The sequence below is a fragment of the Zingiber officinale genome, chromosome 8A (assembly GCF_018446385.1).
Source record: "Zingiber officinale cultivar Zhangliang chromosome 8A, Zo_v1.1, whole genome shotgun sequence".
Lineage (NCBI taxonomy): Eukaryota > Viridiplantae > Streptophyta > Magnoliopsida > Zingiberales > Zingiberaceae > Zingiber > Zingiber officinale.
In genome coordinates, this window is record NC_056000.1 from 11,372,926 (window position 1) to 11,504,310 (window position 131,385).

Sequence of the window (131,385 nt, forward strand, 5' to 3'; positions counted from 1 at the left end):
CGTCCCTAGGTTCAGATAACCTAGTAACCCTGCTGGATTCGGAACTTGCAATCTCGGGTCTCGTAGGGATGCGCGCACAGTAAGTACAGTTGCCAGGGCCCCAGCAGCATATTTAGTATTTTCATCTATTATTATATATAGTTTTCCAAATATGTAATCAGTGATGGAAACACTAACTTAGTTTCAGTTTCAGTTTCAGTTGATTATCTCAGTTAAGTTTCATGATTTGAGTTCATGACCAGTTAGATGTATATGCATGACCAGTTCAGTATGTATGCTTAGTTTCAGACACAGTATGCTATGCTCAGTTTGTTTGTATGCCATGATCAGTTCAGTACATGTTTGTATGCCATGATCAGTTCAGTACATGTTTGTATGCCATGCCATGTTGCCATTCTCAGTTCAGTTTTCAAATAGCATGTTTTGAAACTATACTTGCATCGTTGCATGTTTTTGTGAGGTAGATGGTTTCTTACTAAGCTCTTTAGCTTACAGGTACTACTTTTCTTATACTGCAGATACAGGTAAAAGAAAAGTGGACTAACGGAGGCTGGAGGACAATGCTATGGAGGTGTGTGTGTGCAAGGGGTTTGGAATAAAGATCCTAGGGGTCGAAACAGCTTAATTCCAGTATTTACATTGTTAGTTTGTTTGTGGTTTAAATCCTTAGCTGGTAAATGTTTTAATCTAGTAAAACTATGCACTATTCAGTTTGTTCAGTTTAGGACGCATGTAGGTTAATGTTAGATTGTTTTTCATGTATCTAGAAACTATGTCGGTGAGTTGTGAGTGCGTTCGGTGCACGAAAGTTCGAAATCGAAACTACGATTTCGTATCGAGATGGATCGGTCTGGCCGATCCGTTCGATATCGGGATCTGGATCGGTCGGCCGCCGATCCGAGCCTCTGATATGCTCTTGTATGCTATCGATCGATCGTCCGGCCGATCCGGCCGAAGAGAGCATCCGGCGTTTCCGGTGCACGGATCGGTCTGCAGACCGATCGACACACTGGATCGGTGCAGGCCGATCCGACCTGTTGGTTCGGTCCTGAGACCGATCCGGTGAACGCGAATCGTAGCAAGTTTGATCGATCCGTGGATCGATCACGACTAAGGTTAATTCTGAGTTCCTAGCTCAGATGGGAGGTCAAGTATCCTCCTTAGCACGTGTACACCAACCGGAAAGGGTCTTGAATCCTTCCTTATAACAGCATGGGTGTATCAGTTGTCAGACTAACCGAGTCAGTTAGTGAAATTTTATTTTACCCAGTTTTCCGTACAGTAGCTTCAGTAGTTAATGTAGCGATCCGGCTCACAGATTAGTACCCAGGAGTTGGGTCGTTACAGGCGCGATGCTCCGGCTAACCTGCACAGAAGTCGAGCCGGGAAGGGGGTTCCCGGCGGCGACCCTCCGACGCTCAAGTCAGGTAAATTACGATGAACAAGGTGGCTCCCCAAAGTCTCAGAATACGTAGCCAATCTTACCTCCGGCGAAACCTGAGGTTCTTTATATAGAGCTGTGAAGGGTTTGGGCACGCATACCGATGTGCATACGTGTCCTCTGTCCTTTCCCAGGTATGCGGCTGTCAGAAAGCTTACCTGTCCTTTCCTAGGTATGCGGCTGTCAGAAAGCTTACCTGACCCATATCGCTACAGTCAAAGCATGCCCTCGATGGGACAGTTGAATCCCCTGTCACAAGATTTGGAGCATGACACACACGTGAAACCTACCGGTTGTCAGAGAAAGAAATCCTCTGGCCTTTTCCTTTGCTCCAAACTTGTCGTCCAAGCGGACAGATCCCTCAACCTCTGACCGGACATCCGCGGTGGTTTACTTGTGCTTTGTGGAGACTAATAAACAGGGGTGCTTTATGACTGTGGTCGATCAAAAGGTCAGCTCGGTCCATGACCTTTTTAACTGAGCGTCGGAACCCCGATTTGACAGGGTGCCTCCCCACCATAAGTGCGAGCCGGCCGGACCCATCCGGGTATTCGATTCCATCGGCCTGCCGGCAGTCCGGTCGGACCGGCCGTCTACAGCCGTCCGTCCGGTCGGACCACACTCTACCCGGATGGATGGCTGCTCCGATGACTTCCACTGGGCGTTGACTTTGCAAGAGGGGGGGCCCACTCTTACTACCGGATCAATGGTCATTAGAGGTCAAAGTGTCCAATAATTGGAATATTGTTGGAGCTTTTTTTGATGTATAGCAAAGGGGGAGAAGTTTAGGTTTAAGTAGAAAACTTACATACCTTTGCAAGAAATCCTAGCTCAAGGGGAAGCTTAGGTGAAGGGGGAGCGATTGCTCATTTATTAGCAAAAGGGGAGAAGTTTACCTTTGCAAGAAATCCTAGCTCAAGGGGAAGCTTAGGTGAAGGGGGAGCCTAGAATTAGGTTCCATGATTTATGCATGTGTAGATTACATATATTTATTTGCATATGTATTGCTATATTGTTTCCTTAACTTAAATGAGTTGCCAAACATCAAAAAGGGGGAGATTGTTGGAGCAATCTGGGTACTCTAGGTTTTGATGTTTGGGCAAAGGTTTAAGTTAGGTTTATTGTTGTATTTGATATGCATTGTGAGTGTGCAGGATACAGGTACAACAAGGAAAGTCCAAGGGTGAGTGTGTAAGATCCAGGTACAATAACGTAAGTCCAAGTGTGATCTTGGCAAAGGAGGAAAGTCCAAGGATGAGTCTTGGCGGTGTAAGTCCAAGCATGTAGTCTTGGCAACGTAAGTCCAAGTGTGACTTGGCAATGGATGAAGTCCCGGAGGCACGACCTCTTGGCAAAGGAAGACCCGACAACAATGACAAGGCCAATGGAAGCTTCAAAACGTAAGACGTGAAGGATGGGGAGGCATCCGAGGGACGCAAGGCTGATGGAGGAGGCTAGAAGGCTAGGTCTAGGTTGGTCGGGCGAGAACGAGTGCTGAGTGAATGTACTCGGGGTAAAATCTCAAAATTAGGGTTTACTGCAGCAGTACTGTAGCAGTATTGTAGCAGTCAACTGGTGGTTTCATCAGTCGACTGGTGCAGTCGACTGGTAGCGAACAGAGGGTTGGTATCGAGCCGTTGGGCTGCAACGGTCGAATTTCCACGAAGGGCAGTCGACTGCATGTTTTGGCAGTCGACTAGTAGGCGGGGTTTTCTAACCCGTGGCCTATATAACTAAGCATTGGAAGCTTGGTTGAAGTTGACGAAATAGATGTGGTTAACCCCTATTAGTAGTCTACCAGTGCCCTAGCTTCTCAAGAGTCCTTGGTGAGAGTTTGTGGCGAGGTTTCTCCATCAATAAGGAGCTACACGAGCTAGCCGGAGGTTTTCTGGGGAGTCATCCACCAACGGATCGGGATCGTCCACCTTACGGACAGCCGTTGAGTAGGAGCTTCATCTTCGAACCACGTTAAACGACGTGTCATTGGGTTTGCTTCTTATTTATTGTTTTCTAGGGTTAGCTTTGCTTTTGTTTATTAGTATTTTTGGTTCCGCTGTGCACTAACAAGCGTAGGAAGCGACGATTTGGATGAGACGCTATTCACCCCCCTCCTCTAGCGAACGTCAAAGTCCCAACAACAGTAAGCTCTTGATCTAAACAAAATATGATGAATAGACTTTGCATGACCTCTCCATTTTAATTTTTTACATGATTAAAGAAAATGCATATGCTTTAGCAATTAATTAATGTCATGTTAATTAATTTACTATGACAAGTTACATTTGATTGTATTCACATTTTACTTATGTGTACAAAATTAAATGCATTCACATTTTATATACGACAAGTTACACAATTAATTTTATTGACAAGTTACACAATTAATTTTATTGATGCGTACACATAAAGAAATCGTCTGCCACAACTTACTAGAGGTGGCTGAGAGGAAGAGGCGTTGGCGACCGAGCAGGGAGGAGGAGGAGGAGGAGAAGATGGGGGGGGGGGGGGGGGAGAAGAAGAAGCGTGGGCAATCAGGGAAGAAGAAGCGCGGGCGACCGGAGAAGCAGAGCCATGGGCGGGGTCGGGGAAGAAGAATCGTGGGTGGGGTCGGGGAAGAAGAAGCATTGGCAATCGGGCGGGCAGTCGGGGAAGCAGTCACGGGTGGCCCGATGAGTGGGGAAGCAGAGACGCGGCGACGAGTGAGGAAGAAAGACACTGAGATGAAACGCAGAAAAAGTAAAAGAGAAGAAAAGAAAAGGTTCGGAAGAGGAGGGTTGGACCGTTAAAAAAAATATATAAAACGAATAGAAAGGAATGAGTTTAACCTAAGGGTGGATGGATTATGAAATTAGGGATGTCAAATCCATATTTTGATTCTAATTCTCATCTATCAAACATCAATAATGGGACCCGCCTACCAAGCTACTCCTAAAGCTTGTTTTTTTTTTTAAGATGTTATATATATAATACGATTAATAGAAAAAATTTGAATATTTTTTTTATAATATTGATTTTAAGTAATAGTGAAAATTACTTTCTTATCATTATAAGTTACTTAATTTTTTAAATAAATTTCAATTTGTCCTCGGGGTAAACAAACTGTTCGAACAAGGGCTGGGACAAGTGACCCGATTGGGCTATTGCAACCCCAGGAAGGCCAGCTCTTGCTCGTCGAAATAGAGGGAGAAGCAGCGGCGACCATCGTGGGCGATGCCGGAATGGCCACAGAACAGGAGGCAGCAGGTGGTGACGCTAGGTCTTGGGACGAAGAAAGATACAGGAAGAGCATTCTCCAGGAGAGGGAACTGCGATGTCGAACTGTCTTCCGAACTGCCTTCGCCCCTTCCCAGAACCCTAACCCTGATATCCTCGTCGTGGCTTCCAGCGATGGTTCCTTGTCGTGTTACTCCTTGGCTTCCTGCATCGCCTCTATGTCTCAGGTAATCGATTCGACGTTGCACCCGTTCTTTTGAATGCGTTATGAAAGTACATTTTCTTGTTAAGAGGTCTTCGATCATGTTTTCTATGACGTCTGCTCTTTAGCCTTAGTTAATTAAAACACGCGCAATCGAAAATTGAAAGAATGGGCTCAATAGAATAATGCACATTGATTTGAAGGCAAGAACACTATATTTTCTCGGTAATATAGAATTTCCCACTGTATTTATATGGAAGTAAGTTGGAGGTTGGAGCATACAAATATGTTAAAATTAATATTTAAATTAAAACTGCTACATATTATACTTTTTCTTACTCGTTGACAACTAATAGAAGACCAACAATACTATGCTTTTGTGATTAATGATGCACTGAAAAGATACAATCTTCTCCATATTTGACTTTATAAAATGCTGTTTATTGAGTCCTAATATCGTCCAAACTCAAGTAAATTCTGTTTTAATATGGGTTTCCACAAGATTGAAATATTTATTCAATGCAATACATTGATTGGAGAGAGGAAACATATCTAAGAGGAGTTTAGGAGTTTTAAATTGGATTTGGCAAGAATAATTTCAATGCATTGCTCGATGATAAATTATTTTCAAGGATGCTGGTTGAGCTTTATTGTTTGTATATAATTTGGTGACTGTGATTGGGGTATTTCATCATCTCCAGGATTTGTAACTATTCTTTTTCTAGATCATAGGCCATTTGTTTAATTGTAAAGTATAGTAGTTCTGTAAATCTGAAAATTGAGCAGACCCAAAGTTGTAGTGATGCACTATTTGAAATTTCTAGATTACCTCATTTTGCTACTAATTTATGTGGTTAGGCTTTCCAGGAAAACATGCATGATATTGTCTTGATGTGCTAGGGCTAGGCTTATTGAATGCCATTCCTCCAAGATATTTTTCTGATATTTTTTTTCTGGTCCCTTCTTATATTTTCAGTACCAGCAGTTAGATATGGCGACAAATCTGAGGTATGCACTTTTTTTTTCTCATTAATTATCTTTGTGATTTATGAAAGTGCCTTATTTTTTTTTGCTCAATAGCCATCTGCCCATCTGCTTTTTCAAATCAGGACTGCGGCTGATCCATTGTCAGCAGACCCACTTAGTATCATTCCAGCACACAAAGGCCCCACCTATGATTTGAAGTTCTATACTCACGGAGAGAACTGCTTGCTTTTTAGGTCTATTGATTGTGATTATGTCTTCTTTGCTTAGCTCTTTAACATCGGTATTTGTTATGATTCTCAGATGATGGACATGCGTGCTAGTTATTTGCTCCATCAGTGACAGTCTTTCTATGTTAAATATAGTTGTCTATGTTATGCAGTTGTGGTGACGATGGCCGACTAAGGGGTTGGAATTGGAAGGAAATACTGAGTTCACATATTGTTGTGGATAAAAAGACCCAGGGTATGAATGTATGAGAAGGCCAGTTTCTGAATTCATTGGTTAAAATCTGTACAATGCACTCATGAAATATGTGCTTTCATTTACTCCATTTCATTTTTTATCCTTACAGGTAATTTGTTGAAGCCAATACTTGACTTGGCAAACCCACAACATGAGTAGGATTTCTACAATATTACTAGTTTTGAAATAAGTTTGGTGTCCTTATTTGATTTTAGTATATATGAATGAGATATCTGAAACATGATATCTCATTTGTGCAGTTGTGCTAACAAATTCATGCATATTTATATATACTAGTTTCATATATTTCAGTCTGAACTTTTTTAGTTTTGGTTGTAATGATTAAGCCATCTTTGGTCATAAAAACATGTATGCTACATTCATTTTATAAATTCTAATAAGGCATCAAAGGAGGGTTTTTTTTAAGTAATGCTACTCTCTTTAGGCAGACACTTCTATTTTACCATGAATCTGCTTTGTCTAGCATGCTGTTTTTCCTTGTGTGGTTTTGGTGCACATAAGAATTTCAAACTGAAGAGCTTTCTTCTTCAACTTTTCAATATTTGTATGTCTCTTTATGTTTCTTTTGATATAATGTCAAATTACCTTATCTTTCCTAATTTCAGGGGTCCTTGGGGGGCTCTATCGCCAATACCTGAGACTAATGCCATCACAATCAATGAACAGGTTATTGTTCATTTCCCTTTCTGTTGTTTGCTTTGCTTGCATTTTAAGTATGTTCTGGATTATTGATAGTGGTAGTAGATAAGAATGCTACTGGATTTGCTTTCTAAAGCCTTTGAGTGGTTTTGTAGTGTATTTCTTACACTTCCCTCACATTCTTATCTGATTCTGAGCACTCTTGTGACAATTCAAAAATTTTCAATTATCTCACAGTTGGAAGTTCCCCAATATTCACCAATTTCATTATACCATTCCCATCAAGGATAAGGAGTTCTATAGTGTTGTGAAATTTGTTGGTTTTATAACACATGTAATTTGATTTTCCATTGGAAGTCCCCCAATACTCACCAATTTCGTTATACTTTCCCATCAAAGATAAGGTGTTATATACTATTGTGAAAAATGTTGATTGTATAACATGTATAATTTGATTCATCATTGGAAGTCCCCAATACTCACCAATTTCATTATACCATTCCCATCAAAGATAAGGTGTTCTATAGTTTTGTGAAAATGCTAGATTTACAATATGTATAATTTGACTTAGCATTGGAAGACCCTAATGCTCACCAATTTCGGTATACCATAGTACCATACCCATCAAAGATAAGGTGTTCTATAACATTGTGAAAAATGTTAGTTTCATGACGTGTATAATTTGACTCAAGCTTAGCTTATAAGTAAACATTAGCTTCATAGTTCATTATAATTAGTGTTTGGTTTCATGCTAAGTTATACTATGTATCTTTTATAATTTTTTTTATTTGGCAATAGTTTTGCTCTGCATTCTTCAAGAAAATTTAACTTAATGCATGGGGTTGGGACATTTATACCTCTTAATACTGGGCTTAGGCATTACTTTTTGACCCGAATGGCAACAAAATTAAATTGATGCTTGACCAGCCCATCTCTTTAATGATCAGTTCTACTCCTATCCATCCAATGATGAGGCCATAGGTCCTACCCACACTTCCTTTAGTTGTTGAATACATTATAAGTTGATTTGCACTATGGAATGCTGGTGATGAACATCTTTGGTGACTAACCAAATTCAGTTTTTGAAATAGGAAGGCTCAGTTTATTCAGCTGCTGGTGATGCTCGTGCATACTCATGGGACATTGTATGTAACTAATCCACCCTCAAAGGGGGTTTCATTTTTGTATGTTTATATGCTTATTTGATACGTGGAGTTGATATTTATTTTCCAGCTATAGCCTTTAATCATGTGGAGCTTTATTGCATTTAGGAAACAGGGAAACAGAAAATGGTATTCAAGGGTCATGCAGATTATTTGCATTGCATTACTGCTCGTAAATCTAGTCATCAGGTAAGTAAATGCCATTCTTTTTATCTGCTGTCTAAACCCCCGTCTTGTTTTATCATTAGAGAGCTAGTTAGCACGGTGAGGAATGTTTTCCTGTCTTTAAGTTAACAAAAAGACATGGTTGAAATGCAGAATGATGGAAAATAAACTACTCTATATATAGAATTCAATGGCCTAATAGGATCAATGTATCCAACCTCAAATAGTTGGAAATTGTGGCCTATTGTTGCAATAATAAGACTAATATTAAATAATATTTAACTAGCACAGATATGCACTTTGCATACTGTGATGTTTCTCTAATAATTTTACACTTCTGTATCAAATTCTGTTGCATGGTTCACACAAAAAAAATGAATTTGAAGTTTTCTAAAACAACTTTTTTTTTGTATTTCACAGTGTTAGGACCGGGGTTGGGGGTTGAATAGCTCGTTTCGATTTCTTGCTTGCGCGGTGGAAACTTGGAAGCAATGCTAACTCATTGTGTTTACTTGGTATCCACTTCCTTGAGGTGACTAATCCAAAGATCTGGCCCTCTCTCACACATACACTATGAAAGAGCACCTTCTCGGAAATAATCTGGAAGTGGAGAAGCCTTGTACAAACACACACACGAAGAAATACAAGAAGAAGAAGAAGATGAGAAGCTAATACAAATGAAATCTTACAAGATTACAACAATGAAACCCTAGCTTGCTTTCTTCTTGCTTGGAAACACCTTTTGATCAACTTGGAAATGCAGCAACACTTCACTCTAAATCTCCAAGAATTGGCCGTGTGTCATTGAGAAACTATGAGCGAGAGACATAAGAAACAGTGCACGTGTTAACCCTTTTCTAGGGCTCTTCGACTGCCTTGAATCGCTTAAGATTCTCCTTAAGCGATTACTACCTCTGCAACCTGCTTAGAACGACTATATTTTTAAGCCTAAGCGATTACCCTAATTGCTTAAGAGGGGCAGAATTGATTCCGCTCCTTTCTGTTCAATCACGAGAAAGACCCGTAAGCAAAAGCTGCCTTGCTTAATCTCTTACCACAACTCGCTTCAGGACCTTTCTGTTTCTTTAAAATGGACCTTAAAAGGCCTGCTGAATCGCTTATCCTAAGCGATTTAGCAGCTTTCTGTTCCCTCACGTCAACGACTCTCTTAAGTGATTAAGCCTTGCTAAATCGCTTACGCTCAGTGGGAATCGTTTAGCCTAATCGATTTTAATACCCTAACTTGCTTAACTTAAGCCTAGGGTTCCATTTTCCCAACATCCGGTCAATCGTGACCTATTGGGGGCTCCTCATTGTCTAGCATTCAGTCCACTTGATCTGATGGGATTTCTCCATCAAATGTCTGGTCAATCCTTTGACACACTTGGACTTTTCTGCTCGTGCCAAGTGTTCGGTCCTCTATGACCCACTTGGATTTCCAAACATCAGGTGTGCTTGACTTCACTCACTAGACTTTTCAATTGTCTGACTTCACTCACTAGGACTTTTCACTACCTATCTTCACTCACTAGGATTTCCCTATCTAGCTTCACTCACTAGGACTTTCCAACTGTCTGATTTCACTCATCAGTACTTTCTCACTTCCCGACTTCACTCACCGGGACTTTCTAATTATTTGGCTTCACTCACCAGGACTTTTCACCACCTACCTTCACTCACTAGAACTTTTCAACTGGACTTCCTCATTGCTCGGCTTCACTTACCGAGACACACCGAGTGTTCGGTTAATATTAACTCACTTAGTTTTTCTTCTTTTGTCAGCCATCCCATTGGTCTTGCCCTTGCTTAACCTCCAGGTAGGACTTTCCCAGTCAAGTATCCGGTCAACCTTGACCTACTTGACTACTCTCTCATTTCAAACTGGTCAACCTGACCAAAGGAGAGTTGTACCAACATTCTTTCTAATGGACAATTGCACTTGTAATGTTCATATATTGTCTAACATCAAAACTTAAACTTGAGCCAAATTGGTCAACTTTGACCCCGACACAATTGCACCAACAGTCTATCACTTTCATTTTATTACAATATAGTCATCTGATATTACTTTTAGATCTTTGACGAAGATTTATAGTTAAACTCTATTGGCAAAAATCTTTGACGAAGATTTATAGTTAAACTCTATTGGTCATTTTTTTTGCCTTTAATTTTAGAAAATAAGTGATACAAATTTTAATTTTTCATTTGTTTTTATTATGAGACTGTCTTCATATATATTTCCCCATATTTATTATTATCAATGTAAACTGCTTGTATAATTTTATCTTAGAAATTCTTTATTTATTTAAATTAATTTTTTTTATTTAGTTCTCTTACAAAGCTTGAATTATATTTGCATATTATTAGATTTCAATTATTGGTATTTTTAGATTAATCCAATAAATCCTTGTTCAGAATTATTGGTGCTTTAATGGAATATATAATTCAATCAAATAAGACTCGAAATTGAAATCAATCAATAAATTTATAATTTAAGCATTATTGGTACTATATAACTCCATTCTAGAATTTTTAAGTAATTATTAGTTTCTAAAAATATTTAGGGTGCGTTTGGTACACACATTTTTCATTTTTATTTTCTGAAAAACGCGCGTTTTCTGAAAAATGGTGTTTGGTTTGCGTTTTTCGTGCTTATTTTCTAAAAAAATAGCTAGCGTTTTCTAGAAAAACAGAAAATGACAAAAAGTCGTTTTCTGTTTTCTAGAAAACGCGCGTTTTCCAAAAAATGAAAATGGAAAACGCGCGTACCAAACGCATCCTTATATTTTTCAAGATTTTAAAATTAAAATTTAGTATTTGCAAAATTTCTAGAATTCTAGAAAAAAGTTAAGGAAGGAGACTATGGTAATTGAAAATCAATTTGGATTTATGCCTCGAAGATCGACAATAGAAGTTATGCATATTCTCAGACAACTAATTGAAAAGTATTGGGAACAAAAGCAAGATCTACATGTGATTTTCGTTGACTTAGAAAAAGTTTATGATAGAGTGTTAAAAGAAATTATATGGAGAATTCTAGAAAAAGAGAGGTATTAGCGTAATATATATAGAACTAATTAAGGATATGTATGAGGTCGTAACAACAAGAGTGAAGATTTTAGGCTGATTAATCGAAGTGTTTCCTATAAAGATAGGGTTACAGCCTAAGTCCGTATAATTTTACATTAATCATTGACAAACTCACTAGACACATCCAAGACACGGTACCATTGTGTATGTTGTTTGTAGATGATATTATTTTGTTAGATGAAACACGTAAAAAAGTAAATGTTAACCTCGAATTTTGGTGGTAAATACTAGAAGTGAAAGGGTTTAGGCTTCGTAGAATAAAGACAAAATATATGGAATTTAAGTTTAGCAATATTAGACATAATGAGATAATTGTTAAGATAGGAGATGTTGAGTTGTCTAGAACCGAGAGCTTTAAGTATTTAAGTTTTTTTTACAAAATGATGCAGGGATTGAGAGAGATGTTTTATCTAGAATATAAACAGGATGGTTGAAATGGAGGAGAGCGTCGAGTGTTTTATGTGATCGTAAAGTATTTCTAAAACCTAAAGGGAAGTTCTAAAAAAATGACGATTATACCTGCTATGTTATATGAAACTGAATATTATACTATGACTCAAGCACATAGGGTTGTAAATGAATTGAACGTTCGTGAACAAACTTGATATTTGGCTTGGTAAGAGTTTGTTTATGTTTATTCAATGCACATAAGATCAAGTAAATAAATACATTTGAACAACTTGTTAAACTAAACAAACAAACTTGAACACATGTATTCGGCTCGTTAATATTTGTGCATAATGTTTATGAATAACGCTCATGAACCATATTCATTAATAAAACTCTTATCAACATACTAAATAAACAAAAAAAGAAATTTAAAATGAGCAAATAAGTTTAAATTATCAAGCTCAATAATCAATTAAACAAATAAAAGATTAGCTCAAGCTTATAAAAAATGAATCAAGTCAAGCTTGAACAATCATTTCAAATGCTTGATTCATTTTAGGCTCGACATCTACATCTTAATGCATAACATAATACAATTATAACCTAAGCTTTATGCCTTACCAAAAGACGGAACAAATGCTTGTTTAAAATTTCCAAAAGTTAATGAGCACAGTAGTTGATCAAAGATAAATGTAACAAGGCGAAGCCTTAGTTACATAAGCGATACCATAGACTGCTTTTAAAACTATGTGCGCGCCCCTTTCATTTTGTTCATCCTCAGGTTTTACAACTAGTTTTTTACTATGTCATCTAGTGCCTAACCTTTTCAGCTATTATTCTCTCGACACTAAATTCTCACCACTTTGGCATTTCAAATTGGCAGTTTTTACATCTTACGTCTTCTGTTTACTAACTCATTTTTGTGGTTATCCCTTTTAAGATTATCACAGGTTCAGAAGATGGAACAACACGAATATGGGGTGAGTTAGAAACTTAATAGTATAGTGCTGTCGAATGACCTACAATCTGGAAATATATGTGCACTAGCTTTTAAAATTTATACTTGGAACATGACAGTATTGAACAATAAAATGTCTGAATGTTGGTAAAACTAAATTGACTAGTCCATGCGTATTATTCAATCTGTAGATGGTATTCTTGGACTCTAGTGAGTTTCCATTGCATGACTTCTCCCAACAAATATGTCTTGTTAGTCTGAATCTGAGTTGTAGAATTTGTTAAGACAAGTGAAGGTTGAGAGAGTGAAACTAATATATCTGTATTGTTTACTGAATGCTCTGGCTTATGTAAAATAATCTTTTGGAGATACTCAATCAAATGTTTCTGTCTTTGAGACTCCAAAGATCACATGAATCGCTTAATGCTCTTAGAATCAACTTTTTTTTGTGTTCCTTGCAAGGGGGTACAGATTGACTGGAAATCTGATGAGTGTTTTTTAATTCCTAGAACCATTTAGTATTTACATAAAGATTAGAATTTAGAATTTCAAAAACCTGAAGTCCTCACATCTGTGGTTTAACTTAGAAGTGATGGTGAAAAACTAAGGTAGAATGAGGCAAATAAAGAAGGTAAAGGTTGATTCATTGGTTCCGTAGTGGCTATCAGCCTTTTGGCGATATCAGATAATAGCTTAATTTATAATTTTTACATTCAATTTTATGTTTTTCATGCTCATGAACATGTGAGATTTGCTGATTTATGCAGCTCTTGAATTATTTGTATTTTAGATTGTAGAAGTGGATTATGCACTCAAGTTATACAATCTGGGAGGAACCTTAAGTCTAAGCTGTCTTCTTGGGTCAGTTGCGTTGCCATTGATTCAAGTGAAAGTTGGCTGGTACAATTTCTATCTTCAATGCATTTGCTTCTGTAATTTTTTTTTTGCTTTTTTGAAATAATGTTATTCTACCTCTAGTTTCTTCTTGTATAGATTTTATTAAAATATATGATACTTCTTCATTGGGTAGCAAAATTAAACTATTTTTTAGATGATAAGTAAGATCTATTATTAATTAAAGTTCAATAGTTCTTTTATTTTATTTCTTGTTTTGATTCAGAGTAAAAGTTATTTAAGAAATATAATATTATTTAGAGTTGGAGCCAATCAAATTGTGTGAAAAGATCAAGTGAGTCAAGTCGGTTAAGTTGGTCGAATAAGATATACCAACCATATCAGGTTGGAATTGAGTGGATTGGACGTGTTTGAGTGTACCAGCCATGTCAAGAATATTTTGTGGATCAATCAATCAGGTATGTCAAATGAACAAAGAAGATTAAACACTCAAATAGATAAGTGGAGCATATAAGTTAAGTTGGTTGAAAAAAATAGAGATCTAAAAAAGTTACATAGATTAAAGCATAGTTATATCAATTTTATTATTGCAACCAAATAAATAAATGAAATGGATCACTGCTCTTTTCATTTCATTTTATTTCATTTTTTAGTTTCATTTCATTTCCATTCCATTCATGTGTATCAAATGCAACCTTAAGGGGGTGTTTGGTTCAAGGTAATTGGTGATAACCTTAGCTATCCATCTTAGGTTATATTATTTAACCTCATTTGATTTAGGTACAGATTGATTCTCAAGTTATCATGCATGCCTGTCAAGTCACGACGTCAGCAAAAGGGTTATGTATCTCAGAACCTGATTATCTTCGAAGTCTAAGGTTTTTCTTGATCTCACGGTTAACGAGAATCCAGTCATGAGTTGTTGTCGAGCGTGATTAGCGAGTGGTGGCAAAGCTCTGCGGCGGTTTGGGGGTGGCCAATGAAGGACACATGTGAGTGGAGCTTCGTCTTCCCGAATTGGTTAGTACGGGCGTGGGCGTCTCGCATGGCTTAAAAAGGAGAAGGATGGGGCGTCGATGTCTTGTGTGGACGGAGGCGACGTCGGCGGACGTGCACTTAGTCGCTGCTTCAGCGATAATGTTGCAAGCACTCGTGAGGAACTCTAGTACGGGCACCGACGTCTCGTGTGACTTGGGAAGGAGAAGGATGGGGTGCCGACATCTCTTGTGACAAATGCGATGCCGGTGGACATGCAACGGCAGTGTTGTAGGCACTTGCGAGGAACGGGAAGAGGAACGACGACGGGGAAGAATAATTTTAATTAAAACTTAGGTTTTAATTTTCCAAACTTAGGTTAAGTTCCAATCCACTCCCAGTCTAAATAGGATAGCCAAAAGGACTTTTCTAAACCCTAATTGATTTATCCCATTAAAATATTTAAAAATTCCTGAAAAATCTAATAAATTCTATATATTCATATAAATTTATTTCCTTATAATATGAATTATATTATTACTATTTTTTTAAATAAAATATTAAACTAAGTTATACGCTAAAATCTTTAAACAAACAAGTTTTTATTGCATTATTTAAGAATAAACCAAACGACATTAGGTTATGTTTTATTTTTCATAACTAACTAAGGTTATGCATGATAACCTTGAATCAAACGCACCCTAAGGGTGCGTTTGGTTGGGGTTTATCCTTGATAACCTTGTTATCCATCCAAGGTTATCAACGAAAATCCTATTTGGTTTAGGTAATCGATGATTCCCGAGTAATGTTCAATGTCTGACACGTCAACAAAAGGGGCATGCAACCCGGAATCGGAAAATTTCGAAAAACTGAGGTTTTTCTTGATTCCGGGGTTAATGAAATTTTTTTACCCAAAATACCCTCGAATAAGAGAAAAATGTGATAAAAAAGAAAAATGTAAAGAAAAAAAAGATAAAATATAAAAAATAAAAAAAACTTTTAAAAAATAAAAAAATGTAAAAAAATAAAAAAATTAAAAAATAAAAAATAGAAAAAACATAAAAAACATAAAAAATTTAAAAATAATAAAAAAATGGAAAAACATAAAAAATAGAAAAAACGTAAAAACTTTAAAAACCGTAAAAATAATAAAAAAGTTAAAAAATTTAAAAAATATATAAAAATAAAAAATAGAAAAATTTAAAAAATGTAAAAAAAATAAAAAAATAAACGTAAACAAATTAAAAAAACTTTAAAAATAAAGAAAAATGTGAAAAAGAAAAAAAATGTAAGGTTTAAAAAATAATAATAATAATAATAATAATATATATGGTTGGTTTTGTAACTAAGGATAATATAGTAAAATATTAAATTAGGTTATTCATTAAAACCTTCAAACAAACAAATTTTTGTTGCATTACTTAGGTTGAACCAAACAATATTTGGTTATGTTTTATTCCCCATAACCTTGGTTATGTGATTACTTGGTAATCACATAACCAAGGTTATACATGATAATTTGAACCAAACGCACCCTAAGAGTTTTACTAATACAACGTTGCAAAAATTAACCTCATTCCTTATGAGTAGACAATAAGATACTTGACACTTATTGAATTTACCATATATATTTGCTCTGCTCATTTTAATTGTTTCTTCAATATTTGTGCAGTTGTGCTATACCCTGTTTTTTCCCCCATGGTTCTACAAATGTTATGAATATGCAAACTCCACCCATCATATAATCTATATCCCTGTTGTTGCTCCATCCCAATTAGATATACATATCAGTGTGTTGGTGGGTTTCACATGCTTTTATACACTTTATGCATGCTAATGTGTACATGTGTATGTGCACACCATATCTAAATATAATCTAATTAAAAAAAAAGTAAGGATAAGTGGATTAGTTGAATTTTTGAACTAGATATGTCCCATAGCATATCTAAACTTTGGTCTGATCGAAATATATTCTTGTTTCATCTAAACTAAGCAAAATGCTCTGGATAAATTAAATATATATAGGTTGCATATGGATATTATTTACATTAAAGTAGTAAATATGTTTTACTTCTGATGTCATGCCCTTCTTTTTGTATGACAAATGAAAGGTTTTGGATAAGTAATGTTCCCTTTCAGGCTTGTGGAACTGGTGCTGGATTATCAGTTTGGAGTTTGCTATCCTATGAATGTATCTTTAACATAGGCCATTATGCTCCAGTGCAAGATTTGCTGTTTGATGATAATCAGGTAAGTTCTTATCAAGATGCACACTGGGCCCTGTCTAAATATGTGGTTGACTACATGAACCTTTTCAAATCTATGTCAAGGAACTTTAACTCCTGTTAGTTCTATTTGTCTCTTGGAGTCCTTTGAGATATGCAAATTTCTTATTAACTGTTAGCTGGATAGACATATTCTCTTTTCTGTCAAATCAAAGTTTTCGATTCTAGGTACACCATGCTTGTTTTGGGCAGCTGAATTACAACCACTAAGTAATATGCTACAGTTGTGTGTGCTGAACCACTGTGGACATGGCACAACACTTCATGTCGTCGGCATTTGTAATTTTTAAGCTAATTCATTTTAAATATAAACTGTCCCTTTTTTGCTTGTACTGGTTTGGTCATATCACATATACAGTATTTGACTACTTGTCCATTAGAATCTGTTGAATATGTAGGATTTTTTACCTGCTGTGCTATTGGTAAGATAGGTGATACGACCTTAATCCTGAAAAAAAAAAGATTGATGTAGCACTTTACTAGTTCTCACTTTTAGGATCTTCCACGATTCGATCACTTTTAAGTTATTATAAGCAGTTTTCTAGTTATCACCAAGAGATTTTTCTTGTTAGTCTATAAATAGGATAAATATAGTCGTATTCAGCCTGACCTAGAGAATCTGATATCTAGCATCACAAAATCAATGACTAATTACATTTCGGTCACTTTGAAAATCTACATCAGCTCAGTTTTATCTGCTTTTTCTCTTTACTAAAATATGCTCTAATACATTTGCAAGGTTTGATCGACTTTCATACTTAATAATTGATACGAAAGAATGTTGCAGACACGAACTTGCTAATTGTAGTTAGTATAATGATGGTGATATCAAGGATGCTTGCTACAATCTTACTCTCTTATCCTATCACATGTTTTGGTAAAGTGGCATTCATGTTCTAATATCATATTGCTCAGACTTGGATACCAGAAGCACAGATATGAATTTAGGTGACCAATATGATTTTTTGAGTTTTTTTTTTATACGTGATCAATAGAAGTGATGGCATCAGTCAACTTGGTGTTAATGTCAGGTCATCTAGCATGAGTCCGGACTCTGGAGGGATAATTGCAAAGATAGCGGTGTCTAATAGTACTTTAAAATTCAGCTTTACTTGGCTGAGATATGCTTAAAGAAATGGTTTAGATGGGAGTCTGCAAATCTGCAACATAATGCAATTGCATATTTTGATGTGCTTTTTTTGACTAAAAAGTAAAAATTATGTGAACTTTGCAGTCTGGAGAGATGTCTAGGGTCTACAGGAAAGGAGTAGGTCAAATTTGGAGAAGGAATTTAGTGCATGAGTACTGCATTAGTTTGTTTCAGTGATATTCTGTATTTGCTGATGTGGACTTTTTGGATGCTATTCATAGAAGTGTTGATTTTCTGACCTGCTCTAGATACACTTAAGTTTTTATCTTTCCAGTTTGTAGGAAGAATGACTAACATGAGAGGACAACAAAAGCCTAATATGATTTCCACTACAAGTCCACGCAAGCAAATTCATGATTTCCTTTTTTTTCTTTGAATAAAACAATAAGATCGTAAAATTATTTGAAAATCCAAATTCTTTGCAAGGTTCAAATTCCAAGTTTCGTTAAAATGAAGTCAAATTGGTTTTAGGAAGCTTCATTCTTCTCGTGATTGAGCTAGACATCTGTTTTAATCCTTTTTTGGATTGGAATTGTGGAATTAGTGATAACTAGCTTAAATGAGAAATAGGTGTTCATTATACAATGACCCTTAGACCCTTGTAGCCAACCTCAAATAATTAACATGGATTTTGTGTAGTGCAGATGTCAACTTGTACAGTTTTCCAACTTATTATTATTTTGTACAATTATTTTAATCAGTTTTTGTTTGTATTCATAGCGGACCCAACCTAGTGGGATAAGTTTGTTGTTGTTGTATTCATATTGATTTCTCCATTTCCTGTCACTATGTAGATTGTTGCAGTTGGATCAGAACCTGTGCTTACTCGTTTCAGTATTAATGGGGCTACTCTTTCACAATTAAAATGTGCTCCTCAATCTGCATTTTCTGTTTCACTGCATCCTTCTGGAGTATGATTTTGCTCACTTCTTTTAAGTTTCATTTTTCTACTAAAAGATTATATACTTGTTATATTTGTTATAATGGCCAAAGAATCTATTTCAGGAACTTGTATAAAATGGTCAATGTTGCTTTCTTAAGTTGCCTTGCTTATCAATCGGTTATTATTTTGAATCCTAATTAACATGCCGGAATCTCACATCAATTTTTTAAAAATTATTCTTTGGAAAGGAAAATATGTGTTTCACTTCTGCATGGTATGTTAGTCACCTGTCCTTTTTTCTAGTATCATTGCTAGGTGAACACTAAAGAATATATTGAGGGATAAAAGAGCTGTATAACATTGAAACAATAGGTTACATGAAAGTAGAATATCTCTTCATGAAAGTCTGAATTTAATCAAATTCAGTGAGATGTGTTTTCAAAAATCTTTTCTATATGATTTGCTTGGCCAAATATTTGAACTACATTTAAGGCATTAGATCTTCGATGCACCTTTATCTTGACTTGGCCTTTGTTGTAAGCAATTAGATTCTAACTGTAATGTTCCAGAAATCTATAAAAGTTATAGCAAAAAAGTTGAATAAAACAGAGGTGATGATTGATTGAGAATATTGCTAGAGTTCCTTAAAGTTGCAAATTATTTGATTTTCTTTGTTGACTAACAAGAAAAAAAAAAAAGAAAAAAAACAATCCCCTGGGTAATTTTCTGCTAGTGTCTTTCATCTCTTTCAATGATATAATAGGAAATAGAGTTCAATGGCGTAAAAGGATTCATACAGCCGACCCCACTTAGTGGGAAAATGCTTGGTTGTTGTTGTCTTTCATCTCTTTCAATTTCCCATCAAGACAAACTGCTTATTTTTTTATTGTTCCTGCTGGATTATGAAAAGTGTTACTGGCTTGATCTTCAGGTTATAGCTGTTGGTGGGTATGGAGCTCTGGTGGATGTTTTATCACAATTTGGTAGCCATCTGTGCACGTTTTATTGTCGGGGCTTGGATAACTATTCATGAATATCTATCATCATTCTGAATTTTGATGGTATTTGCACTTTGAATTCATCTTGGCAATTATATACCTGAGAGCTTGTTGCAATGTGCACTGCAAATGTTTCTTTGATTGGATCAATCATCTTCAATGGAACAGGCCAAGTGTCTCGGTGGAAGCTTGCATGCTCGGCCAATTTTAGTTTGACGAGAACTTCTAGCATTAGTGCTTTCTATATTTTCCAATTCGACAATTTGTGAAAATTTCTAAAAATCATTATCTTACTGGCTGTCTGTATTATGCTTCCAGTGTTAAATGTAAATTTGTTAAGGTCCCAAGATGAAGATTTATCTGAAATAATGAGTTTGAGTACAAGAAGGCATATTTTGACTAGAATGTTATTGGAAAAATATATTCCATTTTTTGAACCAGTGCATTTGCGTGATTAGTTGAAACTCTCTTCACAAACAATTATGGTGGTTTTTTTAAGGAAAAGATATAATCATTGTGAATGGAGTGTATATCCAGGAGTGAGTATTGAGTAGATGGGCAGGATAACAAATTTCTCTCACTATATATCTATAACACTGAATGTATTCACTCGTGTCTATTAGCTTTAAGGGTGCGTTTGGTTCAAGTTATCATATATAATTTTGATTATGTGATTATCAGATAATCACATAATTAAAATTATGAGAAATAAAACATAATTAAATGTTATTTGGTTCAATTTAGATAATGAATAGTTAAATGCATGAAACATTGCTACTCTTGGAAATGCCGAGCAAATCTCAATCCAAGCAAGCTTGTGCCCTCATTTTGAACTGGCAACATAATTGTTGTCATCGTCTTTGAGACTATTTTATTTGTTTTCATTATGCTTAGGCAGTTGCAATTATTTTTCATCCAACGCAATTAGATTATATCTTTTCCATTAAATTGTCAGTAGGCAACTCAATTTACTGTTATTAGATCCTTGTGCCTTATTGCAACACCTTCATTTCTCACTTGCTAGATTTTTCATCCATCAAATGCAAGCTGCATCAGCAAAATTACGTATGCTTTCTTTCGCTACGTGGTCCAAATTTTCCAACATTAACTCATTTTATACAAAATCAAATTGCCACATCGCAGAATTATTGTAATCTTTAGCAGGATTGTGAGATATGTGGTCCAGTATAATAATTTGTTTGTGGTTGTTTTTCCAGCAATTGGGTATAAATGTCTTGTCTGCACTCACAGTTTATTTTCACGCCAATTCGGATCAAGCTTGGATTTGATAAGAGAGTGGCGAGTTACATGAGTCTACCTCCCTGTCAACATCAAAGTCTGATTCCATGGGACAGTGAAGTGTTGATCAGTCTTTATGGTGCCAAAAAGTAAATACGTTCGTCTTCAATGTTTTCATCAATCCGTCTCAAGGTCAATACAGAGGAGATAAAATACGACCGATTATTAACTTTTGAAATAATGACTATCACATATCAAAATTTGAATCATAGATCTCATGATAATAATATTTTATGTGCTAATCACTAAAATGTCCTGAAAAAACATTGGAGTGAAGTGTCCATCAATCTTTATGGACCACATATAAGTTGAATTCCTTTCCAACTTATTATGCCTTTTCAACATTAGAATATAATTTGACATGCTAGCCAGCACTAAAATTTTTGCTGGAGTCTGGAGTCTGGAGTCTGGAGTCGTTGGGTCGCTGCTACTCTTGCGGGCTATCAACTTGTCATGCAAGGTACGCAACAAAACTCGAAAAACTATTTCAGCAAATATCATATGGATTTTCGATGGTTACTTGATTAGAAGAACCAGAAAAATGAACAGCAGAGTAAGACTACCAGTGTTGAAATTTTAACAATGCGTGCCAGTATTTTGACTTTTCTACTATCACAGGGCATTGATGTGTTGTAGGGGCCTCTGCCCATTCACTTACTGGCACTATCTCAAATCCCGTTCTTTATTATTTGGGATGTAAGCCCGAAATGGTAGGCGTGAGGCCTCTGTCAGCTCCTGCAAACTCTCTCTCTCAGGACCATCTCTATTGTTCTCTCATAAGTAATCTATCCTGCTGGATTTGGTAACAGAAAGGACATCACTCATGGTCAAAGCCTGAAGCAGGGATGATACGAGGGCCCACACTTGTTCATCCAATTTTTGGGTTGGAGATGATGTGATGAATTACCCGCTCTTCTTGCTTGTCATGAATTAGTTTCCGTTTATATTGTTCAGTACTATTTTGCTTTATCAAGCCCGTCCAGATGAAGATGAAGATGAAGGAGAAAGAAATAACTGCAACTCACAAATATGTCGAGGTAAACTTGGTTGAATTTCTAAATTCCATGGATATCTCTAGATTCGGATGTGGATAGCCTTCGCTTTCCTTTCGTTGTCTCAACTATTTCAAGTTAAGAGTAGTTTTCTATGAAAATAACGGCTAACCAATTTGTTATGATACTTCGTATCCAAAAAAAAATGGATTTTGTAATTTATATTAGATGGCTGTGAAAGAAACGTAGTCCTATTTGTATTTGGGATAATAAAGATCGTGAAGAAGCAATGGCTAAGATGATCAATTAAAGAGCATTAGATATCGATGATTGATGTATTCACATGCAAAGATGAGGATGACAATCAATCATCGATAGTGATGTGGCTCAACTCAAGAAGTGGTCCTGAAGAAACATGATGGAAGATTGAGACAACTCAGATTTTGCTGTTCTAGTGTTTTGGTACTTGGTTTTACCCATTGGAAGAGTAAAGCAATGAAACATTGGCATCAAGATGGCGAGTGTTGTTGCTTGTTTGAAGAAAGTATAGGTATTGAATCTAACCTAGGAACCAACACAATTGGCAGATCTAATAATACATGCTTCATTTGGTTGAATTATGGAGCTCGATGGAACAAACGATAATGCCTTCAATCCTAAATCTGCTTGTATAATCTTATTGCGTTGTCTTAGTTCTCTTATCGTCTCGAGAGGTCCAAGCAATTTTTAAATATATTTTAAAAATGTAAGAGGAAATGGTTGATTGGTTGGGATGCATGGTTTGTGTGATTATTTCTTGAATGAATCATATTATTTGTTGTTATTGCTGATCACTATTGAAAGTGAAAGTTTAGAGCAACAACAAGATTAAAAAGTGTGTGGCAAATTAAATCAAAATGATAATTTGATGACGTCTATGTAATTTATCCTTCTTATTGTTAATCATGTGCACTTGCCACATTTATCCAACATTTCGGACTGTAAATAAATGGATGCTGCATAATCCACTTTCTCTTTCAAATCACTTTTCAAAGAATTATAAAATTATCATTTCTAATTTTAGTTTATCTACTTTACTATCTCGATATTATCGATTAAAATGAATAAATTTAAGTGAAAGATTCCACACAACATACTCAAGTACTAACCTATTAAATTATACAAGTGCAAAAATACAATTTATTTGAGAATTTTTTGTTTTCAATTTTCAATATCATTTCATGCCCACGTGTAACCATGTCCATCGCCTTGAGCGACCCATATCATGCATCCAATTGAAGAGAAGCATGTGGTCCAAGAGGGTTCAAACCCACGTGCCGTGCGCGTGAAAAAGAGCAATATTATACAACTAATTTACATATACATATTTATATTTATATATATTTCAATATTTGTAAGTCAAGGAAAAAGCAAAATGAAGAAGCAATTCTAATAGAAGAGCCGACAAAATTATTATGTTTTCCATCCGAGTTGGATCCACCTCTACAATTGAGTTGCAATTCGTAATGACCCACAAGTTTTAAAAATTCCTTAGTAATAATCTTTTGTTTTAAAGAAAAATGAGATTCGAATTCTAATTAGTCCTTTATTAGCTAAGTATGGAAATTCATATCTAAGTTTGGATGATAAATTCTGAAATTAAATTTATCAAAAAATGATTTAAAAATATCATTCCAAGAACAGACCCTCGACCAATCAAGTGTACACTTTTAAGGATCTAAAATCCCAGGATTGGTATTAACATTACTAGTCCATCGAGTATCTGTACCGCATACGTGATAATTTATTTACTTCTTAAAACTTATTATTATTATTATTAATAAAAATAAAAGATGGGACTGAATAATTATTCAATTTCTATTCTTACACTGTTTAATATATGTCTATTTGTTTACAAAATCTTTTTAACATTTGATCCCGTCCGGAATCTGAGTTGGATGAAGGTGGCCCGCGCTGTCGTTGGTGTTCATGGAAAGTCGTTGCGAAGTCGGGTTGATCTGGCACCTGCCGGAAAGGCTTACACGCGGGGGGGAGGGGGGGGGGGGGGGGATGATACAGACGATGACGCGAGGGCCCTACGCACACTCAGACAAGCCGCCTCTGCATTAGAGACCAAGAACCAAGAAAAAAGTCCTCAGGTCAGGCCCTTCGACTATCAAGTCAGGTACTTTTTCCCTAGAAATATAGTGAAAATGACAAAAAGTAAAGGACGAGAATGAAATGATGAGTGAGCGTACCTGCGTAAGGGACAAATCTTCCCTTTTTATACTGCAATGGGTGTTTCTGGAGTCTGACGGGTGTCAGGGATGTCAGACTTTGTCTGGCGGTGAATGACACGTGGTGTCCCCCTATAGGTCTAGGAAGGAATCAACGAGTGGTAAGCACCAGACCGTTAGTATATTCTCTGACAGACAGTGATTATTCCCTGACAGGTTGTTATAATTCCCTGACTTGCTTGTCGTGTAGTGTATGCTTGCCCCGATCTGTTAACCCTGGACTGGATCCCTATGCTTGTCGTCCTCGCTCCGTGAGGTGTAGACCTATATTTCCTAACCTGCGTTTGCTGCTTCACAAATCTAGATCTGTACACTCAACCCTGTCCTGCGTGTCCTATCTTGTGAACTCCTGACCTGCCTTACCTTGTATCATGAGTTGTATGCCTTGGTTTGGTTCCACTTATCCTGTGTCCTGACCTATACGCTTCCGTCCGATTCCGTCTGTCCCGACCTGTACGCCTTAGTCTGATTCCGTTTGTCCCGACCTGTATGCCTTAGCCCGATTCCGTCCGTTCCAACCTATACGCCTCCGTCTGATTCTGTCTGTCCCGACCTGTACGCCTTAATCCATGTGTCCTATGTCAGAAATCCTGACCTGTATCCTTAACTGACACATCCCGATCTGCACGCTTTGATCTAGGTATCCTGTGCCACAAGGCTATAAATCTTGACATGTATCCTTGGTGTCTCTAGGGCGTAGCACATATAGGGAGTGCATGGTTCTGTGGCTGAAAGGTCCAGGGGTCGATCCCCGAGGTGTCACTCCTGGGGTTAACGTCTCCGCCATGCACTTTCCACCTGTGTACCTGCATTTACCTCCCTCCATATCCCTGGGATCGGCTCTAGGGGGCCGCTGATGTGGCGGTTCCACATTTTTTGACATGTATCCTTGGTTGGCACATCCCGACTTGTACGCTTTGATCCAGATATCCTGTGCCACAAGGCTATAAATCCTGACCTGTATCCTTGGTTGGCATCTCCCGACCTGCATGTTTTGATCACTGTATTCTGTGCTAGAAGTCCTGACTTGTATCCTTAGCTTGCACATCCCGACCTGCACGCTTTGATCCAGGTATCCTGTGCCACAAGGCTATAAATTCTGACCTGTATTCTTGGTTGACACATCCCGACATGTACGCTTTGATCCAGGTATCTTGTGTCACAAGGCTATAAATCCTGACCTGTATCCTTGGTTGGCACATCCCGACCTGTACGCTTTAGTCTATGTGTTCTGTGCAACAAAGCTATAAGTCCTGACCTGTATCCTTACTTTCGAGTTTCTACTCTACGCGTAGGTCCAACCTCGTACTGCCACTTGTGCTTGACCAGGACCATCTTGTAACCTGACCCTTTGAACTCCACGCAGGCCGGATTCTTGACCTTCATATAGGCTAGACTCTTGACCACCACGTAGGCTTGACTTCTGACCGTCACGTGAGCTTGACTTCTGACCGCCACGCGGGCTTGACTTTTGACCACTCCGAGGGCTTGACTTCCGACCACGTCCACTGTCCGACCCTACTATCATGCACCGTATCAACATTATTACATTAATGCAGTCATATTAATGGTAGTAAAATGTGATTATCTTCCCTCCCCAAATTATATGAATAAAGATAAATTATGAGATTAACTTATAGTCAACCATAAAATTAATTAAAATTAATTAGGAGGTGAGAAGATTTTTATTCCCGTAAAACAGCCATATTAATGATAGGTTGGATGAGATCTGATTGCTAAGTAGATAAAAATAGGTACACAGAGGCACAATGATCATAGAAGTGTATGCTGTGTCGGTGTAGGTATATCAATTTTATCAAAATATATTTGCCAATGTCAATCTTCCTATCACTTATTATTTGAAACAAAAGCAAACCTTTAAATACTCCAGTGAACTGTTTCATCAAATAAATTAATCAAGCAGTATATAGATAGATACTAGAGAGAGAACAAAATGCCTTCCTCAACTCCATTACCAAGAACATCCATCCAAACTATACATTCTTCTTCTTTGAACTCTTTCCTCAAAATCCCTCCTTCTACCAGCGTCGAGAGTGACGGATATGAAGTGCGAGAAAGACTCTCTAGATCATTAATCCTGCAACAGTAATCAGAGTTGGATCCGCAGAAGGTATGCACATTTAACATATTTATTCTGTTTAAATCTTAATTAATCAATGCATTCACGAGCTAAATTATGATATATGTTTTTTTTTTCTATACCATCTAGCTAGGCTGTGAATGATTAATACACAATCATATATTCTATGGATTTTTTTGGTTGGGAGATGAATCCAGCCTACGCTGACCGGTGGAGTGATGAATTCTGCAACCAAGACAAGTTCGAGATCAACGAGCTCCAGCAGATTCTTCTTGCTTCATCAAGAACAAGCTCCGATGTCGGCAGAGCAATCAACGGTGAGTCATCTGTCGATAATTTGTCGCAGTGCCATGAAGGAGCGACGGCCGTGTTGGGTCCTGATTCTGCTCTCTTGAGGTCGGAAGTGGGCGGCCGGAAACAAATCTCCGACGACGATATTTCGGTGATATTTTCGAGCTGCAAAAGCGGCAACATTTCCTCTGAGGGCTCATCCAAGTTGAGCCCGGCGGAAGATGCGGCTTCTTGTTCGAGATCATCGTCATACGCCGCCGCCGCCGCCGGCTGCGGCGACAAGAGAAAGTTGGATCAAGAAACCAAGCCCCCCATGCACATCATTAGTTTCGCCAAGAGACGGAGGGCCGGGAAGTGCAGCTGGGAGAATGCCAGTTCGACGACCATAGACTTCGCTCAGAGCGCGGAATTCGAGCCCGACGAGGAGGTGATCATGCAAGTGAAGGAGATGATCTACCGGGCGGCCGCGCTTAGGCCGATTTGCCTGGCGGCAGCCGCGGCGGCGGAGATGAAGCTGCCGAGGAGGAAGAATGTGAGGATATCAAGCGACCCGCAGACAGTGGCCGCGAGGCAAAGGAGGGAGAGGGTGAGCGAGAGGTTGAGGGCCCTGCAGAGGCTGGTCCCGGGGGGAGCCAAACTGGACACTGCGTCAATGCTCGATGAGGCTGCCAACTATCTCAAGTTCCTCAAAGCTCATGTTCAGACCTTAGAAACCCTAGATTATTACTCCAGGTTCCATCCCCAGTACCATGATCACGCACCACCTTTTCCACTGCCTCTGAACCTCCAAGCTTTTCCCATGCAAAGCCGCTTCACCCTGCTCCACCCAAAACCCTGAATATCATTATGCCTTCATCATTAGCTTAGGGTTTAGGGCTCACATTCCTTCATTTAATTTTCTCACTTAGTAATTAAACACACACTTTGGATTCTGAACGACCCAAAAGATTGAGGAAAGAAAGTCACTTTAATTACCAGCTTTGAGTGCCCCTTCATCCGATGCAAACCCTAAACCAGGATTATATGATAGAGTCATGAGTGCCTCCTTTCTGCTTCCTTTAGGGAGCATGGCATCAGCTTTAATTAATCCATCCTTTTGAGGCATGAGAGAATCACGCACGACGTACACCTAATTAGATTAAGAGCCCAAGGAGGTACTTAAGAGAATATTATGACTAATTACATTAATTTTGGTAGACTTTGGAGCTAGCCAGAGACATTATATTCTCTTTGGGTCAGAGTAAGTGGCAGAGAGGAATGTCATGTCCCCTTTAGTTACAGCCAAGCGTGCCCTTGAGAAGGCCACCAAAATGTTGGAAGCACATGGTGGACATATCATAAAGGACACACCTTTAATCCAATCTACCTTTCTCAAGTCATCATCTTAAATTTAGTGGAATAATTTAATGGGCTCTGGATTCTCTAGCAACCTTTAATTTGTTGGAGATGGTGCGAGATAACTTTTGATGTGATAGAAAGAAACAACAATTTTGATGTGCAAATTGGCCTTACTACCTGGATAGGAAGTATTAATGGGAACTTTAATTGTTGGTTGGTTTTTGTATCTTTTTTGTTGTAATGTATTTTGCAAGCAAACATTTAGTCTTTGTCATTATCTATCCTCTATTAACAACTCCATGTTGATACGCAGTCATTTTGAAATTTGATAAATTAAATTACTCTTGCAAAACTATGTGTAGCATTTTACTCATGAGCCTAATCATAGAGAAATTTCACTGTGAAATTTCAGGAGATCTACAGTGCAATTATAGTAAAAAGATTTAACGCAAATGACTTCTTATGACAAGAAAAAAACTAGTTTATTGTAATTAATTTAACGATGAAAATTTTAAAATAATTATAAATCTAGAATAGTTTCAATTCTCTTCCAAAAAGTTTCAAATTTTACAATTATCATAGTGAGGATGATGGGTGACGGCGCCTGTGTTGGATGCGATCCGAGCTTATTTTACACAGGGCCCAAATAGTTTAGTTGCAGGCAAGCCTGAGCCCACAATCCAACTTTGTCGTACCAAATCTAATATAGCTCGAGCTAGTTAGGCTAATTTTTTATATTAAAAATTTTAAATTATTTTAAAAATTACAAAGAAAAAGTATCGTTAAAATGAATTCTATTAATAATAATAATTTTATTAAATACTATTAAAAATATTATTATTAATAATAACAGCATCACGTAAAATTATTAATTCGTTTCGAATAATAATTTGTTATAGCGAATTAATTTTAATTATTAATTTATTTAAAATTATGTTTGTCGATATCAAACAATTTATGCAACTATATATATATATATAGTTTCGATTATTTTTTAGTTGTTTGAAAATGATTTTTTTTTGTTTTTAGTGTGTTAATAAGCCGCCTTTATGTTGCTTATACATGAAGTAACTCGATACGTGTCAAAATGCTGTAAATAGTGCAATAAAATATCTCGAGACCGACTTACAGCGTGTCATTCAAGGATTAATAAGTAAATAGATAAAAAAATAAATTGTTTTAGGAAATAATAAACCGACTTGCCATCTCAACGCGGCGGACCAGCTGGCACGCGTAGACTGGCAGCTAATGGTTCGGATCGTACATCATTGTCCGATCCGCTAAGCTATCCCTTCGGGCTATAAGTATCACCTTTTCCTCTTCCCCTACCACCCGCCGCCGTCTCCTCGCTTTCGCATTTCTGTCGTCGTAGACTCTCGATCGAGACCTCGCCTTTGCTCTAATGGCCGCCGTCGGAGCCATGACCCTCGCGATCTTCCTCGCCGCGGTTATCTCCGCCGCCTTCCTAGCCGGCGGAGCCGTCGCCGTCGATGCTCCCGCCCCCGCGCCCACCTCTGCGGCCTACGTCGTCTCCCCGCCTCTCGCCGTCGCCTTCTTCACCTCCTTCGTCGTCCTCCTCCTCGGATTCCTCCGCCAGTGATGGATCCGGCTCGTGCTCTCTTGGATGCTTCGCTAGGATCGGATTTTAGTCGCGTCAGGTTTCTTTTGTCCTCTTAGATCAAATAATGTGACGGCGATCGCCGTTCGTGTCTTTTATATGTGGATTTCAGTATCAGAGTATGTAGATATTGATACTTGGATTTGTTATTGATTCATATGGTGTTTATTTATCCTTTCCTCTTCGTCGCTTATTATGTTTTCGTCATTCGGACGGATTGATTTCTCGGCGATGGAACGGACACGCGCTGAAAAAGACTCAAGATTTCAATTGATTTCTTGTCCAATAGCGAAGGTGTCGATTTGACTTCTCCGCCCTGGGTTTCGTAGGTTCTTAGATATATGCCTGCGACGGTGTCAATTATGGTCCTTGTTCATGATTGCGAAACCAAAACGATCGCTTTTAAGATCTGAAAATTGTTTAATTGAATGCAAATGATTGTAGCATTGTAGCAGGGTCGTTGGTTCCGTACTTTCAAAGTAAAGTTAAGGCGTGGATTCAATTGTCGGATTGGAAAACATTGTCACCGGAAACGTCACTTTGAATAATCTCTATCGCTAGTTTCACTCAGATGACATAAAAGAACAAAAAAATTGAAGGATCTGTTTTACAAAATTTATAAGGGCAATTACTTTCGATAATTATAATTTAAAACCTACTTTCATGTCCAGTGTCGGAACTCGGAAAGATTATTTTACTTTAAAATTTTAATCTTCTTTGATTGAGGAAACGGTATATATATTTTTGTTTATGGAGAATTGCACGGCAATTACTTTGATGATTCTTCATAGACAGCTCATCAACTATCCTGATTTAATAGAATAAGTAACAACCATGATTCGATATAATACGTAGGCGGCATCTATAAACCATTATTAATAGAAGGTCATGTTATTCTTATTCCGCATCAACTAATTGATTTTTTTTATTGATTTTATTTTCACATGCTTACAAGTTGTCTGTTGACGGAATTTTATAGTCATACCTCGATGATGGTTTACGCCCATTTAATAAGCACCGAATGAAATAATTATACTCTGACAACGTAAATGATGAATCATCATTTTGGATCGTCTTACTAATGAATTTAAGCATAAAAATACAATTTTTACATAGAACAAGGAACGTAAATAAACCTAAATGCCAGAGATGTTTTCCTAAATTACAAACCAAGTACAAGACTAATACTGTATTAGCTTGTGAAAAGTATACGAGGACAATATAGGGGAAAACATTAAAAAAAAAATAATAAAAAGCTGTAATTTCATTAAATATAAAGATACAACACAGTAAATGGAGCAAAATTTTAAACTAATCGAAATCTAGGAACATGGGTACAATAATTTGGATAAGAGGTTACTAAGAAAATCTATATTCTCTTCTTTTTATTCGATCTTGATTTGTCACCATGTTTCCCTTTCCTCTTGCCCTTATCCCTCTTATCAGATGTATGATCGCTGTGGGCGTTCCACTTCCTATTAGATTTAACACTAAGGATGCCGCTAGATGAAACCTTAGTTCCATTTTCAAGAGCCTTATCAAATTCCCCTTCTTCGTCTGCAATAGCATATTGCTGCAAGTATTCTGGGTCCAAAACTACATCACTTTCAGCCTTCATTTTTTCCTGAAATGTCCGAAATTTTTTTAAGCAAAGATGTCAAGATAAGAGTCATTTTGTTGCGAGAGCATACTCACCCTAACCTCCTTGGCTGCCTCATTGAGTTCTTCATCCACAGACTTGATGTGAGGAGCCATGTCAATCTGGGGTATGGATTGAAATATGCAAATGTTAAGAGTGCAGCAATCTTAATCAACATCCAAGGGTTTTAATTTCTCCACAAACCATTATTATATAAGAAAGACAGTATAGCATAAAACAACAGAACAGGATTGCCACTATGGTAAAACCAAAGCAGATTGGTCCAAGTATAACACAGCTGCAGCAGTATTTGCATTTCCTGAACTGGTTTTTCATTTTTACTTCCCATATAGCATTTTTTGTGAATTGCATATGAACTGATAATGAACATCAGTATTCTCCATAAGATAACACTAGGCGATAACTCAAAAATGATAATAACTCACAATTAGATGCAGCATCCCTTTGAAATGCAAATTTCTACAGCAACTCTAACCCAACAATCAAATTTGTGTAAAATGATCATGTTGCCCCTACTTGAGCTTTAACCACCAGACGGGTTTGCTATATGAATCCCTTTACCTCATTGAATTCTATCTTCTATTATATCATCATCTATTCTTAAATAAATTTAATTTAGTTAAATTTAAATTTAAATTTGACCTTGTTAAGTAAGAATCGAGTAGAAACAAAAATTTCATGGATTGAAATTTAATGATCAGGTCAAGATTTTTTTTCATTTATGGTTGGTTTATATATTTCCATAGTCTTCAGCATTAGTAAAAGTTGATTTTGTTTTTTCAAATTTCTTCATTGTTCATTTTAGAACTGAAACTAATTGATAATTAGTCTCTGATGAAATTTTTAGTAAAAAAATAATTCATTTTCATTCTAATTCCTTTCAAGGTTTTCACAGATAATTTTAGAAAAAAGGCTGTGAAATGAAGATTATTTATTACCTTGAGGCGCGGAAGAGTCTCATCAGTTTCCTTGGTTGCTGTCTTATAAAGATAATTGTAAAACTTCTTCATCACTTTAATGAACAAAGATAGTATTTGCTCTCTTTCTAGCTTCATTTCTTCCTGTTAGAAAGGTGAAGAATGACAAAAGAGAAATAAATGATAGCTTATATGCCAGAAATTTTTATCTGCATGCCAATCATTTTGAAGAGCTGACCTTGATATCTCCAACATCTTTGTTCTGCAATCCCAAGCAGAATAACACAGAAGCTTGGACAGGAGACAACGTGACAGGAATCTTCTCTTGGAAATACTTACGCGCAAGGATGGGCAATAGATCTAGAATCTATGCAAAGTGGCATCAACCATTTTAGAGATTCAGCAGATGTATTGTTCTTATCAATCTTGCAATATATGAGAATAAAACAAAGAAAGAACAGAATAGCAACTAAACATTCTTTAGAGAATTTTTAGACAATTGGCAAAAATCTCCAGTTATTGTCCAAAGGCTAAGCAGGGCCAAATTTTTAGGCTGACTCTAAATCGTGTATACCAGAAACTACAAACTAGATGCATACAATCCAATTAGAAAAGGAACACTCTCTGTCCAAGATTACAAAAACGTGTAATATAACCAAAAATTGGGCAAGATAATTAAACTGAAAGACTTTAAGGTACAAGATAAGGATATTGTGATGAATGTTAGCACAAGAGAAGGACAATAAATATTCAACTGTAACAATTAAGGGAGAATTTATTTTCTCCTGTCCCAAGAAAACAAAACCAATGAATTCAGAAATGATAAAAGTGAGAAGAAAACTAGAGACAGTTTATCAGACAATGATTTTATACTAATTAGAGCTCACAAATGAAAAAAAAAAATCACAGCGCCTCAAAGGTTGTGGAATTATGGTTTATTGAAGATAATCATTGGATTAAGAGATAATGCTGGGACAAAATTTAGTAATATGACTTTGTATATTATTTATTGTCCAAAAAACTCTTACCATATGATAGTCAACACAATTATTTGTGTATGCTTCAAGTCGTTTCATATCATGAGGGGACAATAATTCCTCCAATCCGTTAATGCAACCATTAGAGATAGGCAAGTCATGTTCATGCTCTGCAAAATGTATCTTTGATGCCAAAATGCTAGACAACAACAACAAAGGGCAATCATAATAAGAAATGGTCAAAGGTCCAGCTGTAATTGTAAACAACATATTAACTCACCTCATTGAGAGCTTATAATCAAGTTTTTGAAATGTGGTACTCAAAAGTCGTAAAAACCGCTGCCTGAAATCTAGTCACAATGTAGCATAATGAAAATATTTAATGTTTGAACAAGACCTAATAGATTATGTTAGCGTACAACTTTTTAGCATCTCACCCTGATAGAAAGGCTCAAAAAAACCATGCTCATTTGACTCATTGACTTCAATATCATCATTGTTAAATGGCTTCACTAACATGCATGTGTGCTCACCAGTGACAGCACTCTAATTTTACAGGGGGAAAAGTAAACAAATCAATAGAGAAATAGCATTTGGACAAACAAAAATGTGGAAAATGAAAGATGTAAGATCATAACTGGAATGTGACCGATGTAGAATGGGAAAAAATTGTGCTTTCTCCAAAAGCGGAAAAGGTCGAGTGTAAGTCCAAAAGACACACCCATGAAGTGAAGTTTTTCTGGATGTCGCTCATGAAGATGAACCAGAAGAGGTGGAAGATTAGTTCTAGGCACAATTTTTTCTTCTAGCAAGGACACCTGAAGAAACAGCAGATTCAATGAAGAGTCTAGAAACCCGTCAAAAAGCAGAACAACAAAATGACAGGATAGAAAAAAACAATTATATGATTGCAAGTCCAATAAAAACCAAAATTTTAAGTACTTTAATTTGCATGCATAGCTAATTCATCAGCAGTCAGAACTAAAGGGAGGTATTGCATAGATTTATGACTAAAAGGTAGGAAGATTCTGCATTAGAAAATTAAATGAAGCAATTAGTATAAAATACAACCTTCTCTGCAACTTCAGTGACTTTCACTTCAGAGTCCTCAGCCGGTTCAACATCTTCCTCAGCAAAATGTGTCAATTGTCCTTCATAATATCTGAGCATACAAAATAATTCGAAACTAAAATATCTCTACTATTATCAAATTAAAAAAATAATAAAATGCAGATAACAACAGAAAAACTCTAGTACTATCTGGATAAAATAGAATTGCCTTTATCATTTATTCCATAAAACATACTGAACACCTAGAAATACTTAGTAACTTGTAAATATCGCATTGTAGGGCAAAGAACTTGCATGTAGAAAATTCAAATTAGAAAGAAAACAATGCTTTCATATGCATCAGGTATATCTGGAATGTATCCTCGAGTCAATAAAATGAGAATGCATTCAGAGAAAAATGGATAATTTCAAGGGGAAAAACTGATCCAGTGAAACAAACAAGATCATGGTCTAAATTTCAATTTTATAATATTTCTACATGATTTAACACACACGCATATATATATTATTTTACTATTTCATACAAGTCTAACTTATTTTGCCTGAGACTTTTGTTACCAAGTTATTGCAATACCTGCAATCTAATAATTTTCATTCATTGAATCCAATAATACAATTCAAAGCATAAAATCTGATTCCAATCCAAGGTTTTGGTTTCCAGCCTGAACAAAACAGTTTTGACTGTGCAGATAAATGGTGCTGGTCATTCTAACAAGCAAAAGAAAGGGAAAGAAGAGGAGGAAGAAGACTTGTAGCAGAATAGGAGGAAGATTACTTGGAGGATGTATTGACATTGGAGGCATTCTCACAAGGCATTACCAACATAGGAGACCTCATGAGGTGTCACCTGCGCTAGAGATCTTCTTGTGAGCCATTGCCAGAGTCGGAGACCTTCTCGTGAGACGTGAGATGTCAATTGCACTAGAGACCTTGCAAGGCATCATCGGCGCTGGAGATCTTCTCACAAATGACAACATGCCTTGAATCTGCATGGAAGTCATGTGTAGATGAATCCAAACACACACAAATTGCCTTTAAGTCTCCACAGAAGAGGATCTACATTTCTGAGAGCTCATGAATTCACTTTTCACTCCTTGCAAATGATGCAATCCGCTTGCAGAAAACACAGGAGCTTGCAATTCACTTTTCATTCCTAATGGAAGATGTTGGAAAGCACAAATCCAATCATGGAAGACGCACACTAGGGTTTCAGGAGATCGTGAATCGCCTTATGTTCCTTGCGAAGACGCTTGCAGCTTGCCAATCAACTCTCACATCTGTTCCACTAGTCTACTTGTGTACCAGGTACATAAGATCTTATCGTGTGTTGGTCAGTGTCAATGGGTGGAACAAAATAATAACTGTGCAGACTAGCCCAGAACATTATTAAAACCTCGATACACTTATCAACTTAAAAATTCTAGTTTCGTCTCATAGAGCTGTAAGTTGGTTAAGCAGAAAAGTGAGCTTTTACTCAAGGAATGGACAACGAACATGAGACAACTGTATCTGACCATATCAGAGAAATAGGCTCAATCTCTACCATCTATAGCCTGTTGGCATGGTCATACCTGTGGTTCATTTACCAATCCCTTAAAAGGCTTCTTATTTAGACAAGTTGATTAAAATGTGTGATGATATGGTATGTGGGAAAAGTGAAGCTAATCACAAAAGTAGAATGGTTTTAACAAGAGCATCCAATCAAAAAGGCAGAGAATTGTGTTAATCATGATAGTGCATCAAAGAACAAGACACATACCTTGACAATAGTTCCACTGCAGTAGAGCCATATCCGAGCTATAAGAAACAGCATAATAATATTTTAAAACACAGGAATGTGCTTGAAATGATAAAGCAAAAAAGTGACCTAAATTTTACCCTCAAGGCACTTGGATGAACTGCAATCCTCACAATTCTAACTCCAGATAGTGTTGGAAAGACATTGTCTTGAAATTGTTCACAAAATTTCCAAGGTATCTGATCACCAAAAGGTTGGCGACCTTCACTTAGACTTTTAATTGCCGACTTGCGTGATATTTGTCCTTCAAGGCAAACCTGAAAATTGGCATAAACATGGCAAATATATTAAAATGAAAAAAAATAGAATATACTTGTCAACATATTTTTTCAGTCATGAATGTGAACCAAATTTTAACAGTTGGAGGGGAATTGCAGTTCTCTCATTATCACTTAAACCAACTAGGGGAAATGCATATTACACAAACTTAATAGAGCTTAGCTTATTCAAACTTCTTTAAATTATCAAACTTAACTTCAATTCTACTTGATGTTTAATAGCTAGACACATACACAGAAATTGGTAAACCTTTGAACCATATATAGACTACTTTGACAAACATAAAAGAGCGTGAAAGTTTGATATCTGTACATTATGAACTCTACGGAAAAAATAAATAAATAAAAAGACAAGCAACAAAAATAGTGCTCATGCTTTAAAAACCCCAGCAAGAGTCTTGAGGGTATGAAATGTCATTCCGTGCCGCCTGGCACAAATGGTTTTTACCGTTCCGTTGGGCGGTCGAAACCGGCACGGGAGGCGTCCCCGTCTCGGTGGCGCCGGAGGAGACGTGGGACGCCCTCCGTCAGCGCCGGAGGAGACGCGGGACGGCTCCGGCGGCACCGAAGGCGTCGTGCACGACGCCTTCTACAGCGCCGAAAGCGTCCGACAAGGTAACTTCCAGCGCCACCAAACGCCCCCTGCGGGATCGCCCGCGATGATCGCGGGCCATCTCGCATACGCAGGTTTTTTTTTTTATAATTATTTATTTTATTTAATTAATTTAAACAATTCGAGGATGTGTAATATTTCGAAAAGACTTTTATAAACCCTAATTAAATTATCCGAATAAAATATATTTAAAATAAAAATAAATAAAATAAAATTTATTAATTAATAGTCTAAAAAAATAATGTTTAAAATTCATTTAAAAATTTTAAAAAATATATAATAATTCTTATTTATATTCTAATATATGTTTTATTATTTTAAATTTCATTTAAATTCTTTAACAAATTCTAAAAAAAATTTAAAAACTTTTTTAAAAAAATCTAATAAATTATATTTATATTCTGATATTTTTTTATTTTTTACTTGATATTTTTTACTATTTAAAATATATATTATTTAATTAATAATTAATTAAATGAATAAATAGTTAATTTATATAATAATAATAATAATAATTATTATTATTATAGATACTTCAATTTTAATTTGAATTATTGATATATCAATTTTATTTAAATAAAACTATTTTAAATTATTTTTTCTTACAATATTAAATTATTCAATAATTGAGAACTTATAATAAATCAATATAAAACTTATTTTTATATACACAATAAACATATTTATCTTATAATTACTATAGATAAATAAAAAATACCGAAACTGTATCAGCACGGCACGATACGATACCGAAACCGTATCGTTCAAGTCTGAGATCGAAACTTCGGCACGAGTCGAAATTTTAAACCTTGGTCTTGAGAATTTTTCCACTTCAACACACAAGGATATATTAGAATTGCCCAAAAGTTGTTGGCAAGGTTGCCTCACAATAGATGAGTTCAATGCCCGAACAAATAGAACATCTCATTGGTATACCTAACTTAATAAGTATGGTCAAGATTACGGTCAAATCCAGGAGTTCAATTTGTTTTCCCCTTTTAACTAGAAAAAAATTCAATCATGCATGGAGAAAGGAAAAAAACCTGAACAACACACAAAATATCTGGAAGAGTATTTTTTGATTCATCAACTGGACCTGCGATATTTATAGAGAGATTCAGCAAACAGATAAAATGCTAGGCTGCTATAAAGAGTTATAGCATAGCTAAGAAATAAAATACCAAGCAACACAAACAAGTGATGGGATGGCGCGTCAGCCATCAATTGTAAGTCATTAGGTGAATTTTTGTAGTGAGAAGCAACATAAAGGGCCATCATGCGCTGTAAAGTAAATGAAAAATTAGTAAAATTTAAGCATATAATGGAATGCAAGCACAAATTTAACCAATAAAGGTACCTGTAAAAATATCTCACTCTCCTTGTGATATGAGAAAAGTGTATCTCGGTTGACATAGTAAAGGTCACATTCACTTGGATGTGGAAGTCTAGACAAATAAAAGATCATTTAGAGAATGACCTGAAAAACAATTCTTTACTTTTCATCAAGAATACTAACCTAGTGATATTTGGAATGTAATTTGCAACATCCAAGCAAAGTAATTCATTAAGCCAAGATTCAATTGGATCCCCAGTAGCATATCTGATAGACTCGTGCAATTCAATCTTCTTGAAAAGCCTACCTGTATTTGGAGATGGAAAATCAATATTCATGGAGAAATAGATTAAATGTTGTACAATACTTCTAAATACATGGCAACTTAAATTTGGTAGTATGCTAATCACACATAATACAATAGACCCAATATGGTTCGACCCTTCAATGAGACCCTGCATTGGCAAAAGCTTTGCACACAAGCTGCCCTTCTAAAATGGATAGAAGAGATGCATCAATGAGGAATGCATGTCCAAATCATATGCAAAAGAGGTATCCATCAATTAAAATGTCAAGAATGAGCCATATTTATGAAAATATATAAAAAAAATTTGCATCCTGATTCTACCATAAAGGGATGTGGTATAGTATTAATGAAGAAAACAATTCCATGAATATTATAAGGAAAATGCCTTTGAAAAAATAGCACAAGGTCTCTGCATAACCATTTCAGCAACATTCAATGAAATACTTCAGCAGATCTATCCCTTATTGGTACTTAATATATCAAATAAATTAACCAATTGGATAAAATAAATTCATGTGTTAACTTTTTATGCATTACTTGTTTAAACAATTAAATTTGGCTTGCATCATAAAGAAAAAGGCTAAAGTAGTTAAATCAGCATTGAAGACAACATGCAATACCCCCATATTCCAAGAATGGTATATATTTTCACCATTTAAACAAAAAATAATATTCCATTATTTATTTCTCAAAACTAAATCTGAAAAGAAAAACACAGTTCATTCAGATTTTATAAAAAGAATATCCCATGATTCTTGTTGCAGTAGTTTGATCTAATAAAGAAAAACAATCCAAAGTTTATAAGATTCAGACAAAAGTAGAAAACAATGCATTTACCAGTATGAGATTCGTCACCATTTTGTGCACTCATTTGGCTCTGCGATTCCAATTGCTGGAGTAGCTTCAATGATAAAGAACGACCAGTGCCTTCATAGCTTAAACAACAAATATAGATAAAACAGAAAATTGTTGGGTCAAGATCTTGTAAACATTTATAAATGTATTAATTGATACTACTTGATGGTGGACAACAGGCATGGAAACTGAAATTAAAGCCTCAGTGGCTGGAAAAACTTAGAATACCATGCTTATATCTACACAGACAGGGAAGGAATAAATATACATAAAAAGATGAATCATACCCATTGACAGTTGATGATAGAAAGACAAGATAAGGCCCAAGCAAGGACTTCACAACTGGTAGTGGAATAGCAGCAGCTTCATCAATAACTAGGAGCTCAACTTGAGAAAGTTTCCCATGGTCCTGTGGTCTAAGGTACTGTAAGGAAAAATCAACTCTCTTAGAATACAGGCAGAGCAATTCACTTAAAAATATCACAAAAGTGGTAAATATATTAAGTAGAAGTTATGTGAAAAATAGAGCAATATAGCTAAACAAAATTAGGCATGCTCTGTGGATCAAACTTTGTACTTTGGGCAGTAAAGAAATAACTCAAACAAAAGAGTTAATAACGTTTGAGTTAATAACATAAGGGAGTTTACATAAAAATACTACATATAATCTGGTCTACAGTGCACTTTGTATTAGGCAAAAATTTTAGATAAAGGTAAAAAGGAAATAGGAAGACAGCTTATCTGGAACATGGTTTTTAAAACAACTAGTATCACAAATGTAAAGTGATGTGGAAATAAAACAGACTCATAGTAAGCAACAATATCTCACCTGAATTGTTTGGCGATGTTGCTTGTAGATATCTATCTTAACTGTTGATTTCTTCAAATCTGGTTCGTCGCTCTTCGTCACAGTATAGTGTAGGTGTTCCTAAGGCATTGATGTTAATGGTAAAACAAGTCCTAGTCAGAACATATTTCATAAGTACTCATCTCAAATATAGTGTCAATAAAAAACAAGAGACAATTTTGTCAGGGCAGACTAAAATTTCAAATTAATTAATTAAATCTCATTGAATGCTCGAACGGTTAGAATGACCTATTACCAAGGTTGTCAAATTGGACTTCATATGTTTTAATCATGAATTACAAGATTAGATTAAAAAAATCAACATAGATAAAAAATTTCTATCTTACTTGGAACAATTTTTACATCTACAATAAAACATACTGTAATATTCTATTATCAATGGAGCACATTGATCATGATTCATAACAAAAAAATGCAGGAAAGAAATGAAATGGGCGGCAAGACATTTCATCACTTATATGATATATTAGCCATGCCTCATAATAACCATAATTTTAACATTTCATTAAAAATAATAATTTGAATTCACTAAGTTTCCTGATAGTGTATCAAATTTGACAAAGTTTCACGCCAGTATGTTACCAATGCATGAAGGGCTACTAATGTTCCATAATATCTACTTTAGAAATTTGACAAAGTTTCATCCTTATTTGAAGGGAGAAAATAAAAAAAGAAAAGACAACGGTAATGAAAGATAAAAATTGAATAGCAAAGTATGAGAAGAGAAAAACCTTGTATTCTAATGCATTGATCCCCTTGCAAACAAAGTCAAATAATGTCTTAAGATTCTCTGGGCTAGGTGCAGTGACAAATATATTTGAGTATCTGATGAAGGGAACATGTATAAGTTAATAAAGAACAGTATACGAGCAATAGATGGAGCATAATGAATCACAAGTAGGTAACCCTGCAGCAACAGCTCCAGCAATAGCAAGTCCCAGAGCAGCAGATTTTCCACGTCCACGGGCAGCAATCAAGGCAACGGTACTGCGTAATGTTTTGTCCAGAATTGCATCAAGAAATGTGACAACAGCTTTTCCCTGTATAATTAATGTTATAATTTATGTCAAACTGTCGCAGATGCTTTCTCCACTTATAATCAAGTACAAGATAGTGTTTAGGAATTTATCTAAGCAGATCCAAAATAACCTGGTCCATTGTGCAACACTTCCCAATCAGTGGGCCCACAGGAAAATCATCATGAAATTGATCTTTGAGGTTCTTTAATTCTCGCTCCCTTTCTGATAAGCCTTCAGCATCCTTCAGCAATAAGGAAAATATGTCATAATAAGGAGATGCAACAAAAAGTAAAACCTTAAAAATGCTTATCGACTGGCACAAATAATACCATGCAAAATATTACCTCTTAGCAAATGGAAATAGAAACTAGTAAAAATCATTAAACAAGCATGGAGAAAGTGATGAGCAAAGATTAATGAAATACTACCTCCATTATTGATACAGGTTGAACTGATCTCGTATGAGAGGATATTGGCAAAATGTTAAGCTCGTCATCCATTACAACACACGCCTTACACGAGGCAACAGATAAAAGGAATCGTTCATTAAATCGAGCAACAGCATGAGAATGAGACTCTGTTCGGAATCTTTCATGCACATCCTGAAACCGAGAGGAGAACAGTAAATTAAGTTAAATGACTGCAAAGCTCCATAGAGCCATGAACTTGCAATAATAACAGTAGAGAAATCACAATGGATGTAAACACGGAATGCAATTAATATAACAAAACTCATCACTATAAAGCAGTAAATTAAGTTAATATAAGCGCAGAGTTCCATGGAGCCAAGAGCTCACTATCAATACTTACTAATGTTGTATCATGCCAAAGTATAAAAGGAAAGAAAAATTGTGATCATGCATATAGCAGACATCCTGATTGGAGTGCCAAAGAAGAACAAAAGGCCTTGATCTAATTAGAAGGCAGCAGATTACCATCACGATGGTGTAGAGGCTAGTAAGAGAAGAAAGAGAACGGAGCAACAAAATTACAAGCCCACCGCCCTCAACTGTCTCAATAGTCCTTGCTAGAAGATTGGGCGTCAATGCCTCAAAGTCCTGAAAATAATGGTCGGTCATTGTGTAGAAGTAATAGCTAAAAGGGAAGGACAAAAAGAGCTTGCTGGTTATAGCACCAACTAAGTACTAATGGTTTACAGCAACAAACCTGTAAAATGCACATCCCAAATGTATTTCCAAGAATTCTTTCTGAATCTCTATACAAGCAATATGTTAAATTTCCACTTTCAACAAAAAGAGAAAAAGGATCCACTTTCTCAGGATCAAGCAATCCCCTTTGCAGCAGCTTCTTTATCTGCTTTGAGCGCTTTTTCTTATGACTATATAACACAATATGATATTCAGAAGGGACTAAAATGGCAAATAGTTGAAGAGAAAAGGATATGGAAGATTTTTTATTATAACATAAATGAAAGAGAAAAAGTTTGACTCTGAATAGCAAATTTCCCTGTAAAAATTATGATACCTACTATGAGATTTAACTAAGCAGACTACTATATAATCTAAACTCCAAAATCATTGATCTCGAATTTCCCTTTTTTTTTTTTTTTGCAAAATGATCAAATTATAATTAAAAGACTCTAAGATTGTAATGTTTAATTTTAAAGTTTAAACAAGAAACGAGAATCATAAAACAACATAACATAGTGAAGACAACAAAAATCTAAAACTAGGAGGTGCAGGGGAAAATCTTCGTCTAAACATGCATTTAACAAAGTTTTGTGATAATAGAATTCACTTTCCGGCAGTTCTTAGTTGTATTGGCACATGATGCATAAATATATATATAAAGACTCATTACATGAACAAGCAGAAGCAAAAGTATGATGCGTATGAACTAAATAAAAGTTGGCACCTGCTTAGCTCAAGCTTATCTTTGTAACACCAAAGCACTGTCGGGCGTGACTTCACAACTGCCTTGCTTAGCATATAATGCAGGTTCACAATCTGGATATATTGAAGATTAGTCACAAAGAGGAAATGCAAAAATAAGCACAAAGAAATAAGTTTTTTTAAATATACATGCATTATGTGTGTTTGTGTTTAAGAAGAAAACTATACACTGTCATTTAATGACTGTTTCGCTTTGTTTTCCAACCCAAAAAAATCCAGTATGCTTGCTAGATAATAATCAACTATGAGATGCCTCTCAGCATAATTACAAATAAACAAGGTACAAGGCAGCTATCATCAACCGTCCATTAAATCAACGCTAACAAAAACAATGTGAGTCCTAAAAAGTAAGGGTTTGCTGTGCGGATCGGATTCCGCAGTGTAAAGCGATGTCGATACTATCATTAATAAAACAATAGAAGATTAATTGAGCAAGACTGCAAGAGTAAGATGAAATTTGCCTGATCACGGGACTTGTCTCCCACAATTATCAACATGGAACGATGCCTGAGTTTGACCCCATTCTCGATTAGCGTGCGGATACGGTCGTCCACCTTCTTCCTCATCCTCTCGGGAAATAAGAATAAGAGAAGTAATGATTCCCCTTCTGTCTTCCCAGTTGTTTTAAAACGTGCTTCGCAGGGTGCAGATGCGGTCGTTCACCTTCGCCTCCCCCGCCACTAGGGTGCTTCGCCTCCCCCTCCCTTCGACTGGTCGGTTTTAGGGTTTAGGCGTCCGCTTCCAGTTGTTTTATAGTAAAAATATATATAGGGCATATTTCCATAGTATTAAAAAAAATATTTTTAAAACAAATAAGAAAAAAACAATAAAAAACCATGAGGAATGCTGTTATGACGAGGTGGAAGGGCCAGTCTTTCATTTATGGTTGAGAAATAAAGAGTATAGAGAAAAAAAATATAAAATAAAAAATTAAGTGACGTCCTATTTGAATGTTTTATTAAAATGATGTCCACCTTATAACATGATCTTATTATCTTTTTCATTGTATTATTTTTATTATTATCTTTCTTATTTTTTACTTAAATTATGAACTTAGGAGGCCAATCACGTAGCTATTATAATATGGAAAAAAATAAGGACTAAAATTTGCTATTACAATATGAAACAAAATAAGGACTAAAATTTGATTTAAACTTATGAAAAGATTTAAACGATATTTTTTAAATTTGAAATCGGGTCATTATGAATTATATCAAATAATTAGACATAGATTTATAAACGAACATTGATTTAAAATATTGTATGTCATGTGGCTCAATTCAAATCAAAGATTAAGGCTTTCTAAAATTTAAAATTTAATATTTACGTTATAACAACTACGAAATTGTAGTTGTTACAAACGTAATTATTAGATAATTATAACAACTATGATTTCATAAATATTACGATATAAATGTTAAACTTTAAACTTCGAGAGATCATTATTCTTGACTTAGATTAAATCATATGACGTAAAATATAATAAATTGAAGCACATTCAAAGATTTATAATGATTATGGGTTAAACTCTGTAATAGTTTAATTTCAGCTTAAAAACATCATTTAAAATTTTTTGGAATATGCTTCTAACAATTTTATTCTTTAAAAAAAAAAAAATAATCATATTGTAGTAGTTATGAGATAGTAACTACTACTATGTATCCCAAATTCAAGATTTAGATGAAGTATAGGAGAAAAATAATAATAGAAATTATGTAGGGAAGGATAATTGCATTATTCTACTGAACATGTGACACCTTTTAATTTAAAAATTAAAGTGGGATGCCTATTTGATAATTTGGAAAAAACATAAGTGACACTCTTTCATTTTTTTCAGTATATTATACCAAAATTAGTTTTTTCAATGGAATCAATTTATTTAAAATATAAAGAGAACACCCAAAAAAAAAAAAAAAACCTTGCTTAAGAGTTCGTCTTATTTTTGCAGAAACTTCTCAATTATGGTAAAAAGTGAATATGCTCGTGCCCCAACGTCTCTGTCAACCCGTCCTAGGATCAATACGGAGGAGGTAAATTACGAACGGTTAGTAGCCTTTGGAATAATAACTAGCATATAAGGGAAGTATTTATCTCGACTTTTACCGAGATTCGAATCTCAGACCTTATTATAACAACACCTCATGCACTAGCCATTAGACCCATCCGAGAAGATTAGAAACTTCTCAATGACACTTGAAATTATAAACACGAGAATAATATTTCATGTACCTACAAGTTCATTGTGAAGCTTTTTATATTGAATAGCTCATTCACTACCAAACATTTCTTGATAATTTTACTTAGCCATTAATTTTAGTTTTAAGATTCAAATTAGGCCTAGCACAGCAGAGCCATTCAACATGTTTTATGATGAACCAGAGTACACGTACATGCCTCCTTATTCAAAAGAATATTTTACTATAAATAGAAAGTATATGGAGTCTTAAAAACTTCATAAATTTTGAACATTTTTAACCTAATAAAAAGTATTTTAATAAAATAATTCTTTATATATAATAATTTTAATCAAATTAAAATTATTTTATTTTATATTTACTAGCTACCGCTTTAACTGGCACAATTACTGAAATTAAAATATTTTTAGAATAAAAAATATATTGGAGTGTTATTTTATTCTTTTATATTTTTTAAAAATGCACTCATTCAATAAAAACACGTCATTTTGATTATTTTTTTTCCCAAAACAATCCATAGATTTGTCAAGCGGTCGTGTTAGTTTTGGATTGAGTTTGACTTTCGAATTAGAACAAGTGGCGTTCCACGGCCCAACAATCAAAAGTTTATGGGATCCTGTTCAAGTTTTGTAAACTTTTGCATTCTTACAGTGTCTCCGAACAACTGTACGATATCAGATTTATCGTCGCGTAACTCCAAGTCTCGCTCTGATCCATACGATAGTTTTGGAGAGGATCCCGATGCAAGCTCTGTTCCGCCCAAACCCTAATCGAACCCCTCCCCACCGGGGAGAGAGCAAACGAGAGATCTCGCCGTGTTGGCATCCGGTTGGAAGTGCTCTCCTTTGCTTCCGTCTTTCTTCTCCCAGGTAGGATCTTCTCCTCTTCATTCTTCGTTTCCTGGTTGAGTTGGTATTTGCCCCTACTCGGGGTGGTAGGCTGTTTATTTTCCAGCTTTTGTGGCTGCTCTTTCAGATCGTAGTGATTGGTTTGCAGAAATGGAGGCTTTAGGGCAAAGCAGAAGTGATGGAGTTGCTGCCCTGTACTCTACGGTGGAATTTCTAGTGGCAGAATCTGTAATGGTGGCAGAAAGGTTTCTCCTTTCGCTTCTCCTGCCTGTATGGTTTCTTCCTCTCCCTTAATTTTGTTTTTCTTTTTTCCTTTTTTGTCTCTCTCTCTTTTTAAGTTTGATTAAGTTGCGAATTTGAAGATTGATTAAGTTGGTTTTCTTTCTCCATGCTGAGCTATATCAGTAGTGAGGTATAGCTTTCTGCGTATTTGTCATGTCGTTATACAGCCTATTTTCATTATGTTGCTCAGAAGATTATGCATTTCTTTGGAGTTCAGTGTTGCTTAGTTTGGGGAAGATCACGGAATGTAACTTTGACAGTCTCTAAGTAGATTGATATTTTTTTTAGAAGCTTTTATATGGCCTTCCCTTCTTTTTATGATGTCTACTGGATGCCTCCAAACTTAGAATAGGCCTAGGTGCTGTTATGATTTTGAATATTTCGTTGCAACGTTGAACTTTTTGAATACTACGGTGAATTAGGCTTTTATTTTGTCTCTACTACGACGGCTTAGCTTCTGTAGGTGGACTCATATTTGTGGATGGGGACTTTGGTGTTTTGTTTCCATTATCTACTTTTTTTTTTTACCTTTAGCTGTCGTGTCTTTGCATGACGCGGAACAACCCTCCTATACTACATCTTCGTTACTGTGAATACTAAGGAAGGTGAATTAGGCCTTTATTTTATCTTTCCTATGACGGCTTAGCTTTTGGAGGTGGACTCATATTTGAGGATGGGGCTTTGGTGTTTTGTTTCCATTATCTACTTTTTTTTTTTACCTATAGCTGTCGAGTCTCTGCGTGATGGGGAACAACCTACTATGCATCTTCGTTTCTGTAACTATAATCTGATTTGTTCGCATTGTTCTCTAATTGATGTATACATTCAACTTGTCACAGATAGCTGTCCGTATGATGCAGAAAGTGTTAATTGTCAATGAGAAGAGTTTTAGATGCTTGCAGTTAATTCTTATTTATCAGTGGAAGTGTTTTCCAAAACGAAAAGTGTTCCAAGGCCTCCTAGTAGGATTAAGCGTAGCATGTAATTAATGAATCCTCTCAAGTTAGGCTGCTTCCTCTTCTCAGAAACATTTTCTTGATTCTAAACTATGTTTTGGCTTGGGTGGTTTAGGCTTTGTTACTTATGGGGAAACATACTCGTTTTCATTTTCCTTTTCAAGGGAAAATTGTTCATAAAAAATTCCAAATATGTTTGATAAGTATTTTTCAGGAAAATAAGTGCAACCCAAACAGAAAGTCAATATTTTTTTCTATCAGAAAGATGGATCACCTTTGTTTATGATATAATTTTTATTTTATAGAGAAAAAATTGCAGCAACTGCCTCTTTTTTTACTTTACTTTTCATTTTCCATATCCTCATTTTTTTTCCTTGAAAAATGAAAGCTAGAAAACTTTCTCTTCTTTTGTGATTGCCATGTTTTACAAGTCTATGCACTGAATGACCATTCTTACCCATTCATAATAATTAGTAAAGCATGTTTTTCAGAGCATGTGCATAATGATGGAGAATGCTGTGAACTTTATTGTTTGCACCTTCGTTTTTTAGTCTAGTCTTTCTCTATTTCTCTTTTTAACCTTTTGTTACCCTCTAATGAAATTCTTGTGACTTCATGTACCGTAACTTATTTATCCAGTTATCCCTGGAGCAGACTATGTTAATATATGCACTTTAGGTTTTTACCTGCGAACTGTGGGAATTAGCTCCGGTTGTAATTATTGAGAAACTATTGTTTCTTTTTGTACAAGCTCCTTTATTTGACCATATAGGAAGATGCCTGATTCATGGTAAATCTGAGATCATTGGTTGCCATTGCTTCCTTGAAACGTGTACTTTTTCTTCCTTACTGCTAAAAGTTGAATCTGCTTCAGGTGGGATTATTGTCAGGTGAAACTGCCCCTCCAAGGGAAGAGTCAGAAGCAATTTATGGGTAGGTTCTCTAAACCTTTTGTATATTTAGTTATATTGGCGCTTACTGTTCTCTTCCTCTTAAGAATGATTCGAAGGGGCAAACACAAAGCAGTCCCTGAGAACAAGGATGATGGCGAGTCAGATGACGAGGGGGACGATAACGAGGATGAGGATGGAGATGAACAAGAAGATGATGGGGGCGAAGATGATGTTTCTGGCGAAGATGATGATAATGATGCATATGATGACCCTCAGGCCAATGGTGAAGGAGGAAGTGAAGATGAAGATGATGAGGATGATGATGACGATGATGACGAAGAGGACGATGATGGAGATGAAGATGACGAAGATGAGGAAGAAGATGAGGAGCTCCAGCAACCGCCCTCCAAGAAGAGGAAGTGAGGTGCCACACTGCATCTCTCTCTGGCATCTTGGCTTTCTAGCTTGTTTCAATTTGGCTGTTGGCATTAAGGAGAGGTTAGTTAATGGCTGGGAGGGGATGCACCGGGGTTAGGTAAACAGGTTCAATGTCCTTTGTACTAACATTGATCTTCTTATGCCGTGTTTTGTTAAACATACTACTACCAATAGACATTTGGTACAAGCTTAATCATTCTACTTGTGGCAGTATCTAAGGTGCTTGCATATTTTAGCACTCCCAATGAAGTTTTAGATTAAACAAAACATCCTTAGATTTACTAAGGATTAATTGTTTCTTGCATTCCGTCAGGTGAGTGGGTTCTTTCAGTGTTATTTGGCTGCCATCTTTGAATCCTCCTTTCCTGAATAGCTCTGAAAATGGTTACATATCCTTTAAATTTTCTGCTTATTAGAACTTTAAGATGTCAGAGATGCCTTGGCTCCTCTTTAGGATGAAGACAAAATTAGATAGATCTTGCATGCTCAAATTTCAGAAATCTCCTATACAATTTTTGTTCTTTTCCTTTTTATGCGTGTAAATTGTCTTTCTTAAGGGACAAAGAAGAGTAGATGTTGCTTATATTCGATGTCAAAATGTCGAACCATGCATACTTGCACGTGACAACTTGCAAATTCAATTGTCTTGAGGTGGTTAATATGAATCAGATGATTAGATATTAACACAAGTGCGTAAGGTTGGCTGTCTGCTTTAATTGGTTGTTGCCTTTGTATTCCAACTGCCCCAACCAGATAAAGGACTAAATATAAATAGGTTGTTAGGCGTTTCGGGAAAGCATATGAATGCTACTCAAAGACCAAGGTAACATCAGTAAGTAAGTGAACAATAAATGAGGTAGATGAGATAGTTGGCAGCTCAGCCAAGCTTTCAATGATCGAACAATTCTTCCTACCAACAATAGCAGCCACAACAGTCCAAGCCTCTTATCCCTTCCCCAATAAAGCTCGTTTCCATTCCCTTTCCTCTCACAATGAGATGGAAAGCAATCACCATAAGAATAAACAGAATACAGTGATGAAGGCAGAAGAGGAACAAGGTTTAACAATGGAGGAGAAGGAAAAGCCAGAAAACGAGGGGAAGGCAAAGAAGCAATGGAAGCTAGTGAGCTACGATGAGCTTCCAGGTTATATGAAGGAGAACGAGTTCATAAAAAACTACTACAGAGCCGAGTGGCCCCTAAAGAATGCTCTGTTCAGTTTCTTCTCGTGGCACAATGAAACCCTCAACATCTGGACGTATTTGCTCGCTTCCCTTTGATCTCTGCCTCTTTCTTTCGCAAAACAAATGCTTCGTGTTTTGACGCTTAGTAGAACTTTGTGGTTTCAGGCATGTGTTGGGATTCATTGTGTTCTTGGGATTAACTTTGCTCCATGTCAGTCATCATGTGCCAGAGGTGGCTCAGTTTGTTGGTCATATCACTTGGTGAGAGATCTCGATGTCCTCTTGAACGCTTAATATGATTGCTTAAGTGGAAATGGGTGTTTGTAATTAATTATCCACCTGTTCTATCTGATTCACTGATTAGTTTAGAGTTAATTTTATTCTCTGAAATTTGGTGGTTGCAGGACAATCCCAGCAAGTACAGTCGAGAATGTCTCCAGCAATCTTGGCAATTTCTTTGGAGTAATTCTCTCAATTTATTTTCTTATATCAATTCATCTGCGTAAAAGATAAACCTAAATCTTTCACAAATTTAAAAAGAATTTTGATAGAAATTGTGAACTTTTTTTGCGAGCAGGAAGCAGCTTCGTACATCAAACTGCCAGTTATCGTTTCCGCTTCCGAGAAATCGGCGCCGGTGGCCGTCCGGTGGCCCTTTTTCGTCTTCCTCGGCGGAGCCATGTTCTGCCTTCTCTCAAGCAGCGCGTGCCACCTGTTCTGCTGCCACTCGCGCCGCCTCAACCTCTTCCTCCTCCGCGTGGACTACGCCGGAATCGCCATCATGATCGTCACCTCCTTCTTTCCCCCAATCTACTACATCTTCCAGTGTGATCCTCACTGGCAGCTCATCTACCTCGTTTCCATCTCCGCCATGGGCTTCGTCACCGTCTTCACCCTCCTCTCCCCGCAGTTCTCCGCCGGGGAATTCCGCGCCTACCGCGCCACGCTCTTCGCCGGGATGGGCCTCTCCGGGATCATACCCGCCCTGCACGCGGCCGTCGTCAACTGGGGCGAACCGCGGCGCAACGTGACGCTGGCCTACGAGGCGACCATGGCGACGGCGTACCTGACGGGCACCGCCTTCTACGTGGCGCGGGTGCCGGAACGGTGGAAGCCCGGGAGGTTCGATCTCGCCGGCCACAGCCACCAGATATTCCACGTGTTCGTCATCGCCGGCGCGCTGGCGCACTACGGCGCCGCAGTAATTTTCCTACGATGGCGCGACGAGGTAGGCTGCGCGGCGGCCTTGTGACCAGTTGAAACTTCGCAGTTTGACGTGTTAGATTTCGTTTCTATTCATGGTGCAAGTGTGAATTCGATAATGTTTGGATATTGAAACATTGTATACCGATCTGTTCAAAACAATATCATTGAAACATTGTAGCCAACAAGTTCTTCCTATTCGAAGTTGAATCAAGTTATCAAAATTAGTAAGAATATGTATTATTGTGGATGAGAAAAATCAAATAAGAATATCATGGTCATTTTTTTTAGTTGTATTCAATTTAAGCCGATTAATGATCTACAATTGAAAAATTACAAAATAAGTTATTCTAGCTGGCTAAATTTTAACCACTTAATATTATCCTTTTGTTGTATTAGAATGACAATTGAAATGTAATGGAATTAAATTAAATAACAACGAGTAACATAATTTGCTACCATTTTATTTCTTTGTTTTAGTTTTGATGCCCAAGTTGTCAAGTAATTCCCGTTGACTTTGTAGCTCCATCCACCACCCACCACTCGGTTTGACATTGACCGCAGAAAAATGTCAAGTCGCTCTTTTCCGGATGGGCCCATCCTTTTCGTTGTTGATGGCTGGTAGCTGCCTCGTTGTTATCGATTTGCCTTTTTTGTTTTCTGTGTGTTCGTTTACACAGTGCGCCCTATTTCTCTTCGATCACCATGGCGCTGGTTTCCGGAATCCAAAACCAGATCCTCGATGTCACGGGTAATTTCTCAAAACCAATTTCCTCCCTCTGTGAAGTTTGATTTTTCTCTCCTTCACTTTGCTCTTTGCTCTTTGCTATTCTTGTTGCTTTGGACGGGCAGTGGTTGGATGCAGCAAGCTAAGGGACACCGAGCTGTTCTCGCGCCAGGATCCGTACGTCTGCATTGAATATGCTAATTCCAAATTCCGCACACGCACCTGCACAGGTTGGTGTTTTATTTTTATACCTCCTTGCTATCGATTTCGGGAAGAAATTTCTTTTAGGTGGTTCAAGTTCGATCTCTTACTGGTTGGTCGAATCAAGGGTCTGTGCTGAAAAATCTTTGATTTGGGATCCCAGATGGCAGCAAGAATCCCACCTTCCAGGAGAAATTCCAGATTCCTCTCGTCGAGGGCCTCCGGGAGATGAACGTGACAGTCTGGAATAGCAATACCTTGAGAAGCGACGATTTCATCGGCAGCGGCAGGTTTGACTTAATCATTCCTAGTTTTCTTTGCTTTTAATTTATCAGACTAGGGTTTGACTGCTAGATGATGAGAACCAGTCTTCTTTTTTCTGTTCATAAATTTTACTTTTATTTATGGAACTGAATTATTAATAATTTGGATATTGAATTTATATACTGCAGCATTGATGCTAATTTCTTTTCTGCTTAGGATTCAATTGCAAAAGGTCCTATCCCAGGGTTATGATGACAATTCTTGGCCTCTACAGACTAGACATTCAAAGTAAGATTTGTATTTGATGCCATTCCACTACTATAACCAAATTATTCTTCCTGCATTCAAGTTGGAGCTTACCAACATTTGTTTTGCAGGTACGCCGGAGAGATAAAGGTGATCATGCACTTTCAAAAAGCATCTGTAAGTTCATTTAACAATGTTTTATATATGTATTTTGAAATTTGTAAATTCAATTAGAAATCTTCAACAAATTGCATGTGGTCATATTATGTAAGCAGCAAAAGCCTGCCGCGACTCCTCCATCTGGGTCACCTTACTTGCCAGGAGCTCCACCTCCAGCATATCCCCCTCCTTATGCTCCATATGCACCTACGGCTTATCCTGGAGCTAGCGCATATTCAATGTATCCTCCTCCAGTTCCGTCTCCATATCCAAGTTCTCCTTATCCACCTCCACCACAAGGCTATCCAACACAAACATATCCTCCTGCTCCTTATCCACCAGAGTCCTATCCGCCGCAATATCCACCTCCACCAGCACAACCTTACTATCCACCTGGTAAGATTAGAAACAGCTAGCATTTGCTCTAATGCCAACACTTATTGGAACACATTAGCAATAATTGATGATTGAAATTCTTTTGCAGGGCCTTACCCTGGTTCACACTATCCACCTTACTGAGTAAGTGATTGGTGAAATAATGTAGCAAATGGTTCTTTTTTCTGCTGCATAGTTAGGTGCTGGTGTTCTCTTACAACTTCCCTAGATGTCTTTGTATGTTCCTTTTGTTTAGAAGCAGGAATGCTTATCTGCAGATAACATCAAACTAGTTCTGTTTGGAATGAAGTATTACTCTTTTCCCCGTTTGCAATTGAAGTATTCTTGTGTATAATTGCTCCATATCCATATGAGTATAACATTTTCTTGTGCTTGTCATTTTATATCGGCATTGTATTTTTTCATTGATACTAATCTGGAATCATACAAATCCGAGGACTTGGTTGTTTTAGCTTGAAAATATATATTTAATCATAGACATAGAGATAGCCTGGAACTGGAATACACAGACAAACCACTGCACTTCTTTCTGGATGTGATAGAATTTATATGCCAAGGATAGGCAAGATCATCCAGCTAACAAATTCCTCATACTTGTATGTGCGTTTAACCATTAGGTAGAATACCTAGCATCAGAAATAGTGATGCATAGTTGCATGCAATTATCTACCATTTGAAAACTTGTCAGGCAATTTAAGACCTGAGATGTAATAGAAAGAGATGCTTCCTGAGTGTCTATTACTCAAGCTAATTGTCATGCCCTGAGGGTATATTTGTTTGCCAAATCGGATAGAGGAAATAGTTGATACTAAACCAATTCAAGCCAACAAACCCCAATGCGATATAAAATCACTAAACTCATAAAAACTGATACGTATATGTATGCATGTTCATGGGATCATACTAAACTACACAAGCTAACAGTTATAATAGTATAACAAAACCTCAACAATTCAACGAGGGAAAGAAAACAATAAACCACTAATAGAAAATAAATGAACTTCAAAAGAGAATTCAACTCGAGTGGGACCGGCAGTCAGGACCTCTAAGCAACATAACACATCTTCTATCTGTTAACCTGAAAATCAAAAGAAAAGCAAGAGAAAGTGAATACAACAACTAAATGGGTGATACTATATATAAGGAAATCAAAGGAAGCAAACTCAGATAATAATACTTACTAAAAAATAAGAGCACTATATAAGCATCTGCTAACCAAAAGTATAACAAATAAATCGGGAGTACATACTGTACATCTAAATTCTGAACAAACAATTGCATAGCCAGCATATAACAACTCCTGTCTGCACCCGAACGTGCTACCACGGATGTCTCATGGGCATATAGGATATATACGTAGCTATCTAGTTACGGACTGCATGCGAACTCGCTACCACATATGTCTCGTGGGCAGTCATATGTATTGCGATCACCGACGACTCTCTCCACCACGAATGGGAGACCATGGTCGATGATCCGGTGGTGAGAGCCCGGGACCCCCTAACGAGGGGCAAGGCCACGTGGAGGTCAAAGGGCCAGGTGGTCCGTCGAACAAGGGTGAGCCGACCGGACGCATGGAAAAAGGGCAGGCCGATCGGCCTGCCCGTAAACGTTTGATAGGGAAAGACGCCCTGACAGGAGTCAGGGTTCCGACGCTCAATGAAACAGTAAATAATGACCGAGCGGAAGGCCTAGGAGAAGGCAGGACATAATGGGCGCGTCGCCCGGCTGGCGCGGGGAGTTAGGGCCATCCGGACGACGCTCTTCGCGCCGGTCGGTCGGACGGACGTCCTGGCCGGGCGGTGAGTGAAGGATAGGAACATCTTCTGACAGCCGACAAGTCCTATGGCCAGGCCATACTCTAAGTCGGACAACAAGGTATTCTGTTGTCCCATCGGAGACATGATTGAACTGTAGCAGTATGGTGTCAGGTAAGCTCTCTGACAGGTACATACCGAGGTTTGGGCTGCGGACACGTATGCGCCCCGGGGGACGTGCATTAGTTCTTTCATCGCTCTATATAAAGAGCCTCTTCCTTTGCCGGAGGTACGCAATTTTTGGACAAGCTTGGGAGCTCCTTTTTCCACTACTTACCTGACTTGAGCGTCGGAGGGTCGCCGCCGGGAACCCCTTCCCGGCCCGACTTCTGTGCAGGATCGCCGGAGCTTCGGAGGCCTGCGTCATCGACTAGGAGGTGCCCAGCGTCCTTTGGTTCGGCGATTCGGACAGGATCAATTTGGCGCCGTCTGTGGGAACGTTCCTGTATCCGATCGGAAACAATGGACGAGGCTGGACGACAACACGCGGTGACACTTTCAACTGAGGAACTCGACGCTCTGATTGAGATAAGGGCCGCCGAACTTGTGGAGCAAAAACAGAAGGCAGCAGCCGAGCGGCCGGAGCAGCAAGCAACATCAGCGTCTGGTGGCCGAGCGGAAGCACCACCAGCGACCGTACCATTCCATCGGGCTCTCTTCCGCACTCCTGGAGCTGTAGCAACTAATAGAGAGCGGGGATCATCTTCGGACGAAAATCCCCCGGGCGGATCAATCGCCAATTCTGAGGCCATTCTACAAGACCCTCTCCCCAAGCACTACGTGCCTCCGACGGCGAGTATAATGGGACGACCGAACCGGATGATCATCTGGGTAAGTTCGATAACACCACTCTCCAATATACGGATGGAGTAAAGTGCCGAGTTTTCTCACCACTCTCTCGGGATCGGCTCAACGGTGGTTCCGGAGGTTGCTTAGACGGATCCATCACAAGCTTGAGGACTTCGGACGGCTTTCCTCCATCGTTTGCAAGCGGTCGGTATTATCAAAACCGGCGTGAGCCTGTTCGCCATCGAGCAAGAAGCCGTGAATCGCCGAGCTTACATTCTGCAGTTCAACCAAGTGGCGATGGACATTCCAAGCCACCTCGGAAACCATGATGAATGCCTTCACACAAGGCTGGTGGATGGGGATTTCTTCCGATCGCTCGTCAAGCCGCCCGAGACTATGATCACGCTACACGGACGACGAATACATTAGCGTGGAAGAAGCGGCAAGAAAAACTCGGTGGCGGGCTCCTCCGGTAGGCGGAAGCAAGTCGCTCATCACCGCCTAGAGGACCGGGCAAGCAATCCGATCCCCACGCCGGTCTCGTATGCGAGGTAGCCGCCCAAGCCAAAAAAAATGGACTCGATGTTACGCTCCTTCCACCGACGGATACGCACAACACAAGGGATTGTCGAAGTCTTCCTTCGTGTCTCATCCCATACCACGAAGCCGGACGACGGTCTCCCTCGATCGACAGCGACATAGAATTCATGGCCGATCGAACACGGTGACAGCGACAAGCGGACTCCCGGCACCGTTCCCAGCGGAGGATCGCGGCGTCGAGAACGGTCTCGACCGTCCGCTCGGAAGAGGAAAATAAAAGCAATACCTCCCGAGGCGAGATCAGCGTTATTGCTGGCGGGCCAACCGGAGGAGACTCTGAGCAAGAAAGGCGGCGTCCGGCTCAGTTCACGCGGTGTAGTCAAGAACAGGCCGGAAATCGATTCGGGCGGGGCTTGGAAGTTGAAGTACCCAGCGATGCTCGCTCATCAAAGCGGTAATAGCGAATTATACTATCCACCGCGTTTTTGTAGACAGGAAGCTTGGTCAACATCATCTTCAAACAATCACGTTTTGTTGAACAGGGAGCTCTACCCATGACAACTCCGCTATATGGGTTCAGTAACGGTCGGACAGATCCTGGCTACCTCGGGAGAAGAGCTCGGAGGACCAGACTGAACTTTGTGGTGGTCGATTCTCCCTCGTCCTACAACTTATTTTGGGACGACGAGTTCCGAGCGGTCGTCTCAACCTTCCACCAGGATCAAATTCCGTAGAGGACAAAGTGGGAGAAGCACGGGAGATCGGCCACTCGGCGATGCTACATCGAGATGGTCCGAGCAGAGGCCTGTTCCGCTCGGAAGGCGCCCGGATCGAGGTAAACGCCATCACCGAAAAGCCACCCTCTTTAGTTTATGAAGAAAAAGAGGAAGTGCAGATTCACCCAACTCGATCGGAGGCCACAACCTTTATAGCGTCCGATCTGGAAGAGAAGCAGAAAGCAGAATTGATCCAAAGCCTCCGAAGAAATCATGATGTCTTCGTCTGGTCGACACATGAGCTGCCCGGAATTTCACTGAACATAGCACGCACGGCCCGTGAAGCAGAGAAAAAGAGATTTTAGCGCCGAGCAGAATGCTATCATCCGAGCGGAGGTGGAGAAACTCTTGGAGGTCGGCCATATCCGCGAGGTACAGTTCCCGAGCTGGTTGGCTAACGTAGTATTAGTCTCTAAGCTGGGCGACAAGTGGAGAGTATGCATAGATTTTCGGGATCTCAACAAAGCTTGCCGAAAGATTTTTATTGTAAAATAATGTATGCTCGACGCTTACTAAGGCTATCATCAAGTGTCGCTCGCCCGAGAAGATCAAGAAAAAGTCATCTTCGTCACGGCCGACGGCACTTATTGCTATAATGTGATGCCGTTCGGATTGAAGAATGCGGGAGCCACATATCAGCGCTTGATGAATAAAGTATTCAGAGAGCAGATTGGGCGAAATCTGGAAGTGTATGTGGACGACATTCTCATCAATCCGTCCGAGCGCAGATCTCTTCAAAGACGTGGAGGAAACCTTCCGAGCGTTGCAAATATGGGTCAAGCTAAATCCCAGTACTGTTCGAGCAAAAGGCGTTTTACATAGTGACCGGCGGGGAATCAAGCAAATCAAGAAGGTGAAAGCCACAAGACATGCCGCCTCCAAGAAATACAAGGAAGTCAGCGTTTGGCCGGTCGGATAACCGCTCTGTCCGGTTCATCTCCAAAACGCCGACCGGAGCCTTCCTTTTTCAAGATCTTACGCAGCTCAAAATTTTCTTGGGACGAAGAATGCGGGCGTTCAAGATTTGAAAGCATTCGAACTCTCTCGATATTAGCAAGCCGATTGCGGGTGAGCCACTTCGTATGTACTTGTCTTCAACCGAGCACGATCGGCTCGACTTTAGTGGTCGGCGAGAAGAGCACGTATATTTCCTCGGTCACATTTTAAAGGATCTTGAATCTCGCTTCTTTGGACTCGAAAAGCTAGCTTTTGCTCTGGTCCTTGCCGCTCGTACTCCGTCCATATTTCTGGCGCATACCATTATTGTCGAAACCAATAGCCCGCTCGGACGTGTTCTACTAAATCCGGAGGCATCCGGACGGCTCATATGGACGACTGAGCTAAGTGAATTTGACATTGATACCAGCCCAGCTCGCGATCGGCGCAATCCTTGGCGATTTTGGATCGAGGTGCAAAGGGCCGAAGCTATGTGGAGAATATATGTGGATGGGTCGTCCACTCGGCTCGGGAGCGGGATTGGGATATTACTTCTCTCAAGAAGAGAAGATGCACTTATCCGTCCAGTTGGATTATAAAGCTACCAACAATGAAGGGAGTATGAGGCCCTCATAGCCGACTTGCACTCGGCATGTGGGAGCGGTCGGTAACGCTCACTCGGATTCGCGATTGGCGCTCGGCTCGCACCTTCGAAATCAATAGTGCCCGGCTCAAGCTCTACGCTGAAGCCTTCGAGAAGCTCAAAGCTGACTTTAAAGAAGTTATTGTCCAGAAGATACCCAGAGCAGAAAATCAAGCAGCCGATGAGTTAGCCAAGCTCGGGAGCTCAATAACGTCGGTCGCCATTCAGCAATCAATTGAAAAAGTACTGTTGGTGGCGCACGTCGACCGGATGGAAGGCCTCACATTTCCAAACGATTGGCGGACACTCATCATAGAGTTCCTCCGTTCGGGAGCCACGCCGTCCGACCAGAACGAAACCCAGCTGTTAAGGAGGAGAGCCGGTCGGTTCACACTCATCGGCGATCAGCTTTACAAAAAGGCTTTCTCACGCCCGTTGTTGAAATGCGTGAGCTCGGAGGACTCGGCTTACATCCTCCAAGAAGTGCATCAAGGATCGTGCGGAGGGCATCCGGGCGGACGATCGTTGGCTAAGAAGATCTTCCTGGCCGGGTACTTTTGGCCGACTTTACAAGCAGACGCCGCTCGGACCGTGTCGACGTCCCTTTCATGCCAGAAGTACCATAACTTCTACCACCGGCCGGCAGAGGAAATGAAGGCATCAACCGTTTCATGTCCGTTCGATCAATGGGGAATGGATAATGTCGGTCCGTTTCCGATAGCGACCGGGCAACGGAAATTTTTGCTAGTGGCGGTGGATTATTTTTCCAAGTGGGTGGAGGCCGAGCCGCTGGCAAAGATCACCGAACAGATGGTCAAAAAATTCATCTGGCAACACATCATCTGTCGGTTCGGCATCCCTCGCCGATTGGTTTCCGATAATGGGCGGCAATTCACAGGGAAGATGCTAGAGGATTGGTGCAAAAGCTACGGCATCGAGCAACACTTCACGTCCGTAGCTTATCCCCAGAGCAACGGTCAAGCCGAAGTAACCAATCGGGAAATTCTTCGCATTCTGCGCGCCCGGCTCGACCATTTGGGAGGAAGTTGGCCGGATGAAGTGCCGGGCGTCTTATGGGCCATCCGAACGACGCCGAAGGAAGGGACGGGTGTCACGCCATTCCATTTGGTGTACGGGGGCGAGGCGGTCATTCCGGTCGAAGTCGGCGTCGAGTCCGTCCGGATTCAGAGTTATGATAACGGCAACGCCGAACGGAGGAACATGGAGCTGGATTTGGTCGACGAGGAGCGAGCCAAGGCGTCCGTTCGACTGATGGCGTACCGGCAGCGGATGAAGCAAAATTACAACCGCCGTGTAATTCCCAGATCATTCCAGGTCGGCGATCTTGTCTGGAAGAAAGTCAAGCCGGTCGGCGATGTCGACAAACTGGAGGCACCGTGGGCGGGCCCCTTCAAGGTTATTGAAAAGTTCCGCTCGGGCGCATATTATTTGGAGGATGAAGACGGGCGGCAGCTAGATCGACCGTGGAGTGCAAATCATCTCTAGCCTTATCGAGCTGAATGAAAGGTGCACGAATGTAAATCATTTTTGTATATGTTGGTCGCCCATGTCCTTGTAATGCAGGAAGCAAAATTAATGCAAAGGATGGCCAAGGGTTCCGCCGATCGGCAGTGTCGAAGTTAGCCGTAAAGGCCGTCGAGCTCCGACGTTAAATATCGAGAGACGAGTCGGCGTCTATAAACGTCCGAGCGGAAGACCGTCGAGCTCCGACGTTAAATATCGAGCGCCTTACTATCAGCGTCGGCAGACCGATCGGCCTTAACTTTTCTCAGAGCCGGTCGGCTCACCCGTCTTGACAGGCCACCGGCCGTTAAACATCGACGAGGCGTTGACCTATAAAATTTCCAGCGGAAGACCGTCGAGATCCGACGTTATAAACGTCCGAGCGGAAGACCGTCGAGCTCCGACGTTAAATATCGAGAGACGAGCCGGCGTCTATAAACGTCCGAGCGGATAGCTAGTCACATGATACAATCAACGATAACCTGGTTATACGGCTGAGCGGCTCGCTCATCAAAAATGTACGGAAAATCCTTTTGGGGGTAAGGCACAAAGAAAAAGTTGGTCAGTGAAAGTCAGGGATATTAGCATGTAAATGCCGAGCGGTTACGTCCGAAAACTTAGCGGCTGCGCGGTCGCATGATAGATGTAATTAAGACGATCGAATTGAGCCGGACGGAATCGTGGTGCCGAGCGGAAAGGATATAAAGAACACTTTGGCGTGACGAGGGAAAAATGCCTTGCTAAAACAGAAGTGAAAGGAGCAGAAGGTCATCTATTACTCATTAGGTAAATCAAACAAGTCATTACAGAGATAAGTTGGGCCGAACGGCGGGAATACAAAAAAAAAAAAAAAAAAAGTTCATGAAAACGCTCCTCACGCATCAAAATCAAAAAGAGCGTCGGGGATGGAGTCCATCACGCTCGCGAGGTCCTCGGGGGGGATGGTCAGCTCGGCAGGCAGGTGGCCTTTGGTCTTCAGATAGCCCACCGCCGCCTTGATCGCCTCCTCGAAAGTGAGGGATATCTTGTCGGTAAACTTCTCTCCGAAGTCTTCCGAGCGGAGGAACGCCTTCCTCCCTTCTTCGGAGCGAGCCGACTCCCCCTCTTGATACTCTTTGAGTGCAACGTGGGCAGCGTCGCTGGCGGCCTGAAGATCCTTCAAATCTCCATCAAATCTTTGGAGGTCGGCCGAGCGGCTCTCTTTCTCGGTGGCAAGCAGGGCGTCCAAATCTTTGATGCGTTGTTCCAGCTCTCGGATCTCCACTTTCATCCGGTCCATATCCTCGATGGCCTGGAGCTTCCGGGTGGTCGTCGTCTTAATCTCCTTATCTCGTTGCTTGATCATCGCCTCAAGCCGGACGACCTTGCTCGCCAGATCGGAAGCTCTTTTCCGCTCGGCTTCCAGTGATTTTTTGGCCTTCTCCAGAGCGGCCGTCGATTGTTGGTTGTCCCCGGAGGCTTTAAGTTTTCTCAGCTCGTCCTCCAGCTCGGCCAACCGATTGCTAATAGCAATCTGCTCCACCCAGTTCTACGATCAAAGGTGAATAGGTTAAAAACTTAATTCAACTACACGAATAGAGAAGAAGGGCATACCCCGGTGGCCTGTTGGAGGTTGCTGTCGCCGAGCTGCCCAGGAGTCATCTCTTTTATGCGACGCCGAGCGTCCTCCCAAGCTTTTGCAAGGTGGCCCGTCAAGGTGATCTGCTGCTCGGGGACCACGGGCCGATCAGCAGCAGCCATGTATCTCTCTGAGGGGAGGCGCAGAACGGTCTTAATTAAATTCGAGCCGCTCGGCTCGCTCTGAGAGGCATCGGCCTTACCGGTGGACGAGGAGGGGAGGTCGTCCAAACGCCTGATACGGCGTAGAGTTCTAGAAGGGCTGGATGGCGGCACCTCAGAGCTGGCCCTCGGAGAGCCATGTGGGGTCGGAGTATTCTCGAGGGAAATCGTCCCGCACAACATCGGAGCATCCGCGCCCCGCTCGGGCTGTGGCTCATCAAGGGGAGTGGAGGCAGACGCAGATTCCAGGCGTCGGTGCTTCCGAGTGCGTAGCGGCACGTCATCGGCCGAGCGGCCCTCCACCTCGGCTTCGGTAGGAGGTTCTATGTCGCCCGCGGCCTCATCGTGAGAGGCAGGGGCGTCTGAGGCTTCGGGAACAGTTGGTGTCCCCTCGCTTTCTTCGCCGGCCGGATCAGCTGGAGAAAGGCCCCGTTCGGCGGCCTCCTTGTTCGTCACCGCCTCGATTTGAGCGGCCTTCAATTTGAGCTTCTCGGTAGCTTTGGCGCGCCACATGACTTCAGCTGCAGAAGCAAAAAATAAATCAGTTAGAACAAAACAAACGGGAAGATAAGGGAACTTACTCATGCTGCAGGGCAGGTCGGCTGTGGCAGAGGACAAGCCGAATATGCGCATTACTCCTAGGAGGAGTAGCTTGTTAATATGATAGCGCTGGCCAACTAGCCGTTCGGCTGCATGAAGGTAGGCCGCGCCGGCATCGCCGTCTGCCACTTGGTCCGAAAAGTTGGCCGCTCGGGAAAACGTATATAGAAAAAATGCTCCTTCCAATGTTTGTTGGAGCTCGGCATGCCATCGAAGAGGACGAAACCTATCCTAGATTGAAAAACAAAAGTTCCCCACTCGGCCTGTTTGGGATAGTAAAAGTAGTGGAAGATTTTTGGGTCTAAGGGGATGCCGTTCAGTTTGAACAAAACTATTACTCCGCTCAGCAGCCTAATAGAGTTGGGAACTACCTGGCCGAGCGGAATGCGGAAGTAATTGCAGACTTGCTGGAAAAATTCATGGGGTGGGAAGCGTAGTCCGGCCAGAAATTGGTCTCGGAAAAAAAGAACTGTGCCGATCGGCGGTTCATGAGGCCGATCGGCCGGTGTGGCTAATACTATTTGGTGGTCGGAAGGAATGTCGTAAGTCCGAGCGAGACGCAACGCGTCCTCCTCGTCAAAACGACTTTCCATGGTCGAGTACCATAGACCCGGAGCACCGCCGGTTGACTGCGAAGTACTAGTCATGACCGAGAGACAGGAATGCGGGACAAAGGGGGAAGGTTCAAGCAAGGAATGGAGGAAAATCGAATGAAGGAAACGATTAACAGCAAGAAGAAAACGTTGGGAACGAGAAAGAGGGTCTTACGAGCAAGAAAGATGATCGACGAGGGCCTGGGGGTTGCCGAAGAATCAAGGGGCGAGGTCGCCGGAGAAAAAAAAGCGAGTAGAGGAGCGCCGGATGAAGACGAAGCAACAAGGCGGCGGAAACGAAGTCGCGGGCTTTATATCGCCGCCCGAGAGCAACCTCCACCGTCCGATCCAGGTCGTCGATAACGAGGTCATCATCCAGCCGTCCATTTCAAACGGCGGCTGTCCCATCGGAAGTGACGCCACCGCCATACGCTGACAAACGCATGATCGCCACGTGTCAGCGGGATACTGGCCGCATTTAATGAGCTCCCCTTACCGTGCTCAGCGCACGTGATGGGTAATAGGGGAGAGCATCGGACATGGATGCTAAGAAAACACAAGGCATGGACAAGATACCGCCGGACGGATGAGCATCCTTACGCCTGGCCGATCGGCCCAATGCAGCCATCATTGCTCAGTCAGATCGGCAGTCCAGTCAGTCGGACTTCGCCTCCTTCGACTAGACTCGAGGGGGAGGCAAGTGATCCGGTGGTAAGAGCCCGGGACCCCCTAACGAGGGGTCAAGGCCACGTGGAGGTCAAAGGGCCAGGTGGTCCGTCGAAGAAGGGTGAGCCGACCGGACGCATGGAAAAAGGGCAGGCCGATCGGCTTGCCCGTAAACGTTTGATAGGAAAAGACGCCCTGACAGGAGTCAGGGTTCCGACGCTCAATGAAACAGTAAATAATGACCGAGCGGAAGGCCTAGGAGAAGGTAGGACATAATGGGCGCGTCGGCCGGCTGGCGCGGGGAGTTAGGGCCATCCGGACGACGCTCTTCGCGCCGGTCGGCCGGACGGACGTCCTGGCCGGGCGGTGAGTGAAGGATAGGAACATCTTCTGACAGCCGACAAGTCCTATGGCCAGGCCATACTCTAAGTCGGACAACAAGGTATTCTGTTGTCCCATCGGAGACATGATTGAACTGTAGCAGTATGGTGTCAGGTAAGCTCTCTGACATGTACATACCGAGGTATGGGCTGCGGACACGTATGCGCCCCGGGGGACGTGCATTAGTTCTTTCATCGCTCTATATAAAGAGCCTCTTCCTTTGCCGGAGGTACGCAATTTTTGGACAAGCTTGGGAGCTCCTTTTTCCACTACTTACCTGACTTGAGCGTCGGAGGGTCGCCGCCGGGAACCCCTTCCCGGCCCGACTTCTGTGCAGGATCGCCGGAGCTTCGGAGGCCTGCGTCATCGACTAGGAGAGCGGCACGTGCCCAGCGTCCTTTGGTTCGGCGATTCGGACAGGATCAGTCGACAAAATATATACCATGTAAAGATAAGCAGAAAATAAACAATCACATCCAATAATAATATCCTATAACTACAACTTAGTATGTTATCACTAATATATAGTATGAGCATAAATATCCACCAATTTCGGTAATGCAGTAATAACCATATTTAAGAGTAAAGCTCTACAAGCTATATTACGGTCTAACCTCATTAGTATATAGTCATGAGCCTAAATAACAAACAAAGGTCTAGTAGGATACTCGATATCCTACATTACGGTGTGGTCTTACCAAGGTATAGGCATGAGCCTAAATAACAAACAAGGGTCTAATATGATACTCAATATTCTATACTACGGTATGATCTTACTATTATATAGGCATGAACTTACATAGCAAGCAAAAGTCTAGTAGGATACTCGATATCCTACATTATGGTATAATCTTACTAACGTATATGCATAAGTCTATATAACAAGCAAAGGTCTAGTAGGATACTCGATATCCTATACTACAGTATCACTACATAAAGACACAAGTATAAATAGCATGGATAGCAACGAGACTGCATGAATATCAAATAGATCAAACTAAGTACAAACGACTAAGTATCAACTCAAGAAATAACTAGAGTGGAATAAGGGTAAGCAAGTAAATGCTACCTAATCAATATATAAGTAGATATAATCATGCACTAAAATCAAACATCTAAAAAGGACAAACAGGAACTACCCACCTCAAATATAGCTAGTGCCAAATAATTCTCACGTCGAGACGCTCATCCCGAATCAGAGTCATGCAACAATATGTTTAATTTAGCTAATTTCATCATGTATCAATTAGTTAACCTAAATCCTAAATCCAATTAGGGAAACCCTAATTGAAATGATTATTAGTTAACCCTAATTATTGGTTAACTCCATTTAGTCTAATTTACTGATCAAATTAGGATTAACCCTATTATTATTTCTAATTAATCCATCTTATTGATTAGTTTAGGTTTAACCCAACATTAACCCTAAACCTCACCCAATTAATCAATCCATAAATCCTTTAATTATATCTAATCATAATCTAACAACTAACAAAATCACTATTCATGTTACCCAAGTTCTCTCCGGTAATGGCCTACGGTGACACGACAGTGGGTGATTGTGGGAGGTGGTCGTAGATGCTGGTTGTGATAGCAACAATGCATAATGACAAGGGTCAGTGCTCGCGACAAGGGGCGGTGGCGCGCGAAGCGAGGGTGGTGGCGTCGTCTCTGTGAGGAAGAAATGGCGGCAATGACCTCACTTGTGGCAGCCATTGCTGCACGGGGACCACAAGCATGAGGGAGCAACAACCCCAGTTCTCTAGTGTTGTCTTAGCACTTCTGACTATGGCGACGCCATTAGAGGGTGATGTGGCTATTGCTTGCGGCGATCATGCAAAAGGGCGGGAAGTAGGGCTTGGCTAGAGATGATCAGGGAGGAGAGAGTTGTCGGCCGGATGCAAGGTGGCAGTTGCGACTACGACAACGATCCAGAGGTGGCGACGCGAGTGGAGAGGGTGGTGAGGGAATGAATCGGGAGAAAATAAGGGCAAAACTTTGGTTTCCTTATTTATACTTAGTCTTTATTAATCATAAACCTAGGTTAATGAAATCTATCAACTCCCAATTTAATTGATATTCCAAATAGGTTTTCTCTAAGCCTAATAGATTCATCCTTTTAAACATGCCATACGAACTCTATTTAAAACTCAAAAAATTTCTAAAAATGCTAAGAAAATTCTATAAGGTAATCCCTTAATTAACACTTATTATTTTTATTATTATTATGATTTAAGTGCATTCTCCCTCACTAATAAAAATTTAGTCCCTAAATTTACTACTCAAACTAAGGGATCCTTATCTGAGGGTAACAACTAAGCAATATAGCCATATACTAGTCCATTTTAGTATCTCGAAGAGTCTATAACGGTTTGGAATCCCGTATACACTACATGATCTACTTCTAAAGTAGATAATCAGTGTTCTGTGTGTTACGAATCCATCATGCTTCCGCTCCGCTGATATTGCGATCCGTCGCAATAGGCGAATCCACTAGACATAGATGATCTTTCCAACTGCCGTCCAAATCCATCCCACATTCTGTAAGCAAGTCTTCTAGTGTCTGAATGACGTGCTCTGTCTGTGTGTTTCACTGAAATTCTGCACAAAATGAAGTTCTGTATATATGACTCGTTGGATACTCCGCCCAGTGATCCAAAGAGTCAGTCTATACGAACTTGGTTAATTGATCAACGATTACCCAAATCGAATCATGCCCCTTTTGTGTTTTGGGTAATCTTACAACAAAGCCCATCGTAATATGCTCTCATTCTCATTCCGGTATCTGAATCTTCTAAAATAATCCTGTCTCTGATATTCTTTGTGGGTTATGGGCCCACTACGCTTCCATTGCGCCACTTTGATGTGCTACCTTCGCTCTTTGATCGAAACCTATATTTTTTTCAGCAAACCCTAGCTTAAGTAGTTAGATGGTATCTAGCAAATCGGTCAACATTTCACAAGAACTCAACGACTTAGAATTAGCATGGAGTTCAAGGAATCAATATAAGGTAGAATAGATACAAAACCACAAACAAAATTGCTATCAACAATAAAATCAATGCCACTATCTCTTATAAGCTGTAGTACATCATCACCTCACCACATCTTCGAATTAGGTTTATTTGATGAATCACAAAACCAACCCTGCCATTTCAGGCCTCTATCAAAAAAACCAACCCTACTTCAAGCTTTTATCCCAACTATCACAATTCAAGAAACATTAGATAAAAAAAAACAGATACCAGCCAATTGCCTGACTAATCAACAAATTTAAACATAAATAAACGGAAGCTGATGGATTTGAATCCCCATACCACCCCCATACTTGACTCTCTGATATATGACTAGCATCTAATCTGTTCTAATGGAGAAAATGATCCCTAAGCCAGATAATGAGTCCTAGGAGATCAAGCTCAAAATTGGATGTGAACTACCAATCTGAACTGTCCTGTTAAAACAATTGAATAATTTGAACAGGATTGATTTGATTATACCACCATTAATTTGAATCAAATCCCCGTAACACGGTGGATTCTAAATTAGTAGTAAAGTGGTTTGCTCGGCTATGCTAGAAGTTAATACATAATTGTTTTATAGAATCTACGCCAAATAAGGACCAGCTTAGTCTACTGTGCGAGAAGTAGCATACTTGTTTGACAAAATTACAACTTTTTGTATTTTCTGCACCACATATTAGTTTAGCAGTTGACATCAATAGACTATCAAGTTAAGGTAAGATTATTAATACCCATGAGCATCTGTAGTGGTGTATATAAAAGATTAATTTAATCAAAATTTATATATGTTTTTTAATTGGTGGAAGGAAACTTAATTGATATCACTACCAACTGTCTTTCAAAATCAATGCCGACAGTGTCTTTAAATGGACACTCGCTATACGCTATATAATGTGTTCCACTCTCATTTTATAATTAGTCCTTCCAAGTACAATTCAGAAAGAATAGAACTGACCACTTACATCATTCCTTTCAGAATCAAGTAGATAGGCTATTCAATTCACTTCTCATCTCTCTCTAGAACAGATAATGGCACCATAAGTTGTTTATTCGGTTTAAGAGTCTTAAGTCTTGTACGAATCCTTGGCTGCTCTCATCTTTCTTTTCAGATTGGGAACCAAGACAAGATCCAACCGTACTGGAATTGTGTTAATTTCAATATGTTATCATGTAAGCCTTCACTAAGCCTATAGGACTCAGGGGGATAAAGGAATGCCTACGAAAGAACATATGTTGCAGCTTCACTTGGTGTATTAGTGTTAACTCTAAGCTCTTCATTTAAATTCACTTTCAGCTCTTTATGTTTCTTCTGTCATTAGCTCTTAATCTTAATCCATAGGCATAAATCTCAACTCTTGCCAATCAACTGACTTGCCTTCCAATGGTCAACGAGAAGAGGTAGGGTACTGGTTCTCCTATACATTAATTTGAATGAACTCCATGAATATGCTCGTCATCTCAATCAATACTCGAAAGCATCCCATTAAAGGTTCTATTAAGAAAAGTACCTAGGAGATGCACTCCGGCTAATGCAAATTGATTTTGCTTTAATTGCTACGGGCACAAATTTAACTTATTCAGTTGCCTATGCTGTAGCCTCTCCTAAATCTGAAGTAGGGAATTGAGTTTCTTGGTCGGATAAGCATACAAATTTGAATATATTTGTTTTTATTGAATATCCTATTCCTTTGACGGAATTATTATTAAAGAAGCGGAACTATAGCGACAAGCTCTACCACGAAAAGAGAATATACTCATCTAACAACCATAGACTTTTTGTATTCACATAGCAACTGGAAAGTGGTGCATGAACTCAGTCTTTATAGCATATAAACCATTTACTTCTAGGGTGTAGCCTAAAACTTCCTTAATGGGCAAGTTTTCTCAAATGAAAGGTGTGAAGCCTACTCCAAGACAAACAAAAAAAATAATTAGATTAGGGGCTGTCTGGGTACCAACAACTAGATGTATGTATCCCCTAGCTCACGCCTTCCTGTGAAGCATCTTTGAATTCATCTTATCCTGAGAAAGCTCTTTTCTTAATGCTGTTAATGCCTTGTAACAAGACATAAGCACTAATGATTACTTGCAACAATTAGCATATAATCTTCTATGAAATACGATGCATCAATCCTCTACTAACTGTGATAGTATGAGTATACGTTCCTTGTCCATTAACCAATTGGTAGTGGCAAGGGCGGTAATGCTGCTGGTATTTCTTGAGACTGTGCTCCTTGATCTCCAATAGGCTGTTGACGAGTCTGACCCCTATTTTTCATCTCGGTCTCAATTGATACCACAAAAGAATCTATATCCTGCATCAAGTCAGGTCCTTAGTGTTAACTAGTTACATCCATGGTTGACCCCGATCACGACTGCAAATAAGGCTGATTCACTAAGTGTCATATACTAAACCAGATCAGTGAGTACCTAATAGACAGATATAGAAACAGTTACACAATCCAACTAAATGCAAGAGAGTCTAACCAACATATCTCAATTTCTTTGATATTCAACTTGTCTAACAATAACCTACACTAGGAAGTAAACACAAAAGGTAAGATAATCACCAGAGGTATACCTTACTTTCCTATAGCTCAGAGATGTCCTTCGGCTTGCCTTACGTCCCAAACTCGAAAAATCGTAAATCGAAATGAGATGGAAATCCAAAAAAAAAATAAAAAAAAATACAAAACCGAGCATTCGAACTCGAACCTTGCTCTGATACCAATAAAATTTTCACGCCCCAAGTTATACTTGTCCACCAAATCGGAGGGTACCCCCTAGTGACACTATAGAAAATAATCGATACCAAACCAATTCAAGTCAACACAAGCCCCAATGTGAGATAAAATCACTAAACTCATGCGTATATGTATGCATGTTCATGTGATCATACTAAACTACACAAGCAAACCGTTATAATATTATAACAAAACCTCAACAATTCGATAAGGGAAAAAACAATAAACAATGATAGCGGAACAAAAAATAAATCAACTCCAAAAGAAGAATCCAACTCGAGTGGGACCGGCAACCAGAATATCTGAGCGACACAACACATCCTCTATCTGCTAACTTAAAAATCAAAGGAAAAACAAGGGATAGTAAGTATAACAACTCAGCGAGTATATGATACTATATAAGGAGATCAAAGGAAGAAGTCTCAGATAATAATACTTACTACAAAAGTAAGAGCACTATATAATGATTTACTAACCAAAAGTATAACCAATAAATCCGGATTACATGCCATACATCCAAATCCTACACAAACAATTACATAGCCAACATATAACAAGTCTTGTTTGCACGCGAACTCGCCACCACGGATGTCTCATGGGCATATAGGATATATACGTAGCTATCTGGTTATGGACTGCATGCGAACTCGCTACCACAGATGTCTTGTGGGCAATCATATGTATCGTGATTGCTGACGACTCTCTTCACCACGAATGAGAGACAATGGTCGAAAGAATATACACCATGTAATGATAAGTAGAAAATAAACAATCACATCCAATAATAATATCCTATAACTACACCTTGGTATGTTATCACTAACATATGGTATGCGCATACATATCCACCAATCTCGGTAATGCAGTAATAACCATATTTAAGAGTAAAGCTCTACAAGGTATATTACGGTCTAACCTCATTAGTATATAGTCATGAGCCTAAATAACAAACAAAGGTCTAGTAGAATACTCGATATCCTACATTACGGTGTGGCTTACCAAGGTATAGGCATGAGCCTAAATAACAAACAAGGGTCTAATATGATACTCAATATTCTACACTACGGTATGATCTTACTATTATATAGGCATGAACATACATAATAAGTAAAGGTCTAGTAGGATACTAACGTATAGGGATGAGCCTATATAGTAAGCAAAGGTCTAGCAGGATATTCAATATTCTATGCTACGGTATAATCTTACTAATGTATAGGCACGAGCCTATATAACAAGCAAAGGTCTAATAGGATACTCGATATCCTACACTACGGTATCGCTACATAAAGACACAAGTATAAATAGCATGGATAGCAATGAGATTGCATGAATATCAAATAAATCAAATTAAGTACCAGCAACTAAGTATCAACTCAAGAAATAACTAGAGTGGAGTAAGGGTAAGCAAGTAAATGCTACCTAATCAATATATAAATAGATATAATCATGCACTAAGATCAAAGATCTAAAGAGGACAAGCAGGAACTACTCGCCTTAAATATAGCTAGTGCCAAATAATTCCCAAGGTGAGACGCTCATCCCGAATATGAGTCCTGCAACAATATATTTAATTAAGCCAATTCCATCTTGCATCAATTAGTTAACCTAAATCCCAAATCCAATTAGGGAAACCCTAATTGAAATGATCATTAGTTAACCCTAATTATTGGTTAACTCCATTTGGTCTAATCCATTGATCAAATTAGGATTAACCCTATTATCAACCCTAATTAATCTATCTTATTGATTAGTTTAAGTTTAACACAACATTAACCCTGAACCTCACCCAATTAATCAATCCATAAATCCTTTAATTATATCTAATCATAATCTAACAACTAACAAAATCACTATTTATGTTACCCAAGTTCTTCTCTCCGGCAATGGCTCACGGTGACATGGCAGTGGGTGGCTATGGGAGGTGGTCGTAGATGTTGGTCGCGATGGCGACAATGCACGATGCCAAGGGTCACTGTTCATGATGGGGGTGGCGGCGCGCTACAATTGGAGCAACGTAGTGAGGGTGGCGGCGTCGTCTCTGGGAGGAAGAAATGATGGCGATGACCTCACTTGTGGCAGTAGTCGTTGCTACACGGGGACCGCAAGCATGAGGGAGCAGCAACCCCGGTTCTCTGGTGTCATCCTAACCCTTCTGGCGACAATGACGCTAGTAGAGGGTGATATGACTGTTGCTTGCGGTGATCAGGTGAAAGGGAAGAGGGCGGTGGTGGATAAGGAAGTCAAGCTTGCCTTGGCTGGAGATGATCGTGGAGGTGAGAGCTAGCCGGGTTGCATTGGCGGTCGGATGCAAGATGGCTGCGGCGACAATCCAGCAATGGCGACGCGAGTGGAGAGGGCGGCGGTGGAATGGAGAAAATGAGGGCAAAACTTAGGTTTCCTTATTTATACTTAGTCTTTATTAATCATAAACCTAGGTTAATGAAATCCATTAACTCTTAATTTAATTGATATTCCAAACAGACTTTCTTTAAACCTAATAGATTCATCCTCTTAAGTATGTCATACGAATTCCGTTTAAATCCCGAAATTTTTTTAAAAATTCCAAGAAAATCGTAATTCCTTAATTAGCACTTATTATTTTATTATTATTATTTAAGTGTTATATCTAATACTAATAAACCCATATCCATATGAGTCTAACATTTACTGGTGCTTGTCATTTTATACCGGTATATTTTATCATCTGATACTAATCTGGAATCATACATATCCGAGGACTTGGTTGTTTTTGCTTGAAAATATATATTTAATCGTAGACATAGAGATAGCTTGGAACTGGAATACACAGAGTCACAGACAAACCACTGCACTTCTTTCTGGATGTGATAGAATTTATATGCCAAGGATAGACAAGATCATCCAGCTGACAAATTCCTCATACTTGTATGTGCGTTTAACCATCAGGTAGAATACCTACCATCAGAAATAGTGATGCATAGTTGCATGCAATTATCTACCATTTGAAAACCTGTCAGGCAATTTAAGACCTGAGATGTAGTAGAAAGAGATGCTTCCTGAGTGTCTATTACTAAAGCTAATAAACTCAATATTTCTTTTATAATTTGGTTATTAGATGAACTTAGATATACTTTGTTGTGGATGCGCACCAATAATTGTGATCAAGTGATTTGTGGGCTGTGCACAATGAGACTGGGGGATGCACATTATTTGTGAGTTGAATCTAATGGTGAAGCTTGAAAATTGTAGTGGAAGCATGCATGCTTTTGCTTATGTGGGTATCTTCATGAACTCTACTTATGTCAAAATAATGTACTCTCAAAATAAGTAGGGAATGTATCACACTCGTTGCTCTTATGTTCACTTGCATTTTGCCTATTGCAAAGGATAGTGGATCCTAAATTGTGTTGAACTTTAGAAAATACAGAACGTCAAAAGAGTGGCCATTGTCATTAACCACTCTGCTTGGTCTTTTCAATAAGCTATAAATGAAGTTGTATTGTTTGGCAAATTAGACAAATCTCATTTGCTTAAATTCATAAGATCACTCCCTGGATCTAAGGTTCAAATATGAAAAGAGCAATGCCATATCTTCTTTTCTTCCTCCTTCCTTTACTGCTATCTTTTTCCTTGTTCATTAAATTGTTTACGAAGTTATAAACTGCCGGCATCCAACAATAGTTCTAGAGATGAGGATATTACGCTCCTTCCTAGCTAGTTTATACTAGCTGCATTTTATGGATGCAATTCTCTGCTTTCGATAGGCGGTAACAAACACATCTTGATGAGCCCCTACCAGCTGAAAAATCAAACACGCTGTTGGAATTAATGTCTGGATAAAATTCTAGTTAACAGGTGTAATAAAATGGTGGCCCTAGAGTGAATACAGCGTAGCGAGGACTGAGCTTAGAACAGATAGAAAATACTAGAAGGTTCCATGAATTAGCACATGTTAGGCCCAAGCCCTGTCTTTGTTGTTTCTTCAGTCAAGAGAGGTCTCTGGATTGCAGTATCAATAAAGTTCCATTATCTACTCTGATGATACAGTTTATCCCAAGCTCTTAGAATAGCAAAACTGTGACCCTTGTTTAATTTTTGTTATGGTATATTGGTATATTTTGTATTATTGTTTGCAAATGATATTGTTTTGATAGATAAGACACGTGAAGGAGTAAATGCTAAATTAGAATCTTGACTGAAAATGCTAAAAGTGAAAGATTTTAGATTTAGTAAAGTTATAGTATATGAAATTTAAGTTTAACAATATTAGACGTAATGAGACAATTGTTAAGATAAGAGATGATGAGTTATATGATAGTGAGAGTTTTAAGTATTTAGGATTATTTTTGTAAAACGATGGAGGAATTAAAAGAGATGTCTTATATAAAATACAAGCAGGATGGTTGAAATGAAGGTTAGCGTCGGGTGTTTTTTGTGATCGTAAAGTACCTCTAAAACTTAAAGGGAAGTTCTATAAAATAGTAATGTTATATAACGTTGAATGTTGGATCATGACTTGGGTACATGAGCAGAAGATAAAAGTTGCAGAGATGAGGATGTTAAAGTAGATGTGTAGACATACGAGAATGGATAGAATAAGGAATGAAAGCATTAGAGAGAAAGTCAGAGTTGCATCTATTGAGAAATAACTTTAAGAGACACATTTAAGATGATACGTACATATACTTAAACGACCAATAAATGTCCTAATTAGGCGATGTGAAACTATAACAAATACGTAAATCAAATGAGGGAGAGGAAGGCCAAAAAAACTTGATTAGTACTAATAGAATATGATAAAATATATTTAAATATAGATGATAATATAACAGGGGATAGAACACAATGACGTAGAAGGATTCATATAGTCAACCCCATATAATGGGATAAGACTTGGTTGTTGCTTTGTATTATCTTCACGAATGTACTTGACTATTGACTCCCATTAGTCCTCCTAGTCAAGACCACGTTGTTCTTTTGCTGCCTGGTGGCTAGCTTGAACCTTTATTTGCATGATAGCGAAATGTTCTTAAGGCACTCAAGGTTTTTATGCTGTTTGGTCATGCCAAATCAATTTCATAAACATTTAGCGCACAAAGTATAGAAAGTTATGCACTTTGTTCAACTTTTCCAGATTTGGTGATGCAATTTCTCAAGCATTCTCAATGTTTTTGTTGGCAACTAAACTCTTTGTATGATTAGACAAAAGAAACTCCAGTGTATCACACATTTTTGTTATCAACTATATCAAAATTGCAACAGATGCTTAACACCAAATCATTTGTGTCTATATATATTTATATATCTTAGATTTTCTAGGATTATCTAGGAAAGTAGGAATCTTCTCTGTACTATTTTGTATTGGAAGATGTTACTTGAACCAAACTAGGTTGAAGTTAGGAGGAATGCGTTCCAGGCCTTCAGTAACTTCTTCCAGTTCATTCTATTCTCATTGTTTTCAGCATAGATCAGCTTGGATTACTTTTTGTAAATAAGCGTCTGGTTGGATCTGAGTGTCCTAAAAACACTAACGTAGGTGTCTATGAAAAAGTCACTAAAAGATAAAACCTTTTTTGATCCACCTGCTTAATGCCAAATCAATACATAATTAGACTCTAAAACTTGAGACTTGGTCACGGGCTGTGGAAGCATTCCCAAAGAACAGGTACACTGAAAAAGCCCTTAGTCTGTCGGGGACTAAGCATGGAATTTTATAGCAGGCAACTCATTGAGATTGCAAGCAGAAAGCCCCATCTGTAGGTAATGCTCTAGTTGTTTATCAGGTCCACTGCTGTTTGAGATACCTATTTTTCCTGCCATGTTCCTTTAGCTAAAAAAACTAATACGAGGATCACATCAGTTCCAATGGTAGGCTGGCAAGTCAATCGAATGGAGATTAAATAAGGTGAGAAAGATTAGGATTTCCAGTTCCAGACAAATATGAAATGGTCTACCAGACTGTTTAAAGCATGAAATGATTGTATGTTTGTTTCTTTATTGGTTGAAACTTGTGCCTTGTGACATGCTTTTATTTTTCCCTGTCGCATGGTTTGGAAATTAGCCATCGGCCATTAATCATAGCAGGGAGAATAATATCGTGCCTTCGTGAGTTGATGCAGTTGGTATAGTAATTACTTTAATAGGTTTTGGGGTTAATTTTCAATATATACAAAATCAATATATACAAAATGTCTCGCTGGATGTTTGATCTTTCTCATATAAATGACCACTGGACTACAGTAAATGTCCATTGTGATTTATCCATTCCAAAAAGTGTGCGATAATTCCAAAAAGTGTGCGGCCATCTTGGAGAGGTTGCTCGGATGACGATTTTACTTTTTTTGTTCCAAAAGAGAGAATAATAGTGTAGATGTGTATCAATGATCAAGTTACTAACCTTATTGTGATAATCACATCTATCGGAGCATCACATCTAGGCACTTGATGCCATGGGTGGTATCTTCACCATCTGAAAGCTGCAAAACCAAACTAGCAATCTAGATCGACCTATTGGATGAGAGATAGGAGGTCAGTAAATCCATTCAGTTAAGGGTATTCAAAATGAACTACATGTTTAGCTGTTGTAATTCAAAAACTAAGACTCAGGGTGATCTTCACAGTGTTGATTATATTCCCGTGAAGGCCCAGCCGTTGAATTGGAGAAGATTTAACTTCATGGTTGATTAATCAATGTTTAAAATTAATTATTTTTTGTTTGTCAGATCTGTAAAAATCAAGTCCAACTCAGGGTTGAGAAAACGTGTGGAATTTCCTTGTTTCTTAAAAGTATCGTAGTTTGTAAACTCATCGTCATCACCTTGAGAAACGGGTGGAATTTCTCAATTGCAGTTTTTTATAATTTCTTTTGTGGATTATTGTTTTGTAAATTGTGAGTGTAGATTTGCAGGCATAGCAACCTTTTTTGTTGTTTTTTTGTCGTATTAATTTATGAAATTGCCCAAATCGATCTATTTTCACGGGCTACAGGCGAGGCTTCTTTTCCCTTCGTAAGAACAATATAATTGGATTACGGATTATGAGATAAACAGGAAAACAAAAAAAAATAATAATAATAAAAAAGGCGGGAAGCAAGGTGTAAAGGGTAGCTGTCGTATTCTCTTGGAAAGATCCTTGTTTTTAACTAGATTGAACTAATGAAAGAATATACACAACCAGCACTTTACATCGACTAACTTTTAGATCAGTAGTCACATGATTGTAGTACTAATTATTTTTATATTTATGTTGCTTTTTTGTTTTAAAAAAGAACAATAAGGCCAACAATACTTCTCCCGAAGTTAAATGCATTAGGGGGAAGCTTTACATATTGGATTAAACTAATAGGACAGTTAAATAACTTAAAATTGAGCTTCAAAGTTGGGCTTCAAGGTCTTGCAGCTGCTTGAGGCACCAAGAAAATCATGTTCCATCGAAGGATAGTATTGTTGGAAGTATGGCCTCATACCGCCAGACAGTTACGGAATTTCTTCAACTACCAATCATTGCCATTAAAGTCCGCTTATGGAATTTGCTTAATCATTATTATCAACAAAACTATTCATATCTAGGTAGCAAAAGGACATGAGTGAATGAAGGAGACAGCCCTCCAAATCTCTAGTATTATTTTCTATTTATAGCCGAATTTGTTAGGGTTTGGCACAGCAATTTAAACAATGATGATGATTGAATTCATCATAGCATATGCCTATTCTATGGGTGAATGGATCCTACAAATAAAAAGGTGAAGTGAGAATAAATAAATAAAAATAAAAATGATAGATATATCTTTTTTCTAGCATAAATCTCTCTAAATATATATTTTCTATGCCCACTAACAGAATATATTGATTAGCCGGTGGCAAATTTTTATTTCGCAATTTACTTTGGAAGATACTAACTAGAGCATGCTTGGTCTCCACTCATTAGCATCAACCTATCAATGCATTAAAAGGAGGGGTTGGGTTGGATTGTTAAACATGTGATTGTTCATCTCCTACCAAATGATTACAAATGAAGGAGAGATCTAAAATATTCTGTTTTTTTAGGGAATAGTCTGGGCACAATGATAAAGTTATTACCGTGTCAGTTCACATATCGAAAGTAGTCTTATTGTAAAATTGTGTAGAATGAAACTCTCATTGATAGAAATTTCAACACCTGCGTACCTTTATTATTATTATTTTAAATTAGATCTTGATGCTCATCCTTTTGATATATTTTTTTTAATGAGATGTAAAAAATAAGTAGTTTTGGCTCCCTTTTACTTTACCATATTGACTTTAATAAATACGACAAGACAAAACAGGTCAATTCAACTGTTTTGATCGCCCTAGAATGGAGATTGATATACAGATTTATTATAATGGAGTTGGATTAATTTTTAACGAACCTGTATTTTTAGGAAAAAAAAATTCTGTCACTATTTAATTATTTGGCGCTTAATTATAAATTAATTTTATAATTTAGTATAATTTGAGAATGAACTATAAAAATATAAATATAATTATTTTTTACTACAATATAACTTGTTGTCATTTTTACTTTACCACTGATACCGTTAAGTTAACTGACTTAAAAAATAATAATGTGATAATTCTCAGGTCACATTTTGATCTATTATAATCAGAGAAAACACGACTTACTTACGGTTTAAAATTTAATAGAGATTTTGATGATCTTAGACCATTAAAAAAAACAGATAAAACTTCTGAGAGGGCATACAATTTCTTGGCCCTGAACAAATTGAATTGGTGGCAGAGATATGGCAGCATCAAGTTCACTGCAACTACACGACACCAACATCCATCAACATGTATGAATAAAGAGGTGCAAGAATTTAATATTTACCATTCCCGCCATTGAATGTATTGTCGATGCACATGCCACGAGAGGACACAGTCTTGTGCACTGTACGCCAGGGCACATCATGAGTAGCTCGTACAGCAGTACCTCTATTTCACGGTAAATTCGGGTAAAATAACAAAGAAATAATGATAAAATAGAGAAAAAATTTTTATCACAATTTGAATTTTATGTGCAATACTCATTCATAAAATTTTTTATTTCTACTCCTTGCATGTAAAGTTTTATTTGCTTCAACTCCCTCATGCAAATATTATGACCTAATTACCCCTAAGATTTTTTAGGTACAAAAGGTCAAAAATGAATATAATTCCTCTTAAATTCAACACTTTACATTAGAATCGAGTATATTTTCTATTAAATTGAGCATATTTTTTTTCCTGTTTTAATATAATTTCTCCTAAATTCAGCACCACGTAAAAAGAAAATCTAGTATTTTTTTATCCAATTAAGTATCATTTAAAGAAAATCTAGTATATTTTCTATCCAATTGAGTATCATTTAAAGAAAATTTAGTATATTCGAGTATATTTTCTATTAAAATGGTCCTTCATATTTTTTAGATATAAATAGTCTAAAAATGAATATAATTTCTATTAAATTGAACATTTTAAACTAGAATCGAGTATATTTTCTATTAAATTTAATAGGACTTTTTTCTTATTTAATATAATTCCTCCTAAATTCAGTACCATTTGAAAAAAAATTAATATATTTTTCATCCAATTGAGTATCATTTTTAAAAAATCTAGTATATTTTTCATCCAATTGAGGTGGAAAAAGAATCGTACTCAATTTGATAGAAAATATACTAAATTCTAGTTTAATGTATTGAATTTAAGAGGATTTATACTCATTTTTAGACTTTTTATACTTAAAATATCAGGGGCAATTAGGTAAGTAAATTAGACTAGGGAGTGAAAACAAAGAATTTTACCAATGGAAAATGCATACAAAGCTGTGTTTACTAATGGAGACTGCATGCAAATTTTCCCAAGAAACAAACGAGCTAATAAAATATTTTGTAAAATAGTTAGAGATTATTTGTTTTTATTAAAATAAATGCATTTGAATATTGTTCTAGTGAAATACTCTGGATGGTTAACCATCAATCAACGAATAATCCGATACTCATGTTCTCCATAGGTTACCAATGAGGAAGGTAAGATGAATCAGACATGAACTTCAATAGAGGATTAAATTAACATCGGGGAGTCCTGACAAATCATTTCGACTCTCAAGTTAAAATTTTTTTAAGATAGTATATAAAATGGAGGAGTAGAAAAGAATAAAATCGAGTGGAGTCAAAGAATGAGAAAGAAGTAATTCCTTTATATATCTTTATCTTTATTAGAGTATATATACGGTCAAAAGAACATTTCCACGTCAGATGTTGCAGCGGCTGCATGCTCCTTCATCATCCTCATAGGTGCTAATGAGCGGACCAGATCCGACAGCTGTTAATTGTCCCACCATCAACCAAGTACCAAGTGTTTGTAGAAGAGCATCTAGGGACTAGATCTGACAACATCATAATCGCCTTTTCATTCATCCGGTACCATATGTTCTAGGATATTTGTAGGGAGAAAGTCTTTGATAAGGCGATTACAAGCCAAGGTAAGGCGTGAGTCTGATATGAGGATAAGGAAAAGAGATCTATGTTGGGTGGCCTCATGTATAGATGAAGTTGGAGAATGAAGCCGAGACAAAATGTCGGGATCCGAGATTAAGATTGAGTCATGGAAGATGTTGGCAGTTGAGGTCGAGACAAGATGTTGGGATCTAAGACTAACACTGAGTCATGAAGAATGTCAACAGCTGAGGTCGAGATAGGATGATGAGATCCGAGATTGAGATTAAGACTGAGTGATTAAGGATGTCGACAATTGAGCCCCAGACATGATGCTGGGATCCGAGACATGATGCTGGGATCCGAGGGTGAGACTGAGTCATGTAAGGTGTCGACAATTGAGGCCGAGACAAAATGTTAGAATTCAAAGCTGAGACTGAGTTATGTAGGATGTCAACAGTTGAGGTCGAGATAAAATGCTGGGATCCAAAGCTGACACAGCTGAGTCATGGAGGATGTCGGTAGCTGAGGTCGAGATAGAATGTTGACATCTGAGACTGAGATCGAGTCATGGAAAATGTCGACAATTGAGACTGAGATAGGATACTAATTATGAAACTAAGACTAAATCATGGAGGATGTCAACAGTTGAGGTTATTCGACATGATTTTTAAATAATTAGTTTGATTTTATTTAAAATTACTAAAAATTTCCAGTATTTTTTAACAATTAAAAATAAATTTTAATTTTTCTAGAAAATCTGAGATTTAATGCTTAAATTAAATTTTATTTTATTTGTAAAATAATTACAGTAAGAATATGCAAACTTGGATCATTTGTGTACATCCTCCATAAATTCTTTCAAAAAAAATTTCTATTACTTTTATTTTTTGTTCATATATTTTTGATTTTTGATGTGACAAAAAAGAGAGTAGTGTTAAATTAAGGGGAGGACTTAATTGCAAAAATATTTTTATTCTATTGTACTTAATTACAATAATTGTTATGACTATATAAATTATTATTTTTTATCATAAACAATTTTTTGTTTGTTTACTCTAAATTTAACTCGAGTTTATGCACATAAAAAATAGGGGATTGTAAGTACACTATATTAGTTTTGATGTTGATCAACGGAGTTAAGTTAGGTCCTGAATGTTTGATATCTTAATTATGTCTAAGTGTACATGAACTTATGAACAAAAAAAATTTAGCCGAAGACGCAGCGAGTGAGAAGGATGACACGGGAAGGGAGCCTACGGGCTCAATGCAGTCATGACTTTTCATTCCAAACATCTTTAATCTATTCATATCCACGCATCAAGCCATATTTGAGGCATAACCATCTGGAAATTTGATTTCTTTCAATCAATTACATAAAGCTTGCTTGCCATCTTTGTCCAATAATGTATAACAAGCCTTTGGAAATATATTAGTTATTTCATCTTGATGCAACTCTGGTCTATTGACTAGTTCTTTTAATTCCTCGCATGATTTTGCAGTGTCTTTTGTTCTTCCAAGCACATTCATCACAGTGTTAAAGATATTATCGAAGAAATTTTTCTCAATATGCATAACAACTAAATTATGTCGAATAAGCAGATATTTCCAATACGATAACTCCAAAAAAATATTCTTTTTCTTCCAACCACACTTGCACATCCTAACAATATATTTATTTATCTCATCAGAACCAGATTGAGATACTGGTAGAAATCCATAACTATCAATTTGCTCAATGATTTGTTCACCTGAAGCATGGAGTGGAGGGGGCTTTCTGACTACAACATTTTTTAGGAAATTTTTCTTATTTCGCCTAAGAGAGTGATCAAGTGGTAAAAATTTACGGTGATTATCAAACCAAGACACCTTCCCACTGTAAGGTAATGAAAATGCATCAAAATCAGTCATGCAGTGTGAGCATGCTAATTTATCAGCCGTGATCCAACCCGACAACATTGAGTATGTTGGAAAATCACTGATCGTCCATAATAATGCAACATGCAATCTAAAATTAGTTTTACTTGCAATATCATAAATCACCGATCCTACATTCCATAATTCATTTAATTCGACAATCAGAGGTTGTAAGGAAACATCTATCTTCTATTTGGGATTGGTTGGATCAGGAATAAGTACTGTAAGGAACATAAATTCATCTTTCATACACATCCATGCATGGCGGTAAATTGTACGGTGTCAATATAACCGGCCAAGATGAATATTGTTGCCCTGATTGTCTAAATGGCTCAAATCCATCTGCAGAAAGTTCCAATCTCACATTATGTGGTTCCATTGCAAAAGTAGGAAATACAGCATCTAGATGTTTCCATGCAGGTGAATCAGAAGGATGACACATTATACCTCCATCGTGCTCATGCTCATGATGTCACTTCATATGGCAAGCTGTAGCAACAGATGCATACAAACGTTGAAGTCTAGCAGTTAATGAAAAATAATACATCACTTTCCAAGCAATTTTTTTCTTCTTCTACTCTGGTATGCGAGTATCATGCTTATAATGAGGGTATGTACAGATTTTGCATTCACGCAGATCATTGTCTTCATTCCAAAATATTATGCAGTTATTTATACAATAATTAATCTTCTCCACAGGCAAACCTAAACCTCTGATCAATTTTTTTGTACTGTAAAAATTATCCGTCATTATGTTATCAGCAGGAAGTAATTCTGACATCAACTGACAAATGTCATCGTAACATCTTTCTGAAAAATGATGTTCTGCTTTCATATTTAATAACCTTGCAGTAGCCGATAATTGAGAATGACTAGAGGGAATGTCTTTCCACACTTCTCTTTCACTAGCCTTTTAACATTTCATATAGTTGCTGATATTCAGGTGTTGGTGTTTCATCTATATTGGAATAATTAACTGCAGCATTCATCGCATCATGAACCATTAATTGCATTGCAATATCAATATTAGTTGATGCTTCAGGAGCAGTAACAGTTGTCCTAGATGACAAACCACTAGAAGATCCAATTGGTTCATATAAATAAGGCTCTCCATGACAGTACCAATTGTAATAATTTGACACAAAATAATTTCTACATATATGCATTTTTACAGTATCCTCATCACGGAAAGTTTTATTTTGACATTTTTTATGATTCCATGGACACCGTAACTCAGCACCATTCATACATTCAGGGTGACTTTTAGCAAAGTTCACAAACTATTCAACTTCAGTAATAAAATCATTTCTGATAAATCCTTTTTCTAATCGATTGTACATCTAAATTTTGTTCATAGACATTTTCACCTAAAACTAATATATTGAGAACTAGAAATTAACATACATTAACATACTAACACAAAACAAACAAACAGACTATATTATGTTATAAATTAACATACTAACATAACATATTTCTAAATTTAACCATGTTAAATGACATGCAGTATAATTTAGTAAATTTTACTTGAAGATGTGTAGGTTAACCGGAGAAGAGCAGCAAATGTTACATGTTTACAAAATAAAAATAATTTAGCCTAAAAATTATGACAAAAATAAATGACAAGTTGCTCGCGGCAACAAGCACAACCTGCCGGCCAGCTGGCGGCCGACACAACAACCAACAGTCAACTGCAGGCTAGCATAGCCGCTAGCAGCCAGCTGCCGGCCAGCACAGCCGCCAGCAGCCAGTTGGCGGTCGGCGATGGCCGGCGCAGCCGCTATCGTCGGCCGCCGGCAGGCGCACTGGTGGGCGCAGCCGGACGCCGTCGGCCGCCGCTTGTGGGCGCAGGCCGGCGGCAACTACCGATCGTAAGAAAAGAAACAAAAAAAAAACCTAACCTGCGATCAAAATCGGGGAGAACGAAGGAGTCGGCCGCGCGCGTGAGGGAACGAGGGAGGGGTTAGGGATTTTTTTAGGTAGCATTACCGACAGAATTTTAATTCCATCGGTAACTTATAATTTTACCGACGGAATGAATTATTCCGTCGGTAAAATCCTTGATTTTCCGATGGAATTTTTCCTTCCGTCGGTACCAATAGGGTTTATCGACGGAATGAATTATTTCGTCGGAAACATTATAGGTTACCGACGGAATTAAAATTCCATCGGTAACCCCGTCGGTAATCCTGCTTTCTTTTGTAGTGCGAGAGACGAGGAGCCGTGGAAGAATACACCGGTAGAGTAAGAAGGATATGCAATGTGCATCCGAGGGGCGAGAAGCCGGAAAGAAGACTACTCGAGGAGAATGTTGGAGTTGGATTTGGGCGAGCTCAACTTCTGCTGATTGGAACATCACCCAAGCGAGCAGATCAAAGAATGATCAACTTTTGATGTTGACTATTCGAGGCGCTTCAAATGACTTGAGGTGCCTCAAATGACCAGAGTTAGAGTTATTGCTGCGGATGACAACAACGAGACTTGAGGCGCCTCCATTCACTTGAGGCACCTCTGAAGTGAAGAGACATTGCGACGCAGATAAGAAGTGTGAATCCATGTCAGTTGAACCAAGGCATCCTCGATGAACCGAGGCACCTCCATTGCCGCCAAATCAGCTTGAAGCTGTTGCATGAAAATAAAGTTCAGCTCATTGGAGGCACCTTGAATCATTGGAGGCGTTCCGAATTGTCACGTCAGCAAAATGGTCATTTTGACCAGTGGACTATAAATAATGTCTTAGAGCTAGTTATAAAGTAACACACTCTGTATTCAATTTTGCATTTCATTTTGATCTTTCAACTGCTATTAAGGGCTACTCCGCCTTCGACTTTGTTGAAGGAGGAGTTTAATAGTGCGTTCCAAAGTCTTAGATTAACAACTACTCAGGTTGTAACTAAGTAAACTTTTGTCTCTTTTCTTTTATATTATTATTGTTTTTAATTAATTAGCATGCCCTTGCTAAATAAGTTGCAAGAGAAGTTGTAAATTTAATTTACAGGCTATTCACTCTCTCTAGTCATTCTACCGGGACCAACAGATATGTCTCACCTCTAGGAGCTTGGTGACTTCACCGTGAATTACCATATCTTGTTGAGGTGTAAAGTGCCACTTCTTTTGCCGAATAGACCTGAGGTGATGCTCCATCACCGTGGTTGCCACGCCAGTGTCTTCGTGGGGTGACCAGGTGAAGATGTCATTTTTCCTAGGATGCAAGATTCCGTCAGATCACATGTAAAAAAAAAAGATTAATATTACACCTAGCGAGTATCTTAAAGCTAACGACAATTTACCAAAAGGGGTATCCAAATTTTTGGATTTACCAAAAGGCGCATGCTACTTTATTATTTACCAAAGGATACACCTTTTTACATATTTTTCCCATTCGACCCTCCTGATTTCTTTTTATTTTCCTAGGATGCAAGATTCCGTCACATCACATGTAAAAAAAAAATTAATATTACACCTATCGAGTATTTTAAAGCTAACGACAATTTACCAAAAAGCGTATCCAGATTTTCGAATTTACCAAAAGACGTATGTTACTTTGTTATTTACTAAAGGATGCACATTTTTACATGTTTTTCCCATTCTACCCTCCTGATTACTTTTCTTTTTATTTTTTCTGTCATTTTTTCTCTCTTCTCTTTCCTCCTATGCATGCAATATTTTTCTCTTTTCTCTCAGCTTTTTTCCTCTCTTTTGCATGTTGATTCTTCTAAAAATATTTTAACATCTCTGAGAAGTCGAAACAAATAATGGATAACATATTTAAACTCCTTGCAACGTCAGAAATCCAGAGGAACTGAAATGAGTGCAATCGAAACTTTCTAGGTCCATCAGTGAGTTTCGACATTCTATCATTCTATATCAGGCCTACATTAGGCCTGATATAATTCCATATCAGGCTCAACGTGGAGAATTTTAGTGATTCTTCCTTATTACATTTTGACACATCCGAGAAGCCGAAATAAATAATGGATAACATATTTGAACTTCTTACAATCCCAGAAATCCACATGAATTGAAATGTGTGCAATCAGAGCTCTAAGTCCATTAGTAGGTTTCAGTCAAAACCCACTGATAGACCTAGAGAGCTCCGATTGCACCCATTTCAGTTTCTGTGGATTTTTGGGGTTGTAAGGAGTTTAAATATGTCATCCATTGTTTATTTCGACTTCTCAGAGGTATCAAAATGTAATAAGGAAGAATCATCAAAATTCTCCATGCTGGGCTTGATATGGAATGATATCAGGCCCACGTTGGGCCTGATATGATTCCTATAAGGCCCAACGTGGAGAATTTTGATGATTCTTCCTTATTACATTTTAACACCTCTAAGAAGTTGAAATAAACAATGAATAACATATTTGAACTTCTTACAATCTAAAAAATTCACAGGAATTGAAATGGGTGCAATCGTAGCTCTCGAGGTCCATAAGTGAATTTCGACCAAAACTCACTAATGGACTCAGAGAGCTCCGATTGCACCCATTTCAATTTTTATAGATTTCTAAGGTTATAAGGAGTTCAAATATGCTATTCATTATTTATTTCGGCTTCCCAGAGGTGTTAAAATGTATTAAGGAAGAATCATCAAAATCTCCACGTTGCGCCTGATATCATTCTATATCAAGTCCATATGGTCCTGATATAATTCCATATCAGGCACAACGTGGAGAATTTTGACGATTCTTTTTATTACATTTTAACACCTCTAAGAAGTCGAAATAAATAATAGATAGTATATTTGAACTCCTTGTAACTCCAGAAATCCACAGGAACTGAAATTGATGCAATTAGAGCTCTCTAGGTCCATTAGTAGGTTTTGGTCAAAACCTACTGATGAATCTAGAGAGCTCCGATTGTACTCATTTCAGTTCCTGTGAATTTCTGGAGTCGCAAAGAGTTCAAATATGTTATTCATTTTTATTTCGACTTCTCATAGATGTTAAAATGTTTTTAGAAGAATCAATGTGCAAAAGAGAGGAAAAAAGAGGAGAGGAAAGATAAGAAACATTGCATGCATAGGGGGGAATAAAAGAGAGAGAAATGACAGAGAAAATAAAAAGAAAAGTAATCAAGAGGGAAGATTAAGAAAAACACCCTAAAAAGATACATCTTTTAGTAAATAATAAAATAATATACGTCTTTTAATAAATTAAAAAATTTATATACGTCTTTTAATAAATTATCGTAAAATTAATAATAGTCACAATCTTTTATCTCGTAGATTCCAAAAAAAAAAAAAAAATGGTTTAAAAAATCAATTTATTTAATCAGTAAATTAGTTTATACATAATGTTAATATTTTTTTTATAACAAAAAATTAACTTGCATCCAGCTGTCTTTAGATAAATCTTGCACCTAGTTTTAAATATAGGTCAAGTTTGTTCATCGTAAAATTTAAATATTCTATTATTAATGTTCACTGTATTCCAAAGAAATTGCGCCTTTTACTTATGATCCATCGCAGTTAATGTGTTTGGGTGAATTCCCCAGACAGAAAATGCCATCCGTCGTCCACAATGAAGCTGTACCCTGCTATTTGAAGCAATTAAATGTGAATTATTTCATAGCAGGTGCTGACCGAAACTTCAAAAGTAAAAAATACCGAGAAGAAGTCGGATATGCTGAAGCCTAGAGGAAGCGACTGGTGGGAGATCGCCATTCATAACTCTTCAAGACACATACATATACAGAGCAGTGTTCTAGGAGATGTGTGTAGGTCTGGATCCATCAGTATATTGATATGAACAGAGACCCCATGCAGGCAGGCACCTCGCATGCACTGCTGTCTTCTTTACGCACCCTCCGAAGGAAGGTTAATTATCAGAAAACTCCACCATCAAACTCCAAATATGTGATTCCAGAATTTTTCTACCCTTCCCAGAGAAATTACCCTCTGTATATCGAGACATACCATTGTCATTATCCTCTGCGGCCCCTGTGGGCGCCCTACAAAACAACCACGGGAAATAAGGAGGCTCCCGTAAGATTGACATCACCATAGTAAACACCATGTGATGAGGAGGAAGAAACTAACAAAAATTTCTTAACTCCCTCCCTCCCTCTGCTTTTCTCTGTTCTTGTCTCCATCTTCACTGGTTCATAGGTGAATCCTTTCCTCCATGCCCTCTTTCGGTTGCCAAGATTCTCCTCGTGTCCCTTTATCATGCATTTTAGACCATCTTTTTTCTTTAGATAAGCCTTAAACCGTTTGATCAACGAATAGGAAGACAAAGCAAAGATAAGCAAAGCCAGCTCCATTTCTTTCCCTCGTGCCTTTCCAGCATCTTTGTCTCTGGGAAGTAATTAATCCATCCTTGATTCCTTGTTTGTCTGTTTACGTTGTTCCAGGTTAATTATCGAGGATGCGGTAGATAGTGGAGGTCCTCTCGATGAGCTGTGATGCTATTTTTTAGCTTCATTTGCTTTGCTCTCTTCCCCAGGATCAATCTCGCTTTCCTTCACATGCATGGCTACCAGTGGCGTGGCACCACAGGTTTATTGCTGCTTCTCCTTACCCCCTCCCCTCCAATTCCCTTCCTGGTTTCTTCTTAACTTCTCTATCTTCTACCTCGAGATCTCTAAGGAGCTACAAATTGAAGAAGAGAGCGCCTTCCCCCCTCCAAACAAGTGTTGCAGGCGTTGCTCACACAGGCAGTAGCAATTTTTTCTCCATATTTCCTTTCCATTTTGCCTCTTCATCTCTTCTTGGCTTCTAGCTCAAGCTCGTAAGGGGGCCACAAATTGCACACAAATGTCGGCGGCTTGGCCTCTTGATCGCTCCGTCAGCTGGACATGATTTGCTCCAGAGAAGCACCAACATGATCTCGAAAAGTTGGAAGCTCGAGAACAAATGGGAGGCTTCCAGTGGTAGATCTGTTACTTTGCTGCTGCTAACTTTTCTTCTCCAGATCGGCACCACGCTGGGCCTCAACGGAGATGGAGAGCTGTTGCTCAAGTTCAAGTACTCCGTTCTCAGCGACCCTATGGCCGTGCTCAACGACTGGAACTTCTACGACCACACGCCGTGCTCCTGGAATGGAGTCGTCTGCATGGGATTCCTGGAGGCAGCTGCTTTCAATTGGAGTCCTCCTGCGAATAGTGGCGGCGGCAGCAGCAATGTGGAGGTTTCCATGGCTTCTAGAGTCATCGCCTTGGTCCTGCCAAACTCCCAGCTCTTGGGCCCCGTCCCCACCGAGCTCGGCCTTGTCGAGCACCTCCGCCATCTCGACCTCTCCGGCAACATGCTCAACGGTACCCTCCCGTCCACCCTCTTTAACGCGTCCGAGCTCCGCGTGCTTTCGCTGGCCAACAATGTCATCTCCGGCGAGCTCCCGGACTTCGACGAGCGCACCGCCAACAGCAGCCTCCAGGTGCTCAACCTCTCCGACAACGCGCTGACCGGAAGGTTGCCGTCGAACCTCTCGCGGCTTCCGAACCTCGCCGTCGCTTCCCTCTCCAACAACTACCTCTGCGGAGAGCTCCCAGTCGGCGGGTTCAAGCGGTTGCAGTACTTGGATCTCAGCTCAAACCTCATCTACGGCTCCCTGCCGACGGAACTCGGCGGGGGAAGGCTCCGTTACTTGAACCTGTCTTACAACCGACTTACTGGCGCCATCCCGCGGGAGCTAGGGGCAAGAATTCCGGCGAATGCTACGGTGGATCTCTCGTTCAACAATCTCACGGGAGCGATACCACAGGGCGGTGCTTTCGGCGCCGAGAAGCCGATGGCTTTTGCTGGAAACCCGAACCTCTGTGGGAGGCCGCTCAGGAACCCGTGCACCATCCCTTCGTCTCTCTCCACCGCTCCTCCCAATTCCTCCAACGTGGTCCTGCAGCCGCCCAAGTCTCCGCCGGCATTTGCCGCATTCCCCAAGAATCCGGATGGAAGCACTCCAGATGCGGCCGAGCAGAACACCGCCAGCCGAGGATCGCTTCGACCGGTGGCAGTTATCCTGATCACGGTGGGTGACTTGGCCGGCATTGCGATCCTTTTCGCAGTGTTCTTGTACGTATACCATGTGAAGAGGACGAAGAGGCAAAATCAGCAAGAAGAACGGCAACAGCAGAAAGAAATTGGAAGCAACGGGTTAAAGAAAGAACGCCCCCCTCCGGCTTCAGCGGCCGCAGCAACAGCGGCAGTCACTAGTGAGACCAGAGTGATCAGATCGCTATCTTGTTGTTTGAGGAAGAAAAGTGACCACGGAGACGACACTGAGGAGACGTCAGAGACGTCGGAGTCTTCGGATACGGATGCGGAAGAGGAAGAAGAATCGTCCAAGGGCGCGAAGGAGGGGGAAGACGGCAAATCCAACCATCCGCAGCTGAAGCAACAACATGCAGAGGCTACTCTTGTCATCGTCGACGGCGAGACGGACCTTGAAATAGAAACTCTACTCAAGGCCTCGGCTTACATCCTCGGCGCAAGCACGTCGAGCATCGTCTACAAGGCGGTACTCGCCAACGGCACCGCCTTGGCTGTGCGCCGGATCGGGGAGAGCAGCGTCATCAACAAGTTCAAGGAATTCGATGCCCAGGTCCGCGGGATCGCCAAAATTCGGCATCCAAATCTCCTCCGCCTCCGGGGATTCTACTGGGGCTCCGACGAGAAGCTTCTCATCCACGACTACGCAACCAATGGCAGCCTCGCCAATATCTCATTTAGCAGTACGCGCCATTCTCTGTTTTCCTCCCCTTGAATTTGTAGATCCGAAATCAAGCCCTCAAAATGTTTTCACAAACTCTTCTTTGCAGAAAAGCTCGGATCGTCGCCTTTACATCTGAGCTGGGAAATGCGCCTCCGGATTGCTAGAGGCGTGGCGAGGGGCCTCGCGTATCTCCACGAAAAGAAGACCTTGCACGGCAATGTCAAACCAAGCAACATTCTACTGGATTGCGACATGGAGGCCAAGATCGGAGATTTCGGCCTCGACCGAGTGATGGCCGGCGCCGGCCCATCAGCACGGCAGTTCGGGAGCAAACGCTCCATGCACTCCTCGATCAGCTTGCCGGATCTATCGTCGGCTACCGGAGCCAGCCCATCGGGCGGCTGCGCCTCGGCTCCGGGATTCGCCCCGCCGCCATACCAGGCGCCGGAGTCGCTAAAGAGCCTGAAACCCAACGCGAAGTGGGACGTGTACGCATTCGGAAGGGTGTTTCTGGAGCTGATCGCCGGGCGGGTGTTCTCGGACCTGGAGCTCTGCCGCTGGAACGCAGGCTTCGTGGTGGAGGAACGGAACCGGGTGGTGAGGATGGCGGATGCCGCCATACGAGGCGAGGTAGAGGGCAAGGAGGACACATTGTTAGGCTGCTTCAAGCTAGGATTCGCTTGCTGCGCGATGGCGCCGCAGAGGAGGCCTTCAATGAAGGACGTAGTGCAGGCGTTGGAAAATTTGAGCTCCAGCTCTTGTTCTTATTCTTCTTCTTCTACTACTACTACTACTTGACTTCATCGACCTCTGTTGTTTTCTGTAGAATTGATAGCAAATGGAATCAGTGAGGTGCCTTCGACTTTCGATTCATTAATCTTTTGTTTTTTTTACAATTCTCAATCGGTTTGCTTGATCAGCTTGTTTCGCGTTTCACAAGTTCACTGAGTTGAAGCCACAACCAAGAACCGATAGGGCTTAAACTTCAGACACAATAATTAAGATAGAGCTCATTCCAAATGAAACAGATGGCTTAATTAGAACCAATGTTGCAATTAATCATTAATGGCCCAACACGACTAGTTCTTGGTTGAACTCGAAGCTCTCGTCCGCGTCTTCATCAGTGGCAGCCTCCGTCACGATGACGGCTGACGACGCCACCCCTTGGCTCTCCTGTGCGGCGGCCTCGAGGGTCGTCCTCGTCGGCAACGGGCGGGCATCCGCAAGCAAGATGCTCGATTCCGTGAAGGCCATGCAGACGAGCAGAGCGAGGACGACCACCGCTCTGAGGGAGGCGGCCATTGCCGACGTACGGACGCCGACTTCGCTCACTGGAATTCTTAATTAAGAGCTAGCCGGGGATGGGACGAGGAGCGAAGGGAAGGGGTGGAGGATATTTAAAAGGGAGGGTTGTTGAAGACGAACGGTCCAGCGGTTTTTTGTTCCTTGTTTAGGGAGGGAGCTCATTGAACGGCCGAAATTCACCTCTTGACCATTTCTCGATGAGTTTAATCCATTCAAACCAATAAATTAGAAATTATTTTAAAATATAACATTGGAAAGATTGATTCTATGCTTGCAAAATCTAAACAATCTCAACACAAACTATTGTTCTGCAGTTATCCAGCATGGTCGACAAACCTTTCTTTACATTAGTTCGCATGAACAACACAATAAAATGTATGTGCTTATTTCAACGCCATTGCAGAGTGGATCGCACAATTGTTAAGGGGAAATCGTGTAACATAAAGGAGTTGAGCTGAGTGGTGAAGTATTTAAGTTTATTTTATAAAGTAATCAAATCGAACTGATTTTAAAATAAACTAAGTTTTTAAATTAATTGTTCAAGTTTAATTTGATTTATTTTTTTATAAGTTTGAGTTTGTTTGAAATATAACTTGAGCTTGATTCATTTAGATGCTATCGAGCTCTCAATTCAACCTTGACTTGAGCTTGGTTCGTTTAGATATTATCGAACTCTCAATTAAAAATTGTTCGATTGTTTGAGACTTTTAGTTGTTTGTATTAGAGAATAATTATTAGTAGTAAATATTTATTTGTTTCCTAATTATTAGAGAATAATTATTATTAGTAAATATTTATTTATTTTCTAATTATTAGAGAATAAGTATTATCAGAAAATACTTATTTATTTTCTAGTATTTTATATATTTTTCTATTTTATATGTTTTCCTATTTTTCACTTGTAATGATATTTATATACCAAATATTATCATTAATAAAGTTCATGAATTCTATCGTCATTATGATATCAGAGCGTTAAACTTAACCGTAATCATTTTTTTTCTTTTCTCCACAATATTCACCAGCCGCTTTCTACGATGGTTGCCGTCGACGACATGACTTACCGACTATCTCTCACAAGTACTCCTGATTCACCTTCCGTCTTTGTGGTTTTCAACGTTAATACTCATGCACGGTTGAAACTCACCACCTCCAATTACTCTGCCTGGCGCTTGCAGTTCACATCTATCCTATTCGGATATGACTTACTGGACTTTGTTGATGGCTCACGTCCCTGCCCCCTGCGCAGATAATGCCTACAGACGCCACGCTCCCTTAGGCGAATCCTGATCATATTCTCTGACTTCGTCAGGATCAACTTCTCCTCAACACTATTATAGGTTTGATGTCTTAGCTTCTACTCTTGTGCGGTTTATTTTTTCATCAACTTCATCTAGAGACGCATGGCAGATGCTGGAGCGAACCTACGCTGCTCCCTCATAGGGCATGATTATGGTTCATCGTCAAAATCTTGTCAGCCCTCAATAGGGTAACAAATCTATCACTGATTATATGTAAGACATCAAAAGAAATATTGACGCTCCTGCACTTATGAATATCAAAGTTGACATTGATGAGCTTTCCATTCGTGTCCTGAATGGTTTTAGCCAAGATTACTACAATATCTCACATGCTCTGCAAGTTCGTGATGCCCCTCTTACCTTTGATGAGATATTCGAGCAGCTCCTCAGCTATGAAGCCTAGTAAAAGTCTTGACACCATCTCCATCTTTGATGCTAATGATTACTCTTGTGGCTCCAGCAAGGAATTCTCATAATCGGCATTCAAACTATCGTGGTGGTCGCCAACAAGTTCCACTGATGTCCCATCAATCATACCTATATACTCTTGGGTTGTCTGCGCGTCGTCCTGCACATCAGCTGTGTCCAATCTCAATCGTTATCTTGGACGCTGTCAGATCTCGGTGTCTAAGGTCACTTTACGCGCTAGTGTGATCATATGACTGCCTCGATGCTTGCTTTACTTCCGCCGACTCCTCGGCGTGCTCCGCGTTCGATATATAGTACACTGTTTGCACAAACTGCTGTTGATATTACACCTCCGTCTGATTCTCGGGAATGAGTGGTTGACTCTAGCGCCTCTTATCATGTCACTACTGATCTCACTATTCTCTCGTTGCATGAGCCTTATTTTGGGAATGATAGTGTCGTCATTGGTGATGATTCTGGACTACCCATTACACACACTGGTTCTTTCTTTTTCTCCACTCCATCTTTCCCTTTAGTTTTCTCTAATTTTTATTTGTGTCATCTATGTCAAAAAATTTGATTTATGTCACTGCACTTTGTGCTACTAATCCTATTACATTTTTTTTATTCCTATTTTCAGCTGTTGGATCGTCATACGGGAGCGACACTGGTTAGTGGGGTCTATAGAAAGGGTGTCTATTCCTGGCCAAAATTTACGTCTACGCTATCATCCCCTTTCGTCTTTTATGTGTCTGTTTCGTCATCTATTTCCTTATGACATAGTTGTTTAAGTCATCCGTCATTAGGTGTTTTGCAACGTTTTTTGTTATCCTTAGATCTTTTGTTTTCTGCAGATACTTTGTCTAATTTTTCATACACTTTGTGCAATATTAACAAGAGTCATAAATTTCCCTTTCATGAATCTAGTATTTCGTCTCGTGCTCCTTTGGATATTATCTTTTCTAATGTTTGGACATCTCCTATATCATCATTTGATAGACTCAAGTATTATGTTATCTTTGTTGATCATTTTACAAAGTATATATGGATTTATCCCTTACGCAAAAATCGGATGTATACTCTACCTTTATTACATTCAAAACTCTTATTGAAAATTGATTCTCGATGACTATCGAAACACTCTTTATTGACAATGGAGGTGAATTTTTAGCTCTTCGCTTCTTTCTTACTACTTATGGTATCAGTCACCTTACCACTGCTCCACACATTCCTGAACACAATGGATACTCTGAAAGTCGTCATCGTCATATTATGGAAACTTGTCAGAGCATATCTTACACTCAATTTCGAGCCTTATGCTTTTGCTGTGGCAGTCTATTTGATTAACCGCATGCCTAAGGTCGATTTTCCCCATATGTCCTCTTTTGAAAAATTATTCACCACTATTCTCGATTTTTCTAAGCTTCGAGTTTTCAGGTGTCTATACTTTCCGTGGCTGTGTCCCTACTCTCATCATAAGCTTGATTCCAAATCAACTTCTTATGTCTTCCTTGGCTATTCTCTCACCCAAAGTGTCTTCTTGTGCTATGATGTCACTCTCAAAAGAGTGTTTGTATCTCGTCATGTTAAATTTGTGGAGCATGTTTTTCCATTTTCCATCACCTCCTCCTTGGATTCCACAGTAATAGACATCGACTCTAAGTTCTCTGTCGTACCAGTCCTCTCATGGGACCCTCCGACATCGGTTCCACTAACTGTTTATTTGTTTTCTAGTATTTTATATGTTTTCCTATTTTTCACTTATTATGATATTTATATATCATATATTATCATTAATAAAGTGCATGAATTCTATCGTCAATTTGATTGGTTATTAAGCTTGATAATTTAAACTTATTTATTTATTTTATTTTATTATTTATTTAGTATATTGAAAAAAAATTTATTAATGAATATGGTTAATATTCATGAGCGTTCTTCATGAACATTAAACAAAATGAATACATATGTTCAAAATTATTTATTTAATTTAACCAATTATTCAATCTTCTTTATTTAATTATATATATATATATATATATATATATATATATATATATATTGAATTAACATAAATAAATTTTTATTAATCCAACCATTAAATTTAGTCTGGGTGATACATTCCTCCTCGCAAGGATCTGTCCAGTCGCGACGACCACTAAGGGAAGAAAATTAGGTGGTTGTACTTGTAACAGGATCCGCGTTCAAGAGCAACCTACTATCTGTTTCTTTAAATGCGATGACGACGACGGACAGTGAGGTCTTTAATGACGACACCGACGAATGCATTTATTGATTGACCTCGCAGCCTCATTTTCTGATTTCAGTCCCTTTTTGGATTATCGCAGCCTCATTTTCTGATTTCAGTCCCTTTTTCGATCAACCACTTTCTCTGTTGGTGAAATCTCAGAAGCTTTCAGATTAATTAACTAGTGAGTGTTGTCCAACTACAGTTTGTTAGCCTAACTATTAGGATAGAAAAAAACTGCTCTGCAGATTCTCTCCTACTCTCCTTTCAGCTCTTTATATGTTCGCTATATTCAGAAGACAATATTCCACACTGCAGAAATGGCTCTGAACAGGTTGCACTGTCTTCTCTCGGCACTAATCCTGCTCCATTATTCCTCCGGAGCTGGTGCCAAGATCCCAGCTCTCATCATCTTCGGCGATTCCTCAGTCGATGCCGGAAACAACGATTACTTGTCCACCATTGCCAAGAGCAACTTCAAGCCCTACGGCCGCGACTTCAAGGACGGAGTGGCCACCGGCCGGTTCTCCAACGGCCGCCTCGCCACCGACTTCCTCTCGCAAGACTTTGGCCTCCCGCAGTACATCCCTGCCTACCTTGATCCAACTGTGACCATTGAAGACTTCGCCTCCGGCGTTTGCTTTGCCTCTGCGGCTACGGGTTACGACAATGCGACCTCTGATGTGCTGGTGAGTTACTGCTTTTTCTTTAGTCTAATCATTTGAGAATGCACTTAACATCCTTTGTGTGTGTGTGTGTGTGTGTGATTGCTAGTCTGTTCTACCTCTATGGAAACAATTGGAGTACTTCAAAGAGTACCAGAGCAAGCTGAAGAGCTTGCAAGGTGAGGCAAAAGCACAAGAAACACTAAGTGAGTCCCTTTACATCATCAGCTTGGGAACCAACGATTTCCTGGAGAACTACTACTCGTCCTCCACCAGCCGGTCATCGGAGTTCCCCGTCGACAAGTACGAGGACTACCTCGTCGGCATCGCGCACGACTTCGTCACCAGCATCTACAACCTCGGGGCTCGCAAAGTGAACATCGCCGGCGTTCCTCCGATGGGGTGCTTGCCGTTGGAGAGGGCGATGAATCTGCTGGGATCGGAGCCGTGCAACCACGAGCACAACAAGGTGGCCGCCGACTTCAACTCCAAACTCCAGAGCATGATGCTGCCGCTTAGCAAAGAATTGCACGAGATCAAGCTGGTGTACAGCGATCTGTACACACTGTTCATGGACGTCGTCAAGGATCCATCATCGTATGGTGAGTGATCATGAGCATATATAAATTGATTTGATCATGAACACTCACCGTGATCTACAATTTTACCCCTCTTTAATTTACATGATTAATATTATTAATTACAGGATTTGAGAACGCAGAGTCAGGGTGCTGTGCCACTGGATATTTTGAGATGGGATACATGTGCAATGGATTCAATTCCTTCACTTGCCAAGACGCTAACAAGTACGTGTTCTGGGATGCCTTCCATCCGACGGAGAAGATGAACCACCTCATCGCCGATCGTCTCATGAACACCACCTTCTACGTCTTCTTGTAGCTTATTTTTTCCTTGAACAAAAATGTGTCTTGCGTACGTAAAAAATATTGTTGCCATGTAAAGTAGTAATTACTATTGCAATTGATTCTTGATGTGCTACTAAACACCAAATATGGGCCAGCATGAGTACCTAATTGAGAGGAATTTAACCTGAACATGACATTTTATTAATGTGGTCAGTCTTGCCAGGTCATCGGCTTATCATAGTCATAATTCATATCCCCAAGTCAGTCGCAAACATTTGCTCAGAAGATTATATTTTTAAAATCTCATAGCTCAGTGATTTTCCCAGAAGTCTAATAGTTTGTGTGCAGTTTTAACTGAAAAATTCCCTGCAAAACAAGACTAAATTTGAGGAAGATCTAAACACTTTAGTAATATAATGCAAACAGACTTACAGAAGATTATTCCAAATGACATACATGGTCACAATTCAGGGGCTTTTCAAAGAGTATTATTGCATTACACTTTTATTATTTAAATTTGTAGTATTATAAAAATGTTATTTAATTTAATAAATTGTTATTAAGAGTTTGTTTACAGTTTTGATAGATTTTAAAATTCATATTAAAATAATTAAAATTTTAAAATTTTAAACTATTTTAGAATTTATTTATACAGTGTATATATATCCTGAGATCGATGCATGGATGTATACTCATCTATTAAAAAATTCATATATATATATATATATATATATATATATATATATATATATATATATATATATATAAAAGGCTTAGGGGGTGCGGTTGCACCTTGAAATTCAAGGAAAATATTAATACGGTGGGAAAAGAAATAAAAAAAAAAATATAGTCATATCTTGTCTTGTTAGCAAAAAATTCCAATTAAAATCCTTTCAACCTAACCCATTTTTCTCTTTTCCCAAGTCAAATTTTCCTTTATTTGTTTTTCTTCTTCCTCCTCTAGTCCTGAACTTTTATTTTTCTCTTTTCATTTTTTTTCTTCCTATAATTTCTTTCATATTCTTTTTTCTAACTCTAATTTTACCCACAAAATCTTTCACGACATGTCGCTGCCGTTATAGCCCAAGTCGTTATCGTCGGACACCAATTGCTACCATCGTCATTGTCATTTGTTGCATGGTTGTTGCCTTCACTTGGATAACGTTGTTGCTTCGTTAATGCTCTATAAAAAAAATACCTTTTAATTGAGGTGACATTTACTTAATTGATTTCTTTCGCTTAGCCGACACCATTGTTTACTGTCAGCATCACTGTCATCGTTCGCCAACTCCGTCGCTTTGCCCCTTCTGAATGAAAATCCTAGCTACGTCACTGTGTATATATATATAGTGGTGATATGCTCGCACAGTATGTGACTGTGCACTCACAACATATAGACTTTTCTAATTATTTTTTTCATAATTTGAATTAAAAAATTAATATTTCTATATATAAATCCTTAATATATAAATATATCCCCTAAACACATTATAATATTCCATAAATATTTAAATTTATTCATTTTTATTTTTTCTTTTTACTAAACATTATAACCCAATTGGAATGTCTGAATCTTAGAAGTAAAATCTTAAAAAAAAAATAATTTGGAAATTATATAACCCAATTGGACATGAACCCTAAAATAAAATCTTAAAAAGTATTTTAATTAATTTTTTAATTCAAAATTTTTAAAAATAATAATAATAACATACAATATCTATTATTTCAATTTTAAATTTTAAAAAATCAATATTTCCTTATATATAAATTGAATATATCCTTTAAATATATTACAATACTCCGTATATACTTAAATTTATTTCATTTTTAATTTTTTTTTTACTAAATATTATAACCCAATTGAAAATCTGAACCCTAAAGGTAAATTTTTTTTAAAAAAAAATATTTACAAATTATAACCCAATTAGGAAGCATGAATCCCAGAAATAATTTTTTTAAAAAATATTTTAATTATGTTTTTTAATTCAAAAATAAAAAAAAAAGAAAAAAAAAAGAAAAAAGTGCTGATATCCTTACAGTATGCGCACAGTTAAGATATCAATATATATATATATATATATATATATATATATATATATATATATATATATAACAATTATTATAAAATTATGCGGTCAATTTATTAAAATCACGTGTTGAAGTTTCTAGTTGGAATATCCCAGAGATAGAAATCTTGTCAAATAAGAAATTAAGATTTTGAGTTTCATTTCTTTAGTTTATTATATATAGGGATATTTAAAAAAAAAACATAGTTTAAATAACTTGTAGTCAAAATTAACTTGGAAGTTAGATATTACAATCAATTACTTTCGTCTGAATGGTAGTTAATAAATATATATTATTATATCATGTGAGTTTTTAGGATTTTCTTTTTAGAATAAAGGTGATGAAATTAAAATTTTCCTAGCAGTTAATATTATATAAATATTTTATTTTTATGATATTGGTGGGACCTTTCGTTTGTTCGGACTCCTCTCCACCACAGCGTCCGATGATGTCTAAGTCCAAAATCCGAAGGCCTGAAAAGTAAACGTCGTCGACTCTATTGGCGTGGCCACTCCAACCTCTAAATTAATTTTAAATTTATAAAATAACAACGAGCGAAAGAAAAACAAGAAATGACAATGCTGTGAAATTATAGTTTAGTCACTAAAAAAATTAATCATTCAGGGACGAAACTTTAAGGAAAAAACTTTCATACCAAATTTATTATGAGTTTTACGAAAAAAAAAAAAATTATGGCTACTTAGTAACACAATTCACAACGAAAAAGCTTTATTGTAAATCATTAACAAAATATTTTTCGTGGCAAATTTATTACAATTTAACGAGAAAGCAAATATTTATTGTAAAATCTGGGACGAAAAAAAATGTCATCATAATTATTGAGATAAAAAAATTATTCGTTATAAATTTCGTGATGACACAGATTTCACAACCAATATTAAATTTGTTTCAAAAGTATCTCTTTCTGATCATCGATTATAATTAATATCATAAATTAATAAATAAATAAAATAAAAACTTACGTGAATATTAGTTCTCTAAAAATATGTATTAAAAGTATTTAATATTTAATATATTTAAAATCATTATAAAAAATATCATTAAAATTGTGCTTTTAGATTTTTCTTAGAATCAATAATATTAGAATCAAACTCATAATTATTAGGTCGTTATCAATTTTTTCTTGTTCAATATAAATAACAATTTGCTAAAACCACTTTTTTATATTATTACGAAGAATTATTTTAATAAGTTCTAACTATATTGTTCTTTTGTTAATGTAGATATGAGAAAAGTTAAAACAAAACGAATTAAGCTATCAATTAAATAAACATATTAGATTCAATATATAAATAAATGATATAATTATAATTATCAAATATAACAACCAATGAATTATTTTCCTAAAAGTCACAACAATAAGGGTGCGTTTGGTTGGGGGTTATTCTTGATAATCTTGGTTATCCATCCAAGGTTATCAACAAAAACCCTATTTGGTTTAGGTAATCGATGATTTCCGAGTAATATCTCATGCCCGATACGTCAGCAAAAGGGGCATGCAACCAGGAATCAGAAAACCTCGAGAAACTAAGGTTTTTCTTGATTCCAGGGTTATCGATTTTTTTTTACCCAAAATATCATCGGATAAAAGAAAAATATGAAAAAAAAGTAAAATGTAAAGAAAAAAATGGAAAATATAAAAAATAAAATTAGAAAATAAAAAAAACGTAATTTTTTTTAAAAAAATAAAAATATTAAAAAATAAGAAAACAATGGTAAAAAAACTTTAAAAAAATATAAAAAGTTTAAAAATAGAAAAAACATTAAAAAATTAAAAAAAAACAAAAAAAATCGAAAAAACGTAAAAAAAAAATAATTAAAAAATGTTAAAAAAACATTAAAAAAATAAAAAAAATAGAAAAATGTAAAAAATAAAAAAATAAATAAAAATTAAAAAACATAAAAAAACAAAATAAAAAAAATATATATAAATTAAAAAAACATGAAAATATAATAAAATAGAATAGAGTTTAAATAATAATAATAATAATAATAATAATAATAATAATAATAATATTATTATTATTATTATTATTATTATTATTATTATTATTATTATTATGTATAGTTTGTTTTGTAACTAAAGGTAATATAGTAAAATATTAAATTAGGTTGTTCATTAAAACCTTCAAACAAACATGTTTTTGTTGCATTACCTAGATTGAGCCAAACAACATTTGGTTATGTTTTATTCCCCGTAACCTTGGTTATGTGATTACTTGGTAATCACATAACCAAGGTTATACATGATAACTTGAACCAAACACACCCTAAGTTTTTTGGCCAATAATCTAAATTTAGAAATTCATAAACATTATCTACAAATATCATCGTGGCTCAAATAATCACAACAAAATAACATAATTTTAGAGTTATCAAATTTTAACTCAAAGCTACACAATTTCATAATTTATAATAATAAACCAACCAATAAATAATAGTAACTTTATGCATGAGTTGAATATCAAACTAAATCAAATGGATAAAATTCTCACTCATGGTCGCTCACAAATCGAGTTGGAATCATGCTTCAAAACTCTTAAAATCATAGTTAAATTGAGCAGGCAAATTTCTAACAATCAATCGTCTGAAAAAACTCAAACCAAGGATCTAGAATTGAATTGAAAACTTTTCAAAAAAGAAGTAAAATCAATTTGGGTCATAATAAAGTGGTCACACAGTAATTTTGCTAAAATTACTATCGAAAACTTGAAGGGAGGCGATGGTCATGACCGGGTTTAGTCAGGAATTTTCCTAGGGTTCACATATACACATCCCATAATCCAAACTCTCGAAAATCACTGACGAAAATGAAAGAAATCGAAGGAGAGCAGCTCACGTATGACATGTTGTTTTTCACTATTTCTTACTAAATATTCTAATTCAAACTTTTTTCGGTAGTTTTTTGTTGTTGTGGTAATTGGTTGGAAATTGGAGAGGGGAGGGAGCTAATAGAAAGAGTTCATGAGTTGTGGGGACGGGATAAAATATTAATCAAATGACATGCAAAAATTAGGTGGGGCTGCCATGGATGGTTCCACTCCTAGTTACAAATATTTACGACAGATACTTGTATTCGTCGCAACATCCTAAGATAATATTAAATATTTTTATTTTTCATATATTTTATATAAATTATTGCTATTTATTTAAATTTTTAAAATTTTGTGTTTCTATGATGAATCCATAGATCCATCGCCAATTTGACAACGAATTCATGAATTTTTCAAAAAAAAAAAGTCCAAAGCTGGTTAATGGACCTAAAGAGTTTTGAATAATACAAAACCAGTTCGTATGTGCTCGTCTAGTTCTTCTGATTATATCTATGCCCTAAAATATCAATTTGACCCAATATATTTTGATCAGTGATTTTTGAACACATAAGAACTGATTTCATGTTATTCCGAGCTTTCTAGGTTCATCAACCGACTTCGGACATATTTATTTTTCTTTCTTGAAAAATCACCCATTCTGCGACGAATCTTGGATTCATCACCGAATTAGTGATGAATCAACGGATTCATCGCAGTGTAAAATACGGTACCCAAATAATAATTAAATAATAAATAATCTTATTAGATTTTTTTGGGATTTTTAGAAATTTTCTGAGAATTAATTGGAGCTCATATAATGTAAGTTAAGGGGATCAATTATTTGGCTACGAGAAAGCCTGTTATGATGCCCCAATTTAGTTGGGAGTTGATTGAGAAAAATAACCTAGGTATATAATTTAAAACCCTAGGTTTAATTTTTTTTTTCTTATTTTTCTTTTTCTTCTCCTCCGCCCGAACCCCTCTCCTTCCCTTGCGATTTTTGCCCGACGTCGCACCTCTTCTCCGCGCGTCGCCCCACACCAGACGCCGGCTGCCCCTTCCTTCACCTCATCTCTTCTCATTGATTTCCAACCGCCAACCTCCCGAGTTCACCTCATACTCTTCACCTCACCAGCCGCCATATCTCCTCGCGAACATGCCACCACCGTTGCACCTCCCTCTCATCCACCAAGGGCTAGCGGTTTCATCCTCCACCACCGATCGCCCGATTCTTCCCGGCGGTTGCCATTCTTCCCCGATTTGTCGGCCATGCGAGCAGAATCCCAGCCAAGAGGGGAAGGTCGAGCCCTAGCCGTCGATCCACTACCATCTTCTGTGTGTTGCGACACCAACCAGTGGATTTCTTCCTCTCTAGCTGCGGCCATCGGGTTCTCCACTCCTGCTAACCTTCTATGCCTAGGGTTGGTGCAGGACCATTCCCTCTGCTTCGATGTGGAGGTTCCGACTAGAATCCCTCAAAACGTTGGCCAAGCAGGACTGTTAAGCAACGGTGAGAATCAGTTGAAGGGTAGGTGGTTAGTTCGAGGTTTGTGGATTTTGAATTTAGTCTTGTGCTTAGTCGAGGACGTGTTGATTATGTTGTAGGGTGTTAGAAGTAGAAGATCAACAACCTCACCTTGCATTGGCTACCAATTCTCGGCAGCCAACATCTTCGTCTTTGGATCAACGGCGGTGCATCCAGATTTGGGACTTTAATTCGATGCGAGCATCTCGACGTGGGATCTATCTGATACGATCTTCGTTTTGAGGCGGGTACTTCTGACTTATCTCTTTGATATAGTCATTTTAGATATGCATAATAGTTTATAGCTAGTAGTAATTTTTATGTTTGCATTTGCTTTGGTATGTCACTATTTGGTTTCTTGTAGTATGCCTATATCTTTATCTGTTATACATTCATGCTTATACTATCTTGATTGTTGCCATGTGTACTCCTGTTCTTAGAAATAGTGACATACATTGACCTACTATGTAGAAGACTCGTTATTTGTCATATCTGACTTGTGTACTTAGATTTACGATTCCTAGATCATTGTATGATCTATTTTCTTTTTGGTGCATTTTATATGGAGGTGTATACTGTCAGTATCTATATGTTTAATGACATGCACCATCTTGCATGATTACATGTTGAACGATTGTCGGCTCCAATATTGTTGAACACATCACCAGTTGCATGATCTGCACACACAATCACTCATGGGTTAGTGGTATATTAGGCAGGGTGTGTGCAATTTGCTTTGTCAGTGCTCCACTGGTCCACTCATGGGTAGCGTGACGTAGCATCATAACACGACAGGGATCCTTCCTCTGAACTGTCTCAGGGAGATGAGAGCATTGCGCTCCCCCACTCTATTTGGGGTAAGAGGACAGGTGTACTCCGACAGCATCTTGTCCACTCAGGCACTCAGGAGCAGTGATGACAGAGTGTACAGTTGTCATAGCCTTACCCACTCGGTCTCACCATCACGTGTGAGATGGCTGATTGGCGTCAGGGGTGACACATGTCATTTTGCATTATTGCATTTAGTGCTTGTGAATGCTGCATATTGGTTGCTGCATTTTGGTGTTTGCATATATTTGACATGCATACAGGTGACATGTTGTATCTGATCTGACTACCCTTATGTTCAGATAGGAGGTCCTGGTGAGTATGATTTTCTTCAGCCTTTTCAATTTGTATTTCCTACTTTTGTTTAGAAAACTGTACCATATGTTGATTATTGTTAGTTATATCTTATTATGCATGTCTATCTAGTATCCGCTGAGTTGTTGAACTCACACCGTTGAGCTATTTCTATTTCAGGTAGCAGGTAGATTTTTGGAGTCGCTTGGAGTATCCTGTCTGTCGGTTCCCATGTCACATCCGAAGACCTGTTTCTAGTTTTCATTTGTACTTTATTTGGTCTATGTTTTTGGTTTACTTAGCAATGCAAATTTAGGTTTTGGTTTCGGAGTGTTGTTATGTGGTATTTTTGTTTGATTGTTGTATTGTGTAAGCCTAGCCGGCTAGCAATCTTGTTTTTGGTTTATAATAGTTTTCTATCGTTTTTCATTGTGTTTTGTTTTTAGTACAGCCGTGTGGGCTGTTTAGTATATTGAACTGCGTGGTTGTATTTTTAGTACAACTGTATGAGCTGTTTAATATATAACTGTGTGGTTGTGTATATTTTCCAGCTGTGTGTGATTGATGTATACTTGTGGTTGTATAAATGTTTCAAATTGCCACGTGTACAGGGGAGATGCTCCCAGATTTTTCCTCTGACTGAGACTTCTCTGGGGCGTGACAAGTTATTTGGTATCAGAGCCACAGGTTTACGAGTCTTATTTTCTGTGTTTTGGATTTTGTGTTTTGGTTTTCTCAATGTGACTTTTTCGAGTTTTGGGACCTGGCAGTTGCAGGATATCTCCAAGCTATAGGAGGTATGTTGGTATTTTGTTATCATACATTTTTGTTAGTATATGCATTGTTGACTATGATAGTTATGACATGTGTTAGTACTCTTTGTTAGTACATGTCTAGTTGTTATAGTAGATATAACATGTATTGGGTCAACCACGGATCATGGTCGACTTTAATAGAGATTAAAGATTACAGTCTCAGGTGATTTTTCATATCATACCACCGGTAGTTTTAGCTTCTTTTACTACTAGTTGGTTAGGAGTTGGAGGCACATACTGTTCCTGCTATTATTAGCTGAGTAATGAAAGTAGAGTGCCAATTTAACTTAGTTAGTTTCATCAGTAGATAATTAATTTACTCTTGTTAGATCGGTCAGTAGAAGACTGATTTACACTTGTTGACTTGGGTAGTCGTGGATCGATTTACCTTAGTCACTTTGTGGAGGATTAATGTATTCTTGTTGGATTAGTTAAGTAGATGACCGATTTATTTTGTTGGTCCGATCAGTAGGGGATCATCATACTCTATTTTTAGAGGTTATGATCTTTGGGTTATTAATGCTTAGTTAGATATCTTGAGCACATTTGAGTACATGACTTGTACCAACGTGGAAAAGACTGAATTAGCCGTATACCATTATCGGTTTGGTCAGTCTATAAAGGATAAATGTATCCTATTCCATGGGGACTTTGATCATGGACTGTCTATACTTGGGCATTCAGATAGGTGACTCCACCGATGTGGAAGAGTGTAGAGCTACCTGCTTAACACTTATGAGAATAACTTGGAGAGTATATTTAGATATATGATTTGTACGTGTGTGAGAAAGTTGAAGTTAGCTGCTTATCTTTTACGTGACCAGGCATCACGTGAAGGAAGAAGTAGATGATTATTTTTTTGAGGTATACCACTGACCTAAGAGAGTAGGTAGCATAGAGAATGTCAGGTTGATTGGGTTAATATACTAATTATGTATATCTATATTGTATGTACACATGATTAGTATGTGTTGTAGGAGTCCTGTGGTAGACTGTCCATTTGTATGTAGTGTCTGTATATATGCCCAATTATGGTTATTGTAAGTTCTTTGTGGATTATACCTATGTGGTTAGGTGTACGTGTCTGATTGTATTATTGGAGGTATCTTGTCTATGTAATCTGTGTTGTAGTATGTGTACATCTGTTTGGTGTATTATTGGAGGTATATTTTCGATTAAATCTGTGTTGTGGTTAGATGTATGTGTCTGGTTGTATTATTGGAGGTATCTTGTTGATTATATCAGTTCTGTGTGTGCATTCATGTCTATTATGTTTATTGGAAGTATTACGTTGATTATACTCTTGGCATATGTGTATATATGTTAGGTGATTATTATTCGAGGAGTATTGTCGATTATACCCACGTTGATATATGCACACGTGCTCGATATGTATTATTGGAGGTATCATGCTGATCATACCTATGTTGTGTGTGCTCACGTGCGTGTTGTATGTGTATGTGAGTCGGGTGTATTATTGGTAGTATCATGATGATTCTACCTATGTTGAGTGTCTACCATTATGACTTTGGCTGTATACTTTGTCAACTAATTCTCCTACTAGTGAGTGGCCCACTACGATGTTGAAAGAGTTGACAATGGATTTGATATGTTTACTAGGTTGTTATACCCTTGGCTGCCCACAGTGACCTGTGGTAGAGCGATCTCGTGCATTCTCTAGCTAGATAATTAGATGTCTTGATCACTTATAGATTGTTTGTGGTGGAGCATTACTCCCACATATTATGGATCGTTTGTGGTGGAGCGTTGCTTCCACATATTGAGGATTGTTTGTGGTAGAGCGTTGCTCCCATATATGTTGTTTTTCTTGTGATGGAGTGTTGCTCTCACATTTGATGTTCTATTCCTTGGTGTTTATTGTCAGGGATCTTATGGTTGAGGATGTCTGATGTACGGACATTATAAGTTCTTGGTTTTATCATTTAGGCTTATAGTGCCCTAGATGTTATCATGGTCTCGATGATTTGGGTATCCCTAGGATGTTGGATCAGTATCCGTTATCTTTATTGACGACGTGGTGATTTATTCCCGATCCGAGGTGTATCACGAACAACATCTTCACATATTTCTAAGGATGTTTCGACGGGAACATTTATATGTGAAATTCAGTAGTGCATATTTTGATTGTCTTCTGTGAGATGATTGAGACACATGGTCACCAATAGGAGCATACCGTGGATTCACAGGAGATAGAAGTTGTTACCAGTTGAGAGTTGTCGTAGTCTATACTAGAGACTCGCAACTTTCTTTGTCGAGCTAGTTATTACCGGAGGTTCGTTGAGGGTTTTCCTCGCGTTGCTATGCCACTGACATGCTTGATCAGGAAGGGTGTGAAGTTTACGTGGCCAGAAGCCGGCGAGACCAGCTTCTAGGAACTGAATCGGAGATCAGTGTTGGCACCAGTTATGGTTTTACCTTTGGAGAGGACGAGTTCGTACTTTATATCGATGCTTCTCTACAGGGTTTGAGCTCTGTTTTGATGCAACACGGCAAGGTAGGCTCCTATGCTTTTCGTCAGTTGAAGGAGCAAGAGAAGAACTACCTTGTACATAATTTAGGGTTAACCGCTATTGTCTTTTCTTTGAAGATTTGGCGGCATCATCTGTAGGGTATTACATTTGGGATTCTTAGAGATCAAAAGTTCAGGGTTTTTCTCCGAATTGGGCCTTGAGGAGCAAGGACGGACAGAGCAGGGTATCCTTATTACCATGATTGCTTAGTCGTTGATCAGGACGAGGATCCGAGAGGCCCAGGCCGGTGATCAACATTTACAGTCCGTTGGCAGCCAGATAGCTTCCGGGCATTAGATCGAGTTCACCCGAGATGAGGAGGGCATTATTTATTTCCGAGGCAGATTATGCGTGCCTCAATCTCACCCGGTCATGGAGAGGTTATTTTTAGGAGGCTCATCGCTCTTGATTTACTATTCACCCAGGTGGAACCCGTATGTATCGCAATTTGAGGCGTTCCTATTGGTGGAACGGCAAGAAGAAAGACATCGCAGGATTGGTAGCGAGATGTCGGGATTGCTAGCAGGTGAAGGCTGAGCACCAGTGACCTGTCGGACTACTTCAAAAGATTCCTATTCCATAATAGAATGGGAGCACACCACTATGGATTTTGTGGTAGAATTGCCTAGGACACGACGAGGCCATGACGCGATTTAGGTAATTGTTGACCGGTTAACCAAATCCGCACACTACTTAGCGATTCGAAAGACTGATTCTCTGGATCGATTGGCAAAGCGGTATGGTTGGGAGGTCATCAGATGGCATGGTGATTCCTTTGAGCATTATATCTGATAGAGACCCCCGGTTCTGGCAAAGTCTGCAGCATGCCTTGGACACACAACTCCGTTTTAGTACGAGATTCCATCCGCAGATAGACGGACAGTCCGAGCGGACCATCCAGACTCTAGAGGACTTGCGTTAAGGATTTCGGAGGTAGCTGGGAGGATCACTTGCCATTGTAGTGTTCCTCTACAACAACTGCTATCAATCGACCATTCGGATGACACCGTTTGAAGTGTTGTATAGTAGGTTTTGTCGGACACTCACCCTCTGGGAGGAGGTTGGGGAGACCCAGCTGCTAGGACCTCATACAGCTCAGCAGGGGGCAGAGTTAGTCCACACTATTAGATGGAGAATGTCCGAGGCGCAGAACCGCTAGAAGAGTTATGCTGACCGGAGATGGAGACCCCTGGAGTTCTTTACTGGCGACCATGCATTTTTGAGAGTCTCACCCACGAAAGGGGTGAAGAGATTTGACCTCCGAGGTAAACTAGCTCCACGATACATTGGGCCCTTCTAGATCTTGGAAAGGATTGGAGTGGTAGCTTACCGTCTGGCGCTACCACCGTCTCTAATAGGCATTCACGATGTATTCGATGTGTCCATGCTAAGGAGATACATATCTTACTTAACATATGTTCTGTTAGATATATCAGTTTCCATTCAACTTGAAGCTATCCATAAGGAGGTGCTGGTACGAATTTTAGACCACCGAGAGCATCAGCTGTGGAACTAGACTATCCGACTGGTTAAAGTCAGATGTTAGTATCATTCTGATGAGGAGACTACCTGGGAGCTAGAGGATATGATCCGAGCTTGATACCCATATCTTTTCACTTGAGGTATGTGGGTTAGAGTTCCGTTTAGTATTTATACTATTTATTTATTGTTAGTACTTGCTGACGGTAAATAACAAAATTTGGAGACTAAATTTTTATTAGTGGCGGAGAATGTAAAATACGATACCCAAATAATAATTAAATAATAGTATTATTGAGAAATAATCTTATTAGAATTTTTGGGGATTTTTTTGATTTTTTTTTGGAAATTAATTGGAGCTCGTATGATGTAGGTTAAGGGGTTCAATTATTTGGCTATGAGAAACCATGTTTTGATGTCCCAATTTAGTTGGGAGTTGATTGAGAAAATTAACCTAGGTATATAATTTAAAACCCTAGGTTTAATTTTTTTTCTTATTTTTCTTTTTCTTCTCCTCCGCCCCGAACCTCTCTCCTTCCCTTGCGATTTTTGCTCGACGTCGCACCTCTTCTCCGCGCGTCGCCCCACACCAGATGCTGGCTACCCCTTCCTTCTCCTCATCTCTTCTCCTTGATTTCTAGTCGCCAACCTCTCGATTTCACCTCATACTCTTCACCTCACCAGCCGCCATATCTCCTTGCGAACACGCCGCCACTGCCGTACCTCCCTCTCATCCACCAAGGGCTAGCGGCTTCATCCTCCACCACCGATCACCCGATTCTTCCCAGCGGTTGCCATTCTTCCCCGATTGGTCGGCCATGCGAGCAGAATCCAGGCCAAGAGGGGTAGGTTGAGCCCTAGCCGTCGATCCGCTACCATCTTTTGCGTGTTGCGACCCCAACCAATGGATTTCTTCCTCTCTAGCTGCGGCTATCGGGTTCTCCACTCCTGCTAACCTTCTATGCCTAGGGTTGGTGTAGGACCGTTCCCTCTACTTCGATGTGGAGGTTCCGACCAGAATCCCTCAAAACGTTGGCCAAGCAGGACTGTCCAGCAACGGTGAGAATCAGTTGAAGGGTAGGTGGTTAGTTCGAGGTTTGTGGATTTTGAATTTGGTCTTGTGCTTAGTCGAGGATGTGTTGCTTATGTTGTAGGGTGTTAGAAGTAGAAGATCAACAACCTCACCTTGCACTGGCTACCAATTCTCGGCAGCCAACATCTTCATCTTTGGATCAACGACGGTGCATCCAGATTTGGGACTTTAATTCGATGCAAGCGTCTCGACGTGGGATCTATCTGATACGATCTTCGTTTTGAGGCGGGTACTTCTGACTTATCTCTTTGATATAGTCATTTTAGATATGCATAATAGTTTATAGCTAGTAATAATTTTTATGTTTGCATTTGCTTTGGTATGCCACTATTTGGTTTCTTGTAGTATGCCTATATCTTTATCTGTTATACATTCATGCTTATACTATCTTGATTGTTGTCATGTGTACTCCTGTTCTTAGAAATAGTGACATACATTGACCTACTGTGTAGAAGACTCGTTATTTGTCATATCTGATTTGTGTACTTAGATTTACGATTCCTAGATCATTGTATGATCTATTTTCTTTTTGGTGCATTTTATATGGAGGTGTATACTGTCAGTATCTACATGTTTAGTGACATGCACCATCTTGCATGATTACATGTTGAACGATTGTCGGCTCCAATATTGTTGAACACATCGCCAGTTACATGATCTGCACACACAACCACTCATGAGTTAGTGGTATATCAGGTAAAGTGTGTGCAGTTTACTTTGTCAGTGCTCCGCTGGTCCACTCATGGGTAGCGTGACGTAGCGTGGTAGCACGACAGGGATCCTTCCTCTGGACTGTCTCAGGGAGATGAGAGCATTGCGCTCCCCCACTCTATTTGGGGTAGGAGGATAGGTGTACTCTGACAGCATCCTATCCACTCGATCACTCATGAGCAGTGATGGTAGAGTGCACAGTTGTCATAGCCCTACCCACTCGGTCTCACTATTGCGTGTGAGATGACTAACTGACATCAGGGGTGACACATGCCATTTTGCATCATTTTGCATGATTGCATTTAGTGCTTGTGATTGCTGCATATTGGTTGCTGCATTTTGGTGTTTGCATATGTTTGACATGCATATAGGTGACATGTTGTATCTGGTCTGACTACCCTTATATTCAGATAAGAGGTCCTAGTGAGTATAGTTTTCTTCAGTCTTTTTAGTTTGCATTTCCTACTTTTGTTTAGAAAACTATATCACATGATGATTACTGTTAGTTATATCTTATTATGCATGTCTATCTGGTATCCGCTGAGTTGTTGAACTCACACTGTTAAGCTATTTCTATTTCAGGTAGTAGGTAGATTTTTGGAGTCGCTTGGAGTATCCTGTCTGTCGGTTCCCACGTCACATCCGAAGACTTGTTTCTGGTTTTCATTTGTACTTTATTTAGTCTATGTTTTTGGTTTACTTAGCAATGTAAATTTAGGTTTTGGTTCCGGAGTGTTGTTATATGGTATTTTTGTTTGATTGTTGTTTTGTGTAAGCCTAGGCGGCTAGCAGTTTTGTTTTTGGTTTGTAATGGTTTTCTATCATTTTCCGATGTGTTTTGTTTTTAGTACAGCCGTGTGGGCTGTTTAGTATATATAATTGCGTAGTTGTGTTTTTAGTACTGCTGTATGACCTGTTTAATATATAACTGCGTGGTTGTGTATATTTTCCAGCCGTGTGTGACTGATGTATACTTGTGGTTGTATAAATGTTTCATATTGTCACGTGTACAGGGGAGATGCTGCCGGATTTTTCCTCTGGCTGAGACTCCTCTGGGGCGTGACACACAGAATGGGTGATTTTTCGAAAAATAAAAAATAAATATGTCCAAAACCGGTTGTTGGACCTCGAAAGATTGAAATGACATAAAACCAATTTCTATGTTCATCTAATTCTCCTGATTATATTCAAGCATTCAAACATCAATTAGACATAATATATTTTAATTATTGATTTTTAAATATAAATTAGATTTTTTAGACACGTTAGTGTTCAAAAAATCACTGATCGAAATATATTAAATCAAATTGATGTTTGAAGGAATGGATAGAATCAAAAGAACTAGACGAAAAAATAGGAACTGATTTCATGTCATTATGAGCTCTCTAGGTCTACCAAATGACTTCAGACATATTTATCTTTTTTTTTTTTTTGGAAAAATCACCCAATTTGCGTCGAATCCTGGATTCATTGCAAAATTGGCAACGAATCCTGGATTCATTGTAGAATTGATGACGAATCCAAAATTCATCACAGATTGAGTGATTTTTTTTTTTTTAAAAAAAATAAATATATTTGAACCCGGTTGATTTACCTAGAGAGTTCGGAATGATATAAAATCAATTTTTATGTATTCATCTAATTTTCCTAATTATATAAATGCCCTCAAACATTATTTTAACTCAATATTTTTTTATAGCTTAGTAATTAGATGACTTTCAAAGGTAAGTTGAATATGTTAGAATTACAAAGCTAATTTAGTTAAATATATTAGAGTTATAAATTAATGTCAGAGATCTTAGAACGACACGAAATCCATTTTTATGTGTTCACTTGTTCTCCTGATTATATTTATGTCTTAAAAATTAGTTCCATATTATTCTGAACTCTCTAAGTCCATCAACTGACTTTGGATATTTTTTATTTGAAAAATCACTAAATCTACGATAAATCTTGGATCCGTTGTAGAATTGGTGACAAATTATGCAACGAATCCTCTGATTCGTCACAAAATTGATGATGAATCAGTTTATTCGTCGTCAATTTTGCCACAAATCTATGATTCATCGTAGATTGGGTGATTTTTCAAAAATGAAAATGTCCAAAGCGGTTGATGGGCCTAAAAAACTTAGAATGACATGAAACTATTTTTTATGTGTTTGTCTAATTCTTTTGATTATATAAATGTCCTCAAATATTATTTTAACCTAATATTTTTTTTCATAGTTAGGTCGATTAGTTAACTTTCAAAGGTAAGTTGAATATGTTAGAATTACAAAGGTAGTTTAGTTGAACATGTCAGCATTATAAATTAATGTCAGTGAACTTAAAATGACACGAAATCAGTTTTTATGTACTCGTTTAGTTCACCTGATTATAATCATGATTTCAAACATCAATTTTATCCAATATATTTTGATAAATAAATTTTTAAATATGAATATATATTCGACATGTCAAATTTTGAAATCAAGACTTCACATTGTAAGACGTTGTTTCTTAAGACGTTATTTCTTAATCATCGCATCGCCCGAGGAACAACTGACTAGGAAAGGAGTTATCATTTCTCAAATTGAAAACAATTTATTACTTAAAATAATTATATAAATTTGGAATATAATAAAAACATGTCATTAAAATAATAATACAAATAAGTAAGTCATATCGTCTCAACATGTACCCAATAAAATATTAAAATGTTAATGTATTTTTTTTTTTTTTTGGGTTTGGGATGAATTCAAAAATAAAACATACAAAATATATAAGTATAAAATATTTGATAAATTATTTTATAATTTTTATTTATTATTATATAATTTTTATTATAATTTTTTAAATTTCTTCCCTAAATTATGGGACATTTGGTCCCAGGTTGGGAAAGAATTGGCGACGAGATTTCTTTTATCACCAAATAACCTTGATATTTAAATCACACCTAACCTCGACCCCACGAGTTATCCGAGATGGTAAGTGGTGATATGCTTACCACACGAGGTCGCGGGTCGAAACGCAGGGCTGTCGCGACATAAATCCATAGACCTTGTGCAACTCACCTCACCACCACTTGCCCTCTCGGCTGTCATATTTACCTCCCTGATATCCCAGGTGTGGCGGGGCCGACGGCAAGGGCGATTCCTCTCAACGACGAACTCCGGACCGGTAAGCTCTCTCGCTTTTCCTCTCCTTTGATCCGACAGGAACTTAGTTGGTTGTGGCCGGCCGCGACTTCCCTTGGTCGGTCGCGGCTGGGCTCGACTTCCCTTGGCCGATCTCTGCCGGGCACGACTTCCCTTGGCTAGTTGCGATCGGCCGTGGATGCTCTTGGCCGACTACAGCCAGCTGTGACTTCCTTTGGCCGATTGCAGCCGCGGCCAAGGGCGGCTTCTTGGGCTGCTTTTGCTATTTTTTTTCCTTATGTAAATTTCATCTTCTATTTTCTCTTACTGACCTGGCTCTTGTTTCTTTTTCTTTGAATCGTTTTACAGCAGAGGCCGAAGAAGAGGAGAGGGGTAGATTACTTACCCTTTCTCGGTAAAATCTTTATATTTCTTTTCAGATTCATTAGCCTTGCAAAATGTTAAAATAACAATAAAGACATACATTTGTATTTAGCTTAATTGATCTGTGTTACTAGATTAAGCTAATTAATAAAGACAGAATCTATGTTAATTGATTAGCTTATTGATCTTTATTAATTCTATGTTTCAGATCAATTAATTCTGATCCATCTATATATAACTTGATTTTGTTTGTATTTTGAGAAATTAAAATCAGTTTGGTATGATTTTTAGTTAAATGTCTGAAAGAATCAGTTTTATCTTTCCGTATAAGCTTTGGTTTACACACGATAACTTCAAGATCATTTGCAATTCATGTTTTATACTCGTCGTTGTTGACCTTGGTTAGGTATACGAAAAACTTGTTACTTTAATAATGATAGCATTATTTATGTGTAATATATTTTATTAATGTTTTAATAAATTGGAAATAGGGAAAATACAGTGTGAAAGGGGTTGAATGTATAAAAGAAATTTATCTGAACGTTGGTATTTAACTGATGAGTTATTGACTGGGTTGGAATAATTTTTAAATTTTGTATATAGTAATGTTGAGTATATGGATGGTAATAAGATAAGATATCTACGTAGAAAGTGTCACGGTAACTTTTTACCGTCCAGTAAAGTTTTAAAGCATCTTTGTAGCTTTTGTTTTACAACAAATTATTATAATTGGACATGTTATGATAAACTATTCATATCTGATGAAGATTATTATGGACACAACATATAAGTCTCTATTAGTAGAGATCATAGTTATTATAATTAATTAAATCCATATCAGAGGATGATATTTGATGCACCAAATTTGATTTCCAAACCACATGGTGTAAGTTCTAGTAGTCTTACAATAGTTGAGCAAATGTTTACTACTTACACATCACTGTTGGAAGAGGTACAAGTATAAGGTGTCAATGAAAATGTGAATAATGAAGCATATCTCAAATTTTAGGAAGTTTTGAATACTATAGATGAACTACTGTTGGCTGGCTATGACAGTTGATCCTGTCTGAGAAGCTGGACAAAACGAAGAGCCGGGAGAAAAAACCTACTGCTGATGGAGAATAATATCTATGGAATGCAGATCCGAGAAACCCAAAGCGGATCCAAGAAGATGCAGTCACAAGAGTGTCCTCTCGATGCAAGATACCAATGGCGATGAAGAGATCCGATCAAAGAACACCCGGATTCGGAGCTCCCAAGGCTTCCTGCGTACAAGAGACCAACCAACACTACCATCAGTGACCTAAGTCCGAGGTGGGAATCCCTGGCTAGGCCCTCCGACGCTCAAGTCAGTGATCTCTCTTGGTGTGGAAGAAGGAGGAAGAAGATGAACAGTAGTTGAAAAATTAGGGTTACGAATGTGCACAATGATGTGAACTTACCTAGCCAACGGAGAGAATTTCCCACTTTATACCACTTCATATAACCTTCGTAGTCATGAAGTGGACCCCGGTTTGTTAGAGTTTGTTATGAGATGACGTAAGTTGCGTACTTGTGGTAAGTGACTTTTAAGGAATCTTTTTCGTACCCCAGATGTACCTTCTTTGTCGTCTAGCACCTGCAAAACAGTCTAAAAATATATTTTCCGCCAAAATATATAACACCGGTTATACAATCATATACTGCAAATATCTTCAGGAACTACTTTATTCGAAATATTACTTCTCTTTTATTTCACAAGTTCTTTTTTAAAGTGTTTCTATCTTTCCTACTCACCCCTCCTGTTTTTGCTACATCATAGATAGCTTAATATACTAATGTTCCTTGTATTGATCGAGGTTAAGCTTAATTATGTTTGATCAATTACTATTACCTCTCATGAGGCTCCTTGGGCAATGCTCGTTCGTGCTCCTTTATATTCATTATCCCAGCTGGCACTGGGCTATGTTTTATCAAGTATGTAATTTTTATCAAGTATCTTTTCAAGGTATTATTCAGCTTAGCCGATATTTGACCTTCTTTCTTAAAGGTATGTCTCGATCGATATTGGCCTACCTCCTTTGAGGTATATTCCAACCGATATTGGCCTACCTCCTTTGAGGTATATGCTGATCGATATGGGTCCGCCTCCTTGGAGGCATATCCCGGCCGATATTGGTCTTCCTTCCTGAAGGTATGTCTCGACCAATATTGGCCTACCTCCTTTGAGGTATATCCCGACCGATATTAGCCTACCTCCTTTGAGGTATATGCTGATCGATATGGGTCTGTCTCCTTGGAGGCATATCCCGGTCGATATTGGTCGTCCTTCCTGAAGGTATGTCTCGATCGAATTTGGCCTACCTCCTTTGAGGTATATCCCGACCGATATTAGTCTACCTCCTTTGAGGTATATGCTGATCGATATGGGTCTGCCCCCTTGCAGGCATATCCCGGCCGATATTGGCCTTCCCTCCTGAAGGTATGTCTCGATCAATATTAGCCTACCTCCTTTGAGGTATATCACGACCGATATTAGTCCACCTCCTTTGAGGTATATGCTGATCGATATGGGTCTGCCCCCTTGGAGGGATATCCCGACCGATATTGGCCTTCCCTCCTGAAGGTATGTCTCGATCGATATGATGGATCGAAAGCGCTAGAGGGGGGTGAATAGCGCTCGTGACTATTTTTATCGATTTAAAACACAGATTATAAGTGCAGCGGAAAGTAAATGAAAACACACAAGACACGAGTGTTTTACTTCGTTCGGAGCCTATCTCGACTCCTACTCGAAGGCCCGCGGTCCTTGACCGCTTTCGGTGGGCAACAACTATAAATTCAAACTATTACAAGCTAGAAGCAATTACAGTTAAGTGTAAATAAGAAAGTTTTACCAACGAACAAGAAAGTAGAAGAGCGTTGGAGGTTCAGTTCGTTGTTGCAGCAGAGCGTTGTTGAAGCATACGGAGCACACGAGAGCACAAGACTTCTGTTCGGAATTCGATGTACTGAGCTTCACCTCGAGGCCTCCTTTTATAGCTCTGCAAGGTTTGATCCAGATCCTCAAGTCTCGGGATCAGATTTGACCCGAAGCGGATCGGTCGACTGATCCCCACGTTCAATCGATCGATCAGATGATCTCCACTGCATCTGATCCGTCAATCCGTCGCTCCGCTTCGATCTGGTCAAACTTTATCCCTGGGTTCGGTCGACCGATCCCAAGGTTCGGTCGACCGATTAGTCTCCTCTGACCCGCACACCTCGGCTTGTTCTAGTTGACACCTATCCCAGGTTCGGTCGACCGATCCTGAGGTCCGGTCGACCGATCCCTGGTCGAACCCGGTCCAACTTCTGGAGATCTGATCTGGTAGCTTGAAGGTTCGGTCGACCGATCCCGGTCAGTACTAACCCTGCACAAAAGTGTTAGTTTCCTGCAAAACAGAGTTAGAACACAAAAGATAATATATAAACAAATGAATTGACAACCTTCGGACTGTCCGGGTCTGACTTCGGGTTTCCGACCGGAAACTCTAGGTCGACCTGACGCGTCCTCACCTACTCCACTCAGGAGATTTACCTGATGCCAGTCCGGTCCTCCAGACCGACTGGACTTTCCACCTAGGGTTACCACCCCCTAGGACCTAGGGTTACCGCCCCCTAGGGTTTTTCTCCACCTAGGGTTACTACCCCCTAGAACTTAAGGTTACCCACCCTTAAGATTTTTCTCCTTCACCTAGGGTTATCACCCCCTAAGACCTAAGGTTGCCGCCCCTTAGGATTTTCCACCTGCTTAACCGCAGTTAGGACTTTCCTGCACACTTGTTCAAGCTCATTAGATAACAAAACAACTTAACTTGAACCCTTTGACATAATCAAAACACCGGTTTGATCGTCGGATGCTTCCCGCACCAACATGATATTGGCCTACTTCCATTGAGGTATTGTTAGAGTGTATACTGAAAACCTAAGCTTTTGTAAATATTTATTATGAATAAAGAATCACATTTGGTCAAATTATCTACATTTGTTTGTAGTTGTTTAATTAATTTATATTGTAGATAACATAATATGTGGTGTTACATACAGAAGATAATGTTATCAGTACCTTATAAATTATAAACAGTAGCTCACAACCAAAATGGAAAAGGAACAAACCATTGGAAGGTCGTAGTGTAATTAAGAATTAGTTTATCTTAACTAAATAATTACAATAGTACACTTAAAGTGTATTGAGAAGGACCATTAGAGGTCGTTTCTTTTATACTAACTTTATAAAGAAACAAAGACCTCAGTTATTATGGAAGTGTGTGCTCTTAATCCTAATATAATAACAAGCACATATATTTGATATTTATTTCTTTAATTTATCAATGGGTGAGATTTAATTCGATAAATCAATAAGCCCGATAAGTTGAGAAATGATATTACTTATAGTGTGTGTTGTTGATTATAGAAGGAAACTGTGTCCTAGTATCTATGTTGATAATGTCCCCAAGATGAGCTCATAAGGATTGTCATGTTAAACCCTGCAGGTGGACTTAGTGTCGGACGATAAGGTTGAGTGGTACTATTCTTGGATTAAGATATTAATTAAATGAGTTGTCAGTAACTCACTTAATTAGTGGACATTCGACATCTTAAACACAGGGAGACTAACACACTCATAATAAGAGGAGTCCAAAAATATAATTTGGGATTGATGCGGTAGTTCAATAATAGTTCTCTAGTGGAATGAATTATTATTGATAAAATTAAGTTGTATGTTCGGGGCGAACACGGGATGCTTAATTTTATCGGGAGACCAAAACCAATTCCTCCTCTCGGTCCCTATTGTAGCCTCTTATTTATAGAGTACTATACCCACCTATACCCACCTTCGTACCCATGATGTAGGGGCCGGCCAAGCTAGCTTGTGGTTCAAGCTAGGGCCGACCAAGCCTTGGTTCATGGGTGGCCGACTCTAGCTTGAACCCAAGCTTAGGTGGCCGACCCCCATTAAATTAAAAAGAATTTTAATTTTAAAATTTTCTTATGTGAAAGATATAATTTATTGGAGAGATTTAAAATTAAAATATCTCTTTTAAAAGGATCTACAAAAGATTAAAGAAAGAGATTATATCTCTTTCCTTATTTGTAGATTGGAAAAATATTTTATTTTTTTTTCTTTATAAATTATTCACATGTAGAAAAATTAAAATTATAGAAATTTCTTTTTATCAACCATGAAGGGATTTTAAAGGGAAATTTTATTTTTTTAAAATTTCCAAAGACAAATAAGGAATTTTAATTGTTGATTGAAATTGTCTTGTTTGCTCTTGTTGATGTGGCCGACCAAGACATAATTGATTAGGAAATTTTATTTAATTTTTTTTTAATTAATTGTTGTTAAGAAAAGTTAAGGAAATTTTATTATAATTAAATTTCGTTATTTACCAAAGCTAAGGAATATAAAAGAGGGGGTTGGGGTGCCTTCATGAGACACAACCTCTATTATTCTCTCCCTCTTTTTCCTTGGTGTTGTGGCCGGCCATCCTCTCTCCCTCTCTTCCTCTTTGTGGTGGTCGAAACCCTTCTTTGCTTGGAGCTCTTGTGGTGGCCGGATACTACTTGGAGAAGAAGAAGAAGAAGGAGAGAAAGCTTGCATCCCTTGGAGCTTAGTTGGTGGAAAAAGTTCTTCATCCTTGGATTTTGGTGCTTGGCCGAAACTTGAAGGAAGAAGAAGAAGGTGCTAGGTGGTCCTTATCTTGGAAGATCGTTGCCCACATAACGTCCGAGGTTAGAAGAGGAATACGGTAGAAAATCAAGAGGTCTTTCTAAAAGGTATAACTAGTATTTTTCCTTTCCACATCATACTAGTTATTTTTGGAAATAATATCAAATACAAGAGGCATGCGATTCTAGTATTTCGAATTTATTATCGATGTTGTGTTCTTTTGTTTTTCTTTTTCCTTGTGATTTGATTGTTCTTTTCGGTTGACCTAAAGTTATTTAAGGAAATTAAATATTAACTTTCCTTAAAAGGCTTTGTCTAGTCAGTGGTGGTTGCTCCCATATCCAAGAAGGTCATGTGCCTCGTCACGTCAGAATTGGAAGTCAATTTTGGAAATTAATATTTAATAGAATTAATAATCTACGTGATTTGGATCGAAAGCGTTAAGGTTCTTTGGAGATCCAAGTCTAAACCTAAAAGAACAAGTAGATTAAATTTTGGATCAAACGTGTTAAGTTCCGCAGGCGATCCAAGTTTAATTTAAAAGAACACATGATAGCTAGGAAAAGGTTCAGACCTTTGTACAAAATTTTTGTACAGTGGAACCATTAGGTTTTCCGAGTAGCAACCAACAATTGGTATCAGAGCTAGGGTTTTGCCTTTGTGTATTTAGTATTAGTTTAATTATGCACATGTCATACATAATTTAGGCAGGTTAATAGTAGGATGTGCTAACTTTGTGGATGCAGGATTCAACTATTATAGCTTTTAGTTATTATGTGTGTGATTGGACCATTGGACATGTCAAGGGCATTTATATGTGTGTGCATGATTGTATTGTAAAATACAACAGGAGCTGTATTTAGTTTTATTAGGATTTTATTTTTGATCTAATTACATGTACATTCCTTTTATGAAATATAGGATCGATGGATGTAAATTTTTTATTTTATGTTCAATCTAGTTTACATGTACATTCCTTCGAGGAATATAGGATCAAAAAATATAAAATTCTATTTGTGTCGCGGATCAAATCTTGCAAGGTGTGGAACCTTTTAAAGACCAAAGGCGCAGCGGAACAAGGAGCAAGATGGATGCGACAGTAAAACCCGGTGGCGGTGGCCAAATATGGCAGCAGCTTGGGATGACAACACACGGAGGACAACCATAGATAAAAGCCATAATAGTTGAAAATTATATTTTCTATTTATTGCTTTTATATTGTGCTGTGTGTGTATGTTAGTATACATGTTTAGTAGGCTAGCATAGTTAAAATTCCTCATTTATAAATAACTAAGTGGGAGAAGGATTTTAAATAAATTCTACGGTCTCTATTACTAATTTGTAAGTGATGCAAACAAGTTTGCGCATTGGCTCTGAGTGCCTTCCTCCATATTGGATGAGCTTGTTTGTGGATCACTAGAACAAACTTCCATTTGGGATGACTATAAGAAGTTAATTAAGAGCGTGTGATCTTTCCCATCGAAAGGGGCACAATCTTATTAATGGACTTAATGTCAAGTAATGATATATACTTAGGCACAACTAATAGTATTCTCCTCATCGGAGTTACTGCTATTATTTGTGTGACCAAAGGATACCAATTATTAATTTTATTTGTCAAAAAGTTAGGTTGACAAGATAATAAAATTAATGGGTTAAAACCCTCCTTTTACAAATGTTGAATTTGTATACGTCCACACTATCGTGGCATACAAAATTCACGGTGTTTTGAGGTGTTGGTTAATTTAAAATAGTATTGTTTGAGGAATCAATATTATTCTAAATTTAGAGTTCTGACCAAAAGTTATTTGTGATTCTTAGGATGACTTTCAACCCACTGTCCATCATACTACAACAGAATAGACTTACTGGTCCTAACTACATAGATTGGAAAAGGAACCTGGACATTGCTATAAGTTTGTACTGACTGAGCCTTGTCCTGATGCACCCACTGGTGAATCTACCCAAGAGGAGATTGAATATCATAAGAAATAGGTGAAGGCAGATGAGATGGCACGGTGTTACATTTTGGCTTCAATGTCAAATATATTGCAACATCAGCATCAAGATTTATCAACAGCTTATGATATTATGAACAATCTCAAGGAACTCTTTGGTCATCAGGATCGGGTTTCTAGACAAGAAGCCATGAGAAAGATAATGACAGCCACCATGCAAGAGGGTACTCCTGTGAGGGATCATATCCTAAAGATGATGGCTTATCTGAACGAAATACAGATCCTTAGAGGAGAGATTGATGGGGAAACCCAGATCGATATGATCCTCCAAACACTACCTAGAAGTTTTGAGCAATTTCGCCTGAATTACAATATGAACAAAAGGGTATATTCATTGGCGGAACTACTGACAGAACTTCAGGCAGTAGAAGGATGGTTTCGTCACAATTCTTATATTCACTATGCTGAAAATGATTCTATTTCTAAACCGAAAGGAAAGAAGAAGAAGAAAAAAAGTTGGTTTAGCAAAGAAAGTGAATAAATCTCAGAGTACAGGATCTAAAGCTGGAATGAAGAAGCCGAAGGGCAAGTGCTTCATCTGCAAGCAGTCATGGCATTAGAAGGCGGACTGTCCTCATAGGAGTCAGAACAACAAAGGTATATTTCATGCTCTAGTTGTTGAAACATGTTTAGCGGTGTTATCTACCAGTATCTGGTGTGTAGATACGGGAGTCACTGATCATGTATGTAATTCCTTGCAGGGGTTCCAGAAAACCCGACGATTAACTGAAGGAGAGATTACTGTCTACATGGGCAATGCTACTAAGGTGGTGGTTGTTGCAGTGGGAGACGTCTACTTATCTTTTAATAGGAATAGAAATTTGATTTTAAAAAATTGTCTTTATGTACCCAGTTTTAGAAAGAATTTAATTTCAGTTTCTAAACTGTTTTTGGATGGATATTCAGTTTCTTTTAGTAATGATAAAAGTGATTATCTGTTCTGGTGCATTAGTTGGCAATTTGTATACTTTAAATTCAATTTCTCCCACAAAGCAAAACATGGAAATTTATAACTCATCTTCTAACTTTAATAAGAGAAAAGAACTTTCGGAAATGAACCAAGCATATCTTTGGCATCTAAGGCTTGGTAATATTAACTTAAGTAGGATTCAGAGGCTTATAGCCGATGGACTTCTGGGTTCATTAGAGTTGGAAAATTTTCTGACTTGTGAATTTTGCTTGGAAGGTAAAATGACCAAGAGGCCTTTTAAGGCCAAGGGGTATAGAGCCAAAGAAGTGTTAGAATTGGTTTATTCTGATTTGTGTGGTCCTATGTCTGTCCAGGCAAGAGGTGGTTTTGAATATTTTGTCTCTTTTATAGACGATTATTCAAGATACTGATACATTTACCTAATGCGCCGCAAGTCCGAGTGCTTTGATAATTTCAAAGAGTACAAGGCTGATGTGGAGAAACGACTAGGTAAAAGTATCAAGACACTACGGTCTGATCATGGTGGCGAATACCTCTTAAGAGAGTTTAGGAATTACTTATCAGAGGCCGGGATTCAATCCCAATTGTCTGCACCTGGTACACCCCAATAGAATGGTGTGGCAGAACGAAGAAATATGACTCTTATGGAAATGGTTAGATCGATGATGAGTTATTCAGAATTACCAAATTCGTTTTGGGGATACGCTCTGGAAATAGCAATGTACATTTGAACTTAGTACCTTCTAAATCAGTTTCTTCTACTCCCACAGAATTGTGGAATGGGCGAAAGCCCAGTCTAAGACATATTCAGATTTGGGGTAGTCCAGCACATGTGCTGAAACCAGATGCTGATAAGTTAGAATCTCGTACAGAAATTCACGTGTTTGTGGGGTATCCCAGAGGAACGAAAGGTGGTTTATTTTATAGTCCTAAAGACCAGAAGGTTATTGTTAGCACCAATGCCCAATTTTTAGAAGAAGACTATATAATGGATCACAAGCCCAGTAGCAAAGTTGTTTTAGGAGAACTTAGAGAGGACACGTCTATTTCAGTACCAACAGTACAAGATGAAGTACCACAAGAGACTACAACACGTGTCACACATGATACACAACCACAAACAGTGCCTCATCGTAGTGGGAGGGTTGTAAGTCATCCTGAAAGATTCATGTTTTTGGGAGAGTCTTCAGACTTGATCCCGGGTAAACATGAACCTGATCCCTGAACATATGACAAAGCACTCCAAGATATAGATGCAGAATCTTGGTAAAAGGTAATGAATTCTGAAATAGAGTCTATGTATTCTAATAAGGTCTGGGAGCTCGTAGAACCACCTGATGGTGTAAAAGCCGTTGGATGCAAGTGGATCTACAAAAGGAAAAGAGGGACAGACGGGAAGGTAGAAACCTTCAAAGCTAGGCTTATTGCGAAAGGGTACACTCAAAAAGAGGGAATCGATTATGAGGAGACCTTTTCACCGGTAGCCATGCTTAAGTCTATCCGGATACTCTTATCCATTGTTGCTCATATGGATTATGAGATTTGACAAATTGATGTCAAGACAGCTTTCCTTAATGGAAGTCTTGAAGTGAACATTCATATGAAGCAACCAGAAGGGTTTATTGAAAAAGGCAAAGAGCATCTAGTATGCAAGCTCAATCGGTCCATTTATGGACTAAAGCAAGCTTCAAGGTCTTGGAACATCCGGTTTAATGAAGTAATCCAGTATATGGATTTATTCAGTGTCCGGATGAGTCTTGTGTATACAAGAAGTGTAACGAAAACGTGGTGGTATTTCTTGTACTATACGTAGATGATATTTTGTTAATTGGCAACAATGTCAAGGTATTATCAGATGTAAGGGTATGGTTGTCCAAATAATTTGATATTAATGACTTAGGAGATTGTGCACACATTCTTGGGATCAAAGTTATAAGGGATCGCAAGAAAAGAATGTTGTGTCTGTCCCAAGCTTCATATATAGATACAATCCTTTCTCGTTTTAGTATACAGGATTCCAAGAAAGGTTTATTACCTTTTAGGCATGGAGTAGCTTTATCTAAAGAGATGTCTCCGAAGACATCAAAGGAGATAGAGGACATGAAAGCAGTTCCTTATGCTTCGGCTGTAGGAAGCTTAAAGTATGCAATGCTATGTACGAGACCTGATATCTGTTTTACCGTGGGCATGGTTAGCAGATATCAGAGTAACTCTAGACAAGGACATTGGACTACAGTAAAACATATATTAAAGTACCTGAGAAGGACTAGAGATTATATGCTAGTTTACCAAGCAGACGATTTGCTCCCTATGGGTTACCCGGATTCAGATTTCCAATCAGATAGGGACAACAGTAAGTCTACATCAGGTTATGTGTTTACTTTAGGAGGTGGAGCCATTGCATGGAGGAGTGTTAAGCAGAAATGCGTTTCAGACTTAACCATGGAAGCTGAGTATGTAGCAGCCTCTGAGGCAGCTAAAGAAGCAGTATGGTTCAGGAACTTTCTAATGGACTTAGATGTGATTCCTGGTTTGCCCAAAATCATCACAATTTATTGTGATAATAGCGGTGCAGTTGCAAACTCGAAGGAACCACGAGCCCATAAGGCAAGTAAACATATAGCGCGCAAGTACCACCTGATACGAGATATCGTGAAACGAGGAGAAGTTGTCATCGCCAAGATTGCATCAGCAGATAACCTGGCAGATCCTTTCACTAAGGCCCTTCCGGCAAAAGCTTTTGATCGGCATGTGGAGGGAATGAGAATCAGATGTATGGCAGAAGATATGGCAGCTTAGTCATTAGTATAAATGAGAGATTATTAGAGTGTATACTGAAAGCCTAAGCTTTTGTAAACATTTATTATGAATAAAGAATCACATTTGGTCAAATTATCTACATTTGTTTGTAGTTATTCAATTAATTTATATTGTAGATAACATAGTATGCGATGTTACATACAGAAGATAATGTTATCAGTACCTTATAAATTATAAACAGTAGCTCTCGACCAAAATGGAAAAGGAACAAACCATTGGAAGGTCGTAGTGTAATTAGGAATTAGTTTATCTTAACTAAATAATTACACTAGTACACTTAGAGTGTATTGAGTATGACCATTAGAGGTCATTTCTTTTATACTGACTTTATAAAGAAACAAAGACCTCAGTTATTATGGAAGTGTGTGCTCTTAATCCTAATATAATAACAAGCACATATATTTGATATTTATTTCTTTAATTTATCAATGAGTGAGATTTAGTTCGATAAATCAATAAGCCCGATAAGTTGGGAAATGATATCACTTATAGTGTGTGTTGTTGATTATAGAAGGAACTGTGTCCTAGTATCTAGGTTGATAATGCCCCCAAGATGAGCTTATAAGGATTGTCATGTTAAAGCCTGCAGGTGGATTTAGTCCAACATGACGATAAGGTTGAGTGGTACTATTCTTGGATTAAGATATTAATTAAATGAGTTGTCAGTAACTCATTTAATTAGTGGACAATCGACATCTTAAACACAGGGAGACTAACACACTCATAATAAGGAGCCCAAAAATATAATTTGGGATTGATGCGGTAGTTCAATAATAGTTCTCTAGTGGAATGAATTATTATTGATAAAATTAAGTTGTGTGTTCGGGGCGAACATGGGATGCTTAATTTTATTGGGAGACCAAAACCAATTCCTTCTCTCGGTCCCTATCGTAGCCTCTTATTTATAGAGTACTATATCCACCTATACCTACTTTCGTACCCATGTTGTAGGGGCCGACAAAGCTAGCTTGTGGTTCAAGCTAGGGCCGGCCAAGCCTTGGTTCATGGGTGGCCGGCCCTAGCTTGAACCTAAGCTTAGGTGGCCGACCCCCATTAAATTAAAAAGAATTTTAATTTTAAATTTTTCTTATGTGAAAGATATAATTTATTAGAGAGATTTAAAATTAAAATATCTCTTTTAAAAGGATTTACAAAAGATTAAAGAAAGAGATTATATCTCTTTCCTTATTTGTAGATTGGAAAGATATTTTATTTTTCTTTTTTATAAATTATTCACATGTAGAAAAATTAAAATTATAGAAATTTATTTTTATCAACCATGAAGGGATTTTAAAGGGAAATTTTATTTTTTTTAAATTTTCGAAGACAAATAAGGAATTTTAATTGTTGATTGAAATTGTCTTGTTTGCTCTTGTTGATGTGGCCGACCAAGACATAATTGATTAGAAAATTTTATTTAATTTTTCTTAATTAATTGTTGTCAAGGAAAGTTAAGAAAATTTTATTGTAATTAAATTTCGTTATTTACCAAAGCTAAGGAATATAAAAAAGGGGGTTGGGGTGACTTCATGAGACACAACCTCTATTATTCTCTCCCTCTTTTTCCTTGGTGTTGTGGCCGGCCATCCTCTCTCCCTCTCTTCCTCTTTGTGGTGGCCGAAACCCTTCTTTGCTTGGAGCTCTTGTGGTGGCCGGATACTACTTGGAGAAGAAGAAGAAGAAGGAGAGAAAGCTTGCATCCCTTGGAGTTTAGTTGGTGGAAAAAGTTCTTCATCCTTGGATTTTGGTGCTTGGCCGAAACTTGAAGGAAGAAGAAGAAGGTGCTAGGTGGTCCTCATCTTGGAAGATCGTTGCCCACACAACGTCCGAGGTTAGAAGAGGAATACAGTAGAAGATCAAGAGGTCTTTCTAAAAGGTATAACTAGTATTTTTCCTTTCCGCATCATACTAGTTATTTTTGGAAATAATACCAAATACAAGAGGCATGCGATTCTAGTATTTCGAATTTATTTTTGATGTTGTGTTCTTTTGTTTTTCTTTTTCCTTGTGATTTGATTGTTCTTTTCGGTTGACCTAAAGTTATTTAAGGAAATTAAATATTAGCTTTCCTTAAAAGGCTTTGTCTAGTCGGTGGTAGTTGCTCCCATATCCAAGAAGGCCATGTGCCTCGCCACGTTAGAACTGGAAGCAAATTTTAGAAATTAATATTTAATAGAATTAATAACTTAGGTGATTTGGATCGAAAGTGTTAAGTTTCGCAGGAGATCTAAGTCTAAACCTTAAAGAACAAATAGATTAAACTTTGGATCAAACGTGTTAAGTTCCGCAGGCGATCCAAGTTTAATTTAAAAGAACACATGGTAGCTAGGAAAAGGTTCAGACCTTTGTACAAAATTTTTGTACAGTGGAACCATTAGGTTTTCCAAGTAGCAACCAACAGGTATATCCCGGCTAATATCGGTCTATCTTCTCTACTTGGTTATCTCCTTTTCCCTCCTTATCGGGGATCCGTGAAACTTAACCCATATCACTAGCCTTCCCTTCAAGTCTAGTCGAAGGAGGTGTAGACGACTGACTAGACACAAGTTTGATTTTGTTTTTTTCCTACCCGTGACTTTGCCACAGGTACTGAAGTGACCTTACAGATTTTATGTACAGCTATCCTGTGAACCTGAGTACAGTGATCCCATGAACCTTGGTACAGTGATTCCTTGGGTCCTTTGATCCTTTAAATAGGGCTATAACCCTCTCTTCGTTCATCATCCACCTCAATTCTTTTCCTTCCCTGCTGATCTTTCCTGCTAAGAGTATGGCCTTGGATCCCCCTCTTTGGGGGCGACTTTTGTTGGACAAGGCGAGATCTATATATGAGTTTATTCAAGTTTTTTACTTCGGCTAACTCTAGGGTTCAAGGAACCTTCCCAAAAAATGACGTTTCTCGAGGTCTAGAATTTTCATCCAAAGGTGCCAATGCTCTGAAGGCTCAAGAAACTTCAGAGAAGTTTTTGTTCCTCATGGAGGACCAGCTTAATAGCCCATGGATGTCGCGAGAAGGGCACATCACATGTTATCGGCGGGCTAAAATGATATCTAGGGAAGCAGAGCCTCCGGACTCAAGCAGGAAAGGGACTCTTCAGTCACCTTTCCATCAGGGCATAAGTAAATCTGTCCTTGCTTCTTCATGGGACTATTCTGCTTCCTAATTTCCTTCATCGCTGGCATAATATTGCCACTTCTATCTCTTAGGCAAGCTTCCTGGGACAGTATTTCCACTTTCGTTGCCCAGACAAGCTTTCCTCGTGCTAGGTGAGATATTTCCACTTCTGCTCCATGGTAAGTTTGACTCCAGTGGGACTGAGATTTTCTAAATATTCCGAGAGCTTATGCTTGTAACTTTCGTTGACCTTTCGAGGTCTGATGCTTTGAGAAGAAAATGTAATGCTATGTATTTGATCAGACTTTAAGTGTAACAACAATCTTTTGTATTAAATCGGGTGACTCTATTGAATCCTTCTAATTTATAAGAATAAACGTGATGTTGTGCTCATTACTCCTTCGTATATCCTATGTGTCGGTATCTCGAATCATGGCCAAGACTATCTTGACCGCTGGAATACTTCCCTATTATAGCTAACGTTATATCGACCGGTATTAGCTTATCTATCACAAACAGTGTTATTTAAACCAATATTATACTTGTCTAGCATAGCCAAAGTTATGTCGGCCGATATAAATAAAATTATCTTGATTAATGCTAGTTTGTATTTTATAATGATATTAATTTAAAATCTATTATTCGCCTAAATCGCTATCCTTAAATGTTCTTGTCCTTAGCCTGGACTTAGTCAAACTCAGTCTCTCTCCCTTTATTATGCCTAGTTAATTACGTCTCCTTTCAAAATTTCCTAATTGGCGATTGGCTCTACCTCGGGTAAGAGAATGTTGGAAGCGTACAACGAGGTGTTACCAACCCTAGCGTGATCCGATCTGTCACATCCAGTATAAATGTTTCTTTATGATTATATGACACATACTTTCTCTTGCTGCCACGTCATGTACGCCTTTGCCTTTTTCCTGTGATCCTCAGCGTCTACTGAAATAAAAACGTTTTGATCTGACGATGGCTGTGTGTTTTTCAAACCCTAAACCCTTTGTCTTCTTTTCAACTTTGTCCCTTCTTTTCTTACCTTAGCGTTCTTCTCTTGCTGCGGTTTTCGACCAAACCTCGTGCTCATCGTTTCTCGGCGATCTCCTTTCTTGCTTTCAGTAAGTAATTTGTTGTTTTGCTAGCCTCTACTCTTGTCTATG

The 131,385-nt window shown here is 38.4% G+C and overlaps 8 protein-coding genes across 15 annotated transcripts; 7 read left to right on the forward strand and 1 right to left on the reverse strand.

Annotated features, from left to right (window-relative positions):
* Window positions 1–4,528: 4,528 nt before the first annotated feature.
* Window positions 4,529–20,268, forward strand: LOC122012437 (THO complex subunit 6-like). Of its 2 annotated transcripts, XM_042568980.1 has the most exons (14): window positions 4,529–4,881; window positions 5,833–5,864; window positions 5,966–6,076; window positions 6,223–6,305; window positions 6,415–6,460; window positions 6,932–6,992; window positions 8,057–8,110; window positions 8,237–8,317; window positions 12,714–12,753; window positions 13,522–13,631; window positions 16,701–16,811; window positions 18,791–18,907; window positions 19,811–19,940; window positions 20,046–20,268. In XM_042568980.1, exons 1-13 carry the CDS (start codon window positions 4,660–4,662, stop codon window positions 19,910–19,912), a joined length of 1,170 nt encoding a protein of 389 aa, XP_042424914.1. In that variant the 5' UTR covers window positions 4,529–4,659; the 3' UTR covers window positions 19,913–19,940; window positions 20,046–20,268. The 2 variants fall into 2 exon arrangements, with proteins under 2 accessions (XP_042424914.1, XP_042424912.1); XM_042568978.1 differs by having other exon boundaries at window positions 19,811–20,268.
* Window positions 20,269–26,575: 6,307 nt separating this feature from the next.
* Window positions 26,576–28,369, forward strand: LOC122012440 (transcription factor LATE FLOWERING-like). Its single transcript, XM_042568983.1, has one exon. It carries the CDS (start codon window positions 26,712–26,714, stop codon window positions 27,672–27,674), a length of 963 nt encoding a protein of 320 aa, XP_042424917.1. The 5' UTR covers window positions 26,576–26,711; the 3' UTR covers window positions 27,675–28,369.
* Window positions 28,370–30,950: 2,581 nt separating this feature from the next.
* Window positions 30,951–44,143, reverse strand: LOC122012439 (RNA cytidine acetyltransferase 1-like). Its single transcript, XM_042568982.1, has 26 exons — window positions 43,863–44,143; window positions 43,364–43,455; window positions 42,656–42,827; window positions 42,424–42,546; window positions 41,917–42,090; window positions 41,619–41,729; window positions 41,376–41,509; window positions 41,201–41,294; window positions 40,431–40,529; window positions 39,889–40,025; window positions 39,584–39,681; window positions 38,623–38,746; window positions 38,464–38,551; window positions 38,288–38,387; window positions 38,150–38,202; window positions 36,296–36,472; window positions 36,177–36,214; window positions 34,418–34,508; window positions 33,985–34,164; window positions 33,784–33,892; window positions 33,627–33,696; window positions 33,398–33,545; window positions 32,608–32,736; window positions 32,391–32,513; window positions 31,488–31,553; window positions 30,951–31,416 (listed from the first exon to the last, which is right to left on the reverse strand). Exons 1-26 carry the CDS (start codon window positions 43,965–43,967, stop codon window positions 31,162–31,164), a joined length of 3,090 nt encoding a protein of 1,029 aa, XP_042424916.1. The 5' UTR covers window positions 43,968–44,143; the 3' UTR covers window positions 30,951–31,161.
* A 2,148-nt stretch (window positions 44,144–46,291) lies between these two features.
* LOC122012443 (glutamic acid-rich protein-like) lies at window positions 46,292–49,226 on the forward strand. 3 transcript variants are annotated; one of them, XM_042568987.1, is made up of 4 exons: window positions 46,292–46,465; window positions 46,551–46,714; window positions 48,557–48,615; window positions 48,680–49,226. In XM_042568987.1, exons 2-4 carry the CDS (start codon window positions 46,595–46,597, stop codon window positions 48,996–48,998), a joined length of 498 nt encoding a protein of 165 aa, XP_042424921.1. In that variant the 5' UTR covers window positions 46,292–46,465; window positions 46,551–46,594; the 3' UTR covers window positions 48,999–49,226. The 3 variants fall into 3 exon arrangements, with proteins under 3 accessions (XP_042424921.1, XP_042424920.1, XP_042424919.1); XM_042568986.1 differs by having other exon boundaries at window positions 46,572–46,714; XM_042568985.1 differs by having other exon boundaries at window positions 46,295–46,465; window positions 46,593–46,714.
* A 365-nt stretch (window positions 49,227–49,591) lies between these two features.
* LOC122012442 (heptahelical transmembrane protein ADIPOR1-like) lies at window positions 49,592–51,633 on the forward strand. Its single transcript, XM_042568984.1, has 4 exons — window positions 49,592–50,270; window positions 50,362–50,457; window positions 50,601–50,658; window positions 50,774–51,633. The coding sequence occupies exons 1-4, from the start codon at window positions 49,906–49,908 to the stop codon at window positions 51,446–51,448; spliced, it is 1,194 nt and encodes a 397-aa protein (XP_042424918.1). The 5' UTR covers window positions 49,592–49,905; the 3' UTR covers window positions 51,449–51,633.
* Window positions 51,634–51,997: 364 nt separating this feature from the next.
* Window positions 51,998–53,734, forward strand: LOC122010457 (elicitor-responsive protein 1-like). Of its 3 annotated transcripts, XM_042566997.1 has the most exons (8): window positions 51,998–52,150; window positions 52,252–52,356; window positions 52,491–52,617; window positions 52,808–52,879; window positions 52,969–53,014; window positions 53,110–53,392; window positions 53,481–53,515; window positions 53,650–53,734. In XM_042566997.1, the coding sequence occupies exons 1-7, from the start codon at window positions 52,105–52,107 to the stop codon at window positions 53,513–53,515; spliced, it is 714 nt and encodes a 237-aa protein (XP_042422931.1). In that variant the 5' UTR covers window positions 51,998–52,104; the 3' UTR covers window positions 53,650–53,734. The 3 variants fall into 3 exon arrangements, with proteins under 3 accessions (XP_042422931.1, XP_042422930.1, XP_042422932.1); XM_042566996.1 differs by having other exon boundaries at window positions 53,481–53,734; XM_042566998.1 differs by having other exon boundaries at window positions 53,113–53,392; window positions 53,481–53,734.
* A 34,928-nt stretch (window positions 53,735–88,662) lies between these two features.
* Window positions 88,663–92,055, forward strand: LOC122012446 (probable LRR receptor-like serine/threonine-protein kinase At4g37250). 3 transcript variants are annotated; one of them, XM_042568990.1, is made up of 4 exons: window positions 88,724–89,030; window positions 89,112–89,188; window positions 89,254–91,201; window positions 91,289–92,055. In XM_042568990.1, the coding sequence occupies exons 3-4, from the start codon at window positions 89,356–89,358 to the stop codon at window positions 91,978–91,980; spliced, it is 2,538 nt and encodes an 845-aa protein (XP_042424924.1). In that variant the 5' UTR covers window positions 88,724–89,030; window positions 89,112–89,188; window positions 89,254–89,355; the 3' UTR covers window positions 91,981–92,055. The 3 variants fall into 3 exon arrangements, with proteins under 3 accessions (XP_042424922.1, XP_042424924.1, XP_042424923.1); XM_042568988.1 differs by having other exon boundaries at window positions 88,663–89,030; window positions 89,112–91,201; XM_042568989.1 differs by having other exon boundaries at window positions 88,739–89,030; window positions 89,121–91,201.
* A 4,619-nt stretch (window positions 92,056–96,674) lies between these two features.
* LOC122012447 (GDSL esterase/lipase At2g04570-like) lies at window positions 96,675–98,120 on the forward strand. Its single transcript, XM_042568991.1, has 3 exons — window positions 96,675–97,133; window positions 97,219–97,711; window positions 97,816–98,120. Exons 1-3 carry the CDS (start codon window positions 96,765–96,767, stop codon window positions 98,007–98,009), a joined length of 1,056 nt encoding a protein of 351 aa, XP_042424925.1. The 5' UTR covers window positions 96,675–96,764; the 3' UTR covers window positions 98,010–98,120.
* Window positions 98,121–131,385: the final 33,265 nt, after the last annotated feature.

Excerpts from the sequence above, each read along its gene's own strand:
- LOC122012437 (XM_042568978.1), top strand. The coding sequence starts at position 4,660 with ATGGCCACAGAACAGGAGGCAGCAGGTGGTGACGCTAGGTCTTGGGAC. Across the intron at positions 6,461-6,931 it reads TTGGCAAACCCACAACATGA|GGGTCCTTGGGGGGCTCTAT; the intron begins GTAGGATTTCTA and ends TCCTAATTTCAG. Across the intron at positions 13,632-16,700 it reads ATTCAAGTGAAAGTTGGCTG|GCTTGTGGAACTGGTGCTGG; the intron begins GTACAATTTCTA and ends GTTCCCTTTCAG.
- LOC122012440 (XM_042568983.1), top strand. The coding sequence starts at position 26,712 with ATGGATTTTTTTGGTTGGGAGATGAATCCAGCCTACGCTGACCGGTGG.
- LOC122012439 (XM_042568982.1), bottom strand. The coding sequence starts at position 43,967 with ATGAGGAAGAAGGTGGACGACCGTATCCGCACGCTAATCGAGAATGGG. Across the intron at positions 42,547-42,655 it reads TTGGGATGTGCATTTTACAG|GACTTTGAGGCATTGACGCC; the intron begins GTTTGTTGCTGT and ends CATTATTTTCAG. Across the intron at positions 34,509-36,176 it reads GCAGTGGAACTATTGTCAAG|ATATTATGAAGGACAATTGA; the intron begins GTATGTGTCTTG and ends TTGTATGCTCAG.
- LOC122012443 (XM_042568987.1), top strand. The coding sequence starts at position 46,595 with ATGGAGGCTTTAGGGCAAAGCAGAAGTGATGGAGTTGCTGCCCTGTAC. Across the intron at positions 46,715-48,556 it reads TCCTTTCGCTTCTCCTGCCT|GTGGGATTATTGTCAGGTGA; the intron begins GTATGGTTTCTT and ends AATCTGCTTCAG. Across the intron at positions 48,616-48,679 it reads GAGTCAGAAGCAATTTATGG|AATGATTCGAAGGGGCAAAC; the intron begins GTAGGTTCTCTA and ends CTTCCTCTTAAG.
- LOC122012442 (XM_042568984.1), top strand. The coding sequence starts at position 49,906 with ATGATCGAACAATTCTTCCTACCAACAATAGCAGCCACAACAGTCCAA. Across the intron at positions 50,458-50,600 it reads TTTGTTGGTCATATCACTTG|GACAATCCCAGCAAGTACAG; the intron begins GTGAGAGATCTC and ends TGGTGGTTGCAG. Across the intron at positions 50,659-50,773 it reads ATCTTGGCAATTTCTTTGGA|GAAGCAGCTTCGTACATCAA; the intron begins GTAATTCTCTCA and ends TTTTGCGAGCAG.
- LOC122010457 (XM_042566996.1), top strand. The coding sequence starts at position 52,105 with ATGGCGCTGGTTTCCGGAATCCAAAACCAGATCCTCGATGTCACGG. Across the intron at positions 52,357-52,490 it reads CCGCACACGCACCTGCACAG|ATGGCAGCAAGAATCCCACC; the intron begins GTTGGTGTTTTA and ends TTGGGATCCCAG. Across the intron at positions 52,618-52,807 it reads GATTTCATCGGCAGCGGCAG|GATTCAATTGCAAAAGGTCC; the intron begins GTTTGACTTAAT and ends TTTTCTGCTTAG.
- LOC122012446 (XM_042568988.1), top strand. The coding sequence starts at position 89,356 with ATGATCTCGAAAAGTTGGAAGCTCGAGAACAAATGGGAGGCTTCCAGT. Across the intron at positions 91,202-91,288 it reads CGCCAATATCTCATTTAGCA|AAAAGCTCGGATCGTCGCCT; the intron begins GTACGCGCCATT and ends TCTTCTTTGCAG.
- LOC122012447 (XM_042568991.1), top strand. The coding sequence starts at position 96,765 with ATGGCTCTGAACAGGTTGCACTGTCTTCTCTCGGCACTAATCCTGCTC. Across the intron at positions 97,134-97,218 it reads ATGCGACCTCTGATGTGCTG|TCTGTTCTACCTCTATGGAA; the intron begins GTGAGTTACTGC and ends TGTGATTGCTAG. Across the intron at positions 97,712-97,815 it reads CAAGGATCCATCATCGTATG|GATTTGAGAACGCAGAGTCA; the intron begins GTGAGTGATCAT and ends TATTAATTACAG.